The 144,179-nt window shown below is 40.8% G+C and overlaps 3 protein-coding genes across 5 annotated transcripts in view; 1 reads left to right on the forward strand and 2 right to left on the reverse strand.

Annotated features, from left to right (window-relative positions):
- Positions 1–3,124: 3,124 nt before the first annotated feature.
- TRAPPC11 (trafficking protein particle complex subunit 11) lies at positions 3,125–45,503 on the reverse strand. 2 transcript variants are annotated; one of them, XR_014292383.1, is made up of 31 exons: positions 45,337–45,503; positions 42,709–42,933; positions 40,700–40,869; positions 39,970–40,040; positions 39,042–39,156; positions 38,180–38,279; positions 37,737–37,810; positions 35,313–35,409; positions 33,505–33,638; positions 32,704–32,851; positions 30,725–30,818; positions 29,922–30,001; positions 29,745–29,823; positions 29,608–29,662; positions 29,114–29,259; positions 28,406–28,467; positions 28,182–28,314; positions 27,466–27,596; positions 23,632–23,787; positions 21,920–22,107; positions 21,659–21,807; positions 21,356–21,477; positions 20,717–20,836; positions 17,795–17,860; positions 17,529–17,685; positions 16,614–16,725; positions 12,917–13,008; positions 11,771–11,904; positions 9,934–10,101; positions 5,101–5,200; positions 3,125–4,173 (listed from the first exon to the last, which is right to left on the reverse strand). XR_014292383.1 is itself a non-coding variant. In XM_082608698.1 (30 exons), exons 2-30 carry the CDS (start codon positions 42,910–42,912, stop codon positions 5,156–5,158), a joined length of 3,402 nt encoding a protein of 1,133 aa, XP_082464824.1. In that variant the 5' UTR covers positions 42,913–42,933; positions 45,337–45,503; the 3' UTR covers positions 4,240–5,155. The 2 variants fall into 2 exon arrangements, 1 of the variants encoding a protein (XP_082464824.1); XM_082608698.1 differs by lacking the exon at positions 3,125–4,173 and having other exon boundaries at positions 4,240–5,200.
- A 192-nt stretch (positions 45,504–45,695) lies between these two features.
- On the forward strand, positions 45,696–61,623 carry RWDD4 (RWD domain containing 4). 2 transcript variants are annotated; one of them, XM_082608392.1, is made up of 8 exons: positions 45,696–45,977; positions 48,079–48,159; positions 52,306–52,415; positions 52,523–52,670; positions 53,993–54,110; positions 56,259–56,308; positions 59,583–59,658; positions 60,918–61,623. In XM_082608392.1, the coding sequence occupies exons 1-7, from the start codon at positions 45,954–45,956 to the stop codon at positions 59,613–59,615; spliced, it is 564 nt and encodes a 187-aa protein (XP_082464518.1). In that variant the 5' UTR covers positions 45,696–45,953; the 3' UTR covers positions 59,616–59,658; positions 60,918–61,623. The 2 variants fall into 2 exon arrangements, with proteins under 2 accessions (XP_082464518.1, XP_082464519.1); XM_082608393.1 differs by lacking the exons at positions 45,696–45,977; positions 60,918–61,623 and having other exon boundaries at positions 48,077–48,159; positions 52,310–52,415; positions 59,583–60,280.
- A 78,807-nt stretch (positions 61,624–140,430) lies between these two features.
- The window catches only part of ING2 (inhibitor of growth family member 2), an 8,372-nt gene continuing 4,623 nt past the window's right edge, over positions 140,431–144,179 (reverse strand). Inside the window, exon 2 of the mRNA XM_082608548.1 lies at positions 140,431–143,349. Coding sequence (XP_082464674.1) covers positions 142,679–143,349 — 671 coding nt within the window. The 3' untranslated portion in view covers positions 140,431–142,678. The remainder of the gene's footprint in view (positions 143,350–144,179) is intronic.

Below are 144,179 nucleotides of genomic sequence, written 5' to 3' on the forward strand. Positions count from 1 at the left end.
CAGACACAAAAGGCCCGGTGATCACTTTCTCTTTTGTTCTCAGGCACAAGTAAATTGAGTAGAAGGGAAAGTTCCTCATAAATTTGACCTTTGAAGAGAAACTGAATATACTTAAACTACAAATTTCTTTTCTCATGCATGAAAACATGGGATTTCATACTCATTCGGTGAATTGTATGCAGTTCTTTAGTAGCTGTGTCTGAGGATGGCATCGTTGGCTAAGATAAAAGGAAGATGGTGACGGGGCTCACCACAGGATGACTTGAGGAGCCCTTGGTAGAAATGTTTCAGAACAAATCCACAAGCAAGAGAAAGTGCACATTTCTATTCGGTATCACGTGTTCATTCAACAATCTCTAATCACTAATGCTGCACCTGCTTCTTGACAATTATAGTCATTACTATTTATTCACTCAACCATTAAATAACACAACCCATCTCAAGTATTTTTTTTACACTAGGAGTTGGGACACTTTTAGTGCCTTTTCTGGGCTTTTAGGTCAAGAGGAAAGGTGTGTGCTGGGACTACACAGACCCTCCCCATTACAAGAGTAAGCTTAACTTTTCCACTTGTTTTGTCCTTGAAAGCACCCCCTCTTTCACTGCAATGCCCATGTGGAAATCACAGCTCAGAATTTTATTTTTTTTGGCTGCGTTAGGTCTTTGTTGCTACGCGTGGGCTTCCTCTAGTTGTGGTGAACGGGGGCTACTCTTCGTGGTGGTGCACGGGCTTCTCATTGCAGCGGCTTCTCTTGTTGTGGAGCACAGGCTCTAGGAGCACGGGCTTCAGTAGTTGTGGCACATGGGCTTCAGTAGTTGTGGCTCACGGGCTCTAGAGCGCAGGCTCAGTAGTTGTGGTGCACGGGTAAGTTCCTCCGCGGCATGTGGGATCTTCCCGGACCAGGGCTCGAACCCATGTCCCCTGCATCGGTAGGCGGATTCTTCTTTTCTTTCTTTTTTTTTAGTGATGGATGTTAACTAGATTTATTGTGGTGATCATTTTGCAATACATGCAAATATTATATTATTATGTTGTACACCTGAAAATATAATGTTGTATGTCAATTATACCTCCTCAATAAAAAAAAATAAAACAGTGGCAATTATACTACCTTACATACTTTTTTAATATTTAAACCTCGTAATTACAAAAAAACCAATAATTTGTAAAATCCAGTTTAAGAAGTGAAGGTGACAGCCAACATTTGTGTAGTCCAGAGCAAGCTATGAATTCACTGCTTTTCAAACTCCAAACCTTGCGTATTTCCCACTCGCCATGCAATCTCCAACTAAGAAAATGAAATTAAATGAGAGTGGTTATTGGAATTACTTCATTTGTTAACTATTGCAGGTGTTTGCTTGAAGTGAATCCTGTCATCCCAGATTCCCTAAAGACGGTTCCAAGACTTTCCAAGGGCAAGTACAAGTTAGAGGCACCTTCCTCTGATGGTGGCAACACCATCACCTCCACCACAACCAACTCACTGTGCTCCCTGAGGAAGGTCCTCTTCTAAGAGCCTGATGCGTATTAACTCACTGCCTCCTCACGACAGCCCTGTGAGGCACTGTGATGGACACACCCTAAAGGTGACCCCAGGATCCCCATCTTCTGTGTTCAGACCTTTGTGCCATGACCCCACCTACACCTCTGAGTGAGTGGTGGCTGGGACCTGGGACTTGCTTTTACTCACTAGAATACAGCAGAGGGGACATGATAACATGTGTGTGATTATAGTGCCTGGTTTGCTGGAGCCTCTCTCCCCCTGGATGGTTTTGAGAAAGCAAGTGGCCTTTGGTCACCAGCCAAGAAGAAAATGAGTCCCTTGGTCCTACGACCACAAGGTCGCTAACACCTTCGGTGAGCTTGGGAGTGGATCCTCCCCCAGTCAAGTCTCAGATGAGACCTCAGCCCTGCCAGACCCTTTGACTTCAGTCTTGCTGAGGACCTGGCTGAGCTGTGCCTGGATCCCTGACCCACAGAAACTGCAGACAATAAATATGTGTTGTTTCAAGGCACCGTGTGTGTAGTAGCATTGCTCTTCAGCAATAACTAATACAGTGGTGTGGATACCTGCATCCTTGTTTTACAGGGGGAAGGTTAAATAAACAGTCTGCATTCATGGAGCGAGTAAGAGGCAAGATGACAAACCAGAAAGTCTGGAGCCTGGAAGATCAGCGTTAACCACCGCACGTTACTGCCTCTGCTGACATTTCATAGCCCACCCGTCTCGCTCCCTCTTCTGAGGGTGGGGACCCCCGTCCTGAAGCCACGGGCCCCGCTAGGGCACCAAACCCAATCCCTTGCAGCCCTGGTGCCAAGGCTGTGGCATGGCATTGGTGCCCGCACAAAGGGGACAACAGAGCAGGGGTAATGGGCCGTGACGTCCCTCCCACGGCCCTGGCAACTGGAAAGGAGCAAAGCTTGGTCGCACCCCAAAGGCTCCGACTGCCAGGTGGATTCTTAAACGCTGCGCCACCAGGAAGCCCTACAGCTCAGATTTCTTAACACCTATTGTTAAGGACAGTATCAAGAAAGAGGCTTTTAATATTCTGGGTGAAGTTAAAATGGGCCATGAAAGAAATGACTGAATGAAAATGAACGTAAAGAATCTTTTTTTTTCAAGCAATGTGAAGACATTTAAAAAAATTCAGTGTAAGAGCCACGCTCTGGAAAGCCTCTTAATAAAAAGAAGAATTCAAAGATAAAGAATCTAAGACTTTCTGAGGAAAACTGAGGTTGAAGTTGCACTTTTAGGATCATAGATATATAAAATTAAGCAAATTGGAAATTAATTTTATGCCAAAGACAATCCCATCCTCACCTTCTTGGTAACACGGAACATTGATTATCCACCAGCTCTTACCTTCAAGAATCAGGAGTCAAACTTTTTTTTTTTTTTCGGTACGCGGGCCTCTCACTGCTGTGGCCTCTCCCGTTGCGGAGCACAGGCTCCGGATGCACCGGCTCAGCGGCCATGGCTCATGGGCCCAGCCGCTCCGCGGCATGTGGGATCCTCCTGGACCGGGGCACGAACCCGCGTCCCCTGCATCGGCAGGCGGACTCTCAACCACTGCGCCACCAGGGAAGCCCAGGAGTCAAACTTTAATACATAGCTCCCCCAAATTCCAAATTTTAAATGCTTTATTTAAAAATTTATACCCCGGAGTGGTGCATAATACTGGTAAGGAGTAATACTGAGACTCAAATGGCAACACGGGACTAAGACAGAAGACAGGGCCCTCTCATGAGGGACAGATGATTGTGGCTGGTGCACAGGGGCAGGAAGGGAAAGACTCTGAGGTCCTTCTGGACACTTGTAACCTCAGTGAGGCAACAGGTCCTGCAATACTGTGACAGTTTTGTTTTGGGGACCCAGGAAGATCACAATGTCATGTATTTCTGAATTAAGACTTGCAATTTAAAAACAAGTGAACAGAATACATTCACAGTAAAATGAACGACATGGGAGAATTCCTGGTTGAGAAAGGATTACGCCACTGAGGGAAAGCACAGACCTGTTTATGTGGTGTATTTACACTCACACAAATCACACTGACATCAGGCTAACAATTTTAAAGTGGATGCCAATGATGCATCTGTTCTAACGCGCACTTAGTACTTAGTGTTTGATGATGGCGGTGTTAACACATGAGACCTTTATTACATAAGCACGGCATGAGATGGACCTTTGAATTTTTCAAACATCAGGTTACATCCCCTTAGTCAGTCATGAAATCAATTCAGCAGGTTAAACCAGGAATATTTTTAACAAAACAGAGTAGGATATAAAATATAAGGGCATATAGAAAGTATTATTTCATGAAATTTTTGCTTACGGTTCCTCTTGTGTATTTAATTTTTATCATTCTCATACCAAGTCTATGAGATAGTGTTATCATCACCCACATCTTACAGGTAAGAACAGAGACAAACAAAGGGCAACATGAACAAAGCCACCGGAGCTGGGATCTGGCCCTAGACAATCCGACAAACTCCTGTGGCCTCTACCTGTAAAGCTGTGGTAACAGCGAATTCACGTCCTCCCAGCCCGTCACTGCCCCAGTCCCCCCAAAGATGAGCGGCACCGGCTCTAGAAGACGGATCTATTTCCAGTCCTACGCACTCCACCACACCTCTGCAACTGTGCTCTTAGTAAAAGCTGCTCCACGAAGCTGAAATCAAACAAGCGCGAAATAAATAAAAGATACATACAAGCATATCTGAAAGAGAACATATTTATTTACATTATTCTTTTCCTTTTTGAAAGTCCTACACTTTTAAATAATAAAAATCTCTGGGAAATGGGATAGTTTTAAATGAAGATATTTTAACAAAGAGGATTTTCACAATATGATTTTTACTTACATGAATTTTCAGAAGTTTTAAATAGTTCTTTTCAAATTGCACAGCATAACTAAAAGCTCTTTAGACCTTGCACCTTTCTCAAAAACTTTTAGTTTAGGGAATTATGCTTAGAATCAGAATCTTGCAGTTCAGATACTGACAGGTAAGGATCTTGTTAACATACTTATAAATACAAACCTGCTTCATAAATGATCCATGTTTTGACTGCAAGCTGAACCTATCTGATACGTTTTGATGGTAAGCAAAGATATTTTTTAGACATCTTAAATTGCTTTGATTAAGACTTTCTGGAAGTTTTCTGCATCAGTCACGTGACTGCTTTCCGGTTCCTGCGTATGTATTCTGAGCACACACTAGATTCACGAGGACGGATTTACCTCCAGTTTAGCCAACTCTGAAAGAGACACCCGGGGATTCAGAACTTTCCTGGGGCAGACGCTGGTGCGTGTTCCCCTTGTCCAGTCATATTTCAGATGCTTAACTTTCCTCGGCCACTGCGTATGCAAATCCCTTACTCTGAAAAGACGTTACTATCCATAAAACGACTTTCAACAGTAACAAAGGACTGACATCCTTTCACGTCACACTGACAGATTTCAAATATTTATTTGTGAAACTGTACGAGAGGATAGATTTTCCTAATATTTTAAGCATGAGTTCCTCTGAAGGGCTGGTATAACATCCATTAAAAAACAGCAAAGATTAACTTGCACCATGATCAAGCTACAGTTCACCATGAAAAACGTATACGGTTCTGTCTGGCATCTCAGCCGAGGCCCGTCCTGAACATCACGCCGCAGCAATGGAGGCGTCGTCCACGAGTCTGCCCTGGGGCTGCCGAGTGGAAAACAGAACGGGTTTATGAAATGAAAATCGCAACAGAAGCGCTATGAACTGAAGAGGTTTTGAAGTTCTTGGAACTGTTTCACGAAAACAGAATAGACGTGTGCAAGTATCCAAACAAAACGTGTTGCTTTCCTCCCTTCCCCCCACCCTCTTTCTTCACGTGAGCCTGGGGATGGTGACCGCACAGCCTCCAGGCTGCCCACGCCCTCTGTCCCCAGCGGCAGACATCACCAGCCGATCACACCCACCCGCGGAATCTACCTCGTCACTGCTTTTCTCTTAACCTGGTGTTCCGGCAGCTACCACCAATCTATCAATGGTACCGCGTGTGAAAGGGAACCTGGCCACCATTCCTGCTCAAGCGGTAAAGCTTTATCCTCTCTCTCCCTTGCTCAGCCTGGGTCCCAAGCTTTACGCAGGCCACAAACCTGAGCTAACAGCAAGCTCTTTGGGATTCAAGGTTTCGCAATCTCCTGTTTGAGAAAAAGTGATTCACAATGAACTCTAGGATATTAACAACGAAGACTGCAAGGACTGAAGCAGCAGATAAAAGCAAAATTTCCCTTTCTCCAAGTTCAGTGATTGAAAAAATTTAAAACATCACATCAGAAGAAGAAAAACTAAGAGTGATTAAAAGGTATCATGACTGTTTTTAGGTGTAGAATTTCTGACAGGTCAGCAACACCCCAGAGAGTCATGGAGTAGCTAAAAGAATGAAGTTCTTGCAAATGACTACTTTACGGATGTGCGTTAGCAGACCTTTGTGGGAAAAGCATGAGAGACGGTGTTTGGGACATGAACTAGATTAGCATTACAACCTCAGCAGCACAAGCCCACTGCTGTGTTTCAAGCAGCTGATTCCCGTGGGTTCCCTGGAGCAGTGAAGGGGGCGCTCCTGCTCTGATCTGTTGCTGGGCAGCTTTATGTACGTATGTGAGCATGTGTGCATGTGTGTGTGAGTTAGGCATCTGAATGGGAGGAAGGGAAGAATAGGTTGCTGGTCTTTCACACTTCGTGTAATTTCTAGGACTCATGGAGGACGTTTAGGTTTTTTTGTTTTGTTTTGTTTTTTGCAGTACACGGGCCTCTCACCGCTCTGGCCTCTCCCGTTGTGGAGCACAGGCTCCGGATGTGCAGGCTCAGCAGCCATGGCTCATGGGCCCAGCCGCTCTGTGGCATGTGGGATCCTCCCGGACCGGGGCACGAACCCGTGTCCCCTGCATCGGCAGGTGGACTCTCAACCACTGCGCCACCAGGGAAGCCCATGGGTGTTTAGTTTTAGAAACAGAATAAATGGCTCCACCAGGTCAAATCCTTACCAAACACAGCTTTACAAACAGGGACAGAGAACAATAAATCTGTTTTCTTATCATGCAATAAGAAAACAAATCTATTTTGCGAAGGAAGAAAAATATGGATCCAAGCTTGTTCTAGGGCAGCACAGTCCAACAAAACTCTCCGTGAGGATGGAAACACTCCACGTCAGTGCTGCGAGCTGCATGCCTACTGAGCACTTGAGATGTGGCTAGTGCAACTGGTAACTAAACTTTAAATTAAGTTTTAATTAATTTTAATCTCAATAGGCACATGTGCTCGTGGCTACCATATTGGAATAGCACAGGTGTAAAGTTTAATAAAGGTATGACGGGATGTAAAATTTTAGTCAGTGATCGTTCATGAAGTGGAAAAAGGGTAATCCTCATTCACTGCCCTTAGTGTGACAGGTAAAACAATTTTAATTATTGAGTTTTCCCAGATGAGAAAGGAGCTGGCTCTGAATAATCCAGTCAATGTTTTTAGCAGCAGTCAAGTTACCAGAGGATGTTTCTTAAATTTAGAGAAAAGAGCATGGCAGTTAGAAAAGGGTGTGCTGATTAGGTTAAAACTTATGAATGTTTATTTTTCTGGAACCTTTCCTTATGGACTTAAAACACCACCACCCAGAAGAGGTTTACTGTGAAAGAAAATCAGAAGACGGAACTAGATTTATCTGGGATTAGTTTGGGTGTTCTGAGCACTTCAGGGAAAGGAATGAAAGAGATTAATTGATGAGAACAAAATGCTGGTTCCCCAACATGATCAACTCTCACATCTCAAACAAGCTCTGTTTGTTCGGCTAGAATAGGATCAGGTCTGTACATCGATAAAATACTTTCACGCTGATGAAAGCCATACTTCTGAGTTTAGGAAGAGCAAACTTCAGAGGGTCAAACAGCTAAAAGGACGTCAGAGACCACCCATCCCACCGCTGCTCCCCAACCCGGTCATGACTTCTCCCCTGCAGGGTAGCCTCAGACATGACAGTGAGGAACAGCAAGGGAAATGGCTTTAGACCGTGATGAGGTGGAAATGTTAAAAAAAGCCACTGTTGTGTGCAGGCGGGCGGTATATGGGAAATCTCTGTACCTTCCTCTCAATTTTGCTGTGAACCTGAAACTGCTCTAAAAAAAAACAAAGTCTTAAAAGAACAAAAAGGCCACTGTTTAAACACAGGAGATCCAAAATTATGAGATTTAAAAAATAATAATTTAAAAGTATGGTATAAAAGGGAACCCTTTTGCACTCTTGGTGGGAATGTAAATTGATACAGCCACTATGGAGAACAGTACGGAGGTTCCTTAAAAAACTAAAAATAGAACTACAATATGACCCAGCAATCCCACTACTGGGCATATACCCTGAGAAAACCATAATTCAAAAAGAGTCATGTACCAAAATGTTCATTGCAGCTCTATTTACAATAGCCAGGACATGGAAGCAACCTAAGTGTCCATCGACAGATGAATGGATAAAGAAGATGTGGCACATATATACAATGGAATATTACTCAGCCATAAAAAGAAACGAAATTGAGTTATTTGTAGTGAGGTGGATGGACCTAGAGACTGTCATACAGAGTGAAGTAAATCAGAAAGAGAAAAACAAATACCACATGTTAACACATATATATGGAATCTAAAAAAAAAAAAAAGGTTTTGAAGAACCTAGGGGCAGGACAGGAATAAAGACGCAGACATAGAGAATGGACTTGAGGACACGGGGAACGGGAAGGGGAAGCTGGGACCAAGTGAGAGAGTGGCATGGACATATATACACTACCAAATGTAAAATAGATAGCTAGTGGGAAGCAGCCGCATAGCACAGGGAGATCAGCTCGGTGCTTTGTGACCACCTAGAGGGGTGGGATAGGCAGGGTGGGAGGGAGACGCAAGAGGGAGGGGATATGCGGATATATGTATATGTATAGTTGATTCACTTTGTTGTAAAGCAGAAACTAACACACCATTGTAAAGCAATTATACTCCAATAAAGATGTTAAAAAATAAAAATAAAAAAATAAAAGTATGGTATAGAATAGAAGCTTAGAGCGTTAATAAAAATGATTTTTTTTTGCAGATGCAAAAAAAAAAACAACAACAAAACTGTGTAAGTCTGGAAAGGTAACAGGTGGGAAGATTACGGCAGATACATGAACACAGGCTAACTTATAATTTACCAAATCCCAGATTATATAAACAGGGCTTCCCCAAAGCCTGACAGATACAAAAAAGGAAATTGTAACTTGTCATCCAAAAAGGGGGTATAAACTTAAAATAAAAAGAGAACACACAAGGGACTTCCCTGGTGGCACAGTGGTTAAGAACCCACCTGCCAATGCAGGGGACACGGGTTTGAACCCTGGTCCAGGAAGATCCCACGTGCGCGGAGCAACTAAGCCCGTGCACCCCAACTACTGAGCCTGCGCTCTAGAGCCTGCGAGCCACAACTACCGAGCCCGCGTGCCACAACAACTGAAGCCCACATGCCTAGAGCCCGTGCTTCACAACAAGAGAAGCCACTGCAATGAGAAGCCCGCACACTGCAATGAAGAGTAGGCCCCACTGGCCACAACTAGAGAAAGCCCGCGCGCAGCGGCGAAGACCCAACGCAGCCAAAAATAAATTAATTAATTAAAAAAAAAAAGTGTGATACTCTATCAATTATTTTAAAAAAACACAACAACAACAAAAAAGAGAACACACAGGATTCATATATGTTCATGTATCTCTGGTTACCAAGGGAAACCAGAACTATCTGGAGAAACAGCCTTAATTTAGGCATCAAGAGTGGCTTAACCCGAGGCAAAGCGAGGACAGTCCTACAGGGTCCTTTACTGCAGGAACCTGGAAATGGTATCACTGTTAAAAAATCAAAACATTAAACCACAGTATAGTTTCTGACCGGTGATCATTTTCAGAAAAGACCCAAATCCAGTAGTATTACATAGTTAGAATCAGAAAAGTTCACGGGCTGTATTCAGAAAGTTAATCCATTTTGATTAAAAAATAGTTACAAATTAACTACAATTTTAAAACATACTTTAAAAAGTAAACAAAAAATTAAAATAAAGAAATTAAAAAAAAAAATAGAAATATACTTTACTAAACGCCAAAGAAAAACCATGTTTAAGGATGCCATAAAGATAAATCTTTACCCAAGGGAATAAAAATCTTTGTGACTAGATCTAAAAAAAATCTATAAAATAGAAATCTAAAAAAAATCTATAAAATAATAACTTTATAGAAATGAATAGCAATATTGCCAAATTTATATAGATAGTAACAGTCAAAGCCCTATCCTGTTAGTCTCAAAATACTTAGTGAAGTTGACATGAAAAAACATCTTCTTTTGTTTGTTTTCAAGACAGTGAATTTAAAAAGCAGAAAATGTCTAAGCCTCACCTTTACAAAAATACTGGTGGGTATAAAACGCCTGAGCAGTTGATTTGTGAAGTTGGGAAACCTGAGCAAGTTGATGTTGAGAGATGGCAGCTGCTGGTACCCGGCCATCAGAGGGTAGAAGTTATATAACATTTCCTGTTCGGTGCCAGGGAGGATACGTAATCGAATCTAAATCACAAAAGTTATAGAGAAAGATGATCAAATACAGATATCAAATACCCTTGCAACATCTATACGATGTTACCCATAGATTACTAGCAAATGATAGGACACCTAAATCTTTCTGGTGAAATATTCACACCCTCTCCTATCCCTTCCTCCAGACAGATACCAAAATATACAGCTGAATTAATGAGGTCAGGATCATGCAGGTAACAAACATAATAAAAACATGTGCATGATTTCTCAGTTTCTACCAACATCTAAATTTAGGCAACCTGTACCTGCTTAACAATGGGACCACAGAGTGGATCAGTATTTCCTGTGTCTTAGACCAGGCAGGCTTTACAGGCACAGGGCGCTATGGGATAACATGCAGAAAAGCATCTTTGTAAACATCATGTCAACACGAGACAAAAAGATTGTTTCCTGTGTTTTGTGTTAGGGACTCCACCTTTGAGGTAAGGTAAGTAACTTCAGGGGAAGAAAAGATGTTTGTACTTTAGGAAAGAACACCAACAGGTAAGATTTTTGCTATCTTACATTATCTAATTATTTTTAAGTCAATGTGTGAAAGAGATCAAAACAATCAAGAAAAGCTTACTCATTTGCAAATGAGTACATATAGGGGCGTGTCGCGTCAGAGATAATACATGTGTGTGTGTAACCAACATATTACAGCTAATATTATATTTGGTATATACTATAAATTTAAATTACTGTACAGATTTACAGTATACTTCATGTGTAATTCTACTTTCATTTAACAGCAAACAGAGCACTCAGGACAGGCCCAGCCATGGCATGGCTGGTGAGTCAGGGTGGATGCTTCTAGGTGTCATGACAAGTTTGTGCTCTAATTACATCCTTATTAATGAAAAGCACTTACTGACCACTGAGGTGTGTCCCTGCTGCCACTCTTTTTTGTTTTGTTTTGTTTCTGCTTTTACTTTGGCTGCACTGCACAGCTTGCGGGACCTCAGTTCCCTGACCAGGGATTGAGCCCGGGCCCTGGCAGAAAGCCCAGAATCCTAACCACTAGGCCATCAGGGAGCTCCCCTCTGTGGCCACTTTGAAGAGGAGGACAGTATTCTCACTGCAGCGTGGTTTTGCCTGAGAGTGTATGTCCCACCCAAAAATCTGATGAACTTTTCTACCCCTGATTTGAATAGATGAATCAAAACATCGGAATCACTTACTTTTATGTATAGATACAAAATTGTGCCTACATGAAACAAAGATAAGTAAATTCTATGCAAGATCAAAATCTCTTAAAAACTGTACTGATAGTTCAGAAGGAAATTAAGCTTTGATCTGTGTAGCCATGCCTCAAGGCCTCAAATTAAAAGACACACACACACACAAACTCATTAGTAATAAAAGGGATATTTTTAAAATTTTCAGGAATTCTATTGTAGTCCAAGAATTTGTGAACTCTTGTTTTATACGGAGAAAGAACCTATATGTGTGATCTCAAAGCAAAAAGGGTTGCCCATTTAACCCAGTTCTATAGCAAGTTGTAATTAACCTTCAAAAGTGACTGAAGATTCACCACTATCAAAACAACAGGGACCACAGTCAGCCTTATCAATTCATTTGTACACGAAATGTACAGCTTTCCACTTCCTGGCCATACTTTTGTGTCTTCATAAACAACCCAAAGAGATATGACCTGTACCTGTTTAAGACCTGAGAACATGAAGGCATCACTGGGCTCCACAGAAATCTCCACATCTTGAACTAAGTCAGTCTTATTCTGGAGGTGATACTTGACGGGTAACGACTCTCTAACACGCCCAAATGATGGCAGATCTGCAGAGAAAGATGACACATTACTCTTGGTTTAAAAAAAAAAAAAAAAAAGCTCACCATTTATGGGTTCTTTTTGTAAATAAATCTCACTCTATAGACATGGGATTATTTAAATTAAAGATAGCACTGCACTCTTGCTAAATAAGAATATTCTCTGATTGGACAATAGCCACAGGGTGACGATAAAACAGACTAAGAAGAATCGGTCTCCTTCTACAATTGATTTGACTTAGATAGGGGTCTTGGCTACCAAGAGCTGAATTGTATTTTAGGAATATTTTTTTATATCTACAAAAGATTCCCCTAAATATCAATAAAGGCTCAAGATGGAATGACAGACATTATGTGCCCCTTGATGGGAACTGTGATGTATTCTTGCCAAAAACTTTAACCTGAATGTGATCAAGCCAACAGATCTAACTACCAATTTATAGGGACAGAGAAACACTTAAAAAAATGATACAACGCCATCAGCAAATCCAGGCTGTAGGCACTGAGTTTCGTTAACAAATGAACGCCAAGGAAGCGAGAGAGGAGGTGGAGGTGGCAGAGGAGGTGATGAAGAGGTGGCGGTGGAGCGGGGGAGAGGGAGTCTACCTGCCCATAGGCTTCAAAAGTCTAGACATCCATGAACGGCAACGCAGGGACCTTCAAACACACTAAAGAACATTCAGAGTCGACTAGGGAAATTTCAATACTGGAATTTGATCATATTACAAAATTATTGCTAAGTTTTAATGTTATGATAATGGTATTGTGATCATGTTTAGAAAAATAGCCATTAATGTTAAAGATGCATACTGAAATCTTTATAGATGACAGAATATCTGGGATTTGCTTCAAAATAATGAGGGTAGGAGTGTGGAGAGGTATAGATAAAACAAGACCGGTCACAATCTACTTTTATAAATGGTGGGCATTTTTCATAATAGAAAGTTAAAAAAATCTTAGAAGCTAAAATAAATATTCTTACTGGATTTTTTTTGATCAAATAAAATGTGAGTGCCGTTACCTGCGTTCACATGGAGAGGGATATTTTCCACAATCACGTGTGGCAGAGTGATGACAGTGCTGATGACAGGGATGTCGTCCATGGCTGAAGTCCTACAGCAGAAAAAGGTACCTTTTAAATCCACATTTCATGGGAGAAGTTAATAAATCAAAACCAGGGAACACGTATATTCACCAACTAATTACGAAGGAAATATAAATTATCCCTTTTCTAAAAGCTTATTAATGGAAGGAGTTTTGTGAAGAGCTTTTACAATCCCATTTTTGCTTTGAGGATTTCCGATTAACAAATGTTATAACTCAAGGCTGCTGTTTGGTCCCAGTGATGAAGTAAGGAGTGGCGTCAGAACGTAAGTCAACTGCACCATGAGCACACCATTTAAGTGTTTTGGTAGCAAAATGTTCTCAACGTCGGCAGCAGTGCGGTGCTTTACATTATGACACGAACACCTTCTCACACCAAGGACCATCTCCAGATGAGCACCAGACCACTGGACATGCCCTGCTGAAACTGCACTGTGGGAGCACAGGAGAAACGGAAGACTAAAAATATTTTACTATCAGTAGACACAGTGGCATTCCAATATTACTGAGATAAAGTGAGTTACATTATGAGACTGTCAGATATTTTTCCCTGTAGTACAGTCAGGGTGGGGACTACAGGGGCAGCAGGCATCTATCTGACTGCTGAGGACAATCTGTGGGAAGAGCATGTATATAGAGGTGGAACAGCTGACACTATTACAATAGTGCAAACCACTGACAGGCAAAAACACCCAACCTCTCACCATTAAGAAATACATGTCTTTTTTTTTTTTTTTTTTTTTTGCGGTACGTGGGCCTCTCACTGTTGTGGCCTCTCCCGTTGTGGAGCACAGGCTCCGGACGCACAGGCTCAGCGGCCATGGCTCACGGGCCCAGTCGCTCCGCGGCATGTGGGATCTTCCCGAACCGGGGCACGAACCCGTGTCCCCTGCATCGGCAGGCGGACTCTCAACCACTGCGCCACTAGGGAAGCCCCAAGAAATACCTGTCTTTATAGTAACACAGCAGAGTAATTAAGCAGCACCTTCAAAATGCTGTTTTAATTCCTATAAACGTGTGAATTAAACTAAACATCAATATGGTAAATTCAAGGGTGGGGGGAAGAAAGACAAGTTAATCTTTTAAAAATAAAATTACCTATTTTTCCTTTCTTATTTTTAGTATCTTAATTACTGTTTCAAGACTTATAAAATAATTGAGCCATGCCAAGAAAATAACACATGAAATACCATGCATCTACCTCCTGGCCTAAGAGAACATAAGAACGTAGCTGAATCTTCCCGTGTACCCCTTCCCACTTGCATCCCCCAACCTCCACTCTAGAAGTAACTACTGGCCTGAATTTGGCTTCTATCTATCATTCCTATGTATTTCTTTATGCTTTTCCAAATTATATGTATAGCCCTAAGAAACATATGTTTTACATGTTTTCTAATACTATATATAGGCAATTTGTTCATATTCTGCAGTTGCTTTGTTTCATTTAGTATTAATAGGCTGATAGGTGTAGCGCTGGTTCCCTCATTTTCACTGGTATATAATATTCCATTGTACGAATGTGCCACAATTTATCCAATTTCCTGTTGGTGGACATTTATTTTCTAACGTTTTACTATCATAAATAGTGCCTCTATGAACATTTTCAGACATGTCCCCTTTGTGTATGTTTGAATCTCTTCTAGGACTGCAGGGTATAGCCATCAGCTTTACCTGGTACTGCCAAATATATTTCCAGAGCAATTGTTCTAATTTATACTCCTCCTCTTGACAAACTTTGCACTGTTTAACCCTTTCATTTTTTCAGAGTGGTGGGAGTACAGCTGAATCTCAGGTAATTTATAAGGCTGAGCTTCTCTCCCCCTATGTTTACTGGCCATCCAGCTTCTTCTGATCACTGTACTACCTACTCAAGTATTTTTCTCAACTCTCAGTTAAGAGACTTGTGTTTTTCTTATGATCTGAAGTTCTTGATCTGAATTCGAATCCTTTGTCAGTTTTAGATAGCTTCCCCCAGTTTGTATTTTGTCTTTTCACTTTCTTCATGGTGCTTTCTAATGAACTGAGAAACAATTTTGAGAAATCAAATTTATCCATTTTAGTGGCTTGTACTTTTAGGGTCTTATTTAAAGAAATTCTTTCCTATGCCAAAGTCATAAAATGATTCTCTTATTTTTCTACTAAAAGTAATAAAGTTTTGCTTTTTACAATTAAACTTTAATAAACCTGGAATTTTTATATATTCAGTGGTACAGCAGATATCCCATTTTTTCCCAAGTCAATACCCAACTCTTTACCACCAATTATAAAGCAGTTCCTCCTTCCCCTACTGATCTATAATGCTACCTCTGTGAAATGTAATTTCCATGTGTGGATCTGTGGAATTATGTCTAGACTCTCTCTTCTGTTCCATTGGTTTATTTACATCTCCCCAAGCCAATACCATAGTGATGACCACTTACAATAAGTCTTAGAATCTGGAAGAGCAAGTACCCTTGCCTTGTACTTCTTCTGGAATATTTTGACTATTACTGCCTTTTTGCCTTTCCATACAAATTTTAGGATCAAGAGTGTCAAGTTCCACAAAAACAAAAACAAAACAAGCTGTTGAGATCCTGAAGGACACTGCATTGAATCTACAGAACAATTTACAATATTAAATCTTATCCAAACCCTATCAGAGATTATTTTCTATCTCTCCCATTTATTTAGGTCTTCCTTTAATGCTTTAAATTTTTACAATTTTCTCCATAAAGGTAATGCACATCTTCTACTAGATGTATTCCTATGTATCTTACCATTCTGTTATGTGAATGACACCTATTTAAAAAATATTTTCCCTAGAGGTTTATTACTGATATACAGAAATCCAGCTGATTTTTTATGTTGATGTTATATCCAGCAACCTTGCTGAGACTCTTTATAATTCCAATAATTTGTTGATCCCCTTGGGTTTTCTATGCAAACAATCCTATTGACTGTAAATAAGGGCAGTTTCTCCGAATGTTTTTAGTGGCTGGTTCTATCATCAGAATTAATTTGGCTAAAATTGCATCTGTAGTAGTTCACAAATTGTAACAAAACACAAACAAAAGTTTATCCTTTTAAATCTTTGTGTTTTTGACAAAAGGTCAATGACAGCATGTGACTTCTAGTTCGTTCTCCAGGCTGACAGAGCTCTCAACTATTAAATGACAATGACAAGGACTTCCCTGGTGACGCAGTGGTTAAGAATCCACCTGCCAATGCAGGGGACATGGGTTCGAGCCCTGATCCGGGAAGGTCCCACATGCCGTGGAGCAACTAAGCCCGTGCGCCACAACTACTGAGCCTGTGCTCTAGAGCCCGCGAGCCACAACTACTGACCCCGCATGCCGCAACTAGTGAAGCCAGCGTGCCTAGAGCCCGCGCTCTGCAACAAGAGAAGCCACCGCAATGAGAAACCCATGCACCACAACGAAGAGTACCCCCTGCTTGCCGCAACCAGAGAAAGCCCATGTGCAGCAACGAAGACCCAACGCAGCCAAAACTAAATATAAATACATTTACTAAAAATAAATAAATAAATAAATGAATAAATAAATGACAATGACACGTAATAAAGGCATTAGAATAACACAAAGAATGAAGAAAAGGCAGGGCTGATACAATTTTACCTCTTCCAGGAGATAATATAATGCCCAGTTGCTACTCCACCTTCAACATTTCCAACAGATGGGCAACGAAGACAAAAGCATTCACTGGCACTCTCTGCAGTCCGTAAGACAACTACAAGAAAGAGACTTCATAATCCTCATGCAGTGATTTCATCTATAAAAAGAGAGCTTTACATCCAAGTAGTACAACAAAAAAGAATACTTTATCAATTATACATTATTTATAGAGACTTGGAAATTAAGGCTCAGAGATGCTAAATGACTTTTTCAAGGAGACAGGTAAACAGAGCAAATAAAATGACTCCCTTAAACAGAACAAATAAAATGACTCACTTATATTTGGTCTTAAGAATACATCATGATTTTTTCCCCTCACAGTATCTGCCCTTATAATCTAGTTGAGCACAATTTTGCTTGGGTTAACATTCAAACTAATTTTTCTTCCCTCTAACAGCTCGAGAAATATACAAAAGCCTGAAGTACCCTGAACCAGAAAGGTAATATCGCCTCTATAAACTGTTTTTAGTTGGATAATTTAGAAAACTTATCGTCTGCCTTTCTGTATTTTCCCAAGTTTCTTTGGTAAACATCTTTTCCCATTTCAAATTATAAACAACAGTAAACATCAATTAAAAATTATAAAAAACAATCTATAAAAAATCCAAATATGAAAAAACACTTCATCTTCAATTACATTTTTCAGTCACTTTCTTACAGTATCAAGAATCTGATTTTTTAAAAAATAAGGTATACTCAAGCAAATTGTAAATGATGCTAATTCTAACTTAATTCTAAATGTACCTGCAAATTCCCTTCCTTAGCAAAAAGCTAACTCTAACAGCTAACACCACCAGCCTACACACGCACACACACTACTGTCTTCTGCTAGTTAAGGGGGATGATCCACATTCTCACCGTGGTCCACCTGGGACTCCAGCTGGTCCACGGGCGTCATGGAAGGAGCAAGCTGCAGCTCACTGGAGATGATGGTGAGGGCCCAGGGGGAAGCACTCAACAGGTCCGTCATCAGCAGGAAGGGGATGTCGGCATAAACCCTTTCCAGGTGCTCAAACTGTCACGGATGGAGACAAAGGTCTGTCAGGAAGTAAGTTAATCCATTTTCTTTTTTCTCTTAATTTCTACAACCTAAATGATTCCCAGTATGCTTCACAGGAACGTACCTTTGTAGAAACAAATTTAACTGCAACGTCAAATGGAAAGACAGTTTCTATTGTTACAGTTTCATCCTGCAAGGAAATGTAAAGGGTGCGATCAATGGCTTTTCTAAGTCTTAACAACAAATGAAGTTTTAAAAACAGAAGGCATACGAAACACAGTCGATTACTGATCCATAAATAATTCTCATTTAAAAATTAAGAAGCTAGGATCTTTCCCTTAGGTAGTATTTGTAAGAATCTATGTAGAGAGCAGACTAATAGCTCTAATTATCTATGGTTTTGTAACAGTTCACACTGCAAAGTGCTTTCTCATACATTATTTATCTCAGGATCTAGCAACAGTGGGCAGGGCAGGCATTGTCACCATTTGACAGAAGAAGAACCAGAAGTTAAAGAAGATTAAGTGATTGGCCTTAAGCCACAAAGCTAGTGGTGCAAAGCCTAGAATCTGGGTCTTCTTTTTGTCTAAGTCCTTCACCTCACCTTGACTCAAGGCAACTAAAACAATGATAATGATAATAATGTAATATGACATAGCATTATAATCACTGCACACATATTATGAAATGCTCATAGTAACTCAAGGAAACAGACACCAGTATCACTGCCATTTTAGGATGAAGTGGTCACACAGCTAGTAGGTGACAAAGGCAGAAACTGAACCAAATCTGACCCTGCGGCCTGGACTCTTAACCATCCTGCTCCATCTCCTCTGCACAGGGCTGTTCAAAAAACAGTGGGCTTATAAAGCAGAAACTAACACACCACTGTAAGCAACTATACTCCAATAAAGATGCTAAAAAAAAAACAACAGTGGGCTTACTACATCTTTTAAAAAAACAACCCACACTGTTGGTGAGAAACCTTTAAAAAAGAGCATGTTGGGTTAAAACTCAGGCTGTAAGGCCAAATAGATCTGGATTTTATTTCTGGCTGGATACATACTTACTAGCCATGTAGAACTTGGACACAGTGATGTGACCTTGGGAAGGGTATATGGTCTCTTTAAGTCTCAGTTCATAGTCCTCACAAGGTTGTTATGATAATTAAATGAGATAGTGCACACAAAACACTCAGTGAAATGCCAACATCATTTTTATTATTATTATATGCTTCAAATTATTTCCTCTCTCAATTATTATCAAGCTATCCCACCCGTCTAGGTGGTCACAAAGCACCGAGGTGATCTCCCTGTGTTAGGCGGCTGCTTCCCACTAGCTATCTATTTTACAGTTGGTAGTGTATATAAGTCCATGCCATTCTCTCACTTCGTCCCAGCTTACCCTTCCCCCTCCCGGGTAAAATAATTTTGAAAAATAATCATTACAGCCTTTTGCGAAGCTTCACAATACACACTAGCAAATTTAAATGCTGTGCTAAGTCCTGAAGTAAAAATATCTGTTGAACACCCTTTAACCCAGTATTTTCCAAACATATTTGACTAATTAATTCTTTTTTTGTGTAATATCTATTTCTATTCCTCAGAATTAGCATCCCTTACAAGCACATCTTGGTAATGGACTGGCTGATAGAAGAAGAAATACATTCTTCTCTAAAAAAGTGGCATGTACCTCGATGATCTCATGTCTTGAGAACATTGCTTAAAGGTGTAGCAGCACACTGGTTTTGCTCAAGTTCAGGATAGTTACGAGGTAGCAAACAATTATTTCAAAGTACATTCCAAGTCTACCATCAGCTTCATTATCAGAAGTAGAAACAACATCCAAGGCTTAGGACTTTAAATCTGCACAGAACTTTAACATTCTTATTTTATAGATGAGGAGACGGAGGTCAAAAGGAGTTACTTGGCTGACCTGAGTTCAGGAGTTAGGAGGCAGTGCTGAGACTGGCACCCTTATCTCCTAGTTCACCAGCAGGCTCTTTTAATTACATCAGGCTGGTGAAATTCTTGACAGTGTATTATATGCCTTCCTCCCTCCCACTTGGGAAGTCCTCCTGAACTCTCTTAGGATGGTTTTATTTCCCAGTGACTTATAAAACAGCCTGCGGCCCAGCCCTGTGCAGTGACCAAACTACAAACCCCCAAATTCCTAGGTCTTCTCCTCTGCTGGAGTGAGGACCCCACTCCTAAGAAAAGGCTGCCAGGACTAAGAAGATACCAAATATCATCATTTTCCATTAATAAAAGGGGATACAGGGTTTCCCTGGTGGCGCAGTGGTTGAGAGTCCACGTGCCAATGCAGGGGACACGAGTTCGTGCCCCGGTCCCATATGCCGCGGAGCGGCTGGGCCCGTGAGCCATGGCTGCTGAGTCTGTGCGTCCAGAGCCTGTGCTGCAACAGTGAGAGGCCCGCGTACCGCAAAAAAAAAAAAAAAGGGATACAAGCATTATATACAATGTGGTTAAGTCTATATAAAAACACGTCCCCCGGCAATCTCTTGAAACAAAAAAGACCGATAAGAAATACCTCAAGGAGTTAATAGCAGCTGCCTCGGAGTTGCTGGACCTGATAGCTTTCTTATTTCTTCCTCATCAATGTGCACTCACCAAAAAATGATGTTCATAAGAATCTTTTTTACTAACAGAAGAAATATTCCACAAAGGGAGACCTCCCTCCCACAAGGCCTTCTTCATATTAGCCAACTTACAGATTTTATCTAATGTGTGATTTTATAAAGAAGCAGATAGGTTTAGAGTCTCATGACTTTTTTGATTGAGATCTCAAACCTTTTGGTTCTCTGTACAAAAAACCATATAGGCCAATTTTCTAATGTTTGAGCAATGAATACCATATCACATCATTTATAATAAACATAAATGATAAAAAAATCAACAGATGTTTCATTAAAACTTGTAATGGACTATAAGCACCTATGCTGTTTATTTTACAGGTTAACTAAGATAATACAAAATAGGAAACGCTCCAAATATGGTATTTCTCAAAGTAGCTATGAAATAAATACCTTGTGACACTTGCAAACAATTTCTTTTTCTTCAATAGTTGTATTGATCAGGTAAGAAACATACACAAGAAACATTCTTGAGCCCACTGTTCCACAGCGAACATATAACATTTTTTCCAGCTGCAACAAAATAAAAGTATTTTAGTTTAATTAATATTACAGAGATTGCCTCCTGATATATGTTCTAGGATAATGCTCCCACCTTTTAGAGTTTACTGTACCAACTGGCTAAATTCTTGAACATTTTTTATAGCTGTTCCTGTCGCAGCATGAGTGGGATCATTACTACTCCATCTTTTTTTTTATTACCATTCTCAATTTCCCAAGAATTCTTTGTGTTTGGTTTGGAAATCAAAGTTGACCGAAAGGTTATTTAACTAAGCTACAAATTTCGTGTTATTTAGTTATTTTATCAGGCAATGAATTCTCCATATTAGCATCATTTGTTCTAAAATTCCTTGTATAAAAACTGAAGACATTTTACACATTAAGTATGTGAAATGTGTACAAAATGTGCATTAGCTGAATCACTTTTTTAGCCTCGGGATATGCTGTTAAAGTGCTCTAAAACTAAAACTCACTACGTGTTTAACAATACAACCTAACCGATTTCCTCTCCAATCAGTTGGCCAAGTTCACCTGCTCCCCGGGATGTAGGTCTCCGACAGGAATGTCAGTGAGTAGAGCCGGGTAGGACTCATCACACGGTTCTGTTCCATGAAGAGTCACATGAGTTTTCTGAGTTAAATTGGCATCCTGTCCTAAAAGTATGAATGTTGGCGTTTTAAAATACAGGAAATTCAAACGTTATCTTGACAATTAATACTGCATAGAGAGCACTAGATCATAACCATTTTTTAAACAAACTTCCTGCAGTTGATATCACTGATGTTTATTTTATGTTGGATCAACACGGCTCAAATTTTAAAAAGGCAAGTTTACCGGGTTTTAAACCAGCAGTGAGCTTCACGTCTCTGATGGGGGTCTTCTCGTGCGATTGCACAGTCACAACCAAACAGTACATTTCGTTAGTCAGGGCAGGAGGGTCATGTCGCAGATGGACAGAAATGTTTGGAACTCTGGAAATGATCCTTTGGGAAAAAATGTTAGCTAAGTCACTGATTTTTTAAAAGAGACAAAGTATTCAAAGTATTCAAGAGAAGCGAGGTGACCTTCTCCCATCTGCCCACCAGGCCGACTCACATGGTGCTCGCCTGGATCACTATGCTGTCCCAGTGAAGCTCGCTGTCAGGGAGCCTGGGCCTTCTTTTGAAAGAACGGGCGGCCTGTAAGGCTTCCTGGGTGGAAGCGGCATCTCCTCCTCCTCCCTGCCAATTCAAGACCACACATCTTCCTGCCTCGCTGCCCAGAACCAGATCCAAGGATGTGATCTAGAAGGAGGAGGTCCGTCAGAAACGCCATCTCACACGAGTTCATCACCATCCCCTCCCAACAAATTACAGGGAGGGCTGCTGGGCTACGGCGTTCCTCGGACCCACGACGTGACACAGGTCAGAACGCCTGCTGTGGGAGTCCGATCCCAGACCTTTCTCAGCTGTGACACTGGCTAGCTGTGTGTGGGGTTTCAACCTCTTCACCTCTAAACAAGGATAATAAGCTGACTCCCCAGCTCGGACACGACGGTGTGGTGCTGCTATCTTAGTGCTCCGCGTGGTGCCTGAAGGAGCAGACACTGCGGTAGTGGCTGCTGAGTGAAATCAATGAATGCTCTGCTAACCGTTAACATACTCACAAGCTAACTCCTAGTGGCCACATATTCTTCCCGACGACATCAACAGCATTAGCAAGGAAATTCTTTACTAACTGAATAAATGTCCTTTCCACTAAATCCATTAACAAATATACTCAAAATAGTATTATGAATTATGATTTACATCTGGTAGGCTTCCTTAGGTACCTTGTAAAAAATTACAACACGTCACGAGGGATTTAGCCAAAATCATGCAGAATTTTTTTTTAATGAATAAGCAAAAACTCTGGATATTGGTTAATAATAAAATCAACAGATTCCCAGAAATTGTTATGAGAATATAGGGGGTACAGTCTTAAGTTTCTGTCTTAGAAATGGTCTCAAGTTCACGTTAGCCGACCATTCCCATTCCAGCCATGGGAAAGCAGCACTTCATGAGAGCTCACCTCGTCCTAATCACTATTCCAGGAAATTTACATTAACTAACTGATTTAATTCTCACGAAACATCGAGAAGTAGGTAATATTACTATCCCCACTTTATAGATGAAGAAACGGAGACACAAAGAGGTCAAGCAACTGCCCGGGGCCACAAGCAGGTAAGCCAGAGAGCTGGCGTTGAAAACCACGTAGCTTGGCTCCAGAGTTTATGCTCAATAAAAATATGACTTTCATCACATATTTCTGAAAGGCATTTTAATTATCTACATTAAATGAATCCTTTGAAGTATATATCTTCATTTTTTCTTTAAAAATATGCAATCAGCAATGTTTAAAGGTCAAAATGATACAGCTCTTTAGTGTGAATTATGTCATATTTTACAAAATATAATTACTACATTATAGAATATATATATATATATATATATATATATATATATATATATATATACAATTTAAAATTCCTTAGCTGATTATGCAGCCATTAAAAATGAGGTTGGTTTCATGTACTAACAGGAAATGATGTCCCATATATCACTATCAAGTGAAAAAAGCCAACTACTGAATATTACGTATAACATATTCTCACTGAGGGGAAACCTACCAAAAGACCATAATGAATGGGTTCCCTTGGGAAGTCCAAGTGGAAGATTTTCATTTTTTACTTAATAAACTTTTGTATTATTTTTATTATAATTTTTTCTGACATACACATTATTACTTTCATCACTTAAAATATTTTTTAAACACATTTCATAACTAACCTCAATTTTCTTTCCCACATCTTCAGTTTTTGCCACAAATTTAAATAAAAACTTCCTTGTTTTACCAGGAACTAAGCACATCTTTCCCTGAGTCAAATTTTCTAAAACGTCACTCGCTTTGGATGCTTCTTCGATTACACAGAACTGGTTGTATTCCTGAAAAAGAGGTGAGCAAGGGTCACGGTTTATGAACTCAAATGTCCTATGTTTTGCTAACAGTAAACACCGAATTACTTGGAGCTTGTTAAGGTTAACTGCACTGAAACTGAAGCATTATGAATTTTTTATTAATAAAAGAAAAAGTATTTTTATGCCAGATGGTAGCAGTTAACCACTCACTGCTGCAACAAGATAAAGATGGTCCACACAGAAGCTGACCTCTGAAAACATTTATTTAGCCATCCCTTTCCTGGAGACAGAAACAAAGACTTATTCTTTGTTTTGCATTGGATGCTACTGTCTATCATCTTAAAGAGCTTCCTTTTTACCTGGCTTCTGTGACACTATAATATCTCCTGTTTCTCACCCTCCTGTTTTTCCCTCAAAGGTCTTTTTTCCCTCTTGTTCCCCTAATTCAGAGGTTCCAAAAGTTTCAGTCCTTGGCTTTTGGTTCAGCTTTTCTCTTTATGTTTACTTCACTGCAAAGTCTATCTATGTCTACATATTCTGCACCTCTGTGCTAATATCTCCCACATAAAAACTTCTAATTCTGACCTATTCCTTAACTAAAAGCTTATATCCACAATTGTCTCAGGGATAATTCCACTATCACTTCAAGTTCAGCATGTCCAGAACGGAATGTCTAGCCACCTCCCCAGAAAAGGACACTCCTTACAGATGAATAAACAGAGACATCTTTCATATACATATCTAAGGGATCACCATTCTCATCCTTTCAATAAATACTGAGAACTTTCTAAGAGCCATCTTCTATCCCAGCAGGTAAATTATCTTCACAGAAGATTCTAATACAGTTAAGTTTTATACCTTCCTTCTAATTTTCATTTCTATTCCAGGCTTATGAAGCCTCGTACCCGCTACTTTTTTCCTTGTGATTTGCATCCTGAATTTCAAATAACATATATTCAGAACACAACTTTAAAAACAAATTGCTTTACATTTTATTTTAATATTTTTATTAGTTTAATTATAGATGTGGTCTTTGTTGCTAAAAGGGAAAAAAAAGGAAGGAAAAGAAATGGAATAGTAGGCTATGATGTGAAAAGTAAAATGAAAGTGCCTTCCTTGACCCTCTAAATTCCAGATTTAGAATATTTCATAGTGAGTAAAAAAAAAATTGTCTGTCCTCTCGGAGCTCACATTCTAGTAAGAAAAACAGGCCATTTACCAAATAATCACATGACAAGAGTGAAACCACAGCTGTGACAAGTACTATGAAGGGTTATGTGAGCCTGGCTAGGTCAATCAGTCATGTAGGTCAGGGGAGGTGTCCCTGAGGAAGTGAGGCTTTTAAGGGGATAAAACACGAGGAACTAAGCAAATAAAAGAGGAGGGAAGACCAATCCAAGCATAAGAAAGAGCACATACAAACCTCCTGTCCTAATACTGTATGATCTTACTTATATGTGGAATCTATAACTTATAGAAACAGAACTCACAGAAACAGAGAGTAGAATGAGGATCGCCATATGCTGGGCGTTGGCAGAAATGGGAAGATGTTGGTCAAAGGGTATAAACTTCCAGTTATCAGACAAATAAGTTTTGGGGATCTATGTATGGCATGGGGACTATAATTAGCAACACTGTAGTATTTACTTGCACGTTGCTAAAAGAGTAGATCCTAAATGTTCTCACAAAGACAACAACAAAAAGGTGATCAAGTCAGGTGAGGCATGTGTTAACTAACCTTGTTATGGTAGTCATTTTGCAAAATACGTATATCAAATCATCATGTACACTTTAAACTTACACAATTTTATATGCCATATCGCAATAAAGCTGGAAAAATAAACAAACTGCTTTGGGCCTGCAAAAACCAAACAGCCCATCCTTCATCCATCCTATCCCCATTCTGTATCCTCTATATATACTCAGCAATCCAAACTTACCTATTTTTTTTTTTTTTTTTTTTTTTTTTGTGGTATGCGGGCCTCTCACTGTTGTGGCCTCTCCCGTTGCGGAGCACAGGCTCCGGACGCGCAGGCTCAGCAGCCATGGCTCACGGGCCCAGCCGCTCCGCGGCATATGGGATCCTCCCAGACCGGGGCACGAACCCGCATCCCCTGCATCGGCAGGCGGACTCTCAACCACTGCGCCACCAGGGAGGCCCCAAACTTACCTATTTTTAAATGCCTGTTATTCCTTTATCTCCACTCCCATCACTAGCATCCTAATCCAAATCCTCATACTTTCATACCTGGGTTCATACAAAGAGCCTCTGGTTTCTAAAATCATTTCTTTCCCTCTATTTTGCTACTGGAATAAAGTTTCTTAAACATAAATTTCATGCTCTTGATTTAAAATTCTCAAAATAATTAGAAGGAATCCCTGGGTAATGGTTTGAAGTTGAATAAAACATACTAATCTTCAAGTGACCCAGGTTCATTTAACCAATTCTATTACAGGGACATCGCTCAGTTCTTACGAGTCAAAAAAAAAAAAAAACTATTTAAACAGATAACATTCTTTCTTTACCACCATCCAGTAAATAAACAGACAGATAACGAATAAATGAATGAATAAATCAATCTTAAAAGACTTCTACTGATACTTCCCAGACTGACTCTGCTTAACTCTCCAGGCTCCTCTAAGCCACCCAGCCTGACTCCCACTCACCCCACCTATGATCCCTCTGCTCTCGTGAGGCTGCTGTCTTCACTTGCCCCAAAACACAGAACATTCACTCCTGTTTCCATTCAGCGTTTTCTCATTGCCAAACACGTCCTTTCCCTCTCATCTTTTTAAACCTATCTTAACTGCATCTTCAATTTTGAAACTTCCGCTCTCTTCTCCGGCACATCTGCCATGACAGTATTTCTAGCCCACACACGTAATTTGGTCCTCGATACCCATCTAGGCAATCTGTGAGCCAGTCCTGGCCTTGCTCCCAAAATGCTTATATTTTAGTGGAGTTGACATATGCTAAACTTTTTCAGGTTCACCATGATGCTAAGAATATTGTAACTCTCAATAAATGCTTGCTGGTTAATGGCTCAATATACTTTCTGTGTGACCAGAAAATTAGAAGTGAGCTTATAACTGAAACAGAATGCAATCAAGCACTTGACTATATCACACTATAAAAGTGTTCAAATGTAGGAAATATAGTACGATCCCAATTCTGGAGAAAAAAGTTGCTTATATATGCATGCACATAAGATGTCTAGACTATTCAAGAAGTTAATTGTGACGCCCCCTAAGGAATGGAATTGGAGGAACACACATTTACTTTCTACTTTCTACCCATCTATTCCACTTTCATTTCTTTAACATCAAACATACAACAGTTTTATAATATAAAGCTAATACCAATGTTAGAATAAAACAAATGATTTTGAAAATTATATTCATTCTGAATATATCTTATTTGAAATTCAAGATACATATTACAAAACTTTTTGTCTATGTGTAGACAAAGTTCTTAGGTTTCCTAAGCAGGGAGTGAAAACAAAAATTAGAAAAGTGTAAAACTTGAATTGTGGATACAGAAGTTGAGAACTATAAATACAATTATTTAAAAATAGACTCTATCAAAATACATTTGTTAATATGAAACCATTAAGACCTAAAATTCACTAAGCACATTTTATCTCATTTAATGCAAGCTATAATAAGATACACACATGGTAAAAACACATTAAAAGGTACCATTACCTGATTATTAAAGCTGACACAGAGCTTAGAAAACCTAATGGGATGTGGACAATCAGCCTTCAGATAAATATCGAACTGCACGGGAACATCGACATGAAAACTTGGGGCGTGGAACCTGGCTTTGCATTGCACTAGAAATAAAACAAAAAGGGCTGAGTCAGACGCCACCAGACACGCTAGACACACACACATTATTCTCTGATCCACATCTGCTCTTCAGAAAGGAAACAGCTACACTGGATATTCTTACTGACTTCTGCACCTGAAGCATTTCAAAAGACATAAATCAAACCAAATTTAAATAAACTCTAGCTCCAAAACCTCTCTAATTTTAAAAACATGGTTCCTCCTAAAATGTAACTTACATAGGATTTTAAAGAAAAAAGAACCATTTTGTTATTTTTAACTTATTTCAAAATACCTGCCTAGACAATAAAGCATAAACTTTTTAAATAACTGTCTTTCCAAATGCATTTCAAATAACATCTGAACTACAAATGAACAGAGTAAATGTTAAGACCTCAACTAAGTATTTAAAATTTTGACCATCTTTAAAGTCGATGGGCAGAAAATTTAAAAAAAAAAAAAAAATCACACAGTTCATCTACAAAATGACCGTACTTGGAAAATTCTTGACTTTATTATTCTGTGTCTATTTATTTTGTAGAAATAAGGACGATTTCTCTAAAATAATACTGTAGACGTTGGTTACCCACCAAATGGCACAAAGTCCTGTACGCCTATTGTGAAAAGATTGCTGCCGGCCAGAGAAATTCGGTCCGCCCACAGCTTCTGAGCAGTTTTCACAGCTAATATGTCACAGTCAGGTTCAGGAGCAGGAGTTTCATTCTGTGCCAACGTGGAGTTAAACATCTGTTCAGCTAGTTTTATAAAATACACACATCCAGATACAGATGTTATATAAAGAATGCCAGCCTACCATTAAAACACTTATGAGGTTCTTTTCTATCCGAGATTTCTGGTCATCTTTCAGAGTTGAAGCTAATAGGAAGGAAGAAGGAAGAAAATTAGAACTATATGACAGGTAAGCAAGCCCACTACCCCCATTTCAGGTATTAAAACCCTGCAGATAAATCTCTCTCTTTTTTTTTTTTGCGGTATGCGGGCCTCTCACTGTTGTGGCCTCTCCCGTTGTGGAGCACAGGCTCCGGATGTGCAGGCTCAGTGGCCATGGCTCACGGGCCTAGCCGCTCTGCGGCATGTGGGATCTTCCCGGACCGGGGCACGAACCCGTGTCCCCTGGATCGGCAGGCGGACTCTCAAGCACTGCACCACCAGGGAAGTCCAATAAATCTCTCTTCTAAGATGGCTAAGCACAAGTCTGGAAAACTGACAGCATAGTTTTCTAAAAGTCAGCCCCAATGCTTTATGTATGTGCGTTTGAACTCTATGTGAAAAATTATTTTATGCCATATTTTAAAAGGCAGATTTTTCTCAACTACAATAAGACCTTCAACTATAATAAGTTCCAATAAAGTATAAAACCTCTTCACTCCTCAAAGTGACTTGCATGTGATAACAGTACTACCAGATATCTGATACTGAATTATTCTTCCAATTTAAAAAAGCTTGAAGATGCTATGTAATTGTAAAGATTCAGAATTTTACTGAAAGAACATCAAGTTACCTCTTCCAAGGAGTTCTAGGGAATAAGTGATGTAATCTTGCAGTTGGGCCATGAGGTAGGAACACTTCAGAGCTGTGGTCAGTATAGATGTGAGCAGGGTCCACCATCCTTCACTCCGATAATCACACATCACATAATCCAGCAACCTAACAGAGGACAAAATGTCAGACAGGCCGAGACAGCTTCACGAGGAAGGGTTTGAATAGTTCATGGAGAAACTAAAATAGAAGTGTTTTACTCATTTTATATGAACTTCAGAAAATCTTAGTGAAATAGTTTAACAGGAATTTTCACATTAGGTAAATGTGAGCTTTCCTAAGACTCTGATAATGACTGTACCAGCAGACAATACTTGAAAAAATATCACGGAAATGGTGTTTAATAGAAGTAGGAATAAATATGGAAATAATAAATCCTTCAATACAGATTTCCACGCTAATTCTGCTGTAAGGGAATCAGAATACTTGTAAAAATAAATAGTGAACAGAACTCACTTCAAAGCTTTGGTATAATCCTTTGCATAATAATATTCCTCTCCCATTTGAACCACTATAAAGGAAAAAAGACTGTATGAACATAATTTAAAATTACTCAAAGTTGCACAAAGTTGTGGCATGTTACGGATACCTACTCAGATGACTTTTCATTCTTGGACACTTATATTTCTTAAATTGCGCAACAGCATTGCTCAGAAGAGTTATTATTATTTCCTGTTAGAAAAGATAAAATGTGAAACATTCCAATAAAAATAATCTCATGTTTTCCTGGAATACTGTAAAAAATAGTTTATACTGGAAAAAAGACTTACAGAGTGAACAACACTTCTCTCCTTCAGCTGAATGGCAAGAATCCCCACCTTCTCTTTTTCGGGATCAGAAAGATCAAAACCTGCATAAGATAGGACACAACCCATTTTAGATAGCTCATTTAACACAAATCCTTCACACGAACACTGGATGTGTACACTCCTTGAATCCTTTGCATACAATGTACTTAAGATTCTTAAACATTCTAGAATTCTAAAGTTTCTAAGAGACAGCTTTATTAGCATGGAATCTTCTCTGTGGTCTCTGTTCTGAAGGGTACTTACTGAGCTCTGTACTCTTTTGCCCAGTGGAATCAACCACCTCAAAAGTAATACCAATATCATTTTCTAGACAAAATACATTTCCTGTAGATTAAATAATTTCTTAACAAAAAGTTTAATGGCCACAGAAATTGCTCACATTAAGTGTGTATAAAACAAAAAAGATAGAGAAATCATTTTTAAGGTGGTTCAAGTAATGATGTTCTAAAATGTCAAACATAAAAAATCGTTAAACTTAACTGGAATTAAAATATTTAAATAGACCAGAGTGGCTTACTAATTGTGTCATTTAAGACAACAGATGTCCAAATATTTTCGTCACATCTACATCTTTATTTATAAGTCATTCTAAGACGTAGTGATAAAAACAACACATTTTTAAAGTTAAGTCTTAAAAAGTGTTTAAAAAGCACATATTTTTACCTCAACATGATTTGTTATACTAGTGCAGCCATGGAAGAATTATGATAGCAACCTTTTGCTTTTGAGGTTGAGAGAAAGGGAAAGAGGAAAAAATTATTTACTTAGTATTCCTTGTCGCCATGATCGTTGTCCATAGAAGTCAAGAACTCCTGTTTGCGTTTCTAAGGGATCAGGACTGGGATACGTTACAGAAGCCTGTAAATTAAAACACAACCCATCAAAACCAGCTCTTCCTCAATCTTTGTTAGAATAAAAAAGCGTTCATAAATACGAATAACACATTCAAATATCAAAGTTGTGAATATTTTAACATAAATTTTCATAAAATTAAACAAGAAATGTTTCATTTAATATTAGGTAGTCTTATAAAAATTAAATTGAATAAATCAATCTGATTCTGACAAATAATTTCATAGTAATTAACTGCTCTACATTTTCTTTTAATTTATAAACCCGTAAAAATACGTTACAAATTAAATTTGATGGTTATTCCATAGGTATAAGTGTTTTTTGTACAAATAAAAATAATGTTATAGGAGTTTTGAAAAGAAGACACTATTTTCCTTTTTTATCGCATGTGTATTAAGTCTTGTTATTGATGGGGGAAGGATATCTTCGGCACCAGAATTTACAAATTTATACCACTTTTCTTTTTTATAACTTTTCCCTCTAAAACCAAAATGTAATACAAGTAATTGTTAAAAAATGCAGAAAACGTCCAAAAGGAAAAGGATAAAAATTTAAATTACCTATAGACCTACTACCACTGTTAACAATGTATATACATTATTCTTCCAGATTTTGTAAGAAAACGTTTATTCCTCATCAGCTGAAATAATTTTTCAACCTGTTTTCTTTCAAATACATTCTGTATATCTCACCATATCATTAAAGATTCTTCCAAAACGTTATTTTTCATGGTTGCCTGCTGTTCCACATTGTAACAGGTTCCCTATAGCTGTTCACACTGTTATTTTTATTTTACATTACAATTAATAAATCTGTCAGAACAACTCTATAAATAAATTTTAATACTTATCTCTTAGGATCTCTTATCTGCCTTAGGCTTCCTGAATATGAAATTCTGGGTCAAAAGAAAGGCATGAATGATTTTGAGGTTTCTTAATTTATTACTTGACAGGATATTATTTTACATTCCAGCCAATATTTGCTAATGCCCATTTTCTCATATCCGTACAAGACCCAGTTTTAATCACCTTTTAAAATCCTGTGCTCAAATATAATATGCCAAACTTTTAAAATATAATACATGCAATGAAATTATACATCATATACAAATAACATGGCAGAAAATAGTCTAGGTATATCATGATTTAAGGGGAAAAAATCCAAGCATTTAAAGTACTAATATGCAAACTGTTTTTCTTTTTTTGAACAGTTTTTTAAGTAGCACTGTTGTTAAAATTCACCTATCTTCAGAGAAGAAATCTGAGGTTTTAAGCGAAAATAAGCTGATATAACTATGTGAATGTAAATATCTCTATCTATATACACACACCATGTTCTTATTTTAAAGGTGCTTATGGGGAAACTGGTATTTAAATATAATCATCCAAGAGAAAGGCAAAATGAAATGTCAAGTTTAAGAAAATATGCAGTTAACATCCTCAAATAGATTCTTTAGAGTTTTCTATGGAGGAGAACCCCAGGAAAAGAAAGAAGGCCAACGTTATGCTCTCCAGTAGGTTAAAAGAAAGCACATTTCTCAGTGTCCTTCAAACTCTAGCAGTGATCAGAGAAACAAAACAATGGATTTACAGTATGGCATGGACTAAACTGTGGCTTTTATTTTAAAGTAACTTTCTCTCCTCTAAATCACTGACTTATCGCTAATCATAAATCAGTTCTTCAAAGAAAAACTTCTGCTTAATTCACAGGTGAAAATAGAGTACTCAGGCTAAAACTGAAAATAATCCTAATTCCTGAAAATATAAAAGATAAAAACTTGTTACATGCAAAGGCTTGGAAAAAATTATCAACACCAATCAGTATTATCTTCTTTCAAGAGAAGGTTAATAGATTTCCTAAATGCCAGCTAATACAGGAGTCAGTGACTTACTTCGTGGTTACAGAGGGTTTTCGTAAGCTGTTTCCGCTCCTGGGCATAGTATGCTGCCTGCTGGTAATAGAAACCAGGATTCTGAGTTTGAATAGCTGTCAACCCCAACTTGATAGCTTCATCAAATAAATCTCCAAAGGCCTGGAATCTTAAAGAAAAAAAAAAATCAAGAAATAAAAAAATGGAATGAAAAAGAAAAAGGAAAGAAAAAGCAGCTTACTTCTAGTAGGTATTCATCCTGGAATCATAACCTCAGCAGACTGTATCAAAATAATGCTACTGCTGAACTATTAAATGTGGGGATTTCTTTGTAAATACTAACACACGCTAATCGTAGGTTACAGAAAAATTCTTTAAGTCAACTCTTCTGTGTTAGCAGGTCTTTATAAATATACCATCAAGCCAGATGTCAACATAGTTCCCACCACTCAAATACATCCATGTTTCTGGGAGAATTTTCATTTTGGCAATTTTGAGTCATTAGTCTCAGAGAGCAAGGTCCATGTCAGCAGGGATACTGTCTATTCACTGCTATATTCTCGGTATCTAGACACATGGTGGAAACTTGATATATATACACTGAATGAAAGAGATGGTCCCAGGAACTAGCTAATTTCCATTAAGAAACTGTATGAATCAGTATCTACCATTACTGGGAACATACTTATGGTGGATCATCAAAAACCTACTTACTGACAAAAATCTTAGTTCGACTTAGAACCAAAGTCCATGCTAACTCCATTCCTCCAAACCCCAAGTATTTGTTTAAAAAACATTCTGAAGATACAATTTAAAACATACTGTTTAGACATCCATGCAGCATGCTCGAAAGACAACTCTGCACTTCCGATTTTTTTCTTACACAAGTCGATGTGCTTTCGGAACTGAGCAATTGCGTCCAGTGGGGTGTTGTGCTGAAAACACAGCCTACAGATCTGGAAGATGTAAAATCAACCCCGAAGTAAAGAAGAAAACCAAAGTCAAAAGGCGTAATCATTTGAAAATATATAAAAATTGAGACTAACTTTAAAAAGAGTATGGAATTTCCTTCTCTGAAGTTCAATAGAATTGAAGTGCAACAGAACTGATTTTCTCTATTAGAAAGGTTATGCTAAAAACAGAGGTTATGTCCCTTTGATTAATGAAATAAAATTATTCACTATTTGTAATGAATCTATTCTATACCTTACAAAGTTTTTTAAAGTATAGAATAAAGAAATATTAAACCCAATGAAGAGCATAAAGACGGGCAAAAATGAAATATTTCCAACAGGTAACTGAGAAAGGACAGATTAACTTTCAGTTTTAGAACTGTCAGAAAGCTAAAGACTTTTTGTAGAACAATTAGAGCACAGTAGCCTCCATATCAAACAAGGATTACAGAAATTCTTGAAAAATTTTCTGGGATGTTATTTCAAAGTAATAATCTATATGTACGTAGGGTAAAGGAAAAAAAAAGAAGAAACAAAGCCTAAATTTATGTCCACATGCTTATTACCACTTTTAATTTTATTTTTTTAGGTATAAGGGAATACATGAAGTTAAATCTCTCATCCATCCCTGTCCCTCAGCCATCCAATTTCCCTCTCTAGAGGCAACAAGCTCCCAGCATACATTTGGTGATATATTCTGTCCACAGACAAGTATGTGCATTTACAAATAAACTATTATTTTTATACAAATAGCATCACACTAAATATGCTGCTTTGTGCCTTACTTTTTTCACCTAACACTATATCTTGGATATCATTCCATTTCAATGCATGGAGCTGCTTCATTCTTGATAGTTGTATAATATTTCGTTGTTTGGAGTTATAATTTATATTGACCAGTCAGTTATTGTGGGGTTGTTTCCAACCTTTTCCTATTACAAGAGGCAATAAATATCCTTACATATGTGATTTGCAAGTCTTAGCACGTACGTGGGATAAAGTTCCCAAAATGGAACTGCTAGGTCCAAAGGAATACCCACTCTAAACCTGCACTGTCATTGCAAAAATAGCCTCTACAGAAGCTGTACTAATTTACACTTACAGAAGCAGTGAGCAAAGTGTCCCTCTGTCCTTACATCACTAACCCAGTGCCAGCCTCTTTAAGAGATGTGTGGAAAGATTAAAAGCAAAACAAAAAGACTCGTCTGCCTTCTGGGGGTGTCTATTTCTACCATATACGACCTTAAGATGCTCGCATAACAGATATAAAAGTTTTCTCTAAGGGGAATAGGTACACCTTTTCTATGGCTGGCCATTAAACCAAGGAAGGCTTACCCAGTTCTAATAAGTTGCAGCTTCTAAAATTCAATATTGTAGGCAGCTTTCTTCTCACTCCCTCCTGCACCCACTTAAAAACAAACAAGACCCTCCTCAAGGAGTTTTACAAAGATAAAACTCCTCTAAATGAGAACTCTGGGACCATAGCTCAAAACCGAGCATTACAATTAGGCTGCTAAGAACCAGGGTGCTCCTTGAGATAAAGGACATAAAATGGCATAGCATAATTCATCAAATACTCACTTTTCAGAGCAAGTGAGTCATCTGGATTTCCGAACTTTAAAAAGATACTCCAATATTTAAAGCCAAATTTTGTTTATTTGGAAGTAGAACTATTACCTTGTAGTTTATAAATCCTGCCATGGTCTTAATTTCCAGAATATTAGTTTCATGGGCTCTCAATTCATGTACAAGATTATAGGCGGTCCTGTAATTCCTAATACAGACATGGGGAAGGTAGTTAATTATGATATAAATTAATTTTAAGAAAAGATTCCTAAGAGCAAAATTATTAGAAATAACAGAAATAACATCTACTCAACATTTCTTAGCACTCAACAGCTCAGTAATGACATACACATAACAATCTCTGATGTCCTGAAAAATGATATATTGATTCATTATGTGCGGGAGGAATCAATGACTTTTCCCTAAGAACAGAACCACTGTACACACTGCTGTCATTAACATCTGCCTGTAACTGACAGGAATTCACCTGCAAAATGAAAGTAAAGTGGAAAAGTGTCCAGAGTTACATGACAAAATTAACATTCTGTTAAAAAAAATTAGTATTTTTTAAAAGTACCATGTTGAGCTTCTCAAATAGAAATTGTATTGGTGAAGAAGGTGCTATCAAGACAGAGATGAGGGACTTCCCTGGTGGCGCAGTGGTTGAGAATCTGCCTGCTAATGCAGGGGACACGGGTTCAAGCCCTGGTCTGGGAGGATCCCACATGCCGCGGAGCAACTAGGCCCGTGAGGCACAACTACTGAGCCTGCGCGTCTGGAGCCTGAGCTCTGCAACAAGAAAGGCCGCGATAGTGAGAGGCCCACGCACCTTGATGAAGAGTGGCCCCCGCTTGCCGCAACTAGAGAAAGCCCTCGCACAGAAACGAAGATGCAACACAGCAAAAAAAAAGACAGAGATGGGTCAACAGCTTTAAACCCAAGTATCTCCACAACTGAAACGGGTATCACTGGTCTCGGGTATGGGCTGCAGTGGGGATGCCCTCGGGGCAGCTAGCGCTGAAGGAGAGCATAGTGTGAGAAAGGAAAGTCTGATAGAAGATGGAAGGTAATGAGAAAATATCAGTCTTCTCCAAAGAAAAGTGTTTGCTCCTAACTTCTCCACGTAACAATTTTTCTTCCCAGAACTGTGTTTGAACAGAATTGGAATTGAGAGTGTTTCACTAATACCACAGATAAAAAATGAACAACGTTAAAACCAGCTAAAACTATATGAAGTTTGAGATTTATAGAACACAATTTGGTGCTTAGCACCTCATTAGCAACAAAAGAGAGGAGGTTTCTGCAATATTCCTCTGAGTGACAGACTTATTTATTTCTCTGTTCCACCCTCCCATGTATATGTAGCCTCTCCCCAATTTTAGGATATATAGCTGGTTTTTATCCATTTGCTACACTGGCACTGTTAACCTTAAAAAATTGAGTTAAAGCTAGAAAGAGATGTTTTATTAAATTGTGTTTAGTAAAATAAAAGCGAAGGGATAAAATGCCTAACCACTGCCAACACATCTGCAACTACTCTTCAAAGCTCTAAGCAGAGCCTTAGAATGAAAACTGGGACTTCCCTGATGGCGCAGTGGTTAAGAATCTGCCTGCCAATGCAGGGGACACATGCTGCGGAGCAACTAAGCCTGTGCGCCACAACTACTGAGCCTGCGTGCCGCAACTACTGAAGCCTGCATGCCTAGAGCCTGTGCACCGCAACAAGAGTAGCCCCCGCTCGCCACAACTAGAGAAAAGTCTGTGTGCAGCAACGAAGAGCTAATGCAGCCAAAAATAAATAAATAAATAAATTTTAAAAAGAATGAAAAATGATGCTATTGGCAGGTATTATAAACTAAAAAAAATTAATTAAAATAAAATCATAGTTGAATTGAATAAATGTACTATACACCTTAAGAAATTCAGTCTGGGGCCTCCCTGGTGGCGCAGTGGTTGAGAGTCCGCCTGCCGATGCAGGGGATACGGGTTCGTGCCCCGGTCTGGGAGGATCCCATATGCCGCGGAGCGGCTGGGCCCGTGAGCCATGGCCGCTGGGCCTGCGCATCCGGAGCCTGTGCTCCGCAACGGGAGAGGCCACAACAGTGAGAGGCCCGCATACCGCAAAAAAAAAAAAAAAAAAAAAAAAAAGAAATTCAGTCTGATTCAGATAATGTTTAATACACATGAAACTTTGAAAATCAGTCTTAACACAAGGATTTTACTGAGTATACAAAGAAGTAGGTAACAGAATGGGAAAATTTTTAATATGTTTCTTTAGATCATGAAATTTAATTAAATTATACCAGAAAGTTTTCAGACACTATAAAATTTACTTCTGATAATAAAATGGATATATTTTTTAAAAAACTCAAATACATTCCATTTAACTAGAAAAATTAAAGTGAATATTACAAACCTGACTCTAACCAACATAAACATTTTAAACTTAAAGTTTGGTTGAGATTCAGAAATTGCCACTACTATGTTATTGTTAACATAAAGAAAAATTTAGTTTGACAGCTGTTAGAAACTTACTTCAGAGCATTTTGTGTATCTTGTTTCAACTCACTGAAGAAAGCTATTTTGAACTGATGTCTAACAAATAAAAGCTGAAAAGAAGAATGGAAAAAAAATCATTATTACACATATTCTCTTAAAAATGTAAAAATTACAATAATGTTTAAGAGGAGACCTAAAAGTATGAAGGAAAATATCCAAAATTAAAGTTCAGGAATTATTCCAGTAAAGAAGTGTAGTTAAGAAGGCTACCAAAATCTATCTTCAAGAGCTTTAAAGGCAAAGAGGACAAAAGACAAAATAGCTTTTAAAAGCTTTAAAAGAAAACTTCAGAAGCACAGAAGCCATTTAAAAACATCAAAGTATTAAAGACATTAAATCATCTCCTCAAAAATAATCAATGATGAACAATCTACTCTAGAATGCTGCTATTATTTCCTTCTTTAGGAAAAGACACGTACCTGGTGTGTTGTTTTATTCAAAAATTCTTTATGAGATTTCACTCTTCGAATCTCAGTGTAGTAATAAGTCTGTGCATGTTCATAAAAGGCGTTTTCTAATCTGTTAAAAAAGACCAACATTCAAACACTGAAGTTATTTTAAACCCAAGTGTTTTCAAGAATCATATTTATAAGACCTGAAAGTAAAATCCTGACAGAGATAATGTCTGCTTTACTTCCTGATTAAGATAAAAAGTAAAGCAAAATATAAGCTAAATTTTTAGATAAAAAAATCTAAAAAGAAGACCCACCAAAAGCCATTTAAAATTTTACAATCTAAGAAATAACTGATAAAAATAACTTTCTTATAATTTGTAAAAATTAGGTAATCACTAATAATCTATTATTTTATAATTTTATAAGTATGAAAGAAACAAATATCTAATACTCAATTAGATTCAATTATCTTTTGTGACTCTGACATTTAGGGTTTAAAGATTAAGGAAAATAATGGGAAAAGGACCAAAAATGAGAACTGGCAAATGAGGTGAAAATAACATTTGTATAAATTAAATCCTGCTTCATTCTATAACTATGAGACTACAGAGGAACCAAGAAAATTTGCCCAGAGATGGATAAACAACTCAAAGTTCTGTTTGTGAAAATAAGTACATATCAGAAGTATCTTCCTAGGGCATGAAAGAAAGCTGAATTCAAAGTCAGATAAAGATTGAACTTCAAGGTTCTTCCTCCTCAGAATAAAACAGAGTTCTGAAGCTGCATTCAAAGGGTTTAAATACATCTAAGAAAAATATGAAAAAAAATGAAATAAAATGGAATAGTCAAAACTTAAAAATTTCAGTATATATTCTAGGTTACTTACCTTATAATATAACCCACAAGGTGGTCCGTATGGGGCAGTACAAACAAAGACTTCCCCGAGAGTTCACACGCATTGCACAAGGCTGCAGCCCTTTCTGAAGCAATGACATCTTCTCCTGTTGACAACAAGTGCCATAAAGAGAGAAAATAATTAATGCATTTTTTCTAAATGGACATTTCCCCAAATCAGTACAATATAATTAAGAAAAAAAAACCCAAACCACTTTTCACCACGTCTATAAGACCCCTGGAATCCTTGAGAGCTCTGTGGGGTGCTTAGAAGTTACACAGTACATATATGTTAGGAGAACACTGTGGAATTTTCTACTAGGCCAAGACAGGCCAAGTAATGCCAACAGATATACCGCATAATTGTTTCAAAACCGTAACTAAAAATGGAAGCAATAGTGCATGAAAGTTGTTTCCAAAACTATTTAAGGTGCTTCAAGTTTCAAGACAGAAACAAAAAAGGTATTTTGGCTTCTGAAGTCTGAGATGATAGAAGAAATACGCATTTGAAACCAGGACATTTTCTTATAGGAAACTAGAAATGCTACAGCATTTTTCTTTGCTCTATTGCAAATTAAGAAAAAAATTTTATGTAAGGAATATAATTTCAAATAGATCTCAGATAAGCAAAAAACCTTCTTTTTTAAAAATCAAGTGAATAACTCTTTTGTCAATTGACATGTGCCTCCCTGGAGGGAAGGGGAACTAGGGAGCAGGACCTGAGAAGATCTGCACTCTTTAATGTTTTTAATTTTTACAATAAGCATTTACTCATGCATTATTGGTACTTTTTTAAGTTAACACACCATATTTCCTATAACTGAATGCGTGAAAGATTTCAACATTAAAAACTATGCCTCCTGGTAATAAGAATTGGGGGGATAAACCAATCAATTAGTTATTAATTAACCTTTTGCTACCTGGGGGCAAAGGGGTTTTCTTCTGAATCAGAACCACTGCAACTTTTGTGTTTCTCCCTTGTAAACTCTGCCTGCAGTGGAAAAATAACAATAAAATTAATTAAGTAATTAAACTGTTTTAACTTAAAAAATGCATTCAAGACTACATAAAATACAAGCTTGACAATTCAAAGAAAGACAAATTGCAACTTAAAAACCCCAAGATTGGGGGAACTCTTTTCCTACATACAAAGAAACATAAATGCCACAGTGATTTAAATTTTAAAAGTATCATCTCAGATCAAGCTTCTGTTCCTTACAAAAATCTGCTTTAAAGGCAAAAGTTTAACATATACTTCAATGTAGAAGTTACACTACAACTTATTTCTTTATAGTGATATATTAGAGTAGTCATCCAAAAGAATTACTTTGAAATAAATGGTGATAAAGCAAAAAGTGTTTTATGAGACTAAATAGCAAATCACTGTATCTCCCCCCCCCAAAAATTATAAATGCAAGAAGAAGCATTTGGAACTTCAGGTCAATTTGTCTTAGAAATTTCTTCACATTGCTTACCATTCCTTAAGTTAATATTAATGCTACCTGTTGGAAGTGAACAGGTTTCATTGGAGGCCAGTGAGCCCCAAATGACTACTGCAGTCTTAATGGCACTCAGTTGCCTTCGACAAATGTCAGTAAACTCCAGATGTGAGTCTGACTCAACACAGTCAACCTGACAAACGGGACATACCTAACTATTTCCACTCTGGTCGCGCACTCAGACTGCTTTTCCTTCCACTGGGGCTCATCCCAGTCTAGTTCGTAGAACACAACCACCAGGGCTGGCACCAGATTCAGATGTTTATTCATCCAGCCTGTCTTTAGGATCCCTTTGGGAATGTACCATTCATACGAAGTTCTCTGCAAACATTAGCCAAAGTTGAAAAGAGGTATTGTGACAACAAGAGCAGCAGAAATCACCTGTTGTGGAGTGCAGGCGCTTTCTCTGTATGTATCTCATTCAGTATACACACGCTGCATTTCTAAGATGAGGACATTCAGGCTTACAGAGATCAGGTAAGAGCTAGCAAGTACTGGAGGTAGAATCTCAACCCTAGAGCCAGTACCATTTCCATTTAAAGACTGACCAAAGCCAAAGCATTTCTAATGATGTCCAGGCTTTCAAATACCCTGGAAGTAAACAGCCTTCTTCCCAATAAATTCTACTTATATTCCTCACCATCCCAGATTCCGTCCTTGTAAAAGCTGCTCAAATATTCTCTAAAATCCAATATGGCTTCATCTGCTTCAAAGTCGTGTCACCAGGATGGCATGACACCTCACTTGTGGGTGAAAGAAAAAAATGAAGGACAATTCTTAAATACAGAAGCATAAGGGCAGTCACTGGGGGTCAGCGCTAAGTGCCACGTCGTGGGGAGGGGATGCCCTGAAGAACCCAGGTGAAATCTCAATCTACCCCCAAAGCACCCGCACTGGCCAGACTACTCCAGTTCACGCTGGTCCAACAGTTATTCCACGTGAGGAAAGAGAGGACAGGAAGGAAATCTGACACAAAACACCTTGGGAACTCAGGAAAGAACCAGGAGGAAAATGAGGATTCTGAAGAATGAATCCAGGAGGAAAGGGCTGGGTCGTGCTGGGCCGCTGGTCTTCCTTGACACAAACACCACACTAAAAAAAGTGTGTAAGAGCCAGGGGTGCTATTGCTCCCACAGTTTCAGAGAAAGCTCATAGTTCCTGGCACTGGGTATATGAAACTGTGTCTCTGGTGTGTGAGGCTCAAACACACGCAAAAGAATCAGCAGGTGACCAAATCTACAGGTCCTACGCTCCCCCAAGTTTAACTGAGGACAGCCAATATTGACATGCTTAATAAACACCCCAGGTGATGATATACTTGGTCCAAAGACCAGTCTGTCAGAAACATTGCTGTAGGGGGGGAAAAAAGTAGGTAGTTTATTTTAATCAATGTGTCTTATTAACTGACTTTCAGACCAACCTGAAAAGATTACAATAAATGACAAATTAGTCAATGTACACAACCTTCTTAAAAAGCAAATTGACATAATAAGCAATATACGTGTATGAGTTGCTATTATTAATTCATACTATCATCATTCTAAGTATTTTTTTCTAAGTAAATCAGAGTCTCTACCATGATGTTCACTCTAAAAGTCAGTTTTGAACTTAATACCCCCTACTCCACACTGAATAAACTGTTTTAGTTTACGTAGAACTCATCAAGGACAGAGAGTATGTATTATTTAAATTTCTATCACCAGCCTGTTGCATAGTTCCAGGTACTCTAAACCAAAGCAAGTGCTCAAAATATGTCTGTGAAATCAAACCAAACTGCAGACTATGGATTTTATAATGATACTGGCAATGGTGAGTGGGGAACGTGAGACCTTCCTTTTAGAGAGGCCTTTGTTAAAATTATGGAGCCTTGGGGTCTCTTTTTAACAACAAATAAAAAATGGAAAACCTAGGCTCATAGGATAGAAAGCTTAATAATTATAATTATTCTTCTGGAGTAAAAAAAAAAGGGGATTATTAGATACATCTGTAGTATATTACATACAGGAAAACGTCTGGAGTTTTCTTCATGCACCACTGTAACCATACCCTTGATAAACTCAGGGGTTTTCCTGCACAGATATAGGAACAGAAAAGATACACACACACAAAGAAAGAGACAGACGGAGAAGGAGAGTCCCCTTGCAATCATAATGTCATTACCTTGGGTCTACATTTGGGATACTCATGGTCACCTGGGAGCACCTTGAAAGAAATCGGTACCCGATCAGCCCTCCGATTGGCACAGAAAGCATCCCAGACAGCTCGATGGACAGCATTATAAACCACATCCAGGCCTGTGAGAGTAACAAAAGCCATAGGCCGACAACATAATTCCACAGGGAAGTCCCATTGTGTGGGGCTCATGTTCAAGGTGTCAGGAAAATTCTGAAATACAAATGTTAATACGTTAATAATTAATTTCTTAAAAGCCCACATCCACATCTAACATATGAACCTCCACCATTTGAAAAACATTACAAAAAGGCGAAAGTCTTTGAGTGTCTGTAAACTGTCAAGCAAATCCAAAAGAACAGAGCAAAAGGGTAAACTTTAATTCTTGAATTGGACCTATTAAAATTTAATAACTATTGGTATAATATTTTTTAAAATCTTTCATATACAAGGATTGCAGTCAACTTTAAGACAAATCACTATTTCCAGTAACATCTCAAAACCACACAAAACTTTGGGATAAGCAGACCAGGAAAGCAGGAGGGTGATCAAACTACTGATTTGTTATAAAGAAAAACAATGATTGACTTACATATACAATAAAGTGCAACCATCTCTACTTTCTCTGTAATTGCTAACATCTAATTTCTGATTTCCTGAGATATCATTAAAATAATATGCTAATTATCTAAGTAGCTATGTTTTCTCATTTCTCCACAATTAACACAAATGTACTACTTAAAGGAAAATCTACAAGGGAAAAGCTAATAATGAATGGAAATCTCTAGGAGGACATGTTTCTACTGTACCCTTTAGCTGAGAAGCGGTCTATATCAATCCAAGATGCACTACATTTTGAAAAGCAATTATATAAAAGTGTTTATTGCGAACAAAATTATTACATTTTAAGAATATTTTCAAAAACGTGTATCATATGGTTGGTTTAAAAGGTGATCTCCACCAGTGTATCATACAGGCCTCAAATACAACTTCTGTGAGAAGTTAGGAGCACTTAGGCCACCACTTGATCAGCAAAATAGTATTTTTAACTGAAAAGTTAATTTAGTAAAGACTATTAGGCTTCTCACACTTAAGTACTGACGGGAACAATGGGTACTAGATAATTGGTTTGGAAAGCCTATCAGAAATGACAAATGTCCACAATAGACAGAAGTTTTAGAATTGCTTAAACAGATATTCTGAGGACAGGATTAAGGTATGAGGGCAAAGGACTGCATGTTCAGAAACAGATTCTAGTTCTAGTGAATGTGGGGTGAAACTAAAAAAGAGATGGTCAAAACACAATTTAGGTACCACTGCTTGATCCCAAAGAGTCTAGATTAGAGCCCTAAACACCCACTTCCTTTAATAACCCCAGAGGCTCAAGAGAATTAGCTGTGTCCTTTGAATATGGAGTGGAAATAAGGGGAAACAGAAATGACGTTTAAATCACTTAAAATCACAATCCTGTCCAAGAGAAATATAATATAAACTACATAAATAATTTAAAATTTTCTAGTAGTCACATTAAAAAAGAAAGGGATGAAATTAATTTTAATAATATTCTACTTAACCAATGTCCAAAATATTATCAATTCAACATTACTATAAAAGTTATTAGTGAGATGTTCTACGTTTTTTAATACTATGTCTCCAAAGTCTGGTGTGTATTGTACACCCGGAGCACATCTAGCCTATTTCAAATGCTCAATAGCTACCTATGGCGACTGGCTACTATACCAGACAGTGCAGCTCTAAATTACGGTAACTCTGTCCCAAAATAACTGTACGAAAATTGTATCAGAAATTCTTGCCACATTGTACCTTAAAAGCTTTGGCATTTGAAATGGCTGTGCCTATTCGGTGGCAAAAAATGGGAAGAATATCAGCAAAGGACAAGTGCAGAGGTTGTCTGGATCTCGATGACAGCCTATAGGAGAAATTTCCAGATCTCCTGGAAAAAACCAGTGAAGCAACTAACCAAACTATGACCTGGAAGGAGGTGCAGAAGTAGGAAGCGAACACTCTGGATGGGAGATCCTGTAGCGCAATGGAAGTCGTCTGGAAGCTGGCGTGGTCATAAAATTATAAGGAAGACCCTTAGAAAGAATGACGGACTGCAAAGAAAGGTGACCTAACGAAAGTGGCAGGTTAAAAAAAATAATGCAGTCGCTATTTTTTAATTAACGGAGGTTCGGGATGCAGGACACAAGGCCAGTAAGGATGGGATTCAAAGATGTCCAACTACAAAACAATCAAAAGAGGAAGGACAGTTTGGGGCCGGGATGGTGAAACGAAAGCTGATGTTGAGGATGTGAAGCAACAGCCCAACTTAGGAAAGGATACCGCCCCAGGGTCGCAGAATCCTGCTCCGGTAGCTCCAATGAAGAAACGCTGCAGCTCTAAAGGCAGACGCTATCTTCCTCCTCTCCTCCCCTACCCACCTTAAACCTGGAGGCCCTAGAAATAGGTGTGTCTTTTCTTTAGAAGCTAAAAGAGAAATGCATTCGCTGATGCTGTACGAAATCACAGGCCCCCCAAACCAGTATCGTTAAGCGCTAGCAATCTCCCTCGGCGGTCTCGCCCGGCCCCACTGGTCTCCCGACCCGGACTCACCCAGGCCGCACGCCCCGAGCCCGCTGCAGCTGTGGCCGGTCGCCGCCAAACGGGGGAGAACCAGGGGAAGCAGGCGGGGTGGGGGGGGGGGGTCACAAAACGCCGGAGGCCGTCCCTACCGCCACCGCCCCTGAGCCGGTGCCCACAAGCGAGACTTCCCAGGGCCCATCCGCGCAGGCACAGGAAGCACTTTCTGGGCTTGACTGACAGCTCTCTAGGCCAATCGCCGTCCCGGAACTCTACGCTGCTCCACGAAACGTAAGGAAGACGCTCCGCTTCCTAGAGGAGCAGGAGCTGGGGGCGGGGAGAGAAGGAGCCAATAGGAGAAGCGATAGGGAGGGGGCGGGGTCCCTGCCGTTACCGCCTTTCTGCTTCTCCTGCGACTCGCTGGCTCGCCTGTTGCAGAGGTTGCTGGGTTTCCGCTTGCAATCCTCTGCTGACGGCTTCGCGCTCTCCGGGGACTGGGAACACGCGAGACTCTCGTCTGCGGTGCTAAGGGTGTGCCTCAGCACCCCAGGGCGCGGAAGAGGGACGCCCCGGCCTTAGGGCCACTGCCCTCGCTTTATTTTCGTTGTCGCGAACGCCGTCCGCCCGGGAGGCGCCCCGTGACCGGCGCGATGAGTGCCAACGAGGACCAGGAGGTGAGTCCGGGTGGACGCTCCTTTCCCGCGCAGGCGGGGTGCCCCTCCCCGGTCCCGCACGTGCCCTCGCCTCTACGACGGCAGCCTGGCTGAGGTGCCCTAAGTTTGCGGGTGTCCTGCGCGGAGAGGCCCAGCGCGCCTACCTGGGTAGGAGACCACCTCTGCCCTTCCTCCCCCGCACTGCAGTTTTGAGTTTTGCAAACCCTGGGGTTCCCCCCAGGTCTCCTGATAACGAGGGCGAGTGTCCTTGGCCCGCGACCTGGTGCACTTGGCTCGCCTTAAATCCCGTGTGTTGTTCAGCGCCTGTGTTCTGAGTTAGTTCTGAGTTAGATTCTTTGGGAATCTAATCACCTTTACATTTTAAAATCTGTTGGCTGGTAGAGAAAGGTAATTGAGTTAGTTAAATTTCTGGTGCAGGGAAATAATGACACTAGTGTCTTCTGGCCATATTGCTTGGTGGAAGGAATCATTTAATATATCCATGTGATAGTTGTTCAGTGGATACGAAGTCTGGTTTGACCATCCATGTACTACCGGAATTGTATGGTCTACACTCAGATATTTTCTCGTGAAATGCCACTTTGACATTGAATCATATGATATTAGAGTTGTAAGTAGGAGTTCACTTTCATTTAGAGTGTACTGCTTGAAGGTTAGTACTTTTACATGACACATGTCATGGAATCTCGGTATTGGAAGTTACCTTTAAAGAAGACCCAAAGTTCAACAAGCTATGATGTCTGAATCCTTCTAAAATATTCTTGCCAGTTGAGTTTCTAAGCTAAGGCGTGAACAGTTCTTACTGTGTAGCATGGAGCGTATAGTGTGAGGTTTCTCGAAGTTTGGCCCATGGACCACCGCCTAGAACCGTTTGGTGGTTGTTAGAAAAACAGTTACCTGCACTCTAGCTCAGATTTACTGAGTTGAAATTCCTGCGGTGAGAACCAGCCATCTCCATTTAACAGTAAAATAGCATCTTCTTCCACAAGACTGTTTTTCAGATGTTTGAAGACCATCTTCCTGCCCAGTTTTTCAGGCCTCCTTCTCTCGTGCCCGCTGGTTCCTTTTAGCTCTTCTCCAGTTGTTCATTCTTTTTAGTTCCTTCACTCTTCTGGAATTGTGTATCTGTGGACACATTATAAGTTTATTTATGTTCTTTTTTTAAAATGGGGGCATTGGGCTTACCTGGTGGCACAGTGGTTGACACTCTGCCTGCCGATGCAGGGGACACGGGTTCGTGCCCCGGTCCGGGAAGATCCCGCATGCCGCGGAGCGGCTGGGCCTGTGAGCCATGGGCGCTGAGCTCTTTCTTTAATGATCTGTCTTAAAATGTTGTCCATGTAGGTCAAACTCACCATCCTGTAGTTTGTAGAATTCTCAACATGCCTCTTTTTGAAAACTAAAATATCTGCGGACGTGCAGTCTTTTCTTTACCTCTTCTGAGGTCTTTGTCAGTAATCACGACAGTGATTGGGTCTTCTCATTTGTAAGCCCACAGCATTCTAAGAAGTATTTCCAGCCAAGGATTGCTAGTTACATTTTCTCTTGCAGTCCTTTTTCCCATCTTGGACAGATACTTGTCAATGTCTTTCTAACTACCATTTTTTAAAAGTTCTTTTTATTGTCCATAAGTGTTTTTTCAAGTTTTGTATCCTTCTGTGGTAGGGATTACAAATATAAATAGTATGTGTAGATCAGGGGGAATGACTGTGTTTCATACTTCTCGTCCGCAGGTTTAATGTTCTTTCTGCCCCAGGCTAGGCTTTAGCAGAGAGACAGCATAGGCTCTGGAGCTGCTTTAAACTGAATCTTATTTTCCTCCCTAGTAGGAAGGAGAAAACAGTAAGATCTTCATAGGATCGATGTGAGAATTAAGTGAGATAATCCACTGCAAAATGCTTAGCGGTGCCTGGTGCATAGTGTTAAAGAAAGGATTAGGATTGTGATGTGTTAGTATACGCACCTGGGTCATAAACGTAGACCGCCATGTACGTCAGCCAAGTTTTACGCTGTTGAGTGGACTTGAACCAGAAACAAAAGATCCTCTATTTCTAATCCGTTTATGTGACTAAACAACGCTCATGTGATTCATTTCTTTCAGATGGAACTGGAGGCATTGCGTTCTATTTATGAAGGAGATGAAAGTTTCCGGGAATTAAGTCCAGTTTCATTTCAATATAGGGTAAGACCTGGCATGAATAGAAGCACTTACTACTTTGTTGGAAAAGACGAAAGTTGCTTTTTAAAATGCTGGGGGTTTTTTGTTTTGTTTTGTTTTAGTTTAGTGGTTTACATTTATTATGTCTTTGGATTTGCTGAAGCATTTAAATGAAAACTCATCACCATGACATGAGTTATTTTCAACTTTTGAAAACTTAATTCAGAAACTTTTAAAAACTAAGATAAATGTTTTTTTTTTTGTTTTTTTTTTTTTTTTTTTTTTTTTTTTTTTTTCTCGTACGCGGGCCTCTCACTGTTGTGGCCTCTCCCGTTGCGGAGCACAGGCTCCGGATGCGCAGGCTCAGCGGCCATGGCTCACGGGCCCAGCCGCTCCGCGGCATATGGGATCCTCCCAGACCGGGGCACGAACCCGTATCCCCTGCATCGGCAGGCGGACTCTCAACCACTGCGCCACCAGGGAGGCCCAAGATAAATGTTTTTATTGTAAGAGAATTTTAAAAGGTTGGAAACAGAAGAAACATTAGAAATTATGTGGTTTTACCTTCTAATTTTAAAGGTAACTTCTCAGTCCTAACTTCCCAAGCTCCCACAGCTCATATTGATTAATGTTAGAGACCTGAGGACGTGTGTGTGTGTGTGTCCTGTCGGGTGGACACTCTGATGCGACCTGTAGGATGGATTTATGGGCAATGAAGTGTGACATTTGGACACAGTGAGCTGAGTCACAGGACCTGGGGTTTGGTTCTGGCTGAGTCCTGGTCACACCCTGGGTTCCTGCACAGACAAGGTTAGCAGCGTCTCAGTGACTCTCCCCTTTCTGTTCTTATTGCAGCTTCCCTGGTGATGCTTCACCACTAGGCCTCCCGCTACTACTAGCTGGCTGTCTGAAATACGGAATGAGTTATCCCACTCCTTTGTTTAAAAAGGTTTCTCCATTCCTGTAGAATGAGGACTAAACTCCTCAGCTTGACACCCAGTGCCTTGTGTTCGCTTTGGACTGTGTCTCCAGACTTTGCTAGCACTGGCGTCTGTTAGACGTGATACCTTGTTAAATGTTTCCCTGCACTGTCGTTACTACTCTGTCTTGGGACACGTTGTTTGCTCCTGCCCTCGCCTCTCATCCATCATGCATCCTACTCCTCCGTTAACGCTTACCCCAAGCCTCCCCTGTGACGTACGTGGGCCATGTCTCCTCTCTGTCCCCTGACTTCAAAGTAGAATCGATTAGTCCCCATTTCCTCATGCTATGTTCTGTCCCTTTGGAACTGTTCCTAGTGCTGCAGTTTAGTGAGTTGTCTGAAGGTCTGTCTCCCTTGAAGACAGTAGTGGTCTTGTCTCTTGGGTAACGCACAGTGTGAGGCATGTGGCAGTTTGTTTCTACTTACACTTTGAGTAAGGATTTAGTGACTGCATAAAGCAAGTAACTTTTATTACTTTTTTTTTCCTACTGTACAGCGAAGTGGAGTTCCCTGTGCTATACAGCAGCTTCTTATTAGTTATCTATTTTATACATGTTAGTGTGTATATGTCAATCCCAATCTCCCAATTCATCCCACCCAACACTCTTATTACTTTTTAATTATCTCTACTTAAAAAAACACAAGCATAAACCGATGACGTCCATTATACAGGTAATCAACTTATGTCAGTATAGCAACAGATCCCGAAGTTTATTTGACATGATTTCTAAGCCTCACCTTATATTGATGTGGGGTATGATTGAGGGTAAGGAGATGTGAATAAAAACATTAGTGGTCAGAAAATAAAAGTGAGTCAAGTAAAAACTTGGGGTGAAAATTTTTTAAGTCTTTTGACTGATGTTTAATGTTAAGTATTTAAAAACCCACAAAGCAGCACATATACTAAAAATACTACAGAAGAGATTAGCATTGCCCTGTGCAAGAATGAGATGCGGATTCATGAATCATTCCATAGTTTTATTCGAAAATCATCATTCTGCAACAACCAATGTGATGGTTGTTTCAGGCAAGGATCCTTAATGGATACTGAAACCTTTGAGTGAAAAGTTGTTGAGAAACAAGCTGTGCACATGGTTTTGTAGTATCACCCACAGATTGCTTCGTAATTATAAAATGAAAATGATACCTTTCCATTGAAGAGGTCTGGAGAATATCACCCTAACCAAGTGATCAAGCTTGGTATCACCACTAATGATTCTGGAAGATCTTATGTGCCTCATTATTTGGTGCTGGGGGAGTACACCACATCGCCCACCCAGTATCTTTATCAAAGCCATTTACCAAAGCCGTTTAGTCTGATTCTGAACAGAGGAAACAGTCAGTCCTGATCTGGGGACTTATACAAGAAAACTGGCCTAGGTTCTTTTTGTCGTGAAAAACATTTAGGAGGTGGGGTGGGTACTGGGGACTGTTCTAAATTAAAACAGAATAAAGAGATCTGACAATCAGATGTAATCCACGATCCTCATAGGATTAAGGATTTGGTGGTTGAGGCAGTGCTTTGTTAAAGGACACTTTAGATATGATTGGTGACTTTTAATATGTTATGAATCAGATAATATTTTTGTATCAATGTTGAATTTCTTGGGTGTGATAATGATTTTGTCGTTATAAAGGAGAAGGCCCTTATTCTTAGGATACTTTAGTTTAAGGACATTTCATGATGTCTGCAGTTTACTTTCAAATGGTTCAACAAATGCCAAAGGAAAAAGATCACATACATTGGGGAAAGGGAGTTGGTCCTGTAGTGGAAGAAAGAGAAGGCAGGTGGAATAATAGGTATGTGGTGAATAAGATACGTGTCAGTGAATGTTCATTGTTCTATTCTAGTTTTTCTGTAAAAGTTTTCAAAATAAGGCTTCCCTGGTGGCGCAGTGGTTGAGAGTCCGCCTGCCGATGCAGGGGACACGGGTTCGTGCCCCGGTCCGCGAGGATCCCACATGCCGCGGAGCGGCTGGGCCTGTGAGCCATGGCCGCTGAGCCTGCGCGTCCGGAGCCTGTGCTCCGCAACGGGAGAGGCCACAACAGTGAGAGGCCCAAGTACCGCAAAAAAAAAAAAAAGAGAGAGAGAGTAGATCTTAAAAGTTCTCATCACAAGAAAAAGAAAATTGTAACCATGTGTGGTGATGGATGTTAACTAGATTCATTGTGGTGATCAGTTTGCAATATATACAAATATGGAATCATGCTGTATACCTGAAAGTAATATAATGTATGTCAGTTATACCTCAATTAAAAAAAAACTTTTTAAAAATAAATTTATTTATTTATTTGTGGCTGCATTGGGTCTTTGTTGCTGCACGCCGACTTTCTCTAGTTGTGGCGAGCAGGGGCTACTCTTCGTTGCAGTGCGCAGGGCTCTCATTGTGGTGGCTTCTCTTGTTGCGGAGCACGGGCTCTAGATGTGTGGGCTCCAGTAGTTGTGGCTTGCGGGCTCTAGAGCGCAGGCTCAGTAGTTGTGGCACATGGTCTTCGTTGCTCCGCGGAATGTGGGATCTTCCCGGACCAGGGCTCGAGCCCGTGTCCCCTGCATTGGCAGGTGGATTCTTAACCACTGCACCACCAGGGAAGTCCCTAAAATTTTTAAAAACTTTTTCAGGAGTTGCTGTCCAGCCTAAAGCACTTCTTTTCCTTATCTCTCTACCCTTTTTTCTATAAATTTTACATTTCATTTTCTACTTTCTTGGGATTGTGCTAATGCATGTCAATTTACCTGTTCTTAAAGCCTCTTATGATTTAGCAATTGGAAAACTTAAGACAAAAATGAGGTGTTTCAAGTTTGTGGGGTTTCATTTTTGTCCATTCTCTTCTTGTTCCCATAGTTGATGTCTTATCTTTGTCCTCAGAAAGCTTTGATGAAACAAAAAAATACATGTATCAGACATAATCTTGGGGCTGGAAAAGATTGGAAGGCTGATGAGAGAGACAGGCCATGGACATCAGCTAAAGCTGTTTAAAACAGCCTAGGAGTGAGTTAAAAGACAGACTAATAAAAGACTGAGCCCTCACCCTCTGCTGGGTCTTAGCCCAAACCCCGGAACTTTTCAAAATATGACATGACTGATCTGATCATGAGCATTGGAAAGAAGTCAGCATTTTAAAGATCATCATTTAATATTCTACCTTTGTAGCACTTTTTACAAGCCTAAGATTTCCCTTTTCTTCAGATAGGTGAGAATGGTGATCCCAAAGCCTTCCTAATAGAGATTTCCTGGACAGAAACCTATCCCCAGACGCCTCCCATCATATCTATGAACGCCTTTTTTAACAACACCATGTGAGTAGTGTTTCGTTTTCATGGGGGTTTTTTTTGTTGGGAGGCGGGGACAGGGTAACTGTCTCTCTTACTTTTCTCTTAGCAAATGTATATCTTGTGCATTGCAGATCGTCAGCTGTAAAGCAGAGCATATTAGCCAAGTTACAGGAAGCAGTGGAAGTCAATCTCGGGACGGCCATGACCTACACATTGTTTGAATATGCCAAGGACAATAAAGAACAGTTCATGGAGAATCACCATCCTGTTCATTCCGCTGTGAGCAGGGGATTCAGTTTCACCATATTTTGTTTGTTTGGGTTTTGCTCTGCTGGTAATTCATTTTTACTAGTTATGACTTTTTAGAAATTGGAGGGAGACTTTGTGTTAGATTTAAAGTGATAGTTACATCTGAGTTAAATAAGAACAATGAATTTTAGATTTCTTAGTGTCTACTTATCTTTAAAAATGAAATTATATTCTCTAGATTTTACCCTTTACATAAGCCTAGAATACTTCGTGGGTGTGCCAAAACTGAGCTGTGTAGAACCAAATACTTTTTCAAGTTTATTTAACACCTTCATGAAGTTCAGCTAGAAGGTTTCTTACGTAGTGCTGAAATACATATGAAATTACGTACTTTCTCCATAAGGCTTATTTAGTCGTAAGTAGTCCTGCCACAGTTCAATTGGAAAGTGTTGCAGCTTGAGGAGACTTCATTAAATAGGAAAGAATTATTTTATTTCTAGAGTTGTTTTAGGAAATAATCATCTTTTATGACCTTAAGCAGGTATGTGTTAGACCCCTTTGCACCAAGTCATGCATTCCAAGACTTTCAGTGGTCAGTATCAGTTGAGTTTTGTCTTGTAAACCAAAGGCCACGAGCAGTTCTGGCTTCCATGTCCCCCATGAACACAATTGGACACTGAGAGGCAGCTGGAGAAGCAGTGGAGGGCAATAGCTCCTGGACCGGGGGCCAGACCGCACGGCCCTGAGCATGCACTCCTTTGCTGTGTGACTTTGGGCAGTTTCTTAATCTCTCTGTGCTCAGTTTTTTCATTTGTAAAATGGGGATTATAATAGTATCTACCTCATGAGATTGTACTAAGGATCAAATGAGTGATAGCTGTACAACATTTACGGCAATGCTTGGCACGTAGTAAGCATTTTAAGTTTTGTCTATCTGACTACATGACCCCAGATATTTAAAAAATTTCCTTCATTTCCTCTGGGAACCAGGAGGTTCTAAGGCATATGTGATTTTTCTAAAGACATATTTAACTTTCAAATAATAGCGCATTAACTGAATTGTAAAATTACCTTGGCACTTCAGAACTTCAGCATAATCCTGGTATCAGATCTTGTTTCTCAGGGACCTGGTTATAACAGTATAACTAATATTATGACCTTCAATGTGAACTTTTAGGAGAGTGAAACCAATAATGTGCTAAGGTTCCTGATCTAATAAATGAATATAATAATAAAGGATTCTTTTACTTCACAAACCTAAAAATTGTCAACTCATTTCAGGATATAGCCATATTTAGGGTAATTTGGTAAGTTTTAAGGCTTGAGTCTAAGAATTCGTTCTTTTTTTCTAGACGTCCATAAGCAATATCATCTCGGTTGAAACTCCTAACACAGCCCCATCAAGTAAGAAAAAAGACAAAAAAGAACAACTTTCAAAAGCCCAGAAACGAAAGCTGGCAGATAAAACAGGTTTGTGTTATTTTTTTTTTCTTTTATAACACACATAACTGGGTTGCTTTTTGGTATGATATGGATGCTTAATAAGTATATTTAGATTTAGAAGATTAGTTCTCTGTACTCTTCATTCTTGGAACATTTGGATCAGAGACTGTTTTAGGTCACAGACGTATATTGAAAATATTTACTACTACTTTACCACAAGAGATAAACATTTGAGAAGGAGGTAAAGTGGCAAAGTAACTATAAATGAGTCTGAAGATCATAGACCATTAGAATAGTGTACAGATGTGTGTCTTACTGGTACCCTCTCTGACGTGTTTGGAATTTTCCTGTTCGTGTACCTTTATGACAGATAAGTGTATTTTTGAAATTTTTTTGAAATATAGCTTTTATTTGAAATGAAGTCTGGTATACCATCAGATCTTAACACAATAAATAATTTAATGTTTTCATCTGTAGTTGACTTACTTATACAACAAGATTTAAGAATATATATTTGGTCCTTTTTCTTTATTTAACCTAAAACTTTGCAAATTGACATCAATCTGTAAACTTTTTTCCCAGTTAAGGAAAATGAGGACATTATCATGTATGCGTATAGATACTTCTATCCACATACACAAGTGTGTACATATACTTAACGTCTGTGTGTGTGTGTTATTGCTGTATGGTTACAAGCTGCCCTTTATTAAAAGAAGTGACCCTTTTACTTTGGTGAAGAGGTTTAAAATAATACCCTTTCTTTTATAAAGTTATGGTAGTTTTTGGTTGTTTATGTTTTGTTTAATGTCATTTGTGGCAAAATAAAAAGAAAGCAACTGTGTTGGCCCTCAAAATACATTTTTTGAGGTCATATTGCTTTATGAAATAGAAAATCTGGGACTCCATTATACCTACTGTCAAAGCAGCATTAAAGTATAAACAACTGAAACAGTAAATTGTTAGCCATTGTAATCTGTTTTTTAGAATTTTGGTTCATCTCTTTTCAGAATGTTTTAGCATATATGTCAGTTAGTTTGTCACTGTTGCTTTCATACATAATGACCTACAGTTGTTGCCTTTCATTACTATCTCCCTACCTCCCTCTCCTTGGTGATGCCCACCTAAAAGTCCTTATCTTCCTATAAGTATGGTGCAGGAGCTTGTGACTTGAAACTTGCATTCTAAATAAAACTTTAATGGGACAGTTGTGGCATTGTGGGTAAGTTTTGGTTCCCAAAATTGGTGGTCTGCCCCCGTGCCCCCTTATAACCAGTAACCAGTGAGATAAGATTCTTATTGGCGGGCTTCCCTGGTGGCGCAGTGGTTGAGAGTCCGCCTGCCGATGCAGGGGACGCAGGTTCGTGCCCCGGTCCGGGAGGATCCCACATGCCACGGAGCGGCTGGGCCCATGAGCCATGGCCGCTGAGCCTGCGCGTCCAGAGCCTGTGCTCCGCAATGGGAGAGGCCACAACAGTGAGAGGCCCGCATACCGCAAAAAAAAAAAAAAAAAAAAAATTCTTATTGGCATGAAGGAGAAAAGAGCCATTACCATCTAAAATTGAGCTCCAGTGATAGAGCTTTTCTCCTATAAGAATCACAGGGTTACTTTCTGTTTCTCTTACTATACAATTAGTGTCCTTGATTTGAATGCAGATTTTGAAGGTTTCATAAAGTGAGACATATATAGATACATCAAGCAAAGAGGAAATCAAGACATTTTAAGTTGAAAATTTTTAGACTACATTTATTAAACTATTTTTCAAACTTGAATATTCTATTAAAAGAGTGAAATTACTTCATAAACTATAAATTCTTATAAAAGGGTTGAGCTTGCTTTTAAGCGCTCCCAACAGATTAAAGCCCTGATTAAAGAATGTCAGATTAAATAATGGATATTTTATCAGAGCACAGCAGTTAATAAATAAGTTGGCCCGGCCTCCTCTTAGGTTTGCAGGCAGACGTGTTGAGAAGGCCTCTTGTCTTGAGCCTGCTTCCTGGTATGAGCACTAACTCACAAAAGAGCAAACTGACACAACTTCTCACTTTAGTAAGCAAGGACCTTTTATTATTTAAATTTCTAATACATTTGTTGTGTAGAGTAGTATATAAAATCTTATTTAAATTTAAATATTACTGATTGGTCTTAGATATAAAGTTACTGTTTTCATCCTTTAGATCACAAAGGAGAACTTCCTCGAGGTTGGAACTGGGTTGATGTGGTGAAGGTATGTAATGTTTATATTTCAGTCTTCAAAAAATTGTTACAGTTATTGCCATCAAGTAATGAAATATATATCTTCCATTTTCTCCCTGTCAACCTTTGGATTTTACTGGGATGTCTGTTTCCTTTTTCACGTTCAGCATGTAAGTATTTTTGAAATATCTTTCACATTTTTCTCTTCCCTACACCCTCGGTTTTAGGTTTTCTTTTTTTAATAATGGAAAATCTGTAGAAATGAGTTATAACTACAGTAAAGTGTGCCTGTTTATGTAAGTACATCTAAAGAATAGACTAAAATATTTTAGTACTATTTTAGACTAAAATAGTACTAAAATATGACTCTAAATTATAGATAATATGGAATTTGAAACAAGTCATGAAAAGGAGTACTTTGATTTCTTAGTAGAAGTTAAGTATTTTTTTACGGCAGACCCGAAATGTAATTGCCCACCATTGTCAAGAAAGATTTTCTGTTTTTGTTATTGAAAATTGTTTACTTTCCACTTGGAACATTTTGTCCCCTTCTCTCTGTTTTTGTTTTTTTTTTGCTTTACTCGTCAACTGATCCTTAATACAGTAAGTTAATGCCCTGTCTAGGACTTCATGAAATGAGTTTTCACGCCAATTAGTGTCACTACTCCTGTGTGGAGTAATTAATATGATCCAGGATTAGGATTAATGAGGACCCACAAGTATGGGTAATTTAAAAGCAGTGTATTCTGAAAGTTTATTTTGAAGCCAGCTGTTTGGGCCATAGGATGCCTTTTCTATAGAACCTATTTGAAGTAATTTTTGTGCTTCTAAAATCTAGTACAAAAATATTACCTGAGAGTAGGGAGCCATGAGCCACAACTGGAATAAAGAAACAGAGTACACGCAGACCTTGTTTTATTTCAGTTCACTTTATCTTGCTTCATAGATACTGTTTTGTACAAATTGAAGGTTTGTGGCAATCCTGCATTGTCAGACGATGGTTTGCATTTTTTAGGAATACAGTATTTTTTGATTAAGGTATGTGCATCGTTTTTTTTGACATCATGCTTTTGCACACTTAATAAACTATAGTGTAAACATTTATATGCACTGGGAAACCAAAATGTGTGTCTCACTTTATTATGATGTTTGCTTTATTGCGGTCATCTGGAACCCAACCTGCAAAATTTTGAGATCGGCCTTTACTACTTCTTGCCTTCCTGGGAAGAGGCTGACCCTATACAAGCGATCTGTGTGGGTGAAGCTTCTCTGGCTTTCCCTCATTGACTTGGGCCCCCACCACTGATCCTTCATGGATACTTACCATTGTCCCAGGTGCACCTGTATTTATCTCCCCAGCTAAGTCTGCTCTCCCCTTAAAATGCTGCCTGCTCCAGAAGGAGCTGTCTCCCAAATAAGAGTAAGGATCCATCTTTTTGGTGTGGCTCATCCCAGCCAAGCATGAAAAGGAGAATAATCTGCATCATCTCAAGTGATCACGCTCCTCTTTCCCGAGAGCCAGAAGTGTCGTTTTCAGTTTTTTTGTTTTTGTTTTTGATGTGGACCATTTTTTAAAGTCTTACTGAATTTGTTACAATGTTGCTTTTGTTTTTTATATTTTGGTTTTTTGGCCATGAGGCATGTGGGATTCTAGCTCCCCAACCAGGGATCGAGCCCACACCCCCTGCATTGTAAGGCAAAGTCTTAACCACTGCACTGCCAGGGAAGCCCCCAGTTTGTTTTTAAGAGAGACCTTCTTAATATAAATAAGAATTTTAAGCCAAAAAAGAAAGTAAAATTCAAATAATTCAGTAATCTTGGGAGATGGGAGAGAGATTTTTAAGAAGGAGCTTACCACCTAGACACGGTTTGGACTCAGAATCCATTACCCTAAGCTAGTGGTTTCCACATGTGGTCTTTGGAGGCCCTCTCGGAGGGACTGTCAGGTTCAAACTATTTGCATCAAAATAGCAAGGTGTTTTTGCCTTTTTTACACTTCCTCTCGCACATGTACAGTGGCATTTACGAGAGGCTGCATGAAGTGTGATGATGCCATCACTACATTCTCCTATTAGAGCACTAATGGAATGTGTGCTTTTATATTCTTGCGTTTTCCAGAATTTTCTAAGATAGTAAGTAGGTTTAGGATCTAAGTACGTTCATTTCTGTGTTCACTCCGTTTGTTCCTAGTACTTGGACTGTGTTTTTGTTGGACATTTTCCATTATATCTGCCTTACTATAGAAGCAGATTTGTGAGAACCCAGCTATCTTCTGTTGAGCTCGATAATAAAGAGATTTGCAAAAATGTAAAACAACACTACTCTTCACTTTAAGTTTTGGTTTTTTGTTTTAGAAAATGCAGTTTTTCATTTTTAAAATGTGACTGGGTTGTCATTATTGTTATTTTTAAATTTATTTTATTTACTTTTTTTTTTTTGGCTGCGTTGGGTCTTTGTTGCTGCGCGTGGGCTTTCTCTAGTTGTGGCGAGTGGGGGCTACTCTTCGTTGTGGTGCGTGGGCTTCTCATTGCGGTGGCTTCTCTTGTTGCAGAGCATGGGCTCTAGGCATGCGGGTTTCAGTAGTTGTGGCACATGGGCTCACTAGTTGTGGCGCATGGGCTTAGTTGCTCCATGGCATGTGGGATCTTCCAGGACCAGGGCTCGAACCCATGTCCCCTGCATTGGCAGACGGTTTCTTAACCACTGCACCACCAGGGAAGCCCCTGTTATTTTTACATGAATTAAATTTCTCATTTTTCAAATGCAGGTAGGTATAATGTACATTTAAAAAAAAAAAAAAACCTCTTTAGGATCCTCAATTTTTAAGAGTGGGAAGAGGTCCTGGAGCCAAAATGTTTGAGAAGCGCAGTTTAAGACTTGTATCACATTTTCAAAACTGTAAGGATTATGTAGTTAAGATGATAAATCTTAAGTGTTTTATACATTTTTAAAATTTTAGAATTTATTGTTTGTAAAAAAACAAAAATAGAAGAATATCGTTCATTTTATAAATGGTACCTTTTGTATACTCTTGGTTCCAATTTATTTCTTGGAAAGCTTCAAGGGATTTTTTTACCCCTCTTGTTCTGTTGAGGTTATGTTTTCAAAGAATCCTGTTTAAAGTAGCTGAGGCTAAAGTTGAAAAGTATTTCCATATGGTGGGAACTGTAGATGGTGCAAGTTACTTGTACCTTGTTGCCTGTTCTATTAACTGTAAATGTTGACTTGATATGATGTGGAACTAGTGAACTCAAATAATATGATCACTTAAATTTGTTGAATATTTCTTTCATCTTTTTTTATAGTTAAGCAAAACTGGCTCTAAAGATGATGAATAGCCCTTGGAATTTGAGACGAGGGAGGAACAGCATCCTTTCAAAAGTAAACTGGGTTTGAAATCTTTCATTACTCTTTTCTGGTATTGAGGTGGCTTTTTATATAACAATTTTTTTGTATGTTTCTTATGTAAAAAAATGTTTTAAGCTGAAAGCTCATGAAGAGATCTGGTTGTATTCAATTACTTTCACAAACTTGCCTTAATAAAAGGTGAAAACGTTCCTGTTTAGTATACTTTATGAAGCCAGTTGGCCTTTGTAAATGGACAAATATGGGGAATTATAAATCATCAGTGTTCATTTATGTGATCTTACTCTGGTGGATGTGATTTTTTTTAAGGAGTATGAAGCGCTTTTCACATTGTCATCCCAATAGAGCAGAAGGCCGAGTGAACAGTGAGTTCACAGCGTGATCCGTATTTAATAGGCGTCTCGTCTTTACGTCTTCATCCCTTCTTTCTCTTAATTACTGAAGCGTAAATTGCTTCAGAGAAATTTAAATACTAGTATTTGAACTTTATACATAATATTCTTTGTAGTTCCTTTTTATTTTTCAAGGGTGAACTGCTTTTTAATAAATGAATAATCTGGGGCTTCCCTGGTGGCGCAGTGGTTGAGAGTCCACCTGCCGATGCAGGGGACACGGTTTGTGCCCCGGTCCGGGAAGATCCCACATGCCGCGGAGCGGCTGGGCTCGTGAGCCATGGCCGCTGAGCCGGCGCGTCCGGAGCCTGTGCTCCGCAACGGGAGAGGCCGCAACAGTGAGAGGCCCAAGTACCGCAAAAAAAATAATAAAAAAATAAAAATAAATAAAAATAAATAAATAAATAAATAAATAATCTGTTTATACTTTCCTCGTGGTTTGGGTTATGATGTTTGATCATGAGAGATTTCAATGGTATGTGGAATAGGAGAAAGAAAAAAAAAACCAAATCTGCCAAATACATTAGAAAGCATTTGACTAGAAGTGCTGGTTCCTATTTAAAACCGTTCTCTTTGCTGCATATACCAAAATGGGAGTAAAAGATGCCTTAATATTTAATTTTTATATTGTTAGAGACAGTGGTTTTCATAAATTCCTATTTATCTGTTGTTGTGTATTTTTAGTTGTTGGATAACTGAGTTCTTCTGAGTGGTTTCACATAAAACCACATTTCAAGCATTGTTTCTTTTCAAGTATCCAAATGTATGTCTGAGCCCACTCATCTTTGTAAAAATAGACATAGAAGTCTTTCAAATGCTGTTTTAGCAGGAAGTTACTGATGTGTATGTGAGATTTACAGTGATTCTGTATATACTCCCCAGCTTCAAAAGCACTTAGAACTACTGCCGTGGTTTCTAGAAGAGTCCGTTGTTGGTTCCTCAATGACACCTGTGCAGCTCGGGACTGAGTTTTTAAAGAATAGTTAACTTTTAAAGAAGTTTCTTTATCAAAAGAGCAGTTTGAGTTATATCCATGGTTTTTGCTGGGTTAACATTGGCTTTAGTTAAATCGTTTCAATTATAAAGTAAGTATAACTATGGTAAAGAAGCTTGTCTCATTTTTAAATGCTGAATCACATTTTATTTCTTGCATTAATACGATAGAAACGTCAAAATCAGGACCACTGGAATATGCCAACTTCTTTGTTTTGCGGTTGTGTGTATAGTTTTTGTTGTGCTGATTTGTTTGCTTGTTTTTTAAAGAAACTGAAACTGCTATGTCTGCCAGTGGAAGAAAATGCTTTGTTTTGCTCTGAAGATTCTGAAATTATTCAGGCATATCGTGGTTCATAGATTACAAAGACTAATGCTAGTTAAATGCCAATGAACTATTTTTACTGTTTTTATACGAAATGTACAAGTTTCAGGGGGGTGATGGTGGCAGTGGTGCCTCTTCCTACCTTACGTAAAACACTTGAATATTCTCATCAATAGTGCCATCATCTGTTTAATGCTCCCAGTATATTTTCTCAACGTCTGTTTACCTAAAGTTGTATGGAATGACATAATAAGCAATAAAATCTGAATTACACCCAGTGATGTTTCTACATGTTTTATTTCACATCACTTGAGAGAGAATTGTTGGTTCTATAACTGCACAGACTTACGGTACAAGATGTACCATCCAGCTAGAAACTGTTCCAAATGTTGGACTAAAAAAGGTTTTTTAAATGAACTGATGAGAGGGGAAGATATACCCAGAGTCTAAAAAGTTAAATGAAAGTTGGAACCTTGAGGTTAAAGACAGCTTCAGTTTTCACAGCCTCAGGGGGCCCAGAAGACAGGAGATGAAGTCCAGGATCAACCCAGGGTAGAGAGACATAACACATGCACACATACACAGCATGCATGAGGCTGAGACCTGTCCCCCATGGGGGCCCTGAGGAAGAGTTCTTGTCTTGAACTTTGGTTCTGGGTATAGCAGAAAATGTCGGTATACATACATGTACTCTCCTGCACCCATAACAAGTTATCTCATACTTGGGTTTCAGCCCAAATTCCTCCCCCATGTGGACAATCTCAAAAAAACCCTCAAGCCAGGATGGTACCAGGTGGGTAGAACCTCTGGACAACTGATAGAAATGACCACAAATCCACTCTGAAATGGACCACAAATCCACCTTCAATCCAGACCTCCAAAGAAGCCCCATGGAGTAAAAACAGAACAGGAGGTGTTATCTGGTAGGAATTACCTGGTAATCTATTCTGAATTTCAGTGTTTTTGATTATTTGACAAAATCAGGAAGTGATGTATGGTCTAAAGTGTTTTTCAAACTGCAGTTTGTGATCCATTAGTGAAGAAATTAATTGAGTGTCTTTACCAGCAATTTTTCTAATGGAATGGACTAGAATAGGATTAAACAGAAAATACCAGTATATACTACATGTTGTAAGGGTATTTTGGGGTGTGTATGTGTAAGTATTATGTAAAATTTATTTCTTAAAGTGAGTAATGGTGAAAAAAGTTTGAAAGCCACTGATGAAAGTGTACAAAAGATGGAACAAATTTTATGAAAACCGTTAATTTTTAAAAAGACAAAATATGCCTTTCAGAGTGCTAATAACGTTTGTCATTAATTTTGCATTATTACCGAAGACCAATTAAAGCCACATTGCATAGTATAATGGGAAAGGAGCAAAACGTTTGATTTGGAGTAGGGTTTTTTTTAAAGACTTTGTCCTGCAAGAATTTTCATTATTACAGATTTACAGTTTTTGCTTATGTGAAGAACTGAAGAGAACACCTAAGAGCTAATACCTGAGTAAATAAATAAATAATTTTAATAGCTTTAATTTCATACTGATAAGAACCAAAAATAAGAAAATTAGTTCAATTTTCCCACCATTTCTAGAGGTGTGATCATTTTCTTCCTGGGTTTCCTGTATCAATCCAGTTTCCAAAATAAATTATAACCTGCTGATGGTGGTGATAAAATAGACAGGAAACACTCCCACCTCTGCCCATTTTCCCCTAGTTACTGCTGGCAGCTGGGAAGTTCGAAGTGACCTTGCACGTTTCTCCGCAGCCTTCTGGTGCTATAAGAGGTCTTTTTCTGTGGCCCCCTGCAAAGATTTGGCCTGTTGGGACACTCTTCTTAATGCTTTAAACAACAAACCGTCTCTATGATCAGTTCTTTCTTATTTCATTCATAAAAGAGAATGCAAATTATAAAAGGAGGAAACTGTCCCCAGGGTTGGGGAGAATGCAGATGAAATCATTTTGCTCATAATTAAGTGGTTAGAAATTAACCTTGAGGGCTTCCCTGGTGGTGCAGTGGTTGAGAGTCCGCCTGCCGATGCAGGGGACATGGGTTCGTGCCCCGGTCCGGGAAGATCCCACATGCCGCGGAGCGGCTGGGCCCGTGAGCCATGGCCGCTGGGCCTGCGCGTCCGGAGCCTGTGCCCTGTAACGGGAGAGGCCACAACAGTGAGAGGCCTGCATACCACAAAAAAAAGAAAGAAATTAACCTTGAAAGTTTTAATCTATGACAGTGTTTAGAATGCAGAAGGAGATAAGAAAGGTTTTCACGTATGGAGTTACAGAGAACGAGCTTCAGCAGCCTCACTGTGTGTAGACTGAAGAATCCTTTGCCCTTACATGCTCCAGAGCTTCATTTTGCGGCTACCGCAGGGTGACACTGCATGTGTGTTTTTACAGAGAGCAGTAGGTGTTCTGAATCACTGTCCACCTCATTTGTGAAGGAACATACTAAGACTTGGACCCTTGTATCCTTGGAAAATCTGAATCCCTCTGAGGTGTCAGTGGATGCAAATACTTTATTAATTCCTACATTCTTTTCACTGTTTTGAATTCTTAAAATCACACCTTTTTCAAATTCTACCCAATAGTATGATTTTTTTAACACAAATGTGAAAAATTAAAAGTGAAAACTTTTCCTTTTTCTGTCCTATTTCTCTGAAGATTACTAAATCTAGGATTTGTCAGTTGGCCATTGCATTCGATAAATGCGGAATACACTAACTATTCCTCGCCTTCCAGGGACTGCTCAAAGGTAAAATTTTTAATTGGTGGATGCTGTTTATTTAAAATTCTCATGATAACGGAGAAATCATGGAGCGGTTACAAGAATGGCCATCCATCTGCTAAAAGAAAAACTTCACTCCCACTGCATGCTGACAAATGCCATCTGTTAAGTTTTTCCCTTAGTTTCTTTTTCTCCAAGTCTTTTTTTTCACTCTAAGGTGGACAGCCTCTAGAGGGGTTTATCCCCCAGCTTTATTGAGCTGTAATTGACATATAACATTGTGTAAGTACAACGTGATGATTTGATACACTTATCACACTATGATTATTTAACACCTCCATCTCTTCATATAATTATTTTTGCGTGTGGTGAGAATAATTAGGATCTGTTTGCCTTGCTAAGTATAAAATACAGTATTGTTAACTATAGTCACCATGCTGGACATTAGATCCCCAGAACTTATTCATCTTATAGCTGGAAGTTAGTACCCTTTGACCAGCATCTCCCAACCCTCCAGCCCCTGGCAGCCACCATCTACATTGTTTCTACGCGTTCAGCTTTTTTCGGATTCCACATACACATCATACAGTGTTTGTCTTCCTCTGTCTGGCTTATTTCACTTAGCACAAGGCCCTCAAGTTCCATCCATGTTGTCACAAAGGGCAGGATTTCCTCTTTCTCACGATTGAATAATATTCCATCCTATAGAGGGCTTTGAGCAGAGGAGTGAGGCGATCTGACTTTTGTTTCAACAGTTTATTGTGGCTTCCGTGTTGGGGATGGACTGAAGCAGAAGGGAAGGTAAGGAGAGACCAGTGGGGAAGCTGTTGCAGAAATGCGGGTGAAAATAATGATGGCTTGAACTAGGATGGGAGGTGGGTGAGCAGTGACCACCTTCTGGATGTGTGTTGAGAGAACTGCTCCCGGGATTTGCTGACAGATCAGATGAAGGAGGTGGGAGAAATAAATAGACGTGTATCAACAATGATTCCTAGGGAATTCCTTGGTGGTCCAGTGGTTAGGAGTCTGCACTTTCACTGCTGAGGGCCCGGTCGGGGAGCTAAGATCCCACAAGCCGTGTGGCACCGGCCAGAAATCATATAATAATGACTCCTATCTTTTGACCTGAGCAATTGCAAAAAGTCAGTTTTGTCAGAGACATTAATTCTCCCTAAATTATCCTACAAATTTAAGGTAGTCTCAGTGAACTCGCAACTTGATTTTTTTTTTTTTTGCAACTTGATTTTTAAAAGAAAAAAAAAAGCTTATTCTGAAGTTCTTAAGGAAAGCCAAGCACACTAAAACAGCCAGAGAAAAATATTGAAAAAGAAGAGTAATAAAGCAAGATTAGTTCTACCTATTAGTAAAACATACTTCAAGCAACAGGAATTAAAGTGATAAGGTACTGGCACCTGCTCTGTTCAATGAAATAAAATAGAATCCAGAAATGGACCTAAATATATACAGTAATTTATGATATCTCTGTAGAAAATACAGTTTCCTCAATAACTGGTATTAGAACAACTGGATAGCCACCTGGGGGGAGGAAAGGAAAGGCATTCCTATCTCACTATTTACATCATAGTAATTTCCATAGATCAAGAAAAAAAATGATTCTTAAGTATATAATTTCAGAATGAGACGCCCTTCTTTATGTTGGACACAAAACCCTGAAGCCATAAAGAAAATGCTAAGTTGGATGATGTAAAAATGAAAAAGCTCTGCATAGAAATAATTTCCATAAGTCAGACAAACAACAAACTATTTTTCTTTTTGGAAAAAAATTTAATTTTTGAAAGAAAAATTACTTTCAATATATATACATAGAAAAAGCTCTTAGAAATTATCAAGAGAGGAAATTATCAATAGAAAAATGAGCAAATAATGTGACAGTTTTAGAAAAGGAAATGTAAATGACTTAAAGAAAAAGATGTTCACTCTCATAATAAGAGAAATGAAATCTGCAGTAAGATTCCATGTTTCTCCTATGAGGCTGGCAAAGACTGAAAAGTTTGGTAATACCATTTTGGAAGGCGTGAGGAAACAGGCTTTCTCCTACAAAGTTTTTTGAGTGTAAATTATGCAACCTTTATGAAAGACAATTCAGCAATGCCTGTCAAAATCACAAATACCGTTGGTCCAGAAATTCCACTTCTAGGAATTGTTCCCACTTCTATGCTTGTCTATGTGTGAAATGATCCGTGTGCATGGATAATGTCCTTTACTATTACTCATCCATAATCAGTATCAGTATCTTTAGGTATATCCTGGATGAAAGGCACCAGATTGGATTTGGGATCAAATCCAATGTGGCAGAGTGACTCTTAAGCTTTTGACCTTAGCAACTGCAAAAAATCAATTGTTAGAGATATTAATTCTCCTTAAATTATTCTATAAATTTAAGGTAAACTCAGTGGTAGAGTGAAAAGAGCATTTGCATCAGAATCCAGCAGATGTATTAAAGGTATGCCCTTCTGCATTATTCATGTGAATTTAAGTAAATGATGTCTCTCAGCCTCAAGTACTTCAGCTGTAAGATGGGGACTTACTGGGAGAAGCAGACCACCATGAGGCCCGAGGACCCCACGTGTCTTTGCTGAGATGCCAACCTGCAAGGCCTTCCCATCCTCCATCCCGAGCCCTTTGTGCAGCTGAGTCACACGGGCAACCACAGCATGACTGCAGTGCACCCTGCTCGCCCTGCTGGTTGTGGGACTGGCTTGTCCAGTCTTACTGTAAAGGGTGCTGAGCCCTTGGCCCTGGACCTCAGCTACAGCACAACCCACAGCTGCCGTCGGGCCCATCCCATGGGGTGTAGGGTCAGGGACACTGGTTCCATCATGCTGAGCTGCTGTCATTTGCTGTGCTGAGAGTAACAAACTACCTCACTCTGGTCCATGGAGTCTTGCTTACTTCCCAAGACTAGGGCGTTATGGCCAGTCGATCGGCTGGCTTGCTTTGTCACCTCCTTTGGAGCCTCGTTACTTCTTGCCATCCTCTATGAGGCTGGGGTTCTTCCCTTGACAGGAGTCATAAATAATACCTTGAATTGAAAAGTGGTTATGAAGATGAGAGAAAATATTTGTGAAGAGCCTAAAATCGTAATGGGTACAGAATAAGCAATAAGTGGCAGTTATTATTTTAAAAACAAATACTTTGTCAACTTGGTTCTTCAAATCAGATGTCCTTGAAGATCAATATCAAATGTTTTCTAGTTTATGATCTTGGCTATCTATCATTCCCCTATATAGATAAATGAAATAGAGAAAAATGCATTTTTAAAATTTATTTTTTATTGAGGTGACATTGGTTTATGTTTCATGTGTCCAACATTAAAGTTCTACTTCTGTATACCCTACAGCCTGCTCACCACCAAAAATGTGGTTTCCGTCCATCACCATACAGTAGACCCCCTTTACCCATTTTGCCCTCCCCACCCTGGCCCCTGCCCCTCTGGTAACCACTACTCTGATCTCAATATCTGTGTGTTTGGTTTGGTTTAGTTTGACAAATACATTTTCCAAACCTGTGTTTTCCTAACTGGTTCACAACCCAACGCATGAGTGGGTATAAATTCAATTGTGGGCTTCCAACAGCAAGTTTTTTTAAATGAACAGAATAGAGTAGAATAGAATAGATCAGAACACAATATACATTCTAAGAGTAGATAAAGTTCTGTGAAACATTTCCAGCTTGTTTTAGAACCAGTGTGTGTTTATATTCTGGGCTGTGGTGGAAGATGTACTGTGAGTTCTATTTTCTAGAAATTGAAAACCACTTTTCTAAATCCTAAATTGCTGCTTGCCTTAAGTGCCTGTGAGGATTTCAATGGAATTCGATCAGATAATCCTGTGTTTAACCAGAACACTGCTTAGTTGGGACCAAAGATGGCAGAAAGCCTGCAGGAGTGAATTCTAACAAACCAGCTGACCAGAGCGTGTCCGGGGTGCTTTATTCTGATCCCAGTCCATCTAACAGAGTCCTGAGAGTTCAGTTTAAGAGATTGCAAGAAACATTCTACCACTTTCATTGTCAGCAAATGGATCCTTGCTTTAAATTTTTAGTTTCCTTCAAATTTATAGCAGAATCATGCATTTTATTTAAGCTTCCTGTGTCCTTAATAAGCTGCAGAATTAGCTAGTGTCCCACTGTTTCCCACCTGAGCTGTCCCTCTGAGTCATTCTAACTACATCATGCTTTATGGCAGAGCCGTTACTTTACTACTGGGTTGAGTCAGTGATTAAAAACAAAAATATACTCTGTTTTGCCACCCACATTGTGATTCCGCAAGCAAAAGGAGAATGTCGTTCCGAAGCAATCTGATAATCAGTTTAACATTTCTTTCTCCGTCTTCCTAAATCTCACCCTTCAACAGTGTGCTTTTTCCATACTCACTGGTTTTAATGATTAGTGAAAGGAATGCTGAGTGACAGTGTTTTAGTAGGAAAGGACTGTCGGGCATCTCCACTCAGACAGCTGTCCCAGGGCTGCCTGCAAAGGAAGCGCTTGAATCTGTGTCAATACCTGGTGACATGGACTCTGGTCCCTCCTCCTTGGGCCATCGGGCTGAGGCATGTTCCCCAGCTCTTGTCTTAACTTCTCTCCCCCGAGAGGACTATACTTCCTTGACCTTCGCTGATTAACTCAGTAGAATTTGGTTTCTGCAAGGATTTACAATTCAGATCAGGAGAAGGCAGTCTGTGGGCACTTAGGTCAAAGATTCTGGCGAATATTCATTAGCTCAGCACTGGCATAGGCAGCCCAAGTAAAACCACAGAGAGAGAACTGTACTTCCCCCCAGGGTCCCCCCTTCCCTGTCTCCCTCCTCTGTTCCATAGACAGCGCCCACGTGCTACTGGGGAACCCCATAGTTCCCACTTCCCGCCCCCCTCCTCATACCTGCCCATATCCTAAGCTCCGTGTCAACTTTCCCCATGAAAACTCACATTAACACCTCTGATTAAATGCCACTCCTCAGGGCTTCCCTGGTGACGCAGTGGTTGAGAGTCCGCCTACCGATGCAGGGGACACGGGTTCGTGCCCCGGTCCAGGAGGATCCCACATGCCGTGGAGCGGCTGGGCCCGTGAGCCATGGCCGCTGAGCCTGCGCATCCGGAGCCTGTGCTCCGCAACGGGAGAGGCCACAACAGTGAGGGGCCCGCGTACCGCAAAAAAAAAAAAAAAAAGCCACTCCTCAGTTTGGGGGAAAACCACTTGCTTAAAGTAAGTCATCTCCCCACCATCACACTACCCCCTGGGCTGCGAGTATACTCAGGTGCACCTATGTTCACTGAGTAAAAGACCTCCGTTCTAGCCAAGGCCCACCTCCCCACTTGGGTTCTAAATCCTGTTGCCTCTAACAGTCTCCAGGTCTTTGCTGTCACCCCTTTCTTGCTGCGTCATCTGTTGCTATCTACCAGATCCTTCCCTTGGGCCATTTCACTGGGTGCCCACTGCACCATGCTGACCAGCAAGCATCTTCTTTGATTCAAAAAGAGACACATGTGCATGCACAGTGGCTCCTGGAAGGCTTGTGCTCTACTGAGAGCGCTGGAATACGGGGGAGCCTGACCTCACTGGCTTCTGGATATCCACTGAAGGCCAGGGAGTGTTAAAGCCCATAGGGGGTCCAAGTCAGGTCTTCCTTCTCTAGAATAAATTCATTTGCTTGTTTCGTATTCCGCGGGAGATCCCTACAACTTGGCATTCAGCCATCAGGACAGATGGCCTTTATTTCGGCAAATATTTCTGGCTGAGGCTTACAGAAGATGTACATCACAAATAGCATCAGTCTCTGTAGAGGGAGGGAGAAAGACATAGCCAGGAAAGTCTTCAGGAGTGCCGGGCGCTTGTTCTCCTTCTCCTTGCCCCAGCCCCTCAGTCTGAAATAATCATCCAGCTCCTAGGTTCCTTCACCTTCGCGTAAATATAGCTCAAGAACAATGCCCTCCTAGAAGCTTTACTCTCCCTGAAATCTAAACACAGTGTAAATCCATTATCCTTCCTTTAAGCCACCATACCTTAAAGATATGAAAACTGTGAGATTGCCAACAAATGGAAGTACAGAAATGCCACATTCAAGACATTCACGTGCTGTTGTAAGGTTTGGTCTGGCCCTACGAAGAGTCCATAGCATGCAGCGAGATATGGCAGGACTCAGAGAGATGCTCTTGCTGTTTAGCTGAAAACCAAGAGCCTGTAAGGTTCGAACTTGCTGCTGTGTGTCGCCTTGTGATCAGAGAGACAGATTGTAACACGGACGGGATGCTTAAAAGCCGACAGGGGCTAGGCAGTCACAATGTGAATGAAGCTGGTTGGGTTTAGGGAAAACAATACAAAGCATTAAGGAAGGACGCTTTCTACTTGGCCTTTGAGTCTTCTACAGCTGGGCGGATGGGGAGCACGGAGGTCTGCAGAGCAACGCATTAGCAGCACGGCTCGACTCCAGCCTGTTTTTGCCGTGGGAGAAGGAAGGTGGAGTATTACTAGATCTTTAAAGAAAAGCAAAAGTCTGTAGTTTTACATAGGGTCTCCTGAATTTCGAACATTAGTAAGTAAAATATATTTAAAACAGGCCAAATAAACCTAGCCACGGGTTAGGGCCTGGGCCATGAGTTTGTGATTCCAGCAAAGCAGAACCATCATGTGTGTTTGTGCTTTTCACAGGGCCTCAAGTGGGGTTCAAATCCGTGTCACACGCTAATCGCCAAGCTGCATGCCCAGGCTCGAGACTGCCTTCCACCAGCGCGGGAGAAGGAAAACGCTTTTCTGGTCGGTCTGCCAAAAGGAGGGATCCTCTTTTCTTAACGTGCACAAAGGTGCCTGTATATACCAGCAGTGATCCTGCAGCAAAGATAAACAACAGAATAGTAAAGCTACTTTGGGACACAGGACTTTCAGTGATCCAACTGGAAAATTCACAAACTGGTTACCCTATGTACAGCTGTGGCCAGCCTCTGTTCCTGGTGTTAATTTCTTTGGTGCTGAACATAGCTTAGTTTATATCTGCACAAGCTTTTATGTTGGAAATGAATAGAAGTGCTTTTGCTTATAATTATAACTTACAGTAAAATTTAGAGGAAGAATCAGGGTTTTATGAGCTAGATTGACCGGAAGGTCCCGCTCTTGTTAGGCGATGGCCAGGTGGCAGGGTAAGTGCACTCCAGGAAGAGAGAAATAGGTGCTTTTCCCAGCCCTTGGATTACCCATCTTTACACCAGGAAGGCAGCCTCTTCTGTGGGGCCCTGGGACTCCAGATGTGCCAGCTTGGGTGCTGGGTGAGACATCCAGAGCTGATGCACTAGTAAATGCATCAGCTGTTTCGATTGTCAATTGTAGGTTCCAATGGTTGACCCCAAAACCACATTTCTCTACTTATTCTCTTGGCTTTAAGTTTGCAGGGTTTTTTTTGTTTGTTTGTTTGTTTGTTTTTTGCAGTACGCGGGCCTCTCACTGCTGTGGCCTCTCCTGTTGCGGAACACAGGCTCCGGACGCGCAGGCTCAGCGGCCATGGCTCACGGGCCCAGCCGCTCCGCGGCATGTGGGATCTTCCCGGACCGGGGCACGAACCCGTGTCCCCTGCATCGGCAGGCGGACTATCAACCACTGCGCCACCAGGGAAGCCCCAAGGATGTTCTCTTAACCACTTCACATAACCACTCTGATCAAAATCAGGAAATTAACGTTGATACAGTACTATCGTCTAATATACAGATCGTTTCAGATTTCATCATTTTTCTCAAATGTCCTTTATAGCAAAAGAACAAAATGTTCTGTTCCAGGACCAATCTAGGATCAAACTTGCACTTTGTTGTCATGTCTCTTAGCTCTTTAATCTGGAACGCTTCCGTAGTCTTTCTTTATCTTGCAAGACCTTGACATTTTTGAACAGTACGGGCCAGATATTTGTAAAATGGCCCTCGATTTTGGTTTGTCCAGTGTTTCTTCATGATTATATTCAGGTCATGTTTTGGCACGAGTATCTTGGTAGTATCGCGTTCTCAGTGTGACCCGTCAGGAGACACAGCATACCTACTCTTCTCATCCTGATTATGTCAACTCTGGACACTTGCTTAAGGTAGTGTCTGCCGGGTTTCCGCACTGTGAAGTCACTATTTCTTTTCTTTCCTTTTTTTTTTTTTTTTGGCTGCACCGTGTGGCCTGTGGTTCTGAGTTCCCTGACCAGGGATCGAACCCGTGCCCCCTGCAGTGGAAGCGCAGAGTCTTAAACACTGGACCGTCAGGGAAGTCCCTGAAGTCACTGTTTCTTACCTGTATAATTGAGAAATATTTTGTAAATAGATACTTTGAAATTAAGCAAATATTTTGTTCCAACTTTCCCCCTCTAGTTTTTATTGCTGACTCTTGCTTGAAACAGCTGTGACCACGGAGAGGGTCAAGTGGTGATGTTCTAATTCCTTCATTCCTTCTGCATTTATTTGTTGGCATTTTATGGTCCAGCCTTTTCCTCCACACATCAGTGTGGACTCATTTCCATGCTGGATTTATTCTTTAATCCATTTTATCCTATTTATTTTACTGTTCAGTTTCTCCCAGATTTGGCTGGTGAATGCCCCATCAAACTGGCACTTGTACCCTTTTGACAGGTCCTCATCATACTTGAGTGATTCTTCACTTTCTGGCACAGCAATACACGTGGTTATAGCTTAATGAGTACTTGGACAAAATCCCAAAACGTGGCTCAATGCAAGCAGCTCTGTAGAGAGCCAAGACGATGGGATCCAAACATGCTGTTGATGGTCTTGCTTGATTCAAGGCTAAAGCTCAAAGAAACCATAGGAATGGACCCTCTTCCACCAACCTTCTGTAAATATTGCTTCTCTAAGCAGGCTTTTGATAAGATCTGGACATTGGACAATTCAAGATTTTGTTTCCTGGCAAAGGTCAGTAGCACTACCTAACATAACTTTCTGATGATGGAAATGTTCTATAGCCACATTATCCAGTGAGGCAGCCACTAGAGACATGTGACTATCGAGCACTTAAAATGTGGCTCGTGTGACTGAGAAACTAAATTCTTAATTTAAATTCGTTCATTGTAACTTTGTATAGAAGTATGTGGCTAGTGGCTACCATATTGGACACACAGGTCTAGAGGGAAGGTTTCCTATGGCATTGATAGAGGATGGATTTAAATATGTTCCAGACAAAATGATGAAACGCGGCCCTAAATGATTAAATAGTTAATTTTGCAAAGTTATCCAACTCAAACCACTTGAGTAGTTCTATTTATGCATCCTATAAATAGTAGATAGTAAAATCACCGTGCTCCACTGAGGCTACTCCTAATCTGGGACCATATCATCACAGCATAGGCTCAGGGGTCCTTTTTTTTTTTTTTTTTTTTTTAGAATTTCTAACAATGATAAAGGTCTGGTTTAATTCCTCCTTTTGCATTTAGGTAAGACTGTTTCCCATACCAGTTTTACATGTTCTAGTATAGCTTCAAAAACTATAAACACACTAAAATTAAAACATGAACTATTAGGAATCAAAAATACCACAAGGGCCAAAGACCATGGTATGAGGCAGTCAGTAGTGTAGCTTATATGCACATCACCCCACCCCCTGTGGTCTCTCTTGAAGTGACTATGAGTGCAGATCATCTAAAAATTCTTTCAAATCTGTAACCTCTGCGAGCAGTAATGGAAGGGAGAGAGCAAAAAAAAAAGTCCTATTTAATGTTCCCTCAACAATCTAAACTTTACTTAACATAGGCTTTCTTCACGAGTTGTCTATATACTTTGCGGAAAGACAAGCAGGATTGTCTGACCCTGAAGACTCAGGTTGCCTGGCAACAGTCTGAATGGGTCCAGAGCCTCCCCATCCCCCAGCAGGAGGGGCTGTGCCCAAAGGCAACTTCCCACAGGTCAACAGGTGCTGGCTTCAGGCGCTACAGACAACTAACTTCCTGAACAGCTGCCATCTAACTTCAGACTGCCCGATGCCCAGGCAGACACTGCATCCCAGTTGGCAAGGCCACTCCCATGCTTGCTCTATAAAAAGGGAACGCAACTGAGTGGGGGAGGGAGACTTGAGTCCTTCTTCTGGGGTCCCAGCCCAAGCATCCTCCACAGAGCGCTGAGATCACAGACCGTGCGTCTGCTCCACATTTACCCACATATTCCCACTTGTTCCGAAAAACTCTCACCTTGTTTGCTCAAGGACAATGTGAAGGACACATGTTTAATAAAAATAATCTATATTTTCCCCCAAGTAGCTGACATCAAGGAAAATCATCAATGAAAATTCAATATATGAATCATAGAGAAAAGCATGCACTTGAATGAGATCCGTGGATTAGATGGTATGAAGATTTCACTGTTAATTTCCTGGTTTTGATGGTGGTCATTTCGCTTAGGTAGGAGAATGTCCTTGTTTGTAGGAATTACAAACTAAAGAATTCAGGGGTGACGGGGTATCGTAACAGCATCTTACTCTCAAGTGGTTCAGGAGAGTTTCTTCTATTCTTGAAACTTTTCTGTATGTTTGACATTATTTTAAAATCAGCAGCAAAAGAAGTGTGTCAAATAAAAGGGAAATCTATACCCCTCCCCAGGGAAAGCCCTCTCCCTGGTCACACACTTCCACTTCCTTTCTGCAGGAGGCATGTTTGTGTACCCCCGTATTTGTTTCCTTCTCTTCCTTTCCAAAAGAACCTTGGTTGTGTTTAGAGTGGAGACCTGCGTGCAGCCTGGGTTCCTTTGTGGCAGGGACTGGGCGTGGGCCTCAATTCTGGGCAATGAGATGTAACCTGAGGCTTTGTGGAAAAGCTTTTGTTTTCTTGATACAGGTGACACCTCGAACTGTTACTCTTACCTTTCTTCCTTCATAAAAGGTGGAAATGAGGTTGGCAGTGTAGCCCTTATCTCGTGATGATGAGTCATAAACGCCAGCACTCTAAGGATGGCAGAGTAGAATCATGGGGCCCTGATGGAAAAGCCTGGGTGCCTGCTGGCCACACTCATCTGCTGTGCCAGCTCTGGACTGTCCACCTCTGTGCTCCTTGTCATCTGAGGAATATAAGCCCATCTTTGTTTAAGCCAGTGTAGCCAAGTTTCTAGTTATTTGCAGCCGAAGCCTTCCTAACTAATACACCATCTCCCTGCGTTTACATGTCTATACATGTATGTTTGTATGTATGGTTGTACGTATGGCTAGTGGATTTTAAAAGTATAAATGGATCATACTATCCAAATTGTTCTGCATATTGCTTCCTTTTAAAAAAATTTATTGAAGTATAGTTGATTTACAATGTTAATTTCTGCTGTACAGCAAAGTGATTCAGTTATACATATATACTCTTTTCCATTATGGTTTATCACAGAATATTGAATATAGCTCCCTGTGTTATACAGTGGGACCTTGTTGTTTATCTATCCTATATATAATAGTTTGCATCTGTTAATCCCAAACTCCCAGTCCTTCTGTGTATTGCTTTCTATTTTTTTACTTAATAGTATATCTTTTTTAAATTAATATATTTTATTTATTTATTTATTTATTTATTTATTTATTTATTTATTTATTTTTGTGGTACGCAGGCCTCTCACTGCTGTGGCCTCTCCCGCTGCGGAGCACAGACTCCGGACACGCAGGCTCAGCGGCCATGGCTCACGGGCCCAGCCGCTCTGCGGCATGTGGGATCCTCCCGGACCGGGGCACGAACCCGTGTCCCCTGCATCGGCAGGCGGACTCTCAACCCCTGCGCCACCAGGGAAGCCCTATTTTTAATTTTTTAAATTAATTTTTATTGGAGTATAGTTGCTTTACAATTTTGTGTTAGCTTAATAGTATATGTTAAGGATCTTTCCATGTCAGTTCTTTTAAACATAGTATGTCAGAGTATGAATAAACCACAATTTATTTATCCATTTTCCTATTGATTGTTTCTAATAATTAGCCGTTGCAAACAATGTTGCATGGGTTATTCTTTAATTTATTTGTATTTAATTTATTTATTTGTGGCTGCGTTAGGTCTTCATTGCTGTGCACAGGCTTTCTCTAGTTGTGGTGAGTGGGGGCTACTCTTGTTGTGGTGCACGGGCTTCTCATTGCAGTGGCTTCTCTTGTTGTGGAGCACGGGCTCTAGGTGCGCGGGCTCAGTAGTTGTGGCTCGCGGGCTCTACAGCACAGAGCTCAGTAGTTGTAGCGCACGGGCTTAGTTGCTCTGCGGCATGTGGGATCTTCCTGGACCAGGTCTCGAACCCGTGTGCCCTGCATTAGCAGGCGGATTCTTAACCACTGCGCCACCAGGGAAGTCCAGCATGGGTTATTCTTGTACTTCCTGCATGTGTCAGCTTTTCTGCAGGCAAGTCCTAGGAGAATTGCTGTATCAAAGACTATGTACATGTAACATTTTGTTAGGTGCTGACAAGTTGCTATCTCAGGATTGTGCCATTAAGTTCCTACCAAGAGAGTTCAGAGCCCGTCCACCCCCATACTTCCGTAAGCAGAAGAATGTAAAATAGGGTGTATTGTTGTCATTCTCATTTGCATTTATCTGACTTCTAGTAAATTTCATGTACCTAAGGCCATTTGTGTATTTCTTTTGATTGTTAGTATCTGTTACACATATTTCTTTTGACTGTTTATCCTTTTCCTATTGATATGCAAGAGGTTTTTATATGCTAAGTGGCAGGGAAGCAAGGCAATCTACAGTCTTTGTACTCTGCAAATGCTCTTTTACCTAAGGTCCACGTTTGCTACTGTAGATCCTGAGCTTGGAGTTTCTCTGGGGATCCCTTTGGGAGAATGGCTTCTGCAGCTAACGTTCCTCCCACCTGCCTGGTAATAGTCCAGGAACCCACCCCTCTCCAAATTCTGCTTCATGGATGACAGCCTTTCATCTTTCCCAGCTCTGTATGGATATATTCATTTAAGAAATATATTGTGTTACCATTTTGGCTGGATTTTAAGAGACAGAGAGAGGAGGTAAAGACAAATACTGACTGTGTCATCTTCAAAAAGGAAGGTCACTCTGCATTTCCCCCTAGTCTCTTGGGTCATGGTCAAGAGCACATTTTGAAGTCGTGTAGTAAAATAATGGAGTGTTACACCCAGAAGGAAAGTAGTTCAAATACCAAGAAGAGCTAATTTGTGGATTTTTCAGAAAAGAGGGAAGATAAAAGTCATTTCATCCTAAAGGCTACTATATGCTCAAGTGGTTAATAATAGACTAATACATTATTAAATAAATGTCTTCTCCGGTTGTTTTTAATTAAATGTGAACATCCCTGGGATGCTAATGGTGGGTCCGATGTTAAAATTTCCAAATGATGATCAACTTGACATCAAGATTAGAATATCAAAAATTAAAACTAAGGCACATGACTGAAAGTCTGTACAAGAGTTCAGGAAATAACTTGATGAGGAGGAAAATTCACACTATGAAGTCTTTAAATCTGTGCCTTAGAAAGAGAATTTATTTGAACATAAAAATGTACTGATTTTTTCCAAAACTCTGAAGGTGATTAGAAACAACAGCTTCCCTTAGAAATGTGTTCCAAAGCCTGGGGAGAGGAGATAAGACTGATGCTAACGGCCCTGAAAGACAGAAGTGCAGGTCAGCAGTGCTGGATGGTGTTTAGGACAAGGGGCATTGTCCAGGTGACAGAACACATGGGAGCAGGGGACAGAGAGATGCGAGAGAGTGGCAGCACACGTGAGAATGACCTGTGTATGCACAGGACCAGCCCTCACTGCGGTGGAGAAGATACAGCAGACCCCATACACCGGTGGTGGCCAGGGAAACAAAGGTACGCATGAGAGGAGGGTGGGGGACATGCAGGTGTCACATGGCAGCCAGAAGAGTGCGTGCATGTATGTGCTGTAGGAAACGGGGCCACCCAACTCCTCCCATATTAGTCGGTTTCTCCAGAGAAATAGAACCAACCAGATACAGATGTATATAGAGGGACAAATTTATTTCAGGGAATTGGCTCACACCATTGTGAAGCCTGGCAAGGCCGAAATCTGCAGGGCAGGCCAGCAGACTGAAGGCTCAGGGAAGAGTTAATGTTGCGGCTCAAGTCCAAAGGCAGTCTGCTGGCAGAATTCCTTCTTCTTCAGGGGACCTCATTCTGCTGACTCTTAAAGTCTTCAACTGATTGGACGAGGCCCACCCACGTTACAGAGGTTAATGTTCTCTACTCAAAATCTACTGAGTTAAATGTTAATCTCATATAAAAAATACCTTCACAGCAACATTTAGACTCGCATTTGAACACATATCTGGATACCGTGGTCTAGCCAAGTTGACACATAAAATTAACCATCACCAGATTTAGGGAGGCCCTCAATCCAGGGACTGGTGTCCGAATAAGAAGAGGTTAGGCACAGAGAAGAAGATAATGTAAAGATAGAAGCAAAGACTGGGAAGCTGCATCTACATGCCAAGGAACGCCAAGGATTGCTGGCAGCCACCAGAAGCTGGGAGAGACACGGGGAAGGGTTTCTTGCTCGGAAGCTCTGGAAAGAACCAATCCTCCCAACACCCTGATTTCAGGCTTCTGGGCTCCAGAGCTGTGTGACAATACATTTCTACTGTTTTAAGCTGCTCAGTTGGTAGGAAACTAATGCAGAGTGTTTTGCAGAATTCAAGGAAAAGTTGAACGGAATGGGTGTCAGGAAAGGTGGGAACCAGGATCACCTCAGCTGGGACCCTGCAGCAGGCACGTGGACCTTCAGGACCACGCTCCTCTGTGTCTGCTGCTCCAACTCTTTCAGTCTCCGTGACTCGATTTAAATAAAACGAGAGAAGAAAATCTGGCCCAAGTTATGCCACAGTCCCTCCCTTGGTCAAATCACCATGGCCTAGAAGAAAGGCCAGTACTGAAACTATACTACTCAAGACCCACCCCTTGTGGATAAGGGAAGAGTCCTCAGTAAAGGGGGTCTCAGGAAGGCTGGATATTCCTAGACCTCACCTACTACACTTCTGTCAGGTAACAGAGCGTGGAGAAAGACCAGTGACTTCTAATTCTGCCTGATCATAATCCCCTAAGAAACTTTAAAAATTATGAATGACTGGGCTGCACCCCAATATCTCCTTATGGGAGTCTCAACAAGTATGGCCTGGGATTTTTTTTTTTCCTCCCAAACTCATTTGTTGATTATGATGATGAGCCTGTAGGAACAGTGGACTAGGGCTAAATTAGGTTGTTGAAGAAGATTTTTTTAAAATAAATTTATTTATTTATTTTTGGCTGTGTTGGGTCTAGTTGCGGCGAGCGGAGGCTACTCTTTGTTGCGGTGTGCGGGCTTCTCGTTGCGGTGGCTTCTCTTGCTGTGGAGCACGGGCTCTAGGCGCGCGGGCTTCAGTAGTTGTGGCATGCGGGCTCAGTAGTTGTGGCTCTCGGGCTCTAGAGCACAGGCTTAGTAGTTGTGGCGCACAGGCTTAGCTGCTCCGCGGCATGTGGGATCTTCCCAGACCAGGGCTCGAACCCCTGTCCCCTGCATTGGCAGGCGGATTCTTAACCACTGCTCCCAGGGAAGTCCCAGAAGATTCTTGATAAGTGTGACTTGAACTTCCTTAGAGGAAGCATAGGATGCCTGAAGGATGGAATTCCACTCACATCCTTAAAAAGATTCTCTGAGTCCTCATAAATTAAACTGCTGTATGGACCCAAAAATAGCTTCACAGGAAAGACACGTGGGGGTGCAAGACATATTCGTTTTTACAACCTGACTTTCCTGCATGGGTTTGTCTTTGAATTTATTGCATGCTGTCATATTGAAACGGAGCAGGACCCTGTGGTCCTTGCGTCTCCGTGTCCTCAGCCCACCTTTTGCCTGTGGAAAAACTTTAGCCAAAGTCTAATCAGAGAAGTGAGAAAATGCAGAAACAGAGGAACACAGTCAAAGGAAACCAAATAATAATAATTTAGTCATTAAGCCTAGTCAGGGACCTCTAGTTTCTCCTCAAGGGCTATAGATCATATTCTGGGCCATATCCTGTGAGCTGTCTTGTAGATACTGAAACCCACACCAGGTGGAAGAAGCTAACTACATGATGACCAGGCTGTAACCATGACCTAAGCTGCCACAATTCCAAGAATCGGCCTCAAAGAAATGAAAACACACCAACCCTGGAAGTGAAGATTAACTGTACCTAAAACAATGGACATGATGCTGGCCGGACCACCAATGACCAAGTTCAAGATGACTGTCAGAGCTGACTGTGCTGTTTCTGCATGTAGCCCCTCCCTCTGTGTATAAAAGCTCCTGTCCCCTGATTGTCAGGGGGAGGGGGGAGGGAGTTGGCCTTTGGACAGGCGTCCGCCCTCCGTCACCCCCCCAAATATTATTTATTTTTTTTGCATCCAAAATAAAGCAAACTTTCCTTTCCACCAAACTGGCCTCTTTATTGGCTTTTGAGTGGCGAGCAGCCAGACCCCACTTTCGGTTACAATATCATCATGAGTTTAATGAGTCAACCGATTTTATCCCTGTTTCAATGAGAATTGTGTCACACCCTGGGAGAAATCAAGGTACGTGTACCCTTGAATTCAAAGGCATTAATGGAATACAGTGATCTCTATATCATCTGGATTTGATAACATCTTCTAATGGAAATACTGACATTCTGCCAGCAACCGGGAAGATAATTCACTTAAATATCTTGGCCAAAAATCATTCATCAATTTCTGATTTGGAAAGATATTTTTTCTTCATGCTTATCGAAAGCAAGGGTTTGGAACTTATCTGCACATATTACTGTACTGATAATAATAACTGAAAGCCTAGATATACTCTTTCTAAATATTTGCATAATGGAGGGTGGAGTTCTCTAAATGTCACTCATGCACTTGCACACACACGCACACACACACCCTACGCTATGCAATTTCCCCATTTAGAAGAAAGGACACGCTAACCAAACTCACCTCTATCTAACACTTAGTAAACTACTTGCTGTGAATAATATGAAATTGAGGCTTTTACGAAAGCCCTCTGGAATTTAATCTGTAGGCAGCAGAGGGGTTAGAATTTTATCTTACCATGGGGTGAGCCAGGGAGTGTGAATAGCAATTCAGCACTTTCAGATTGCTTCCTGTGCCGCACGCACTGTTCTAAGTGCTTGGGTTAACCCATCGAAACCTCACGACAAACCTATTAGGTGGGTTCCATTATTATTACCACCATTTAACAGATGAAGAAACCGGGGTACATGGAAATGACTTAATGCTCCGAAGTCACGCAGTTCATAAATCGTGGTGCCTGGATTCAAACTCAGGCAGTGTGGCTTGGAGATGGTGGTATAATAAGAAATACATTTGGTCTCTGTCCCTGGTCCTTGGAATTTCCTGAATGACAAGAATGTCTTTTGTTATTCGTAATGAACCCTCTGCCACCTTATCTAAGTTTATGTTACTGAGGTGATATAGGGTGGAGCCCCTCCATAGCCTCAGGATGGGGCTGGTCACCAGAAAGACCAAGTTACTAGAAGGTTGGAACTTTCATCCCACCCACCAACCTCTGGGAAGGGGAATGGTGGCTGGAGGTCAAGCTCAATACAAACTCTGGAATAACAAGATTTGGTGAGTTTTCCAGTTGGTAAACATACTGAGGCATTGGAAGGGTGACACACCAGGGAGGGCAAGGGCGCTCTGGACCCCCCATCCCGACACCTTGCCCCGTGTATCTCTTCCATCAGGCTGTTTCTGAGTTGTAGCCTTTATAATAAACCAGTAAACCTAAGGAAAGTGTTCCCCTGGGTTCTGCTGTTCTAGCAAATTCTTAAACCTGAAGAGAGGGTCCTAGGAAGCCCTGACTTATAGCTGGTCAGTCAGAAGTACAGGTGGGTAGGACTTCTGACTAGCGTCTGAAGTGAGAGTAGTCTTGTGGGACTGAGTCCTTAAATCTGCGGAATCTGATGCTAACTCCAGGTAGCTAGTGTCAGGATTGAACTGCTGGACACCCAGCTGGTGTCTGGAGAATGGGTTGTTGGTGTCTCAGCTCCTACGCTGTGCCCCCTCTCCCAGGGGGGATGCTTGACCCCGTGAAAATGGATATCTGCCAAGGAGGCTATAGAGAAGGAAGAAGGAAAATTAGGTGAGTACAGAACTTTGAAGAACCTTTGTTCCTGGGACAAAAGAAAGGGCAAAGGAGACAGGGAAAAAAGGTCAAAGAGATTAGAGAACTCGGAAGCACAGTGTCAGGGGACAAATGTCTCCAAGAAGGAGAAGGTCCGTGAAAAGTTCTTACAGGACTTCGGGGATATTGGTGAGTTTCAGAAATACAGATCCTGCAGGAGACAGGAGTCAGGAGCATCCAGATAGAAATCATGGGAAGGCTTGTCTTTTGGAAAATGTGCTGTTGAAAAGAATGAGAAAGGGGTGTGGAAACAATAAGCTATTATAAAGGTCTAAAATCTTTGTATGTTTGTTTAAAAGGATAGAAAAGACATATTAGGTGTTCAGTTAATTCACAACAAATGAAAATAATAGCTCACACTTATTTTGTGCTTTCTATATGTCAAGCAGTATTCTAAGCATTTTACATGTATTGACTCATTTTTTATTCCAACAATCCTATAGGAAATAGAGTTATTCTCATCACCCCAATTATATGTATGAGGAAAGTGCACCACAGAAAGGTGACGATACTTGCCCAGGTCTGTTCTCTCTTTTTTTTTTTTTTTTTGCAGTACGCGGGCCTCTCACTATTGTGGCCTCTCCCGTGGCGGAGCACAGGCTCCGGACGCGCAGGCTCAGCGGCCATGTCTCACGGGCCCAGCCGCTCCATGGCATGTGGGATCTTCCCGGCCCGGGGCACGAACCCGTGTCCCCTGCATCGGCAGGCGGACTCTCAACCACTGTGCCACCAGGAAAGCTCAGTCTGTGTTCTTAAGCTACACACTCCTGCCTGTAATGATGAGTCGGAATATCAGACAGAGACAAGGCTTTTAGAAGGTCTTATTTTAAAAAATAAATCCACAGTCAATTGCATTAATCTTCATTCATGATTTAATCTATTACCCAGGAAAGGGGTATGATCAAGAGAAGCGTTAGGGAGAAAGCCTTGCAGATTTATAAGGTAAAAGAGCATTATTTTAAAAAAACCCTCGGGCTTCCCTGGTGGCACAGAGGTTGAGAGTCCGCCTGCCGATGCAGGGGACACAGGTTCGTGCCCCGGTCCGGGAAGATCCCACATGCTGTGGAGAGGCTGGGCCCGTGAGCCATGGCCGCTGAGCCTGCGTGTCTGGAGCCTGTGCTCCGCAACGGGAGAGGCCACAACAGTGAGAGGCCCGCGTACCGCAAAAAAATAATAAAAAATAAAAAAACCCTCTTCCTCAGCACCCAGCAGCATGTGCAAAGTGGGCATTCCAGAGATACTTGCTGAAGAATAAATGAGTAACTCCAAGCCATAAATTATTATGATCTGCTTGGTAATGTTTATTGATGCTGACATTCTTTTTAGTCGTGATGAAAAGGAAGAAGTCGTGAAAGAGAAAAGTAGCCTTTTTTTTTTTTTTTTTTTTTTTTTGCGGTACTCGGGCCTCTCACTACTGTGGCCTCTCCCGTTGCGGAGCACAGGCTCCGGACGCGCAGGCTCAGCGGCCATGGCTCACGGGCCCAGCCGCTCCGCGGCATGTGGGATCCTCCCAGACCGGGGCACGAACCCACGTCCCTTGCATCGGCGGGCGGACTCTCAACCACTGCGCCACCAGGGAAGCCCAGAGTAGCTATTTTTCAAAAGTACCTTCCATAACTTCTTGTTTAGTTTTTCATACGAAGATTACTTCTTTAAAAAATCTAAATCTAAGGGATATTCCTCACTGTCCCTGTCTTAGTCCGTTTGGGCTGCTGTAACAGACACCATAGACTGACTGGCTTATAAACAACAGGAATTTATTCCTCGCAGTTCTGGAGGCTGCAAGTGCCAGCTCATGGTACTGGCAGATTTGGTGTCTGGTGAGAACCCGCCTCCTCATCCGTGGCACCTTCTCACTGTGTGTTAACGTGGAAGAGGTGAGGGGTCTTGCTTAGGTCTCTTTTCTAACCACTAATCCCATTCATGAGGGCTCTGCCCTCCGAATTAATCACGCCCAGAGGACCCATCTCCAATACCATCACCTTTGTTAGGATTTAAACACATGAATTTGGGGAGACATGTTCAGACCATGGCAATCTCCAATTAGTTTCTGGTTTTTTCCTCCCCTTAAGTGTTACTTGGTGTGCATGTCTGTGTGTGCATGGTGTGGTTCTTTTGGTTTGGGGGTTTTGTTTTTGTTTTTGTTTTTTCCCTAAATGATCTATGTTGCTGAAACAGCAGAGGGAGCTAAAATTAATGAATTGAGGTTGCTGCTATCATCCAATGCTTCCAAGCACAAAATATTTCAAAACCAGTCATGTCAGTTTTCCATTCCACTAGAAATGGGGTTTGAACAGGGAGTAGGGGAAGTGTGGTAGTCAAAATAAGGTGCTAGAGTTGAAGTATTGCTTTCCTGGGTTGAGAAAGCCTAACTCATCTGACAGTACCTTCCAGAGGGGACCTGAGGGAGCAGTGCTCTGACTTCTAGACCTGTGAATCCACACACTAAACCTCATGCATGTGGGAGAGAAATTAGGCCCAGAGGCCTCTGTAGTAGGCTAGCTCACCTCCAAAGGATATAGTGGTCAAGTTGGGCAAAGAGTTCTGGACCACAGAAGTCCTTTAACTATAACATATAGTCCACTTAAGTGTAATGTAATGACTGACATATTTGGGTTTAAATTTACCTTTCTATTTGTCCCATCAATTCGTATATTTTTGTGATGGTTAATTTTATGTGTCAGTTTGACTGGGCTGCAGGGTGCCCAGGTATTTGGTCAAATATTATTCTGGGAAGGTTTCTGGGAGGGTACATTTGGGTGAGGTTAACATCTTAATCCACAGAGTAAAGCAGGTCATCCTCCATAATGTAGGATGGGCCTCACCCAACCAGTTGAAGGGCTGGATAGATCAAAAGACCAACCCTCTCCCAGTGAGAGAGAATTAGCAGGTAGACTGTCTTTGGATTTCATCTGCACTGTCGCTCACCTGGGTCTCCAGGCCGCTGATCCACACTGCAGATGTGGACCTGCCAGTCTTCATAATCTTGTGAGCCAATTCCTCATAATAAATCTCTTATCTCTTTCTCTATATATCCATGTCTTCTTGGCTCTGTTTCTCTGGAAAATCTGAATAAGAACATATATATATATATATCTGAATCACTTTGCTGCTGTGCACCTGAAACTAACACAACATTATAAATCAAATATACCTCAGAATAAACAAATAAAAGCAGTTACCTATGTGATGTTTTAGAGAAATTTCCTTCAAACTGATAAAATTAAAATTTCAGAGCTTACAGAAATAAGCTTCAAATATTCGGGAAATCATAGCCTGTTTGTGATGCTGACTGCATGAGCTGTTAGTACCTGCTTATTAGTCTATTTATTGGTCCATAGCCCTATCTCACTCCAGGAGGAACATAGCTGAGGATTATGAGGTCACATCATAAGTCTCTGGTGGAGTAGGGGGTATTGCTTCAATTTTTTGATTTTCCATTTACTGATCCAGACACTAAACTAACTGAAGACAGTGAGTGAGCCTTTTTTTTTCTTGCTCTATCTGAGAGAGTTCTCAGCACTTTTTATCAGTGCCATCCCTGCTATTACAGAAAGGGCCAGTGCACTGCTCTTATTAATATGCTGAAAATATTTGCTTCTGACATCTGTCATTTTGCATAACTATGAATACAAACCGTAGACACCATCTGGGATGTCAGAACAAGGGGGAATATGACTGCTTGAAATTCCCTTCCAATTTAATTTCACAGTTTTTGAAACTCTTGTTTTTCTTCTGTGATAATCATAGGGGAAGATAATTAACAGTTATTCTCTGAGTGATAAAATTACTACAAATTAAGAAACTGTTATGAATATAATTTACAAATAATTATGTGACAGGAGCATGAAAAATGCAGAACTAATGAAACAAAATTAATTAAAGCTACTCAGAGATCATTTTGTTTTTGATTTATTTGTTTTGGTCCCTTGAGGACAGACTGTCCCAAGATGCTTTACAACAGTGAGAACTACAATGCAAAAAGAAATCTGAGGAACTTCCCTGGCAGGCCGGTGGTTAGGACTCCAAGCTTCCACTGCAGGGGGCACAGGTTCGATCCCTGGTAGGGGAACTAAGATCCCCCATGCCGCGCGGCATGGCAAAATAAATAAGTAAGTAAGTAAGTAAGTAAGAAATCCGAACAGCTTGCTCAGAAATGTATGTGGCAAATGTGTTGGGTTGTATTGCCCGTGGTACCTGGTATAGGTCTCATCAGAGCCTTCAGGAAAACAGAGCTATCATAATGCAAAATGTTATATTTATTGACACGAACATGAGATGGGGGTGAATGTGTTGATATCTAAACCAGTGCTTTCTTATTGGCAGTTGACATCAGAAAAATAAAGTAAGACTTCTGAAAATTATTTCCTCTATAAAAGCAATGAGAAAACTGTTAAAAATTTGTCAGAATATAGTCTTTTCAGCAAACGGTGCTGGAGCAATTGGATATCCACATGCAAAAAAATGAATCTAGACACAGACTTCATACCCTTCACAAAAACTGAAAATGGTTCATAGACCGAAATGTAAAATGAAAAACTATAAACTTCTAGATGATAACATAAGAGAAAACCTAGATGACCTTGGGTATGGCTGTGACTTTTTAGATACAACATCAAAGGCACCATCCATGAAAGAAATGATAAACTGGTTTTCATTAAAATAAAATAAAATTTAAAACTTCTGCTATGTGTGAGACAGTGTCAAGAGAATGAGAAGACAAGCCACATTCTGGGAGAAAATATTTGCAAAAGACACATTTTATAAATGACTCTTTCTGAAATATACAAAATATTCTTAAATATTCTTAAATATTCTTAAAACTCAACAATAAGAATACAATAACAAACACCTCACCAAAGAAGATATACAGATGGCAAATAAGCATATTAAAAATTGCTTCACATCATGTGTCATCAGGGAAATGCAAATTAAAGCAATAACAAAATGGTTTGGGTTTTTTTTCCTCCAGCCACCTTCAAGAGTTTACCTTTCTCCTGGTTTTTAGCAATTTGACCATGAAGTGCCTGGGTGATCTTTTTTTCTTTCTCCAGCTTGGAGTTCTCTGAGTTTCTTGAATCTGAGATTTGTTGTCTTGCATTAATTTTGAAAAACTGTCAACGATTATTTCTTCAAGTATGTTTTTTGTCGTTGTTGTTATTCTCTTTCTTTTCCTTCTGGGACTCCAACTTCACATGTATTAAGTTGTTTGATATTGTCCAGCAGCTCGTTACTCTAGGCTTTAAAAAAAAAAGTTTTCTCTTTATGTTTCAGTTTGGATAATTTTTGTGAAACTCTCTTCACATTTCTTGATCCTTTCCTCAGCTCTTCCCAATCTGCTAATAAGCCCATTATAGGAATTCTTCATCTCTAATATCATGGTTTTTTATTTCTCGAATGTCCATTTTACTCTTTTTTTTAAACTTATTTATTTTATTTAATTATTTTTGGCTGCGTTGGGTCTTCGTTGCTGCACACAGGCTTTCTCTAGTTGAGGCGAGCGGGAGCTATTCTTCCTTGTGGTGCCCAGGCTTCTCATTGCGGTGGCTTCTCTTGTTGTGGAGCACAGGCTCTAGGCACGCAGGCTTCAGTAGTTGTGGGCACGAGGGCTCAGTAGTTGTGGCTCGCAGGCTCTAGAGTGCAGGCTCAGTAGTTGTGGTGCACGGGCTTAGTTCCTCTGTGGCATGTGGGATCTTCCTGGACCAGGGCTCGAACCCGAGTCCACTGCATTGGCAGGCGGATTCTTAACCACTGCACCACAAGGTAAGTCCCTCATTTTACTCTTTTTTTATAGTTTCTATCTCTCTGCAAAAATTTCCAATTTGTTTATGAATGCTGTCCACATTGTCCTCTAGTTCCTGTCCTTTAACATATTAATCATAATTATTTTAAAGACCTGTTTGATAGTTCCAACCTCAGGGCTATATCTGGATCTGGTTTTTCTGATAACTTTACCTCTTAACAGATTGCTTCTTCTTGCTTTTTTGTGTATCTCATAGTTTGTCGTTGTTAACCAGCTTTTTAAAAATGGACTATTTAAAAAATTTTTTTTAATTTTACTTATTTGGTTGCGCCGCATCTTAGTTGCAGCTCACCAGCTCCTTAGTTGAGGCACACGGGCTCCTTAGTTGTGGCATGAGAACTCTTAGTTGCGGCATGCACATGGGATCTAGTTCCCTGACCAGGGATTGAACCTGGGACCCCTGCACTGGGAGCACAGGGTCTCATCCACTGCGCCACCAGGGAAGTCCCAAAAATAGGCTATTTATTTTAAAGAGAAGTTTTACATTTACAGAAGTAAAGAGAGTTCCCACATACCCCCAGCCACCCCGACACATACACAGCTTTCCCCACTATCAGCATGCCCCACCGGAGTGGTGCATTTGTTATAACTGAGGAACCTACACTGACACACCCGTATCACCCAAAACCCATGGTTTGCATTAGGGTTCACTCTTGGTGTTGTACCTTCTGTGGGTTTTGCCAAATGTATAATGATATGTATCCACCATTATAGCGTCCTACTCTGAAGATCCTCTAATAATCCCTCCCTCCCTACAACCCCTGGCAACCACTGATCCCTTTATTGTTTTATGTTAAGCTTTTATGGTTTTGCTTTTTCCAGAATGTCGTATAGTTAGAATCATACTGTATGTAGCCTTTCAGATTAGCTTCTTTCACTTAGTAATATACATTTAAGATTCCTTTAGGTCTTTTCATGGCTTGATAGCTCATTTCTTTTTTTGCGCTAAATAATATCCCATTGTCTGGATGTACCACAATTTATTTATCCACTCACTTACTGAAGGACATCTTGGTTGCTTCCAAGTTTGGGCAATTATGAATAAAACTGCATAAACATCCATGTGCAGATATGTGCGTGAACATAAATTTCCAAATCCTTTGAGTTAATACCAAGGAACATGATCGTATGTTGAGTATCATATGTTAAGAGTATGTTTAGCTCTGTAAGAAACTGCCAAACTGTCTTCCAAAGTTTCTGGACCATTTTGCATTCCCACCAGCAATGAATGAGAGATCTGTTGCTGCACACCTTCATCAGTAGCTGGTGTCATCAGTGTTTTGGATTTTTACCATTCTAATAGATGTGTGGTGGTCTCTAATGCCATTTTAATTTGCAATTCCCTAATGCCATATGATGTTGAGTATCTTTTCATATGCTTATTCGCCATCTGTATGTCGTCTTCTTTTTTTTTTTTTTTTTTTTTTTGTGGTACGCGGACCCCTCACTGCTGTGGCCTCTCCCGTTGCGGAGCACAGGCTCCGGACACGCAGGCTCAGCAGCCATGGCTCATGGGCCCAGCCGTTCTGCGGCATGTGGGATCCTCCTGGACCGGGGCATGAACCCGCGTGCCCTGCATCGGCAGGCGGACTCTCAACCACTGCGCCACCAGGGAAGCCCTGTATGTTGTCTTCTTTGATGAGGAGTTCAGATCTTTTTCCCACTTTTCCCCCTTTTAAATAGACTATTTTTTAGAGCAGTTTTAGATTCACAGTGTGTATGTAGCCCTTTCAGATTGGCTTCGTTCACTTGGTAAAAATACATTTAAGTTTCCTCCATGTCTTCTCATGGCTTAATAGCTCATTTCTTTTTAGCCCTGAGTAATATTCCATTGTCTGTCATAATTTTATATAGTATGGTAAATAATGATACTTTAAAAATGTGATACCTTGACTTAAGTTTTTCTGGCTTGCTTTTCTGTAAATTCATTGATTAGATCATCAAAAACTATACTTTTAGCAATTTCATTTTCAATCAATATAATTGAAAGCAGCATCAGTCACTACTACCAGATGCAAGATCACTCATAATTTTTGATGATGTTTTATTTTGAGAAAGAAGAAACTATTTCCGGAGCTGTTAAGAGAATTTGCTGTCTGCAACAACATGATAAATTTCTGCTACATTATTTTGAAATTTAAAGTTTAGCACATCTAGAGATTATTTTCACAGGATAATTTTTCTAAAAAAGATTTTACTCAATACAAAATCAGTTTTGTGTAAGTCTGAATTCTATTAAATTTTAAATTTCCCACTGGCATTTTAAGGTTTTCCCTGGTATTTCCTCTAACTTGTGGAGGTTTTTGAAATTGCCTTCATGATTCTTATATAACTTAAAGCACTTATTTATGCATTCTATAATTATATCTTCAATTACAATGAAAATTTAATTTTAAGAATTTCTCCCTTATTGATAATTGGTTTACTTGAAGCTTCTCATGAAAGCAGTGTTCTTTTCCGCTGAATGCAATGACCTTTAAATTTAATTTCCAAGCCTGTGGATGTTTGCTTTGCTTTGCAATGTTCCAGCAGTTTTAAACACTGGAGATCCTAGACTCTGAGAATTCTAATAACTTCCTGATATGCTTTGCTGCAGTTCCCATGTATATCATTTCCTTTTGTAATAATTTGCTGACAAACTTTACTGCTTCCCACCCCAGGTACTGGCACTGCCTGCATACCAAGCCACTATTTTTTCCCCATGGCTGCAGCTGGCACCACTGCCACCACTTCTTCGGCCACAACTGTTAAGCACCACCGATCAGGGCCAGGTCTTGGCCTGGCCACCTTAGGACCCCATGGAGCCCAACTATCCAGAAGGCGTACGTATGTGTGCTTGGCCATGAGGCTCAGCGCCTGGCCCCTGGCATATCTCTGCTGCTGACACGTGTATTCCATTGTCCCATAGGACTGCCTCGCAAAACACAAGCTCAGAGATGCAATTATCAAAAATTTCAAGGTGGCAATAGCAGAGCATAAACCCCACACCCTAAGTGAAAGACCACATATCATAGGAAACCCAGTCACGAACTCAGGAAGGCAGTAGTGGCTTTTGCCTGCCCATTTCCCAATGTGGTGCCACCTCCCATCAATAGCACCGGAGGGCCATAGGGTTGGTGACAGGCATCCTTTACCCTGTGTAAACTTCTGCTGTCACCCAGGGCAGTCACCCTGTCTCCTCCATAGGCTCCACATGTCAGGCAGTCCTCCAGAGTTCTTGTGCCCAATCTTCCCCACGGGCTTTCAAGGCTATGACTCCATGATGCCAAAGGGCCCCTCCAGTACAACGACCCTTCCGATCAACGTCCTCTCGTGCCTGCAATCCACACCCTGCCGGTTTTGCCAGATGAAGGACTGACATTCCTGGCGTGAACTGGTCCGCTCTTCTCTTCCTGCCCATGGCCCCTCCCTGCTGGTGGCAGTGTCTGGAAGGTAGTAGGGGTGCAGACGACATTCAAAGAGATCACATTCTAACAATGCAGGGATTACGGTGTAAGGAGTGCAAGAGAAGACCTGTTCAGATGATGAGTGGTTCCATGTTTAAGCTGTAACATTCCACATAGAAAAGCCGACCTGGCCAGAGAACACATCACTATTCATATTTTCCTGCAAATTCTGGATCAGACTTGCATTCGTGGCTTCATCAGTGAAGCACAGTGACAACCTTTAAGGTCGTCTTTGGAAGCCCAGTGGATTATGCAGCCTCCTGGGTAATGATGTAACCGGCGTTCCCTGTGGGCAAAAGCAGAGACTGAAGATCTCTGCTGTCTCCGTACCTCCTGGTTCTGAAGAGCCGTGCGTTGTGAATGTGAAACAGTGCTACCACCTTTTTCTCACGATGAGAGACGTGAACGTGGTCAGGAAGGGGGCATCTGACAATAAAGAACACAAAAGATGATTCCTGGACGTGAAGAGAAAGAGATGGTGCTTGGACACTAAGAAGAATTTTTATGTGCACTGATTGGACAATAAGCAAATACTTTAGTATCTCTCTTCCAACTATTATTCTAAATCTTCATTAAGAAATCACTGTAGGGCTTCCCTGGTGGCGCACTGGTTAAGAATCTGCCTGCCAATGCAGGGGACAAGGGTTCGAGCCCTGGTCTGGGAGGATCCCACATGCCGCAGAGCAACTGGGCCCATGAGCCACAACTACTGAGCCCACACTCCACAACAAGAGAGGTCGCGACAGTGAGAGGCCCGCGCACTGCGATGAAGAGTGTCCACCGCTTGCCACAACTAGAGAAAGCCCTCGCACAGAAACGAAGACCTAACACAGCCAAAAATAAATAAATAACATAAAAATGATTAGTAAAAAAAAAAAAAGAAATCACTGTAGCTCATATGGGTCCATACATTTTCTAATACACTTTTTGTTTTTTGCTGTACACGGGCCTCTCACCGCTGTGGCCTCTCCCGTTGCGGAGCACAGGCTCCGGACGCGCAGGCTCAGCGGCCATGGCTCACGGGCCCAGCCGCTCCGCGGCATGTGGGATCTTCCCGGACCGGGGCACGAACCCGTGTCCCCTGCATCGGCAGGCAGACTCTCAACCACTGCGCCACCAGGGAAGCCCTCTAATACATTTTTAAAATCAAATTGTTTATATAGACAAGGAGCTTGGAGAAATGTATTTGCCCAGAATGTGCACATAGTAGGAATAACCTTGACTTTCTATGAGACTATAAGCTTCTTGAGAATAAGATTTGTGTCTGCTTTGTTTACTATGTATCCTTGGTTCCATACTGGATTGAACTGATTGTTCTATACTAATTAACTTCTAGTGAAATTCATGGGTGTCTCTAAATGATGGGGTATGTGGTGTGGAAATTGTTTTGCTGGAAACTGTTGCAATAATCAGGATTTAGAAATTATTTTGTAAAACAGAGATTGCTATATTGGTCTTTGCATAAGCCAAGTTGGAATCATGTAGCTCTTCTCTGATTCAGTTAATGGTTTATAGAACGCTTGCCAGATTTCAGGCACTTTTATATATATAATTTCAGTTCACCATTCTGAGAATCAGTACACCATCCAAGTGTACAGTGGAGTAAACAGACATGACAGCTTGGTGTCACCATGTCATTAACAGAACAAGCATGAAAGCATAGCGCTCGAGTTTCTAGGGCATTCACTGCCTGAGAGCTGCTGGGCAGCCCCCTGTGCTTGCCTCTATAGCCTAGGCTACAGTATTTTATTCATAAGTCTTTCAAATTAATCCAAGCAGCCTCTGACTGCTTTGAGGGTGTCATTTCGTTCGTACAGCAGGTGATGCCATTCACTTGGGGACTGTAATGATGGCTATTCATCTGTTCCTGTTGCCGCTACAGCCAGTGGCATAAGTACTAATCTTCAGTCAATGAAGTAGCGTCATTTGTGAAAATGATTATTGGCAGGTAGGCTACACCCCTCTGCAAAAATGGTTTGAGGTTATGTTTGCAAATGAGCCCCAAAGTGCCCTTTATAGACAGTGAGTCATCACTTCTGGAAGGGCCCCTTTCAGACCCTGCATCTCTCTGCAGCCTAAGATTCCACGCAAATCTTCCCCACCAGAGTCAGAGCAGGGCAGCCATTTGAGAGGCTTGAATCTACAGAATGGGTTTAGTTTTGGAGAGTCTGGAAGTTCCTGGCTACTTAGAACATCCTTGATGAAGCATCACCAGGTAAAAATTGCATGGACTTAGCTGAAGCATTACTGGCAGGCTTGTCAAACCCACATCAGTACTCTTTAGAACACGATCGCCCCATTTTGTAAACTAGAACTGGAGATTGTTGAAAGTGAGGTGTGCAAATGTCAGAGAAAGGACTCTACTAATTCAGAAATGCCTGAATAAAATGCCACACATTCTACAACTCATTTTCTGTATCCTAATTCATAACCAGCCTTCCAGGTAAGTTACACTTCAACTAGGATTTAGAAATTCTTTCAGAACATGTGCAACAGACAACCAAGATAAATTTCATGATTACATATGTGCCACTATTTTTCTTATATGATTTTTTTTTTCTTTTGCGGTACGTGGGCCTCTCACTGTTGTGACCTCTCCTGTTGCAGAGCACAGGCTCCGGATGCGCAGGCTCAGCGGCCATGGCTCACAGGCCCAGCTGCTCCACGGCATGTGGGATCTTCTCAGACCGGGGCACGAACCCGTGTCCCCTGCATCAGCAGGCGGACTCTCAACCACTGCGCCACCAGGGAAGCCCATGAATTTTTTATTGACTGTCCACTAGCTGATTAATGTAGAAATAAAATGTGTGTACCCACAAAACAGAATGTAATTATTTGGGCAATAAAAATAAATGAAATACTGACACAGGCTACAACATGGATGAACCTTGAAAACATTATGCTCAGTGAAAGAAGCCAGTCACAAAAGACCACATATTGTATGGTTCCATTTCTGTGAAATGTCCAGAATAGGCAAATCTATACAGACAGAAAGTAGATTCATGGTTGCTTGGGGCTTGAGTATGGGGGCGGCGGATTGGGGAGTGGAGGGAGCGGAGAATGACATCTAATCGGTACAAGGTTCCTTTTAGAAGGGGCGAAAATATTCGAAAATCTGATAGTGGTGATGGTTGCCCAATCTGGTGAAGGTACAAAAAAACATTGCATTGTAGACTTTAAATGGATGGATTGTATGATATGTGAATCATATCGCAATAAAGCTATACAACTTTTTGTATTTGGGTTTTAAAGTATTAATGGTTTATTACAAATTACAGGCAGACCTCATTTGATTGCACTTTGGAGACATTGCATTTTTTACGAATTGAAGTTTCATGGCAACCCTCTGTTAAGCAAGCCTATGGGCACCATTCTTCCAACAGCATTTACTCACTTTGTGTCTCTGTCTCACATTTTGGTAATTCTCACAATATTTCAAACTTTTTCATTATTGTTATAGGTGTGATGGTGATCTGTGATCAGTCCTCTGATGGTACTATATAATTGTTTTGGGGTCCCAAGAACAAAACCCATATAAGACAGCAAGCTTAATTGATAAATATTGTGTGTGTTCTGACTGCTCCACTAACTGGCTGTTCCCCCATTTTTCTCCCTCTCTTAGGGCCTCCCTATTCCCTGAGACACAACCCTATTGAAATTCGGCCAATTAATAACCCTACTATGGCCTCTAAGTGTTCAAGTGAAAGGAAGAGTCAATCAATGGGACAAACTTCATTGTTGTCTTATTTTAAGAAATTGTCACATTTACCCCAGTGCTCAGCAACCACCACCCTGACCAGCCAGCAGCCACCAACATCAAGGCAAGACCCTCCACTGGCAAAAAATTACGACTCGCTGAAGGCTCAGATGATGGTGAGCGTTTATAAGCAATAAAGTATGCACATTTAAAAAATAATAATTAATTTATTTTGGCTGTGCTGGGTCTTAGTTGTGGCATGCATGTAGGATCTAGTTCCCCCACCAGGGATAGAACCCAGGCCCCCTGCACTGGGAGCATGGAGTCTTACCCACTGGACCACCAGGGAAGTCCCTTGTACATTGTTTTTTTAGACATAATGCTATTGCACACCTGATAGACTACAGTATAGTGTAAACATAACTTTTATATGCACTGGAAAGCCAAAAGATTTGTGGGCCTCACTTTATTGCCATATTGGCTTTATTGCGAAGGTCTGGAACTAAACCTGCCATATCTCCGAGGTCTGCTTGTATAACTCTAAATATTAGAAGACTCTCACTTCAGAACTGGGTTCTTTAGACCAATAACTTAGGTTAAGGCCATGTTCATAGTACAGAACATGACAAAAAAAAAGGGCAAAGTTATAAATAGGCTGGTCCTCAGGCTCCTCCCTCTCTGGAACTTTACTACTGTTCTTCCCTGACATCTTGTCAAATTACGGCGTGAGGATCTCATGAAAGCTGTTGGGACACTGGGGAAGGCGGACTGGTGTAGTGTGGCGTGTGCCTGGCAACTGAAGCTTATAAATCAAGCTGAAAGCTGGTGAATCCACAAGATTTATAGCTCATGTGAAAATATGCTAACTCAACTGCAAATTGATACCACACCAAACTGGGCTCCATCTTCTTACATAACACCGCTTAAACTGTCAGGCGGTCTTTGGGAGAATTTATTGCAGCATGTTCAATGGAAATGGAGTCTGGAGACTTGACTGAGCCTTTCAGACGCAGCTCAAAATGATCTCCGACCAGCTTGCAGAAGAGGTGGACAGAGCCTCCAACACATGCCTTCAGCCAAGGGATGAAGGGATTTGAAAAAATTAATTAATGGAGTCCATAAAAAAGCGATAGGAATTTTTGGCCTTAAATTTAACTTCATTTAACCCTTTAGGACAAGTGTAAAGGCACCCTATGCCTTTACTTATGAAAGCAAAACTTGGCTTTAAAATCTTTTGAACATGATGCGAAAGGATCACAAATTAGGACGGTTGAACAAATTAGGAATCATGAATGTTTTTCTCTATCACTCTTTTTTTTTCCCCTTCTGTTTCTCTAATGGAAATTACAGCATTTGAAATTCCTTCTTGAAACAGCTGGAGTTCCAACCGTCTTTCAGGAATCCCCATTTTCTGAGCAAATTTTGTCTCTTAATCCTAGGTCAAGAGGGCATGAACTCTCTCTGTGATGAGCCATTCAGAACTGGCTAAGAGCCCACAGCCTCTGGTCTTTGTTTGTTTCTGGCTCACTTTTGGGGGGACTTCTGTTCCATCCATACAGTGCCTTTGTGTCTCTTGGTGACGCCCGGCCTCCCCTCATGATAGCCAAGAGTCATATGAGCAGCAGCTCCGCTTAAATCAGAAAGGGCCTCCATGGAACCTTCTGCCTTCTGCCTCTGAATCTTCTGGTATTTTGAATAATGACCTCAGATCTAATTTTGTTCATGCAGTCCTTCTGCATTCTGAATTCATAACATAGGTCTTAGGATTTGCTATCCTGCATTTCAAATTCTCACTTTCCGTAGTTTAAACTAGTTTATGGTCTTATGCTATCAATCACTAGCTTGAGTTACTTAGTAGGACAGTCTGCTTTCTTTATATACTATCTCTGACAAGAAATTTGAGAGCTGCTTTTCACAGATTCATGTTCCTTCTGCCCTGACTTGATTATATTTTAAGGGGTGTTTTCAGGTCTGATGAACACTGGGATTCCAAGATTCCGACAATCCTCTTCTTCCCTCTATCTCCCTATCTCCTATGTGTACAGCTCTCATTCTCTTCCTCTGCCTCTTTTTTTAAAACTGGTCATAAAATTTAAAATATAGCTCACTATTTTATATATGCCTTAGGAGATATTGTGTTCCCTATTCTTTTTGTGTGTGTGTGTGTGTGTGTGTGTGTGTGTGGTATGTGGGCCTCTCACTGCTGTGGCCTCTCCCGTTGCAGAGCACAGGCTCTGGACTCGCAGGCCCAGCAGCCACGGCTCACGGGCCCAGCCGCTCCGTGGCATGTGGGATCCTCCCGGACCGGGGCACGAACCTGTGTCCCCTGCATCGGCAGGCAGACTCTCAACCACTGCACCACCAAGGAAGCCCTGTGTCCCCTATTCTTAATTCAGGAAATGGGTTGATTAAACACCATTTACTCCAAACCTTTATTTATTAAACAAACTTCTAATCTAATTTGATCTTCTGAGTGGGTTTATTCACACCATCACATTAGACTTATCTTTCATTGTTAGTTAATACATGGGGAGTCTTGTTAATTTAACTAAACTTTAGAAAGTGGAGAAAGAAGATGTGAAGGACAATAAAGAGATAAAAAGACCAGTTGACTAAAAAATCCAGTCTAACCTTGAAATTCTCTAATCCCTAAGATTCTGTAGAGTGGATGAGTGGAACGTTTCGTGTCTTTAAAGCAATGCTTATTCAAAAGGCTGGTTGTTATTTGTTTTTTACAATAGCGTTATCAAGATGTATTTCACATACCACATAATTCACTCACTTAAAGTGTATAATGTAGTAGTTTTTAATATATGCACAGAGTTGTACAACCATCACTAAGTACGTTAAGAACTTTTCCTCACCACAAAAGAATCCCCATGGGGCTTCCCTGGTGGTGCAGTGGTTGAGAGTCCGCCTGCCGATGCAGGGGACGCGGGTTTGTGCCCCGGTCCGGGAAGATCCCACATGCTGCAGAGCGGCTGGGCCCGTGAGCCATGGCCGCTGAGCCTGTGCGTCAGGAGCCTGTGCTCTGCAACGGGAGAGGCCACAACAGTGAGAGGCCCGTGTACTGCAAAAAAAAAAATAAAAAAAAAATCCCCATGTATATTAGCAGTTAGTTCCCATCTCCTGGCCTCGTCTCACAGAACCATCCCACTGGCCCCCCGCCCAGCTCTAGACAACTACCAACTTACTTTGTACCGCTATGGATTTGCCTATTCTGGGCATTTCATATAAATGAAGCCATACTATATGTGATCCTTTGTGACTGGCTTCTTTCACTGAGCATAATGTTTTTAAGGTTCATCCATGTTGTAGTATGTGTCAGTACTTCATTACTTTTTACTATTGAATAATATTCCATTGTATGGCTATATCTCATCTTATTAATTCATTCATCAGTTGATGGACACTGGGTTGTTAAATCTTTTGGGCTATTATTATAATGCTGCTGTGAACATTTGTGTACAAGTTTTTGTGTTCACATATGTTTTCAGTTTTCTTAGGTATATACTTAGGAATGGAACACTGGGTGATATGGCAACTCTATGTTTATAACCTTTAAGGAACTGCAAGACTATTTTCCAAAGTCTGCACCATTTTACATTCCTACCACCAGTGGTTGAGTGTTCCCATTTCTCCACATCATTGCCACCACTTGTTATTATTTCTTTTTCATTGTAGCCATCCTAGTGGGTAGGACATTGTGACTATTTTTAATGGGTTGTTAAAAATAAGCAGACCAAAGCAAGTAAAAAGAAAAGAGACTTTGCCGATTATGATCACCTTTGTCATCTGGTAGAGTTTATGTTCTCTGTGCTGATTCTATCGTCTTTCAGACTAGTGTTTCTCAATCTTTTTTTTTTTTCCTAACCTATGCCCCCTTGGAAAAATATAAAAGCTCATGACACCCCAAGGTTCTCATATACCTCCTAGGTTGAGGATCATCTTAATCTGATATCTGAGACTTTCTAATTTCAAAGATTAGGAAAACAAATTTACCAACTTTGTATTTGGCCAATTATCAAATACAGTAAGCATAATTTCATCAAGTAAAGGACAATTTAACCCTCAAAACAGTAGAAGAAATATTTCAGGCTAAAAGGTAGTCTTTCCAATTTTACCTGCGCGCGCGCACACACACACACACACACACACACACACCACCCTACTGTCCTTAATTTCCAGTGCTAAAATGCTAGTTTCCCGTATGGATTCCTATGAAACCCTTGGTGAGGACTTACATTAGAATAATGCTGTTACTACTCTAACAGGCCAGTGCCTTTTTTGACAAGTACACCCATCTGGAGGCAGGCAAAGGGGTGAGGGAACAGAGAGGCCGTGGAGAAAGAGATTTTTCCTACACCCAAGCAAAGAATATTCCTACAGCCATCTCTACACTACCTGACACAGCTCTGTGCTGAAAACACTGACCCTGCTTATCCTTGTAATCTGAGTACAAAATGGTCCTTTGTTGACAGAGGCCAAAACCATTAGATGAAATGTTGGTAGGAAACTTCATAATGGAGGAATCAGTCTCACAATCTGGCCCATAATGATCAGTCTTGGCCTTTCTAACAGTGGAACAATAAACCATTATGTACCACATAATGTGATGCCAAAAGAAGTACACAGCACCTCGAATAAAGGATTCTTGACCGTAAAATTGAACCTAAGTTCATGTACAGGAAATACACGAGTTTGCAGAGCAAATCAAATGACTCCATGAGGAAACAGTCAGCCAGTACAGATTGTAGGAGAGTCTATAGTCAAATGACTCATGGTCTTTTACGTACCACACATAGCATGTAGAAAAGCGTTGGCTATAGAATAAAAGAGAGACAGCAACCAAATGTAATGTGTGATACTCGTTTGGATCCTGATTCAAAAAATAACCTGTAAAAAAGGCATTTTTAAGATAAAGTGGGGCATTTCCAGTATGCTGTGAATTTAGATTATCTTAAGGAATGGTTATTTTTTTTTAATTGAGGTATAGTTGCCATACATCATTATATTAGTTTCAGGTATACAACATAGTGGTTTGACATTTGCATATATTGTGAAATGGTCACCACAATAAATCTAGTTAACATCTGCCCCCGTACATAATTACAGAATTTTTTTCCTAAGGAATGGTTATTAATAAATGTGGTAAATGTCAGAGTGGTTATGTTTTTTTAAAAGTCCTTTTAAATTATCACTTAGACATGCACATTGAAGTATTTATAAAAGGACACATTGTTTGAGATTTGTTTCAAAGTGCTCAAGAAAAAAGAAAAAGAGAAATATATGGGGAAATAGATGCCGTAAGATTGGGAATGTTGTGACAATAGTTGGAACTGCGTCATGACAGATATATGGGGACTCATTATACTATTCTCTTTTCTGTTGTGTATGTTTGAAAGATTTCATAATAAAAAGTTAAATAATAAAATAAAATAAGCTTTCCTCCTAGGAAATAAATGTAGATTCAAATTTTAAGGTACATGGTTTATTAGGGAAACAAGTGAACAGGGGGTGGGGAATAAACATAAATTTCTTTTGCATTGTTTCAGGGAGATAATTTGGTGTTAACTCACTGATTTAAATATTATAAGAACTCATAACTCTACAAGTCACTTCAAGATTAAAGTAAAACAAAAGTCCCTCCGACTAAATGGAAGGCAAAGTATAGAAAAACTCCCAATGATCAAGCCATGAAAAGAGGTGTCGTGACCGAAAGCCCAAGAAATCCAACTGTGTAGCCTAACAGAGACAGGGGAAATAGGATTTTAACCCTGGAATTATAAAATTAAACGGTTTTTAGTTGATTTTTTTCACACTGATCCCTAATCCTGTTACTTCTGACAATGAAGCTTTCTGCTCTAGGCTAGAGTTATACTTTCAGGTGAGTAGAATGAATGCCTTGGACTCCAGCATGCACAAGCCCTGGAATTTAATTTTGTTCCCCTGGTAGTTGCATAACTTACAGCATGTCCAGTAACCTCTTATGCAACTGGCATCTCATGCCAGGTAGGCTGGAACCAGAAGCTAGTCATGGGCTCTAATCTCTACTAACACCCAGTTGCTTGCTTGGACAATGTTTGACAGAGATGATTAAGCCACATGAAAGAACTCACACCAGTGTGAACGAGATCAAGTGTTCTGACTGAGGTAACTGGGCAAGGAATTGATGCCAAGAGACCCAAAGCCAGCTTCTAGATCTGTGTTGTCTACTAGAAATATGGGAGCCACAAAAGTGATTCTAAATTTTCTAGTAGGCATACTTGAAAAAGTAAAAAGGAATAGGTAAGATTAATTATAATAATATATTTTATGTAATCCAATATATCCAAGATGTTACCTCTTGTACAAGTAATCAATATAAAAACTATTATGAGGGGTTTCCCTGGTGGCTCAGTGGTTGAGAGTCTGCCTGCCGATGCAGGGGACACGGGTTCGTGCCCCGGTCCGGGAGGATCCCACATGCCGCGGAGCGGCTGGGCCCGTGAGCCATGGCTGCTGAGCCTGCGTGTCCGGAAACTGTGCTCTGCAGCGGGAGAGGCCACAGCAGTGAGAGGCCCGCATACCACACACACACAAAAAAACTATTATGAGATATTTTACACTCTTTTTTTATACTAAGTAAAAAAGAAAAAAAAACTATTATGAGATATTTTACACTCTTTTTTTATACTAAGTAAGTCTTCACAATCTGGTGTGTACTTTATGCTTTAAGCACATCTCAGATTGGACCAGCCGCATTACACGTGCTCAATGGCCACATGAGGATATTGGCTACCATATTGGACACCTTTTTAAATGATTGATGGTGGAATTGTATAGATAAAACCCAGAAAACTTTCAGCAATCCATCAGTACAAATTAAATATTTTTATTAGCAAGGAAAAACATTCAGTATTAAATACACATTCACTTCTGTCTTGTGGACAGTGAGATGAGGAGGGAAACTCTAGCCAGTATTAGACACGAGCTAAGCCTTCTCCTCTTAGGTCAGAGGACTGTGCATTGGATATAAATAACCTCAGGAATGACACAACTTGTTCATACAGGCTTATAAACGTGGGTCCTGCTGAATATATAATTTGTAAGTCTTAGGAGGAAAAAGAATTGGTAATAGCTAGGGAATTTACTAAGAGAGAATCAGACAAAAACTTTTCCCAAGCTTTATGGTTTAATAACGTTTACAGAGCCTGACCTCTGGCTAAGAACCAAGTTCTACCGGGAAAGTTACAATACCCAGATATACTCTCACAAGGGTCAGCTCATCCTTGTTATTTTAGGTTTATTAACTTCGTAACCGTGCCCTCCTCCCACTGAGCACACCTGCGACACTGTGTGTACACACCACTAGTTTCGAAAGAGTGTGTTTTACAAGCTGTACTCTCGTGCCTGGCACCCTATTTACTGAGATTCAGGAAAAGACATCTGCCTCTCCTGCGGGAGTAGTGGGGTACCATGTCAGCTCATTGCCGGACAGTCTGAAAAGACCAGGCTATTCCAAGTATCTGCACCAATTAAATTAAACCTCAGGAAGTTGCCAACAGTGCCCCTCTGAGGGCCACAGCCTACCAAGCTACGGAAACTCTAAGTAATGACACTTTTTTTTTTTTTTTTTTTTTTTGCAGTACGCGGGCCTGTCAACGCTGTGGCCTCTCCCATTGCGGAGCACAGGCTCCGGACGCGCAGGCTCAGCGGCCATGGCTCACGGGCCCAGCCGCTCCGCGGCACGTGGGATCCTCCCGGACCGGGGCACGAGCCCACGTCCCCTGCATCGGCAGGCGGACCCCCAACCACTGTGCCACCAGGGAAGCCCGACACTATTTTAAATAGCATTATGCTTTTTTTTTTAAACCCCACATTTGTTTATTTATTTATTTTTGGCTGTGTTGGGTCTTTGTTTCTGTGCTAGGGCTTTCTCTGGTTGTGGCAAGCGGGGGCCACTCTTCATCGCGGTGCGCGGGCCTCTCACTATCGCGGCCTCTCTTGTTGCGGAGCACAGGCTCCAGACGCGCAGGCTCAGTAGTTGTGGCTCACGGGCCTAGTTGCTCCGCGGCATGTGGGATCTTCTCAGAGCAGGGCTTGAACCCGTGTCCCCTGCATTAGCAGGCAGATTCTCAACCACTGTGCCACCGGGGAAGCCATGACACTTTTTTTTTTGGCTGAAGAAAATTAGCATGTATCAGAATACAATGCTTAGGTAAAATTCATGAGGACCGGACGTGTCATCTTTGGACTCAATAAACTATGGCAAATTGGGAGCTAATTTAGTTTGAAAACCATTTTTATCAAGATCCAACAAAACTAGAAAAATCTTACCCAGTGTTATGTTAAAAGTTAATACAAACATCTGCTTTACATTTGTGAATAGTGGCTTGCTGGGCGCTATTGTCATTAGTGGATTGAGTGTCATTATTTTACTAGTCCTATGATGTTGCTGAGACTGAAAGACACAAGCCCCTTTCTTTCATTTTCTCGTGGGAAATGCCAAGTACAAGAACTGGCCATATCTTAAGAGAATTGCGCCCAACTAGTCCCATTGCATGGGAAATAGTGAAGGTAGTATATGCCCGGGGAACCCACGGAAAAGTCCTTTTAGGGGCTCCTAAGCAATTTGCCCTCTGTGACTCTCTCCTTCATCAGGGAAAACCTTGGCTTGATACAGTGTTGCTAAAGTTCCGAGAACATGATGTTGCCAGGCCTGGGCTGTACCACTCCCCAAAGATGATTAACAGAATTTTTAACAAAGGAAGGTGTACAAAGTATTTGAAGTTCTGCAAAACTTTTTTTTTAATTCTAAAGAACTTAGATTTATTTCTTGAAGTATAGTTGATTTACAATGTTGTGTTAATTTCTGCTGTACAGCAAAGTGATTCAGTTATTTATATATATGTATATATATACATACACACACATTCATTTTTTATGCATATATTCTTTTCCATTATGGTTTACCTCTATAAAACTTTTCCACCTAGTCATGCCCATGTACTACTTTGTAAGTATAAGTAAGCATGTCTTACTTACTACCTCTATTAGAAAATAGAGTGGGCGCTCCTCCCAGTGTTCCAAATGAGAGGAAAAGTTCTAAGTGGATGTCATCACTGTCATTAACCCCAGCTATTTATTTATTTATTTATTTATTATTTTTATTTTTTTTTGCAGTACGCGGGCCTCTCACTGTTGTGGCCTCTCCCGTTGCGGAGCACAAGCTCCGGACGCGCAGGCCCAGCGGCCATGGCTCACGGGCCCAGCCGCTCCGCGGCATGTGGGATCTTCCCGGACCGGGGCATGAACCCATGTCCCCTGCATTGGCAGACAGACTCTCAACCACTGTGCCACCAGGGAAGCCCCCGCAGTTATTTATTTTAAGGGTCAGGGACTCACCCAGAAAGGCAGGGACCAATTCATAGCCTCTAAGCTTGACCACGGATGACATCTTTTGCTGGTTCTACTCCTGAGACAGAAGGAGCCTTCAGTATTTAGACTTTTAAGACAGAAAGAACCTAGCAGAGGGCTGAGAAATTGGTGTGTGTGGCAGAATATTGCATAGCAAATGAAAGGGATCTATGAAGAAAAATGAAATTGGGTTCTAACCTTAGACCATATACTAAGGTAGACTCCATACGGAAAGAAGTCCTAGGTGTAAATGATAAAAGCTATAGAGTTAGCAGAAAACAATATAGGGGAATATCTTTGTGACTTCGAGATGAGAAAGAATTTCTTAAACAAATCCCCAAGAGCTTAAGCCATAAGGCAAAAAAATTGATGGAATTGGGGACCTCAAAATGAAAGGTTTCGGTTCAACAAAGAACATCAGAAATAAAACTCACAGACAGATCACGAATTAGAAGAAAATGTTTACAATATTAATATTAATATCTTAACTATTTTAGAAAGTCCTGCAAATCAACAAGGAGGCTGGGGACCTCTGTCACACCATCTGTCGCTGGTGTGAAGCATCATCTCAAACCAGGAGAATTTTCTCCTTTCTGATCTCGCTAAACACAAGCCTTTTGCTTAAAAACCCATCCCAACCTTCAGCAAGCTCACTGGTGAGTTCATAACTGCAGCGGGCTTGGAGGGACGTCACATAAAGAGTAAAATAAACCCTGCTGTGTTGCAGAAGCACAGGCTGGTCCCACATTCTGATGAGGTGGGACGTGGAGGAGGACAGCCTGGGGAATTCCCTGGGAACGGCAGTCACTGGGGAAGACTGCGTGGGGAGAAAGGATTTCAGTCAAAAGCCTGTGCAATGTCCTGGAAGGGAAAAAATGTAGGACATGGAGAGAAGGCAAGGGATGGGATTCTAAATTATGAGAGGGTAAACATCAGAGCCAGACTGGCTTTCAAACCCGTGTCAAGGAATTTGGACTTTATCCTGAGAGCAGTGTGGTGCCGCTGAAGGATTTTAAGCAGGGAGAGATTTATTTGTATCTCAGAATGTTGACTCTGACGAACGTGAAACGCAATGATCTTTAAAGTGCAGCAGAAGCAGCCTATGAGGTGTGCAAAACAGTCTGCTGAAGAGTGGGAAGAAAATAGGAGATCTCCTTTTTCTAAAAAAGGAAACGGTTAAGCTTCCCTAAATACATACAGGTTTAATACATACAGGTTTCAGCATATAATTGTATGCATAATTTAGAAATAAATACAGTTAATCCTTGAACAACTCAGGGTTAGAAGTGCCCACCCTCTGCTCAGTCAGAAATCTCTGGATAACTTCACAGTCGCTATTCTGCATCCAGGGGTTCCACCATAGATCAGGTAGGTAGCACGTATTTGTTGAAAAGATTCCGCATATAACTGGACCCTTACAGTTCAAACTTATTTGTTCAAGGGTCAACTGTATACATTGGGGATACATGCTCAAAACATTTTCACTGGGCTTCCCTGGTGGCGCAGTGGTTGAGAGTCCGCCTGCCGATGCAGGGGACGCGGGTTCGTGCCCCGGTCCAGGAAGATCCCACAGGCTGCGGAGCGGCTGGGCCCGTGAGCCATGGCCGCTGAGCCTGTGCGTCCGGAGCCTGTGCTCCGCAACAGGAGAGGCCACGACAGATGAGAGGCCCGTGTACTGCAGAAAAAAAAAAAATTTTTTTTTTTCACTGATAGGGATGTACCATCAAATACATTTAGAGGCCACAGATACAGAAGATGACCTGGAAGGATCCACAGGATGCTGCTCCTTTTCAGTTCCTAGTGGACTTGATCTACCTTTGGGAAGAGGGGCTGTAACCAGGGCCTTGTTCACAGCTGAGGCCCGCACGAGGAGCCACCAGGCCCCAGGAGGGAGGGACGAAGTGAAAGGGTTTCACCGCTGCCATCCCAGCAGTGGTCCCAACAGAGAACTTTCCAGGGAATGGAGGAACCCCGCTGATCCAAGATAGAAAGGACAGACACAGGCAGTCCTCGTGGGACCCATGGAAGGAAGCTAGCAGGGCCATTTGGCTGACACCCCCAAGGTTGAGGGAGCCTCAAATTTTGGCTTCTGTTCAATGACAACTTTGTGAGAGGAACAGGATAAGGCTTCTTCACAAACGTAGAGTTTGACCTTGAAGTATATTTTTTTCTAAGAGGCACACTGCTAACCTTTACAGAGGCTGTTGTCATGGTTACTCATGGCTGGCCATTCAGTGCAGTAGTGAAGAGCTTTTGGTCGCCAGGCTGTACTGCAGGGAGAGAGAGGGTTTTTTCATGTTAAAAACACTCCCTCACATTTGATAGCCTATCTCCAAGAGAGCACTTTGAGATATGAAAAGACTGATTTACTTGTCTGCTACTGTAGATTGTGATAGCATTGCTTGATGAGGTCCCTTTGAAAACACATATTTTTCTCATTTGAGCCTGCTTTGTATTAGGTTTTCGCTTACTATTTACTTTTCTCTTAGCTTTAAATTGAGGGTTTGAAAAATAGGATATTGCACTCAAGTTCTGTTTATTGGTGGCTTCCCTTTTTAAAAAATCTGCTCTGTGTACGATTTTCAGCCTATTTAAGCTTTATAATCCTTATCACTTGCCACCTAATAATTAATTGTGGTCAATCACACACTAGTTTTTTCAAATGTCAGCCTTATTCAGAATATAATTTAAGTAAAATGTAACCAATGAATAATGCAAGGATTTAGTTATTGCAGGTTTATAATTTTTCAATTTGTTCATAATATAAAGTCATTATGCAATGACTTTATTGTTATCCCAGGGTTCATTATTAGATCCTATGGAAACCCATGACCATTAGTACTAGCTAAATGTGAAGGTAGAAGGATAGTTTTGAGAGAGGGGGACCTCAAAAAAACCTGTATGCTACCTGGTTTCATTGAGGTTCCTTAGAAGTTGTTTAGACTAGCATGTGACAGTCATGCTAGAGGAAAAACAGAGGAAAAATCCACTATTTAGGAGGTTAAATCAGCAGAATTCTGTTGTATTACATTTGGAAGATAAAGATAAGTGACGGTTGGGCGTGACACCTAGGTTCTTGCTTGTATACCTGCCTGGTGGTTCCAATCACAAAGCTAAGAAACTGTGGAAAAGAACAAGCTTTCAGCGGGAAGATAAACTCAGTCTTGAACATGTTGAACTTAAGAAACTTTCGAGATATTCAAGTGGAGAAGTAAAGTAGGCAAGATCTAGAGTTGAGAAGAGAAGCTTGAAGACGTCAATTTGGGAGTCATTAGCATAGATAGTGATTGAAGATATTGGCAGAGCTGAGATTTACCCAGAAGAGTAGAGAAGGAGAACAGCGCTTAGGACAAAGCCTTAGGGAGTCCTGATATTTAATGACCAAAAGATGAAAGTGTTAAAAGAAATAGCTGTTGTTTTAAATGCTGTTCAAAATGAGGTAAAATGAGCATGGAATGATATCAAGGGCACTGCAGACCCTGACGTAAGCTACTTGGATGTGACGGCAGCGGGTCTATACACATCTGTCTAGACATCTAGCTATAAAGGCAAGAAGAGAAACACGGTGGTTGTTGGAAAGGGTGCAAATCAATTGGAAAGAGAGCAAATCAAAGCAGAGATTTTTGGTTTGGTTTTGCTTTGTTTTAAGATCGCAGAGCATGTCATGGAAAGACCCCAGTTGACAGCAAGAGGCTGAACCAACAGAAGAGCAAAGGGATCCTTGCAAAAGTGATAGGGATAGAGGTCTCCAGGTCAGGAAGAAAGAACACCTCCTAACGGAGAGCAGGAGAGGCTAGATATGGGGACAGGTAATTAATTCACAGCATGTCAAGAGAGTTCTTGGCTGATGACTTCAATTGACTCTAAGAAGCTGAAGAAGGAAGGTGAAAAGATTAGAGGCTAGAGGAAAGTGGGAAAGTTTCAAAACAGTCACTGAATAGACAGGGAAGATGAGTAAAGCAGAGAAACGTATTAGGACGTCCAGGCAGCACTGAGAGTCCATTTGAATTCAGTGATGATTAATTTATAAACGCCCCTTTTCACAGCCCTTGTGAAAAGACTGCCAGAAACTCATTAAATAAGTTAATATCAGGAATTCCCTGGCAGTCCAGTGGTTAGGACTCCGCGCTTCCATTGCAGGGGGCACGGGTTCAATCCATGGTCGGGGAACTAAGATCCTGCATGCCACTTGGTATGGCCAAAAAAAAAAAAAAAAAGAAGTTAGTATCTTTCTTGATGAGTACTCTTAATAAGGGCACCATACTGTTTTCTTCCACACATATTCTATTGTCTATATTTGTCTTTTGTCTTTTTTTTTTTTTTTTTTTTTTTGCGGTACGCAGGCCTCTCACTGTTGTGGCCTCTCCCGTTGCGGAGCCTGTGCTCCAGACGCGCAGGCCCAGCGGCCATGGCTCACGGGCCCAGCTGCTCCGCGGCACGTGGGATCCTCCCGGACCGGGGCACGAACCCGTGTCCCCTGCATCGGCAGGCGGACCCTCAACCACTGCGCCACCAGGGAAGCCCAGAATTCATTTTTAGAAGGTGGATGAGGCTTCACAGATAAAACCATAGCAGAAAAACAGCAAGATGGGCCATGAGAGGAATTAGCTAAAAGTGTGCAGAATTCAATAATTCATGAGGGATAACAAAAGTCATTAAGATGCAATTAAGGATATAGTATGGAAAACCAAACCCAGAAAATTAAATAAACCTAAGAATTTGAGGGTTTGAAAGTAAAGAAGCTATGTGGCCTTGAAAAGGACCTTATGAGACATGCAGTAAGGGGCAGCATGAGAGTGACCGAAGGCTGATAGGGCGAGAAAGGCAATGAAATCCACAAGAAGGGGAGATGGTGAACAATGAAGGCAAACATTCTGGGAGGGGTATGAATACAAAAAGAAACAAAGGCAGGACGTACATAGAATATTTGAAGTGTACCAACACTTATTGTATCACTTGGTCTCTCACTATTAGGAAGTTCCTGGGGTCCTGGGCAGAGAAACAGTGAGGGATCTTCTACCCAGGGTTTCCATTCTAACCTTCACTGTTGAAGTCTAGGCAACATCCAACATGAGCTGGCCATTTTCATGTTGAGCACTGCTCCCACCTCTGTGTCCTCTGCTGGGAGACGACCCTTCCCTTCACATGTGCACATCTTCCTCCTTTTGGGTATGTTCAAGAAAAGACTAAGTAAGAGATCAGCGTCTAGGTCAGGAGGTTCCCCGGCCACCCACTCGGTTGCCCCTGACAGCAGCCTGCTGTTCTCAGCTCTACTATCTCCCCACCACTTGCCCAGATTTCATCCATCGACAGTCCCTCTCTCATCTCAGCCACAAGTTCTACCTCTGAAATGTCTTTCCAATCCCTACGCCTCTCCCTCAAACCCACTGTTTCTGCCTTGGACCGCCATCGCTTCTCACACAAATTACAACCGTTGTCTCCAGACAGGCTTCCCTGCCTAGGTTTTGTCCATTTTCACCCTCTCTCTTTTCTAGTTCAGTTTCTTCGTGGCCAGAGAATTTCCCCAAATGCAAATCCAATCATGCTAGTTTACTGCTAAGTCATGCAGTGTCTCCCTATTGCCCGAAGGATAAAGCCCCACATCCCAAAGCCTTGGTCACTCGGCCCTCCGCAAGCATCTGTTGAGCCTCCCGCAAGCATCTAAAATTCCAGCCCAGGTAAGTTCATTTGAATCATATTTTAGATTCCACATATAACTGCTATCATATGGTATTTGTTTTTCTCTTTCTGACTTACTTGGCTTACTATGATGATCTCTAGATCCATTCATGGAGCTGCAAATGGCATTATTTCACTCACTTTGCTGTGCACCAGAAATTAACAGTTTTGGGGGGGGGGTTTTTTGGTACGCGGGCCTGTCACTGTTGTGGCCTCTCTCATTGCGGAGCACAGGCTCTGGATGTGCAGGCCCAGCGGCCATGGCTCATGGGCCCAGCCGCTCCGCGGCATGTGGGATCTTCCCGGACCAGGGCACGAACCCGTGTCCCCTGCATCGGCAGGTGGACTCTCAACCACTGCGCCACCAGGGAAGCCCAACACATTTTAAATCAACTATACTTCAATAAAAAAAGTTAAAATTAAAAATTTAAAAATTTAAAAAATCAAAAAAATCAAAGGCCATCCTAATTGAACTTCTCTCCATTGACTTCATCCTGCTTCTCCTTCCCCTGATTTCCTCTGCTGTCTTCTCCCCTTCCTGCCCCATTCACTGCACTAACTCCTAATTCCAGTCTCTATGTAGGTACTGTTTACCCCAGAAAGACTTCCTGAACCTAATCATTTCTTCTAGACTCAAAATTTTTCTTTTTTTAAAACACTGATGCCAAGAAACTCTTGTCATATGTTATTATAACTATTGTCTTGAAAGCTCTCTGTCCGGATCACATCTATTTTGCTCAATGCTATATTCCAAAGCAAAGTAGTTGGGCTTTAAGATGCTTCCAAAATATTCAACTGAATGAAGAAATGATCAAATGAATTCCCAAGGCAGTCCACAACTTTTTGGAACTTAGAAACTAGACTGAGTCAATGTTCCAGGTTTGATCAGATTTGGGGAAAAGTCTGACAAGTCATTGAATGATATTAATCAAAATTCCAATGTATTCATTTCAATAAGAAATATTACTCACAAGTAGGTCCAGAGTTCATGTAGTTCTTATTTTCTCTGTGGATTTGAGAAACCAAATCACAGAAGAGTTTTTGATTAACATAGATTCAGAGAAAGGGAAGTTATGATTCAAATGTTTATAACATAAGGCTTTAATTGCCTGAGTCCCTCACTTTTATAACTGAAAGGTACACCTGCCAGGAAAAGACTCTGCAACTTTTTTTTTTCTGAATTTTATTTTATTTATTTTTTATACAGCAGGTTCTTATTAGTTATCTATTTTATACATATTAGTATATATATGTCAATCCCAATCTCCCAATTCATCCCACCACCACCACCCCCCGCCACTTTCCCCACTTGGTGTCCATATGTTTGTTCTCTACATCTGTGTCTCTATTTCTGCCCTGAAAACCAGTTCATCTGTACCATTTTTCTAGGTTCCACATACATGCGTTAATATACGATATTTGTTTTTGTGTTTCTGACTTACTTCACTCTGTATGACAGTCTCTAGATGCATCCACGTCTCTATAAATGACCCAGTTTTGTTCCTTTTTATTGCTAAGTAATATTCCATTGTATATATGTACCACATCTTCTTTATCCATTCATCTGTCGATGGGCATTTAGGTTGCTTCCATGACCTGGCTATTGTAAATAGTGCTGCAGTGGACATTGTGGTGCATGTGTCTTTTAGAATTATGGTTTTCTTTGGGTATATGCCCAGTAGTGGGATTGCTGGGTCATACAGTAGTTCTATTTTTAGTTTTTTTAAGGAATCTCCATACTGTTCTCCATAGTGGCTGTATCAATTTACATTCCCACCAACAGTTCAAGAGGGTTCTCTTTTCTCCACACCCTCTCCAGCATTTGTTGTTTGCAGATTTTCTGATGATGCCCATTCTAACTGGTGTGAGGTGATACCTCATTGTAGTTTTGATTTGCATTTCTCTAATAATTAGTGATGTTGAGCACTTTTTCATGTGCTTCTTGGCCATCGGTTATGTCTTCTTTGGAGAAATGTCTATTTAGGTCTTCTGCCCATTTTTGGATTGGGTTGTTTGTTTCTTTAATACTGAGCTGCATGAGCTGTTTATATACTTTGGAGATTAATCCTTTGTCTGTTGATTCGTTTGCAAATATTTTCTCCCATTCTGAGGGTTGTCTTTTCATCTTGTTTGTAGTTTCCTTTGCTTTGCAAAAGGTTTTAAGTTTCATTAGGTCCCATTTGTTTATTTTTGTTTTTATTTCCATTACTCTAGGAGGTGGATCAAAAAGATCTTGCTGTGATTTATATCAAAGAGTGTTCTTCCTATGTTTTCCTCTAATAGTTTTATAGCATCCAGTCTTACATTTAGGTCTCTAATCCATTTTGAGTTTATTTTTGTGTATGGTGTTAGGGAGTGTTCTAATTTCATTCTTTTACATGTAGCTGTCCAGTTTTCCCAGCACCACTTATTGAAGAGACTGTCTTTTCTCCATTGTATATCCTTGCCTCCTTTGTCATAGATTAGTTGACCATAGGTGTGTGGGTTTATCTCTGGGCTTTCTATCCTGTTCCATTTATCTATATTTATGTTTTTGTGCCATACCATATTGTCTTGATGACTGTAGCTTTGTAGTATAGTCTGAAGTCAGGGAGTCTGATTCCTCCAATTCTGTTTTTTTCCCTCAAGACTGCTTTGGCTATTTGGGGTCTTTTTTGTCTCCATACAAATTTTAAGATATTTTGTTCTAGTTCTGTAAAACATGCCACTGGTAATTTGATAGGGATTGCATTGAATCTGTAGATTGTTTTGGGTAGTATAGTCATTTTCAATATTGATTCTTCCAATCCAAGAACATGGTATATCTCTCCATCTGTTGGTGTCATCTTTGATTTCTTTCATCAGTGTCTTAACAGTTTTCTGCATACAGGTCTTTTACCTCCTTAGATAGGTTTATTCCTAGGTATTCTGTTCTTTTTGTTGCAATGGTGAATGGGATTGTTTCCTTAATTTCTTTTTCTGATCTTTCATTGTTAATGTATAGGAATGCAAGAGATTTCTGGGCATTAATTTTGTATCCTGCAACTTTACCAAATTCATTGATTAGATCTAGTAGTTTTCTGGTGGCATTGTTAGGATTCTCTACGTATAGTATCTTGTCATCTGCAGAGAGTAACAGTTTTACTTCTTCTTTTCCAATTTGTATTCCTTTTATTTCTTTTTCTTCTCTGATTGCCGTGGCTAGGACTTTCAAAACTATGTTGAATAAGAGTGGTGAGAGTGGACATCCTTGTCTTGTTCCTGACCTCAGAGGAAATGCTTTCAGTTTTTCACTATTGAGAATGATGTTTGCTGTGGGTTTGTCATATATGGCTGTTATTATGTTGAGGTAGGTTCCCTCTATGTCCACTTTCTGGAGAGTTTTTTTTATCATAAATGGGTGTTGAATTTTGTCAAATCTTTTCCTGCATCTATTGAGATGATCATATGGTTTATTCTTCAATTTGTTAATATGGTTTATCACATTGATTGGTTTGCCTATATTGAAGAATCCTTGCATCCCTGGGATAAATCCCACTTGATCATGGTGTATGATCCTTTGAATGTGTTGTTGGGTTCTGTTTGCTAGCATTTTGTTGGGGATTTTTACATCTATATTCATCAGTGATATTGGTCTGTAATTTCCTTTTTTTGTAGTATCTTTGTCTGGTTTTGGTATCAGGGTGATGGTGGCCTCATAGAATGAGTTTGGGAGTGTTCCTTCCTCTGCAATTTTTTGGAAGAGTTTGAGAAGGATGGGTGTTAGCTCTTCTCTAAATGTTTGATAGAATTCACCTGTGAAGCCATCTGGTCCTGGACTTTTCTTTGTTGGAAGATTTTTAATCACAGTTTCAATTTCATTACTTGTGATTGGTCTGTTCATATTTTCTATTGCTTCCTGGTTCAGTCTTGGAAGGTTATACCTTTCTAAGAATTTGTCCATTTCTTCCAGGTTGTCCATTTTATTGGCATAGAGTTGCTTGTAGTAGTCTCTTAGGATGCTTTGTATTTCTGCGGTGTCCATTGTAACTTCTCCTTTTTCATTTCTAATTTTATTGATTTGAGTCCTCTCCCTCTTTTCCTTGATGAGTCTGGCTAAAGGTTTATCAATTTTGCTAATCTTCTCAAAGAACCAGCTTTTAGTTTTATTGATCTTTGTTATTGTTTTCTTTGTTTCTATTTCATTTATTTCTGCTCTGATCTTTATGATTTCTTTCCTTCTACTAACTTTGGGTTTTGTTTGTTCTTCTTTCTCTAGTTCCTTTAAGTGTAAGGTTAGATTATTTATTTGAGATTTTTCTTGTTTCTTGAGGTAGTCTTGTATTGCTATAAAATTCCCTCTTAGAATGGCTTTTGCTGCATCTCATAGGTTTTGGATCATCGTGTTTTTGTTGTAATTTGTCTCTACGTATTTTTCAATTTCCTCTTTGATTCCTTCAGTGATCTCTTAGTCACTTAGTAATGTATGGTTTAGCCTCCATGTGTTTGTGTTTTTTACGTTTTTTTCCCTGTAATTGATTTCTAATCTCATAGCGTTTTGGTTGGAAAAGATGCTTGATATGATTTCAATTTTCTTAAATTTACCAAGGTTTGATTTGTGACCTAAGATGTGATGTATCCTGGAGAACGTTCCGTGTGCACTTGAGAAGAAAGTGTAATCTGCTGTTTTTGGATGGAATGTCCTATAAATATCAATTAAATCTATCTGGTCTATTGTGTCATTTAAAGCTTTTGTTTCCTTATTAATTTTCTGTTCGGATGATCTGTCCATTGGTGGAAGTGAGGTGTTAAAGTCCCCCCACTATTATTGTGTTACTGTCGATTTCCTCTTTTATAGTTGTTAGCGGTTGCCTTATGTATTGAAGTGCTCCTATGTTGGGTGCATATATATTTATAATCGTTATATCTTCTTGGATTGATTCCTTAATCATTATGTAGTGTCCATCCTTGTCTGTTGTAACATTCTTTATTTTAAATTCTATTTTACCTGATATGAGTATTGCTACTCCAGTTTTCTTTTGATTTCCATTTGCATGGAATATCTTTTTCTATCCCCTCACTTTCAGTCCATATGTGTCCCTAGGTCTGAAGTGGGTCTCTTGTAGACAGCATATATATGGATCTTGTTTTTGTGTCCATTCTGCAAGCCTGTCTTTTGGTTGGAGAATTTAATCCATTCACGTTTAAACCCCCATATTACAATGACATGTTGTTCAGATAAGCAAACATCTTCTATGTATTACTAGGGTCTTTAACGAGCCTGAGAGTAATCAAAGAGATTTGCCTATCTCTCTTCGGATCCCTTGGAAATTTTGATATTTCCCTCATTTCTAAGTCCTTGGTGGTAACCTGCTCCAGGTAACATTTTCCACTTGGGTATTCTGAGATTGTACCAGTGATCGCTGGAGCTACAGTCTGCATTAGGTAATTTACTGGGTCACTGACTTGTTTGAGGGCTTCTTGGCAATGATATTTGAAAAGAGAAAAATGTTGAGTCTAGGAGACAAGACAAGCATTAGAATAGCTTTTGAGGGCTAAAGCAGCACGGTGGCTGAGGCTGAAGAGAAGACAGGCTGGTGGCAAAGTACCAACTCTTTGGAGCTAGAGGATGGTTATTTCAAAATAAAAAGCCTGGGGTTGGGGGGAGATAAATTAGGATTTGGGGATTAACACATACACACTACTCTATATAAAACAGATAACCAACAAGGACCTACTGTATAGCACAGAGAACTTTATTCAATATTTTGTAATAACCTGGAAGGGAAAAGAATCTGAAAAAAATATATACATATGTATGTATAACTGAATCACTTTGCTATATACCTGAAATTAACACAACATTGTGTATGAACTATACTTCAATTTAAAAAATAATAAAATAAGATTAAGAGCCTAGGCTTTGTAAAATGCATAGGTAAATACCTGGTTATTGACATTTCCTATCATTATTTCTTCTTATTCTCCCTTAATGTGTGCCAGTTCTTGTCAACCCTGAGTGGTCTTTCAATGGTACTTATGACTAACAATAACTAATTTTTCTATTTAAGTGTTCACTGTATATTCTCCCACTAAAATGACAGCTCCATTAGGGAAAGAATCTAGGAGTCTGCCTTACTCACCTCTGCTGTTCAGGACCTGGAGGAGAATCCAGCACAGCAAAGATGCTGAATTAACTATGATCAAGTGAATGAATGAATGAATGAATATTCAGGGGAGCCAGAGAAAGATCGTTTTGGTCAAGCTTGGGGGAGAGTCTGCAAGTGGAATGGCGGCACTTCCTTTTGGCCCAGATTGGGAGGTGGTAGAGGCAGCAATGCAATTCAGAGAGTCCCCTAGGAAAGTGAAGCCCCCAGAAGGAAAGAGAAGACAGGGTACAGAAACAATTCAGCCCAGATTGAAGATCATCTCCCAGGATCCCCTGAGCTGAAGCCTGTGCTTTGTGTTAACATAGAGGGGGCTCCCTTACAAGTGACACTGGGGCCAAACATAGTGTAGGATGGACACCTTACCCACACCTGGCAGCAAACACCACAGGAGCGTTCTGTATTTGAAAAACTTTTTACTTATTTACGGTAACAAAATGTTACATAAATAATTTACTTTTTAATCCACAAATAAACTAAAATAGAACAAAGGGAAAGAAAATTGGAAAAAGTGATAAAGTAGGTAATGGCTTTGCTAACTTGACCTCTTGAAACTCAGTTTTGAATCACTTTTTCACCCTATTTTCATCTTGAGAAAAGAAAACCAAATAACCCATGAAGTCCTCTTCATGACCGCCTCTTCATATTGCTGTATCAGAAGGTTCTACAGGTTAAATCACTTAAATTCCCTGTCAAAGTAATGTACAGAATTATCTTGGCACATTGTCTTGTGTCTTGACAAGAAAGGCCATATATTTTTGAAATTTCTAATGAAGACCCTGCCTTAGCTGTTCAGTGTCCCAGGACCAGCTTCTCTCACAGTTTGACAGTGGAAAGAAGTTCAGATCCAAAGAAATCGTGATTTTTTTCAAAGTCAAATAACAAAAGACACATAAATCAGCATCTTTCCCTGCCTGCCATGGAGCTCAGAGCTAAATATTGGGTTCAATTAAAGTTACCTTTAGCGTAGTCCCTGACTCAGGAATCCCTGCATTGATGCATTCAGACCACAAGCTTGCACGCCTGTAACTTTTATACTGTAAAATCATAGAAGTGTATGAACAATGAATTTTTTTTTCATGCCACTTGCTTTTGTCCCACAGTGAGCTCCAGAAAGATTCCAGTTCACAACTATTTTGTTTTCTTTAGTCTCTTACAGATATTCATATTCTCTTATGAATATCCATACTCATCCACTTATACAAGTCAGCATTCAGAAGAGGGCATGCTATATGATACTGTGTTTTATAATTATATTAAAAATAACCTATATAGCATATTTACATTTATAATGATACACGCTTTTTTAAGGAGGGACAATGGTAGTGGTTACAAAAAAAAATCTTGGTTGGATGTTATTCTCTTATCTTGTGCAAGATGTATATTCATATGGACAGTTACGTTATGTTCTGAAAGACAAAAGGTCACTTATCAGGAAAGTAACCCTTCAACAATCTGTAGACTAAGCTCTAGATATAATTATCTCCCTCCTTTACTACATGATTCTTATTAATCTATCCACATTAAAAAAAATTTTATGTAGCTTTGATTGCAAACTCTCACAATCTTCTTGAGTAGGCTGGCTTTTCAAAATGCATGAATTTAAAAACAAAATTAACCCTACATATACTATATATCAATTAAGCAAAAGTTTCTTCACAGACTTGAGTTGAAATCTTTGGGTGTTCAAGAAGTTTTTGTGAGGGCTTCCCTGGTGGCGCAGTGGTTGGGAGTCCGCCTGCCGATGCAGGGGACGCGGGTTCGTGCCCCGATCCCGGAGGATCCCACATGCCGCGGAGCGGCTGGGCCCGCGAGCCATGGCCGCGGAGCCTGTGTGTCCGGAGCCTGTGCTCCGCAGCGGGAGAGGCCACAGCAGTGAGAGGCCCGCGTACAGCAAAAAAAAAAAAAAAAAAAAAAAAAAAAAGAAGTTTTTGTGGTGGAGAGTCCCATGGCTTACTGATCATTATAACAGTGATCTACTTCTGTACTTATTAAGTACCTACTGTTTCCACTAGGTCTGATTAGGCTCAGAGGTAGAGAGAAACATTAAAGTTATCGAATATAATTTCCTTTTTTTGTAGGATTATAATCTGTAGTGGCTGAGGAGACGTAACCTGGAAAAAAACAATTTTGGAAGCAAAATAAATATTAATTATATAGTTTTGAAGTTTGGTTAGTTTTGGAAGGTTCTGTGGACTTCAAATTTGACCTTAAAGCGAGTGTAGGATTTAGGTAAAGGAAGGTAAGGAAAGAATTCTTGTTCAAGCAGAAGAAATGCATAAACCGAGTTTACATAAAATAAATCAGTAATGAGATATGGGTGTGTCCATGTCCAGAAGTGGGCAGGATGGAGAGAGGTCTCAGGCGCAGTTAGAAAGAGAAGGCAGACTCTCCTAATAAAACATTGGTTGGAGGGCTGCCTATGGGGCTGGGGAGTTGGGGGTTAATCTCTCAATCTGATATAGACTGGAGAGCCATTATAAACTGTTGATGAGAGCAGAGAGATAATGGAAAGGGTGTTTCAGAAGGAATCCAGTTGTGAAGGTGAGAGGTTTCATAATTACAAGATACGAAGAGGATATAGTGGTTTTCATCAGCATCGAGAGCTCTCTGAGCTACAGAAAATCTCTAGCTTCCATAGAAAATGAAGGCGTAGGTACAACAGCAGAGAGGAGAAGAAAAAGTATTTAATGAGAATTTTGTATTCAAAAGAGCATACTTCACAAAAGACTAAGGTTTCTAGCAGAGTACTAGTGACAGAGTAGAAATTAACTATGGATGTTGTTACTGTTATCATCATTGTAAGATTATTTTGCATTATGTTTCCATACAGATAGAAAGTGAGGGAATCTGACATTTGTTGTGTGCCAGCTAGATTAGAATCGTATTTCTTTTGATCCTCACAATAACCCTGAGGTGTAGACATTAATATTCTTATTTTTTTTAATAGTTGAAGATGTAAGCTCAGAATGGCTAAGAACCATACAGCCAGTAAACGGTAGAGCCTAGATTAGGACCCAGGTCTGCCTGGCTCTGACAGCCATGCTTTTTCTACTCTGTCTCTGAATTGGGAATCAGAAGATCTGCCGGGAGATAGAAGAGCAGATGCATAATTGAAAACTGATTAATACCATACACATACCTAGAGAAAAGTGTCAGTGAGAGGGAGGATGTTCAACCATGGAGCAGAGAAAGGGCGTCTGAGAGGCCGAACTGGGAGTAGATTTAGCTCTTCACGAAAGATCGACGGCCCTGACTAATACACACAGTCCAGTGGTTTCCTTTAAACACTGTTGGTGCTCCACCTTTCCGAGACTGGGAAGCTATTTCCCTCAACCTTTTACATCTACCCAGTGATTTCACCATTGCTTTGCCAGATACTTTGTTAACAAGTACGTGCTCTTTGTACTGTAGAAAAACTGGCCAACCTTCTCCCCAAACTTCGTTGCTACTTATGCTACCAACATTTTCTTAAAACACCAAGCCTGCCGGGGACAGCGTCCATTACGACAGACTAAGGTCTGCTGTGCTGGGACTTCCAAAATGTGTAAGTCCTGATCTCACCATCCAGAGGCACGTAGTCTGCTGGAGGAGTAAACACCCAACATATGGAACAATTAAGAAACAAGATAGAAACATAATTAAGTGTTAATTGTTTGGGAAGGACTGCATATTTTCAGAAGGGGGATAAGGAACTCAGCCATATAATTGGTGCATAATTTATAACATGCTGTGCACACCACCAGTGAATTGAGCGCAGCAGCAAAATAACTTTTGATACAACAGAGAAGGCTTTGCCCCCCTATCATGGGAGGGGGGTTAGAGCTGTGGAAAAACAGACCTGTTCAACCGCTCCTAATGTGAAAGGGGTCTCTCTCGTGATGGTACATGAAAAGAAACAAAAATAGTTCTATAGATTGGGAGTTTGGGATTGACATATGCACACTGCTGTACTTAAACTAGATAACCAACAAGCACCTACTATATAGCACAGGGAACTCTGCTCAATATTTTATAATAACCTCAATGGGAAAAGAACTTGGAAAAAGAATAGATACATGTATATGTATAACTGAGTCACTTTGCTGTACACCTGAAACTAACACAACATTGTTAATCAACTATACTCCAATATAAAATAAAAATTTAAAAAAACAGAAATAGAAAAAGTACTGCCAAAATCCAGATTTCTGGAGTCCCTTCCACAGAGCATGGAGTGCCCAGGGATGGAAAGAACTGGAATTTTATTCATTTATTCATTTATTTATTTAACTTATTTACTTATTTCTAGGAGAGAAATTTGAGAAGAGTTCGGGGGTTCATCCAGGGTCCCAAGGTCCTCACTGCCTCCAAGAAGCTCTCATTGTCAAGGGCAGTAAGAAAACACCAGCCATAGTCTGAGTATCTGTGTTCTCATATACATGTTTTTCCCTTTGAACATCCCTTTCCCAGACCCCTATTGTCTCTGCCCCCAAACCTTCGTACGCTCCAAGTCTGGTGTGTAGCTCCGATAGGAACCAGCACAGCGCTCAGACTTTCTCTCCATCCCCACCCTCCCAAGGGGCCAGCTTGGCTCTTCCTGTGGGTTGCGGGGCAGGTCAGGAGACTGGGTTCCAATTCCCGAAGTTGTCTGCAACAAATCCAACCTCTCGGAAATCCCCCCATTGGGTTATCCAGAGGTTTATTCTGAGAAGCTCAACCTCTACCAGAGCGAATCGTCCTTACCTTTTTCCTTCACACCATACCTTCCCCCAGGGAGTTTAACTGCCTCGGACAAACCGACCTCGTGCAGCACAGAGAACACAGGGGCCGTTGCTTAAATATGTTAACTACATGTGTGGGACTATTAGGCCTTGGGCAACAAGAAACAGAAAAATTAGATGTGATTTCATAGGCATAAAGTGTCTATATTCAAATGCCTTAAAAGACCATTGGAAAGACCTTCTTTTATCAAGACTCTCTGTCATGTCCATCCCACATTACTGTAAACAAGAGCAATTAAGAATTTATGAGACGTTGTGTCGAGTCAAAAATGTAGACACAGGGACTTCCCTGTGGCACAGTGGTTAAGAATCGGCCTGCCAATGCAGGGGGTACGGGTTCGAGCCCTGGTCCGGGAAGATCCCACATGCCGCGGAGCAACTAAGCCCGTGCGCCACAACTACTGAGCCTGCACTCTAGAGCCTGCGAGTCAACAACTGTTGAGGCTGCGTGCCACAACTACTGAAGCCTGCACGCCACAACTACTGAAGCCTGCGTTCCTAGAGCCCGTGCTCCGCAACCAGAGAAGCCACCGCAATGAGCAGCCTGCGCACCGCAACGAAGAGTAGCCCCCGCTCATCGCAACTAGAGAAAGCCCGCGCCCAGCAACGAAGACCCAATGCAGCCCAAAAAGAAAAAAAATGTAAACACAAAATCTCTGAGACCAAGAAGGGCAGATTCTCATGGTAATCCGGGTCCGGGTTCAACACTTGCAATTAAAGTACTGAAAGGTTCTAGAAGGTTTACAGTGAAGAGTCCAAGACTGAGTTCAGCCCAGCAGGCTCTGCAAGGAAATAACACTGGGATCCCGCTGACATCAGTGGGCTTAGATTTAAGGATCTGTTAGGACTAAAGACTTGTTGCTGCTGAAGGAAAATATTTGACTCAATTTTTATTCTTCTCTTAAATAAACACTTTTTCCCCCATTTATTTACTTCTGATATTACGATGACTCAATGGACATTTGCAAACAGAATTCTTTTTCTCTTGTAGCACAATAACTAGAATCTTCTCTAAAAATCTTTCTTCCAAAAAGAAAAAAAAAGACTTGCATTTGAAGGAAGCATTAATATTTTCCATCCATGTTGGCTCCTGAGGGTGGGAACTTGTATCATATTCAGATTCAACCCGTGTGGATTGGCGTGTGTAGGCCTATAAGTCCCCAGCAAGTTCCAGGTGCGGAGGTCTTTAGCTGCTCAGCAAATCCACCAAGTTCAAGGGTGTGAAATGCTGATGAGGACTAGGGGCTTAGCTCTGAAATCAAGCCTTCAGCCTGTCTTCAAGCTGAAATTTCACAGGCGATGCTGACTGAAACATCTCTTCCAATAGAAAGGTTGAAAGATGCTTTTTCACTTTGTGAAATGAATAGACATAAGCATTCATGGAATGTCCAAGCTGAGAGGGGTTAAGGAGATCATCCATGTTCCCACATTTGACAGAGGATAGGCGTGAAACTCACCAGAGCCCCAGGATCTGCCCAAGTCTGGGCAGAACCAACGGCATCCATCACCGACCTCAGTCCGAGAGCCCCCAGCTCTACGTCCGGGACCACGAACACATTCAACCATCTGCAAAATATTTGCCCATTTGGAGAAAAAAAATTTTTTAATTTGCATATTAAATTGCAGTAAGTGTAAAGAAATAGATGTAATTTTTCTGACCGTTTCAAGCTGTCATTTTACAAAACTTAGTTCTGTATGAGTAGACAGCACGTAAACACATACAAGATATAAAATATATAAATGGATGTAGAGTAAAAATACCCCTCCCTCCCACTCCTGACCTCCAGGCCTTTGGTTCTCTTCCCCAGAGTCAAGCATGAGTTTCCTGTGTATCCTTTTAGACAAAACACTAATGGCAACCTTTTAAAAGTATTTAAAATGCATTTTTGTGACTTTTTCCTTGTGATCCGAAATGCCTGCATGGATACTCTGGCCAAATAATACATAGCTGTTGCCAGGTAATTTCTCATGAAGGCTAAAGAGTGACAACCGAGAAGATTTGAAAGTTAAAGGGGGAAGATTGTTGCCTAAGTGCTGCATTCTCTCCATATTTTGTCTCTAACATCTATATTTTCCTCCTAGAGTTCCTGTGTCCGTCAACAAATGAACACACAGGATGAACAGCTCACAACAAGGCTGTTCAGAGTTTGTGGCTCTCAGTGACCACCTGCCTAGGTTTAGAATATTCAACAGAAAGCCAGTTCTTTATTTCTGAGAGACAAAACTTCACAACCTGGCCTTTCCAGATAATTCGTCATTATCTGTGATCTAAAATCAAGGTCCACAAAGAATTCAAGGCAGAAATCAAGGACAATCCCTATTGCATCTCCTTTTGAAATTTCTCTAATATTTGCGCACCTGAGCATGTCCCCCCCTACCCCCAATCCCAGACCCACTGCTCCAGGTCAAGCCCTCTTTCTTTGCTGGGATTATTAATGTTGATTCCCTTTTGTTATCCCTGCATAATCCAGTCACTGGAGCTGAATCCTCAGAGCCAGCAGGAACTGGCTGCAAAGCAAAGTCAGAGGCTAACTCGGGCCACACATCATAAAGAGTTTAGATTTCATGGTACTGACACTGATGATGAGATGCAGAATTTGAAGCAGAGGATACACACACACACATATGCACACACATATGGCATATATTTAAATCATTCAAACTGCCATGTGAAGAATGGCTGTAGGGCAGCAAGAAGCTTTCCGGTAGTTTAGCTGGAGGGGGTCTTGGGGAAGAACACAGGACTGGATCGTTGTGGGTGAGAGGTAGAGTTATTTTCAGAGATGTGTGCGATCATACTGGTTGTAGACTGAGAATTGTCCAGCAGCGATAAAGTGATGAGGCAGGGATGAGAGCAGCCTCCTGGAAGAAGCAAGTCATTAATAACACAAGCAAGGGGATGGGACACAGGTGGAGAGGTTGGCTTAGGATAAGAGCAAACAGGAAGCAGGACAGAGGGTGTAGCTGAAGGCACAGGCGGTGGGGGGTTTGGGGGATGGGGCAATGAGGACCCCATCCCTGATTACTTCCCTACAGTTGTGTGTGTGTGTCCATCCCTTCTGTTAGGTTATAAGCTGTGAAAAGACACTTTTCTCGGTCACCCCTCTCCCTGCTCCCCCTCAGAACTAACGTGATGCGAACACAGAGAAGACTCACAGGGTGAGGGGTTATTTGATTGAAGGGTGACGTTTTGGCAGAAGGATTATCTTAAGTTAAAGGCATTTGAGATTTTATTTTTTTCTCTTTGGGCCGCACCGATCAGCTTGCGGGATCTTAGTTCCCCGACCAGGGATCGAACCCTCGCCCTCGGCAGTGAAAGCACCAAGTCCTAACCACTGGACTTGGTTAACAATATGCCTTAAGTTAAAGGCATATGAAAAACAGCAGGTGTAAGAAGGTTGCTCCAACCTTTCTCTCCCTGAAATCAGGAGATGAAGCTCCCACGTGAAAGATGACCGACTACCCCAGGAGGAAAAGAACATTCTAATCGCCAGCGATGGGACTCAAGGCCAAGGGGAATCTGTACAGACAAAGCTTGTTAAACTAACCCTTATCTTCCTAGTCAGTTCTCCACGATGGGCTGCCCTTGCCCAAGTCCCTTTGTCTTGTCATGTTTGCACAGTTTTACTACTCTTGGTCCAACTTTTCATATAAGTATTTGGTTCTAAGTACTTCTGTGGGTCTTCATTTTCCTATGGGGGCTCCCACACACATGTGAAAATCTGTCTGCTTTTCTCCTGTTAATGTTTTATGTCAGCTTAATTCTCAGGCCCAACTGGAGACCCTAATAGGGTAGAGGTAACGTTTTGCCTCCTGTACATCACTTCTTCTAGCAATGTTCCACCTAGCAGCCCTATCTGGAAACAACTCCAGCTCACACACCGAAAAATCTCCTGGAAAAAAAACAGTGTGGAGGGAAAAAAACACAAACTGGCCCTACTCTAGCCTGGAGCTGCACTTAGAATGGCCAAGCTTTCCCCCTGCCGCCCCGTTTTTGTTTGTTTGTTTGCTTTTTTGGTTTTGTTTTGTTTCTTTGTTTTTTGGCCACGCCGCACCCTGACCAGAGATGGAACCCGTGCCTCCTGCCGTGGAAGCGTTGGGTCCTAACCCTGAACCACCAGGGAAGTCCCAGCCAAGCATTTATTAACTGGAAATAAATACAGTGAGAGACCTGAAATGTCAGCGGCAGCATGAGGGATGAGACATGATTAAACCAAGCGGTGGGTACAAAGAAATTGGGAGCACGACTGCCCTCCCTGCTGAAGCCAAGCTGCTTGGTTGAAGCCCCCCGTCTCTCTGCTCCATTATACACTATAACAATACATGACTTGTCTACATACTACATGAATTGTCTCTAAGCAGAATATGCTAGACTAATCAGCTCTGTCCGACTGCTGATAGCCTGCTCTTCCCAGAGTTCTGTTCAGTGTCTAGTGGTTGCAGCCTGTTTGGAGCACAGCCTGAGGAGGAAACACAAATCATGAGCCTCCTCTGGGATTCTCCTCCTTACGGGCCCCCTCCTCTGGGGTGGGCGTGTGACTGACACCAAAGCAGAAACTCATCTGCCTACAGGGAGGACACTTCAGAGAGTCGTCCAGCTAGCTCCCACGAGGATTAAGACATCTGGTTTTCTCCAGCTGAGTAATTGCTAGGTTTCCTCATTAGACAGGTTCCTTTAAGCAGGGCTTTTTCAGCATGGTACCATAGCAAAGGAGTCCCGGTTTCTGGTTAGGCTTAGGGTCGGCGTCTGGGCATCTCATACAGAATCATCTGGAAGGATTTCTCCAGGCCCAGCCAATGAGAATGTCAGGTGTCCCAAAGCAGACTCCTCACCCGGGATGGAAAGAGCCAGGCTCTGACCGGGCTGAAGGGGATGGTCCACTCATCTCAAGTGTCTTTCACAGGCTTTCAGAAATCAGGAGGTTTCTGAGCTAGGAAGCTGAAATAAAGTAACGCAAACAGTAGGCTGGAAAGCAGAATGGAGGTTGTTCTAGAGCAATCTCTGTAATAAAGCAAAACAACTCTCTCTTCCAAAGGTTTGAAACCTCTTGCAACATTTCCAAAAGGAACAAATTTATTAATCACATTTTTATAGAACAAAGAGCATCATACAACTCACAACCATGTATCAGTCCTTATTATTCCTGCCTCGATTGAGAGAGGCCCTTTGGCTCCATAGAATGAATATATTTCCACAGTTAAGGGTCTTGGAATCCTATTAGTGGTGTGTGTGCAAGACTAGGCTGTTTCTGTGGTCCAGTGTGGAGAAGATCTCACAGGTCTTCAGATACACGAAGTCTGCAGCACGACTTGACTATGCTGGGAAAGGCAATTGCTGTCTTTTGGAAAGCATCCCTGCTTTTTGGTTTTGTTTTATAAACTCTTCTCCCCCAACTTTTTATTACACACCATTGTACACATAGGAAAAATGCTAAAGAATAGTATAGGAAAAATGCTAAAGAATAGTATAATGAATACTTTCTCATTCTCTAACTGGATCTAGGAATTGCCCATAGTTATATGTATGTGTATACTATTTTCGTTGTTTTTGAACCATTTGAAAATAAGTTGCAAACATTATGAAATTTCATACCTAAGTACTTCAGCATGCATCTCCCAAGAGTAAGGACAGTCTCCTACGTAATCGTGATCACCACTAAGAAAATTAACAATAATTTTGTGATATCTAATATCTAGTTGTGGTCAAATTTCCCTGAGAGTGTCTTCTGTAGCTTTTTTTTTTTTCAAGCTAGGATCCAATCAAGGTTCACACATTGCATTTGTGTAGGTCTCTATTACCCAGAATGACTCTCCACCCCCTTGTTTTCTAAAACATTAACTTTTTGAAATGTCCGTGCCAGTTATCTCACATTCTGGAATTTTCTGATTGTTTTCTTATGTTGTAATTGAACTTGTTCTACCCCCTCTAGATGTTAGATCTAGATACATTTGATTTGATTTAGATTCAACACGTTGACAAAAGTCTTCATAGGTGTTGGGTATTTCAGATGACATCGTGTCACAAGGTACATAACAGGGAACTGTCTCTTTGTTAGTCATGATGTGTTTGGTTAAAGTGCTGACAGCCAACTCTTTCCACTAACTTGGTACATTTCCTTTTTTTTTTTTTTTTTTTTTTGGTCCATGCCATGTGGGATGCAGGATATTATCTCCCCGACCAGGGATCGAACCCGTGCCCCTTTCAGTGGAAGCACAGAGTCCTGACCACTGGGCTGCCAGGGAAGTCCTGGTACGTTTCCTTTTGAAGTGAGTCAATAATGTGTGGGGTTTTACTTTGGCACCATGTAAATATCCTCTTCTTATGAGGATCCTCTTGATTGAGTGGATAAACATTCCAAACCCTTTCCACTTGACTTATTTAGTGATCCCCAAGTTGTGGGCCTCTATGTCTATATTTCAGCAAAGACCATGTGGTGACCTCAAAATTCCATCTTGAGAACTTTACATTCCTGGGGAACTGAGAATCCAAGAAGCAGAACTGTTATTATTGGATGGAGGCAGTGAGTTGATGACTCCAAATTTAGGAAGAAGACAAAGGCAGGAGGGATACAATAAATACAGCACTGCTGTAAAGTTGAGGACCAGGTAGAATGACCATCCTCTGTCACTAGGTGCAGATCCACATCAAGTCAGTTCTTTAGATTGAGGGTCCTCAAGTGTGGGTCTGATACAACTGACAGCAGTTTTGAGATAAAGGAGTTAGAGGCATCCTTCCTATTCCTGGGTGGGCAGAAGAGATGTTAAATTAGCTTACTATATCAATCCCTGTGCTGCTATAGGCCTCTTCTGGGAACTCCAGGCTTGTGTGGATGGGCCACTTAAGTGGATGGGCCTGTTTAAATCACTCTCTTTTGTCCCCTGTATTGTTTCAGCTTTTTTGGACTCCTTGGGACAGGAAAACTGAACAAAAGGCAACTAGAAAATGAGCTGAAATAGAAAACGGAAAATTTTCAATAAGTATTGAATGAAGGCAAAATCAGACAGCTTAGAGAAATGACAACACTGTCAATCATGACAAAAGTCAAGGAGACTATGGAGTATTCTGGAAGGAAGCAGAAAAGATGCCAACTCATTTAGAATTCCTTACCACTACCACCAAGTCTTTAGAGCACTCTTAACAAGGGCTGAATAATGACTAAGCCTTGCACATCCCACTCTTTGCAATCTGTTGATGATGAGCCTATGTTTGACCTGGGATCTAATCTAGAAGCGTGGATCTCTGCTTCCCCAACTCGACGTAGCCTGAAAATTTCCAAGTACTTCACTCCATACTAAGAAAGTGGGGAAAACCAGCTTTGGAGCCCAGCAAACAGAAAGGTAAGTTCTCTTTGTAGAACTTTTTAACCCAGTCTGTGATGAGCTGACCAACAATAACTTGTTTTGATCTTGTGCAAAATTATCTGCATAGAATAACAATCAGAAAGCCGGACGCCTGTCTGTGAAGAATGTCTAAGTTCCATTAGAACTGTAGTAGCGGGCTTCCCTGGTGGCGCAGTGGTTGAGAGTCCGCCTGCCGATGCAGGGGACGTGGGCTCGTGCCCCGGTCCGGGAGGATCCCACATGCCGTGGAGTGGCTGGGCTCGTGAGCCATGGCCGCTGAGCCTGCGTGTCTGGAGCCTGTGCTCCACAACAGGAGAGGCCACAACAGTGAGAGGCCCGTGTACCACACACACACACGCACAAAATAGAACTGCAGTAGCAAAGGGGTTTGATCTTCAGCACTACCGCTAACCAACTGATGAGGGCTCCTTCAAACTGATTGGGAAGACTTTTGCAGGTCACTGTAGCTCAGCAGTAAAGAACCCATGAAACACTTAACTCTGTCTGGCATGGGAAAGTAACTGCAGCACTTTTGCCAGATATTTTGTTTCTATACCTCCCTTTCCCCAAAACATACAAGACTGGTGGCAGTACCTTCCTGGAACATAGCATTTTGTACATTTCTTCTAACCTACCGTGACCGTGCACATTTGCTCTTTGATCTTGTGCTTCTTTATGTGGAGAACAATACTCTGGAAAAGAAAGCATTTGTACACTGACAGAGGCCACCCCTGGGAAAGGGCTTCCCTGATCACAGTAATACAGTTGTGATGTCTGCATAGCAGAGGATGGTTTCCTACATCTTGACACAGGAAATCAAAAGCCCTAAGCTGGGGCCTCCCTGGTGGCGCAGTGGTTGAGAGTCCGCCTGCCGATGCAGGGGATACGGGTTCGTGCCCCGGTCTGGGAGGATCCCATATGCCGCGGAGCGGCTGGGCCCGTGAGCCATGGCCGCTGAGCCTGTGCGTCCGGAGCCTGTGCTCCGCAACGGGAGAGGCCACAACAGTGAGAGGCCTGCGTACAGCAAAAAAAAAAAAAAAAAAAAAAAAAAAGCCCTAAGCTGACCCTTCAACTTTCCCAGTGGACAAGCAGCAAGCCTGGTGTGTGTGGCTTGATCATTACAGAATCTGACAAATTTTGTTTCTGAGGTCATAGTTGGTTCAAGTAAAATTTCAGAGAGCCCCGCCTTCCTTTATTCAGACCAGACTTCCAGTAGGCAATTCGTATTTTGTGATACTGACTGTCCATTTAATGCCTCCATAACAGGGGTTTGTGTTATAGAAATACGCTTTATTAAAATTGATTTCTCATTTCCTCTACTCAACATAAAATTTTACTTCTTGCTTTGGAACCAAATGCATTCCTGTGTTTTTCTCCAAAACATGTTTTCTCCCCAAACTTGAACTAAATGTATCAGCCTTTAAATTTAGAGAAAGAAGGCATGAACTAAATGCTCCCATCATGCCCTGACAAGCAGATTCCCCAACCAGAATCACTCAGCATTACTTAGTGATATGTACAAACACCTGGGCCACTCAGCATCTTCATCCTAATAGGCCTACTGAGAAGGAATGATATGTTTAAAAACCAAAGACACTGGACTAGATTAACAAAAGTTTCATGGCATTCATTCAAAAAATATTTATCAACGAGTTTCACGTGTTAGCACTGTTCTAGCACTGAAAATATAGCTGTGAAAAATCCGACATAGTTCCTGCTCCCAAGGAGCTACATTCTAGTGGTAGGAGACAACCAGCCAACCATATGTGATGAAGAAACATTAAATGTAATAGGAGGATAACACGTCATTGGAACAATTTCTCTTTTCATTGGTGTTTTTTCCTATTCTGAATCGTCTTTCTTTACGATCTCAAATTTCCACAGATGCAAGTTTCGCTTGGATTAATGTCACATTAGCAGAACTAACAATATAACAATAGTAAAATTCTCTGACAAGGTGAAGTCCTGATAACCATCCTTTAGTTAGAGTTTCACAGATTGTGGTCTTCCTCCTAACCTAGATGGCCTTGGGTAAGAGTTTTGATGGGTCAGAGGAACATTGGACATTGCAGAGTATAAAACAGGTATCTGTGGAGTAGTTGGGTGGCAGAGGGAGCCAGTGAAATGGACATCTGAGAGCGTAACCTTGCGGCAGTGGGTAGAGGATGTGCAAAGACCTGAGGCCGGAGAGCGATGAATGTGCTCAGGACACAGCAGTGGCTGATGTGGCTGTAACAGAATGAGCAGAAGAAGAATTGCCAGGAGAAGTTGGAACTCAAGCCAGATTAAGTGGGGCCTTTGAGGCTCTCTTTAGGACTTGGATTTTACTATAAGATGGGAAGCCACTGAAAGAATGACTTGCTAAATCTCTTTAGCTGCTCTGTGGAAAGGAAACATAAGGCAACAGTGGAAACAGGAAGATGGGTTAGGAGGCTGTTACAATGGTCCTGGACGCCATGACTGACACTGGTCTGTCTGGAGGAGGCAAGGACCAGGGAGCAGCAAGCTGCCCACTACATTTTGAAGGTCAAACTGTGAATTTACAGGGACTTCCCTGGTGGTCCAGTGGTTAAGACTCTGCACTTCTCAGGGGACACGGGTTCGAGCCCTGGTCCGGGAAGATCCCACATGCCACGGAGCAACTAAGCCCGTGCGCCACAACTACTGAACCTGCGCTCTAGAGCCCACGTGCTACAACTACTGAAGCCTGCGTGCCACAGCTACTGAGCCTGTGCTCTAGAGCCCGTGCACCACAACAAAGAGTAGCCCCTGCTCGCCGCAACTAGAGAAAGCCCACGCGCAGCAATGAAGACCCAACGCAGCCAAAAATAAATAAATAAATAATTAAAAAAAAAAAAAGAAACTCCAGGTCACACACACACACACACACACACACACACACACACACACACACAAGACTCTGCACCTCCACTGCAGGGGGTGTGAGTTCAATCCCTTGTTGGGGAACTAAGACCCTGCGTGTCATGTGGCCAAAAAAAAAATCCTGAGAATTTACTAATTTGTTTTGGAGTAAAAGAGAACAAAAGGAAAAGGAATCAACTCGGCCTCAGCAGCTAGAAGACGGAATTGCCCTTTACCGTGAGGAGGAAGACTAGGAAAGGGTAAGTTGGTGGCTGGGAGGGCGTATGAAAATCAGGAGCTAACACGTCAAGGTCTGAGATGTCCATTAGACAAACAGCAGAGAATGTTGAGAAAGCAGGCAGATGTGGAAGGCTGGATATGAGGGTTGGGTTGCTGAGTACATCTGGGAGTCATCAGAGTATAAAGGGTGTTTAAAGCCACCGTACAGGACAAGATTCCCTAGGGAGCGAGTGTAGATGGAAAAGACCTCTGAAGCCTTTGCCTAGGACACTCTGGTATTTGAAGGACTTTGCCTAGGACACTCTGGTATCTGAAGGACAGGAACCGGGGACTATCCAACAAAGCAGGATGAAACGGAACAGTCTGTGAGGTTGGAGGAGATTCCAGAGCAAGTATACTTTGTACCCTGGTGGCCAAGAGGAAAAAAAAAACAGTGTTTTAAGAAAAAGTGATTGTGTTAAACGCTGGCAGGAAACGATAATGACAGAGAACTGACTTGAATTTGGTAACGTGAAGGCAGTTTCGTTGGAACGCTGGAGACAAAGCCATTAGGGAAAGAATGGAAGGAAAGGGAGACAAACATAGACAACACTTTTGAGGAGTTTCTCCATAACGGTGAGCAAAGAAAACGGGACACCTAGTTGGCAGGGAGTGTGGGCTGTTTATTGTCACTGTTTTTGTGGTGGTTGTTTTCAGGATTGGAAGTATAACAACATTACATGGCGATCAAAACGTCCAGCGGAAGGGGGAGCATGGATAACTGAGCCATGGCCGCTGAGCCTGCGCGTCCGGAGCCTGTGCTCCGCAACGGGAGAGGCCACAACAGTGAGAGGCCCGCGTACCACACACACACACACACACACAAATTTGAGGCAACCAAATGGTTACTCTCCAATCTCGCACGGTGCCCAAGACTATAACAAAAAGTTACAGTAAAAAGTGGGTTATTTCTCATTGTTTTAGAATATATGGCACCCCAGCAGCTATAAAACTGGAGGTCATGCATCAGAGGAAGATGGCGGTAGGTGGAGAATTTTGCCTTTTTTTCTGTTGTTGTAAAATGAACACGACTGTGAAAGGGGAGAAGGAAAATTTCCCTTTGCACATCATCCTCTCCTGGACTTGATACTTTATTCCCTTCAGAATAAACATTAAACTATTCTCAAACTAGCTTTATCAAACACATTTATAGGGACTAACTGGGAGCCAGTTGCCTCTCAGTATGTGGACATCAGCACATCCAGTATGGCTGTAACTTAATCTTCTGGTTCCAGGAGTAACTTAGTTATCTTACCCTGCATGGCTATTGATCTTCCTGAAGACCCCAGCTAATGACGAGGTGAAACAGACTAAAAGATTTCCCTCTCTCTCACTGATCTGTGCTAGATGTGGTACATATGGAACTTTGTCAGTGACACTGTCTGGAGTTGTGGCTCTCAGGCAATCGGCGACCCCTTTCTCTAGAGGCCATGTGCCTCATGCACAATCCAGGGTTTTGTTCTATCTACGGAAGATATTTCCCTACCCTCTCATAGACATTGTTTGACCATGACATTGGTCAAGCAATTCTGCCTTTTCAGTAAATGCGTTTTACAGAAACAAATTATATTACTTTGAGATAACAATGAAAATCTCCAAGGAAAACAGTTTAGTTGATCTTTACAGGTTCTAGAAGCACCATGACGTTACTTCTAATAAACTTTAGAGCCCACAGGGAGCAGAGGTCAGCTCTCCCAGCTACCTGACCCATATGGTAACGATAAAATGTGGCTTCAGTTCAGACCCTCACTATTACTTGCCCTTTGTAGTCCATGTTTTCCCAGAAACGGGTACAAGATTATTAACAGTGGTCTCTTCTAGGGTTTCTCTGATCAAAATACGAAGGTTACCATCCCTGTGTACCTTAGAAATCTAGGCCAATTCTACCAAACAAGAAACTGAACAAGTTAAATTATTTGCGAGGTTGAGCTAATAGGCTACATAACCCAGTTATATTTGACAGATAATTCGTATGTGGACAGTATTGTTATTGGTTGCATCAGATTCATTAAGGAAGGCTTAAAACACGTACACTTCCTCAACCCAATTGAGTATTACTGTCTAACAAACAGAAAGAAGGTGTAAGTCCCTATACCTGACACATACCTCCTAAACAATGGTATGAATGGTATCAATACTGAGGATATGGGAAGGGGAGGAGCTGGGGTGTAACTCCCTCTACAGTGCGATTACCCAGAATATTTGAATATGATCCATCTTCTCCTAGTATGGTTTAGGGCAATATTCCCCCCAAATGTGAAAGGCCTCCTACTGCCTTGGGATATGAGTGGGTATTATAGGGGAAGTAGGTATTAGGAGTTTGAATAGGCATTATAGTGGCACGATTTCTCAGAACCTGTAATATGTACCTTCTGAATCTCTAAGAGGTGGGGTATAACATGCAAAGTACCCCAGCTTTCTTGGGCAGATTAGCACTCTGGGATCCATGGAACACTTTGGGAAACTCTGGTTTGGAGCATAATCCCACCCCAAGATGGAGGATGTTACCTAGTTACCACAGGAATGCTCTTCTAGTTCTATGTGGTACGCTTTTGCAAATTACTTTTTCAGGCTACTTAAATTATCTTTGAATTGTCTTATTAATGTCAAGAGTCAGGATGAGGTAGGTCTGAAATGGGAAAATATGTCAAGGAAATAAATGACACTCAGTTTATGCCTGCGGATTATTTACAAATGATTGTGTACAGTAATATCCTCTTTTAGTGCATAGCATTTGCATCCTTGCCCCCTTGGAAGGACAGAACTCAGTGGAGCATCACAAGTAAAACAAAGATTCAAGGATCTGGTAAAAACAAATAAACCAAAAAACCCAGCAAATCGTCTACCGTAACCCTACATGTAAAGTAGTAAAAAATCTACCTTTAGCTACTATTTTGCAACTCACTGGATTAACAAACGACTTGCTAAGGTACGGCAAACTCTCTCACACATAAAGTACTTCTTCACAAAAGTACTTTCCCACAATCCTAAATGTACTCTTGTTAGCTCAAAAGGAGCAACGTCTTGTTTCAGATCTTCAAATGATGTGAAAGTGACATTTTAAAAAAAAGTTTTAAAATCTCTCAGTTCCAGATCATTAAGAATTTAATCTACTACTGGAAAGAGAAATCTAATTAATTTAAGATGAATTTTAATAAAGACTTAAATAGAAAGAAAATAATTTAGATTCTTCTGTCTTTTTTCCTTCTCTTAACCAGCCATTGGAAGTGTCTGCTTTTCATGGTGCAATTAGAAAAGTTCCACTAAATTACACCTTAAATTTAGTCAGAATTATCCTGAAGCAACACTAAACTGATGTAGATGTAGAAAATATTCAATGCAATACTTAAGCACCATAAATTCAGGGCCGAACCTACTACAAACTTTTTGTGGTCAAAACTGAGTAACTTTTCAATCACTATTTTGCTACAGTTTGTAGTCATTTAATCTGTGAGAATTTGCCTTTTTCAAATTGATAGGAAATATAAATTTATAAAAGCCAAAAGGCAAACGTGCTCTAAAGACCACAGAAGAAACTTTCTGCCATTTGGAGCATGTTATGTCTCAAAAGGCACAAAAGTACAATAAAAGTCTGTCTAAAGGCTTGGGATTCTTATCTGCTACCATGTTACATCCTTGGTAAGTAAAACAGCAAGTTCTCCGTTGGGTACCAAAACCATTACTTCCCACTGAGGCCACGATCCCACGTTACTCATCCAGAACCTGAGCCCCTGGGGAGAAAACTAGCCAGTTGGTCCAGCAGCATTGTTTATATGTGGGTAGTTTCTAAGATTAGTGTCCTATATAAATAAGTTAAGGGTGGTCAAATAATTAGATCTTGCTGTTCAAAGCAAGTATATAGCAAAACACTGCTATCTGAAGACAACTGAGAACAGCAAAGAAAACAAATTCACATATTTGAAAAAAACAAATCCATACATTGATGCCCAGGCACTAGATCCTCTCTTCGAATCTATTTATTTTTAAGCTAGACACAAATTTGACCAAATGCTTTTCTAACACACAATAAACTGAAAGAGGGATACAAGCTACCAGGCAGAGTCAAAGGATGAAAGCATCAAATCTTTATGTCCTACCATATGCCAGAAAGGATTGAAGGACATACTTGAGAAGGCAAGACATTTTTTTATCCAATACAATTCACATGTGAAAGACTACCTCAGTGCTTATAGGTACACGGCTACCCAATATACCAAAATATACTGCTACACCAAACATCTCATTCCTTCCGTGTTTATGGCAGGCATGGACATAGTGGTGTTATCCAATTCATAAGGAAAATGGAATTTTTTTAAATAACGGAGACTGCTAAATCAAGAATCCACTAGCAAGTGGGTGACTGAGGAAATTATCTGGAAAATTCTAGGGATTTCTTTGGGTCTACAGGTCCAGCAGTGACTGTGGACAAGGCTGCCCAGAAATCTCTCTCAACTCCCAAAGAGCGACATTGGAGGGGCTGGTTTTTTATCCTGAGGTTAGAAAACAGACGAAAATAAAACTGTGGAGTCAGAATCACATCAGTTACTCTTAATAATAATACAGATAAGGCTGGTCAATACCTCATGGGGTTTATAGAGACCTTTAGCAAGAGGCACGTTGCATCTGCATGTAGCTAGATAAAGGCCTTTTTTTTTTTTTTTTTTTTTTTTTTTTTTGCGGTACGCGGGCCTCTCACTGTTGTGGCCTCTCCCGTTGCGGAGCACAGGCTCCGGACGTGCAGGCCCAGTGGCCATGGCTCACGGGCCTAGCCACTCTGCGGCATGTGGGATCTTCCCGGACTGGGGCACGAACCCGTGTCTCCTGCATCGGCAGGCAGACTCTCAACCACTGCGCCACCGGGGAAGCCCAATAAAGGCCTTTAAATTAAGACATGTTAATATTTCTGTTTTCTACTGATAGACAAGACTGAAACTGCAGTGGTTAATCTTCGGTTGATTTAGGTGTTTCCCAGAGTAGAACGGTAAAGAAGTGCTCAAAATCCTCTTTAAATCCTTTCAGTTACATCATGCAGAAAGACTCAATTCGGTGCTTATTATGTTTTTTACCCTTACCTAATATTATGTACTAATCACACCTTTTCAAAAAGAGAGGTGATTTTGGCTTCTGCTTTCATAGGCAATACTACAGAGGTGGAATTTAATAACACTGCCTTGTTTTCATTATATTTTAGTCTTTTTAAAAAAATAAATTTTAAAAAATATAAAATAAAAATAAATTATTTATTTTATTTATTTATTTTTGGCTACGTTGGGTCTTCGTTGCTGCGTGCGAGCTTTCTCTTGTTGCGGCGAGCGGGGGCTACTCTTCATTGCGGTGTGCGGGCTTCTCATTGCGGTGGCTTCTCTTGTTGCAGAGCACGAGCTCTAGGCAAGCAGGCTTCAGTAGTTGTGGCACACGGGCTCAGTAGTTATGGCTCGCGGGCTCTAGAGCACAGGCTCAGTAGTTGTGGCACACGGGCTTAGTTGCTCCGTGGCATGTGGGATCTTCTCTGACCAGGGCTCGAACCCGTGTCCCCTGCATCGGCAGGTGGATTCTTAACAACTGTGCCACCAGGGAAGCCCTACAGTCTTTTACTCACAGAGACTGATACTAATTTTCCGTTTACCAAAGTGATATGCTCCCTTTTAAAAATAAACTGACATCACAAAGTTAGTCACTTTTTAAAGAAAAGTATTGAGTAAATAAGACTTTTAAATATAAAATTAGAATGGTTTACGGAAATGGCAAAAACCCATCAGGCTCATTCTAGCGTCTGGAGTTTAGAAAATGCTGCTTAAAAGTCTAGTTACCACATACACGAATTAAAAGCTGTTATTTTAGGGACTTCCCTGGCGGTCCAGTGGTTAGGACTCTGTGCTTCCACTGCAGAGGGCATGGGTTCCATCTGTGGTCGGGGAAGTAAGATTCTGCACGTGGCGCAGCCAAAAAAAAAAAAAAATCTGTTATTTTATAAACTAGTTAGTGAACTAACCAGTTAGTGAACTTTGTGACCAGAACTGTTTCCTATGAGTAATGTTAAGGGGCATGAATACTAACCACCTTTGCAGAATAACCATATCTGAAATCACTCGTTTTACAGCTGAACAAACTGCAGGCCAAGGACGGGTGACCTGACTGTGATACCGGAGGAGCCCACAGCTGCAATCCTGGTCCAGAGCCCTGCCTTCACATTTAGGTTGTGATAAAGGAGATTTGGTTTCTCTCATTGATATAGAGTTTAGGCAACATAGTAATTTCAAGATAACTTGTATTTTACTTAAAATAGATTTTGAGTGACATCAAACCAGGACTTGATTCAAGGGCTGAAGAGCTGTCGAGCTTATTAATACCAACTGCTCCTGGAACACGGGCTCCTTTTATTTCAGGTGGGGGAGATGAGAACAGATTCCCCCAGAGGAAGCCACCTGCTGTATATAAAAAGGATGGGGCCATTTTCTGGCTTACTGTGCAGAGATTTTGAAATTTTAAGTTATTTTGTACACTTTCTTCACACCTGCATCCAGGCAACAGAATGAGTCCATTTGAAGTTACGACCAAAGACTCCAGCTGCCCCTCAGCTCTGGCTGGCACTCCGGGCCCATTCACTTGCCCCATCTCCCCAGTGAGAGTTTACACACACCTCCCACCAACAGCTGCAGACTTCCAACCCTTTTTCCGTCTCGGGCCTTCACTGGCAACGCAGAAGCTTTGGAGGAGAACGATCCCATTTTCCCAGTACAAAACCTAGCAAGCTATCTGCCTTTACATCCATTCACTCCAGAACCTACGCACCACTAAGTTACAGACTTTTGTTCCGGTCACTGCTTTAGCCTCAGTACGTAAAATAGTGCCTTGTAAATAAGAGGTACAACAGGTCCGCAATAAGTACTTGAATAGATGAGCAAACACACTGCCCTCCCTTCTGACACGGGGACTGGCACCGTCCCTGGGCCTGTTGGAGGCTAACCTCGCCCCAGCTCTCGCTCTTTCTTGCCTGCCCACCGCCACGATAATCCGCTCCGCCCCACAGCTGTCATCCGGCCCCTTCCAATGGAACAGTCCAATCGGCACGTAATATGTTTTTCTCCTTCCAAGTTAGAATCCCCCCTGAGCTCCCCTGCCCCTCAACTGCATCCCACTTCTATTCCCTTTATGTGAGAACCGGAGCCGCCCAGTTGCTGGCTCCGCTTCAGTCCCCTTCTGCTCCCAATCCGCCCTGCAGCCTGTTAAACTTAACAACAATCTTCCCTGCCGAACCATTAATTCACAGTCCTCGTCTTACTTGACCAGCACTTGAGATCACTCCCTTCTTGAAACACTTTCTTCACTTTTGTTTCTGGTGTGTCACATTTTTCCGGTTTATCTCACTGAGAGATCTGGGAGTCTCCTTCGGCTGGCCCCTTTCAAATGTTGGGGTACCACAAGGCCCACGCCTCCCTCTCCTGGAACTAGGTGCTTGCTACTCAAAATGTGGTCCCTGAACCAGCAGCGCTGGCATCACTGAGGAACTTGTTAGGAAGGTAGCGTCTCGGACCCCATGCCAGACCTACTGAATCAGGATCTGCATTTTTGGAAACTTAGGTGACTCACATGCTTATTAAAATTTGAGAAGCACAGATCTAGTTACGTGAGTGATTTCAGTCACATGACTTTAAACTCCCTTCACAGGCTAACTCCCAAATATTTATCTCCTGTCTCTTCCCCTAACTTCAGCCCCCCAACTCCACGCTGGCGTCCCACTAGAAATCTATCAGGTTCCTCGAACCTAAGTGCAAAACAGAAATCTTGATCCCTCAAGCCCAAAACCCAAGTCATCCTTGTCACCCCTTTGCTTTCCAATCTCTGGACCAAAGTCCTGCTGATGGCTGTACCTTTAAACACAGGCACAGTCCTACCACCTACCACCACCTCCGCTGCTCCCATCCTAGTCTAAGCCAGCAATATTTTTGGTACAAAGACTTCTGACAGTCTCCTATACCTCCCTAGCTTCACCAAGGCTCCCTATGATAAGTTTGCACAAATTTTCCATCATGGCTTCCAAGAAGGCCCTCCCACATTACATCAAATGCTCTAGTCAAACTGACAAGACTGTTCTGTTCCTCCCTCCTCTAAATCTTTGCCTGCCTCACTTCACTGTTTCTTTCTGGTCTCAGCTCAAGGATCACTTCCTTAGAGAGACCTTCTTTAACCACGTTAAGTAGAAGACTCACCTCCCTTTCTACTCATTTCCCCTCTCCTTACTCCGCTCTCCTTATCCTTTTGGGATTTAACACCATTACCTGGAGATATATATATATATATATATATATATACATAACTCTGCCCCTAGAATGTCTGGTCCATGAGCAGGGACTGTTTCTTCTTTTTAAACCATCGCTACTTAGAACGGTGCCTAGCACACAAGAAGCACTCAAGTACTGAGTCTTCAAGTATTGTTGGTGGAACTTTTGGGGACAGGGGACAAGCTCTCATGTACGTATCCACACTTACATAGGCTTCAGTCACACAAACCTGGATGTAGAGAATCCACTAGTGGTTTTCAATAAGTTCAAAATTTCATAATATGGCAGTGGTTCTGTAACTTTTCTGTACATTACAATCACCTAGGAATCTTTTAAAAATTCTAATAGTAAAAGTACATTCCAAATGAATTAGGTCACAACTGCTGGGTGGGACACAAGTGTATTTTTTGAAGCTCCTGAGGTAATTCCAACGTGAGACAAGTTTGGGAACCACTGGTATATAGTTTGAGTTGGTAAGCACGGTATGAAATAGTATATGAAATCTATTATACTTAAAAAAAAGAGGGCTTCCCTGGTGGCGCAGTGGTTGAGAATCTGCCTGTCAATGCAGGGGACACGGGTTCGAGCCCTGGTCTGGGAAGATCCCACATGCAGCGGACCAACTAGGCCTGTGAGCCACAACTACCGAGCCTGCGTGTCTGGAGCCTGTGCTCCGCAACAAGAGAGGCCGCAACAGTGAGAGGCCCGCGCACCACGATGAAGAGTAGACCCCGCTCGCTGCAACTGGAGAAAGCCCTCACACAGAAACGAAGACCCAACACACCCAAAAATAAATAAATAAATAAATAAATAAATTTATAAAAAAAAAAAAAAAAAAAAAACCATTCTCAAAGAGAACACATCTTCCAGGACTTTCCATGCTTGTTTTCCTGTCAAGCCTAATCCAAATTTTGGGACTTCTATTTGTAAGTTCATTTTTTCCCCATATGCTGATGCAAATTTATGTATGAAAGTGTTGACCTGTATGTGAGTCACATCTGGAAGCGTTGGGGGGCTTTGCACATACTGATATTTTTAATGGTGTCAGGTGAACAGCTCTTTCCTCGTAACAAGGATATAATCACTAAGACAAAATGCTATATTCTCAAGAGAGAAAAGGATTTCTTCACAACTCAGTATTTCTTGCTCAATATAATCAACTCCAGTCATCAATCAAAATATCCTTAGGACAGAAGTTAATAAAATACTGTGCATTTACCCGTCTCTAAGCTCACCTTTAAACTGTCTTCACACCACAGAATGAAGGACAAAATTAATGAAAGAGAAAAACAAGTCCTTTGATTATTAAAATCCTCACTACAGTGCAAATACTGTAGATTTCAAAAGAAACTTGGAGATATTTAAGCCAACTGCATACTACAGATGGGTAGCCTGACACCCGGATGACGTGAAATGATATGCCTAAAAGTCACACAGGAGAGCTAGAAGAGAAAAACACATTTTTTTTTTCTTTTTCCAAACAAGCAAACAGGATTTTTCACATGTTAACCAAAAAGAATCAAGATCATCAGATTAGGAAGAAATGAGGAATAAAAAGTATGTTACACATAGATTTTAAGGACTAGTCAATCCACTGCCCCCCACCCCTGAAAAACCAAAAAATTCTCCAAATACATGGACATATATCCATCAAGATGCTTACCCTTAAAATATCAGAATCTTGGAAAATTCAATTTTAGAATCTTGGAAAATTCAGTTTACAAATACATTATTAATTGCATTGTTATAATGAAATTAGTTCCTTAAACGTGAAGACACCAAACAGCACCAATACCAGAAAGTTAAGAAAGTAAATACACTATTACTTAAAATAATATATAATTTCTGATTGGGACAGAAATGACCTATAGCCACTAGCAAAACTATTTAAACTACTGTCTGACATAAAGGCAATATTTAAAGACTAGTATATGCCCTTTTCCCGCTGATAGGCCTGTGGCTAGGCATCCCAGCCATGGGTCAACATGAAAAATATTATTAAATGTCTTTTTAAAATTGCTCAACCTTGAACCATAATACTGCATAACCCAAATTTTGCCAGTATAAGCCAATGGCAGCATTTTTGGTATCCTAACTGTTCGTACCTGTCCCAATTAAAACAAAACAACTCCCTTATTAAGCACTAGACTGAATGCAGCTATGAAGCAGCAGCAAGGTATTTATAAATGGGCTACTGACAGTGTATCAAAATGCTACTATGGAAAATAGAGCAGCAAATACTCTAATAAGAGCACATTATTCCACATGGAATCCCAAATTATTCTTATCTCTAGTTCCTTAAATTCTTGGAAGACTAGAGATGACCAAGTGTATGTATAAATGGGGCCAGGAGGAGAGAAGCTCTGAATGGTATAGTGTTCATATTTTAAATTATCCAAGATAATCTGAATGCTTACAGAGAACTCCAACTATATCTAAATTTTTTTAAGCACATAGACTAAAATGCTAGCAAAACTTTGGTGTTCACCCCAAAATTAGCATTGCATTTTCAGTGAAAAGGAAATAGGCATGGTTTGTGAAGTTATTATCATGTTCACACCACCCTTCCCTACTCCCTGCTCCTTTCATCAGGTGATCTGAAGATTACCTGGCTTAAAATATTTGGTAATTCAGTGCAGAAAATTAAGGTCACAGACAAAGTACAACTTTTAATACACCATTAATACTAATGATTAAAAATTATTGCATAGTCTTATGCATTTACCCTAAAACATTTTCTGAAAGTAAATTCTGAAAGAATTATATAAAAGACAAATAACCCTTTAAAATGCAGATGGCCTTTACTACCTCGATCTTCTCTCCTTCTTTGTCTTTTCAGTACTTTTGTCCATCGTTTTCTCATTATCTCCCCTGCACTTTGGGCAATACCATTTCCCCTTTGGTTTATAGGTAAGTGAAACACATGAAAAGTGAAACCATTCAATTGGACACTGTTCGTTGTCGCATCCGATCATTTCCCCATAAGACACTTGGTTACATAAACAATATGTAGGTTCATTGGGATCTATTGCAAACTCAACAGGTGAAGCTTCCCTTTCCTGCTTGGCCTTGGAACGTTTCTTTTTCTTGGCTGACTTGGATTTCTTTTCTTTAGGTGGCTGATCATCACAGTCTTCAATCCCATTCGTCATGTGACACAGATCACGGCTTTCACTGGTTCGCTGTCGGCGGGGTCTTCTCGAAGATCGTTCTGGTTGACTGGAATCCATCTTTGCTTTATCTGAGGCTCGCTCACTTTCAGCAGGATCTTGAAAACACTGTGAATGCAGCTCCATTTGCCTTGCCCGATTTTCCACCAATTCGAGCATCTGTGTGACAATCTGAATTTTTTCATCTCCCAATTCTTGACTATTGATTAATGCTCTCTGGAGATGCTGCTGGAGGCGTTTTTTCTGGTTTGAATCATCTTCTTTCTTATATTTTTCATAGACATCATCAATTTCCTTTAATGTTTCTAAAAAAGGAAAAGAAAATATATGGTAACACATTTTTCAAGTTAGTTATTTTTCACAGAATTGGTACAGTTAGAATGAACTCAAACCATAAAACCACACTCCTCCATACGTAAGAATACATGAAAAACATTTCATTTCCCTTACAAAGACCACAAATTATCCAACATGAAAGTACATTTAGAGATAAACTAATAAAAAGAATGAACACAAAACTCTCTTAATACTCATTAATCTATATTAGAAAGGATAAGAGATGTGTGGCTAATTATTAATCAAAGTCTTTACTTGGGCAGGAACACTCTGTGCCACTTTAGAGTTCACCCAGTGCCATATCACCTATACTTCAGGTAAACCTCAAAACTACCCTGTATATAAAATTTCCATGCTGGACTCCAGCCGTAAAACTTAAAAAGGTTCCAGGACTACGCTAGATTACTGTCCAACTGTGTTTACAGGATTTACGGTTCAATCGATGACTTGCTACAGAACTCTAGAGAGACGCTATACCTTGACTTTCATATCATCCCCTGGACATTCTTAACAAAGCAGACACAAGTAACTCTTAGCTTCCCATCATATTAGCCTGAATGGCTCTTTTATTTCAACACATGGGAGAGTCTGAAAATCAAACTATTTCCGGAGCAGGTTTAGGTTCAGGTTCTGGCATCAACTGACTAAGCTACTAACAAAATTATAGTAAAGTCAGCATTGGATCACTGTGCTTTTGTAGATAACTCAGCCGTTGGTTCTCAGCTTTGTGAACTGCTGATTTAGATATTGTATAGCATGAGGACCCACTTACATCAATTAAAAATGGCCGAGTCATTAG

Source organism: Mesoplodon mirus (assembly GCF_964341445.2).
Source record: "Mesoplodon mirus genome assembly, chromosome: 20".
Classification (NCBI taxonomy): Eukaryota; Metazoa; Chordata; class Mammalia; order Artiodactyla; family Ziphiidae; genus Mesoplodon; species Mesoplodon mirus.

What these genes read in the sequence shown, in the direction of transcription:
- TRAPPC11 (XM_082608698.1), bottom strand. Translation starts at nt 42,912, where the DNA reads ATGAGCCCCACACAATGGGACTTCCCTGTGGAATTATGTTGTCGGCCT. An exon ending in ACAGGACTTTGTGCCATTTG is followed by an intron (nt 27,597 to 28,181) that starts GTGGGTAACCAA and finishes TTTTATTTCTAG; the next exon opens with TGCAATGCAAAGCCAGGTTC. An exon ending in GTGATCCAGGCGAGCACCAT is followed by an intron (nt 21,808 to 21,919) that starts GTGAGTCGGCCT and finishes TTTTTCCCAAAG; the next exon opens with GATCATTTCCAGAGTTCCAA.
- RWDD4 (XM_082608392.1), top strand. Translation starts at nt 45,954, where the DNA reads ATGAGTGCCAACGAGGACCAGGAG. An exon ending in GTGCCAACGAGGACCAGGAG is followed by an intron (nt 45,978 to 48,078) that starts GTGAGTCCGGGT and finishes CATTTCTTTCAG; the next exon opens with ATGGAACTGGAGGCATTGCG. An exon ending in ACCATCCTGTTCATTCCGCT is followed by an intron (nt 52,671 to 53,992) that starts GTGAGCAGGGGA and finishes CTTTTTTTCTAG; the next exon opens with ACGTCCATAAGCAATATCAT.